We start from the raw sequence: 138,446 nt of genomic DNA, 5'->3' as shown, positions 1-138,446 counted from the left end.
AGCCCCCGAGAACACCTGCTCTTGGCACAAGCAGAACCCCGTCCCTGGGTTCTTGCTGGTGTGGCTGTGAGCCAGAGGCAACCATGGTTGGCTCCCGCTGCCCTGCTCTGCCCACGCCACCTTGGGACCACTGTTACAGCACATCAGTTGCAAATGTTGAATTGGGTGGAGACCATGGTGGGCCCTGGGCAGCACTCTCCTCACCCCAGCACGGAGCCCTTCCCCCACTCCCCTACACACTCCCCCTGGGGTGGAGCCTCGACTGCAGGCCCCCAAGTTTGTTCCTTTCCAGCTCAGTGGAGAGCCCCCCATGCTCCTTCCCACCCATGGCCCGACCTCGCCTCCCTGCGGCCCTGGCTCCAGTTCCCGCAGGGTCCCCCCTCCTGGGTCCTCACGCTTCCACAGAGGCCCAGCCCCCACCCTGAGCCCGGGACCCTTAGCCACTCCTGCTGGTGTCCTGTGGTTGGCATCTTGGGCCTAGGGGCTCCAGAGCAAGGGCCACTGTGTTGGTTGGATGCAGCTGTGCCCTCCTCCCGCGTGTTTGGGGGGTGGGGGCTGTAGCCCCCCACTCGCACCCCCCATGCTACCTAGCACCAGACCAGCCCTGTCCTCTCCAGAAGCCTAGGGGGATAGCCAGTCTTTGGCTCTTGTTTCCTTGGTCTGGGAGTGAGCCTGGGGGCTGTCCCCAGTGGTGAGGGACTGTGGGCTCTATCTAGTGCCCTGAGTCTTCCCAGGATATCCCTGCACAGCTGCTCTGCGGACACGCACAGCTGTCTTCCCTATCCCCGTGTTCCAGAACCCTCCACATACCCTGGGGTGGCCTGGGGCCATGTGCTCCTCCTCCCCTGCCCACTGAGCTAGGCCCAGCTCCCTCCTCCTCGCCTCTGTCAGCCCCCAGGATGCCCTCACTGTGCAGGAAGAACAGCTGTTCCAGGCTCGCACCGTGTCCACGTGCCCCACGGGCTGCCCTCCCCAGGCTCTCCCTCTCCCTGTGAAGGGTGGGCTAGGGCATGCCCCTTGTTCCCATCAGATGGTGCCAGGCTTGACCCCTACCACCTGTCCCAGGTGCTGGAAAGGGGATGAGTCTTCCGCGCCCCCGCCTCCCCGCACTGCCACCCCATGCCCGCACATACCCGTGTCAGCCGCTTCTGTGCCTCTTCAGCTCTGGCCGAAGAGCTTGGGGAACTTCCATAAATACTAATTTGTGGTTCTCCCCAGGAGACAGAATTAGCCGTTCAAGAATGGGTAGGACTGCAGGGGGGCCGAGACTTTGCTGAGTACAGCCCTTGCACAGACAGGAACAGGAAGTGAGAGTCTGGGGACCTGAGCTCGGAGGAAGCTGCCCCTTGAACCGCAGGGCTCAGGTCTGGATGTTGAGGGGGGGATGTCCTCAGGACCCCCGGAGAGTGGCGGAGCCGGCCCCTGCCCAGGCACAGGGGGCTCCACAGGCAACTCTTCTGAAAATGCTCCCTCTGGGTGCCTCACCAGAATCCAGGGACTCTGCTAAACGGGTCCCTTGCCTGTTCCCAGCAGGTCCAGCCTGCAGGCACTAGGGATCAGGTTGGGATGGGCCAAACAAGCAGATGAAGGAGTTTTATGGACGGGGATGGCAGAGGGTTTGCAGTTCCTAGAGACTGAACCACATGCGCAGGGTAAATCCTCTGCCACGTGGCTATGCGGATCTATGCCCCAGGAGACTGGGTTTGGGTTTGGGGTTTTGGTTGTGTGCTTTTTTTGTTAGGGGTTGTTTTTGGCCATACCTGGTGCTGCTCCAAGCTACTCCCATCTTGGTGCTTGGGGGTTGCTCCTAGCAGAGCTTGGGAACTAGAGCTGAGGATCCCGCTGGAGGGGGTGGGGGTGCGGGGGGAGGGGGGTGCGGGGAGGAACTCTAACATGCAAAGCCTGCGCCCCGGTCCTTTGAGTCATCTCCCCGGCCAGCCCTCCCACTCAGCTGATTTTCAAATCTTTGTTAACTATCTGATTTTTATGTCTGTCGGCTCCAGACCTGACTCAGCAGTAGAGCTCACCCCAGGTGTGTGAGAACTTGGGTACCCATATCCAGCAACAAAACCATATGTATAAGTAGACATTTTTAATCCAAACACAGCAGCTGAGCAGAGGTGCAGAAACGGGCCCAGAAATGAGCTCTGCTTCTGGGACAGGCACTCCCCACCCCCCTCACCCGGGACTGGGGGCTGGGGTTGCCCACGGGGAGCTCCGTGGCCCTCGCTCCAGGTCCCTTCTCTCCCGTCCGCAGTAAGAGCTGCACCATCGGCATGGTTCTGCGGCTGTGGAGCGACACCAAGATCCACCTCGACGGCGACGGGTGAGCCATGCCACGGGGATGCGGGGCCTTGGGGAGCGTGGCACCCTGGGTGAAGTGGCCGCAGGAGCAGGGGGTGGGGGCAGGACTGGGTCTCCGGGCCCATCTGTGGCATGCCTGTGCAGCCAGAAGCCGGCTTTCTGCCATGGCAGTGGGATATATTCTGCCTGCGCTCCTGGCACTGCTCCGGAGAGGGAGGCCACTGGGCAGGGGCCCACCGTGCGTGCAGGTGCAGGAGAGGCCTGCAACCAACTGCCCACAGAGTTTCTAAGGCCACTTTGGGGCAGAGGAAGAGGCCTGGGCCTGTGGACCAGGGCTGGGAGATGGACAGAGGGGTAATGGGACAGGGCACTGAGGGTTTAAGACTGAGGGATGGACAGGGACTTAAGGAGAGGGGCTGAGAGATGGACAGTGGCCAAGGGATGGACAGGGCGGAGGGACGGGGCTGACAGATAGGTCTAAGACCCATTGAGCTCCTGTGTTCCTTGGGGGGTGGAGGGGAGACAGTGGGTATTTGGTGAGTGGAAGGAGCAGAATAGGATATTGTTCCTCCACTAGAATCACACGGGAAAAAGTCGGCTGCCTCTTGGATGGGTGTAGGGGCTGGGCGGCAGGTGGACTGTCCCTTAGACACTGCCTGTCTCACACGCTTTGCTGAGCTTCCAGGTACAGCTCGCATGGCTGAGCTGGAAACAGTCTTCTGGGGCCTGGGAATGGGGTTTTCCGCAGAGTGTACCCTTCCACATATGAGTCCCTGATTTCAGCTGGTACTGCACCCCACTGCACCCCTCCACCCCCACCCCCCCAAAAAAAACTCTTCCAGATCAGGCATGTCTCTTTTTTGGAGGCAGGATGGGATAGCGCTACTCACACCTTATTCCTGGCTCTGTGCTCAGGGATCACTCCTGACAGGGCTTAGTAGAACCATATGGGGTGCCGGGGTTCCAATCACACCAGGTCAGCTGTGTGCAAGGCAGGCGCCCTGACTCCTGTCCTGTCTCTCCAGCCCTGTGGAGCCCGTCATGACTTTGCTTCTGCCCTTGTCTCAGACGATTGTCCCGGGGTCCCCCAGGGGCCTGCTCCTGGCATCTCCCGGGGACCTGGGGAGCAAGCTGGCCTCACCCAGAGGGTCGTCTGTCTCTGCTTTTCTCCCCAGTGGCTTCAGCGTCAGCACGGCAGGAAGGATGCATGTCTTCAAGCCCGTCTCAGTGCAGGCCATGTGGTAAGTGTGACTTAGGGACTGTCAGCTTGGGCATTTCCCCAGTGGACAGACCATGACTCGAAGCCCCCACTCCCGCCCCACCCCCGCACCAGCCTTGACACTCACTCAGATTCTTCCCATGTGTGGTGAATAACAGAGGGTAGAAAGTGGACCGTTTCTAGAGCTGTGCCAGGTATATTGGCACCTAATCCATTAGTGGAATCTTCTAGAGCCAAGCCCACGCTCTCCCCTTGCAGAAGATCTTCACACCCAGAATGGGTCACCCCACTTGCTGCTGCACCCATTTCCACTGGTGGACATGCCCCTTTGATGGGCACGCAGGTGGGCATCTCCTTTGGGGCTGGTACAGAATTGAGTTGCTGTGAGCTTTGGGGTCCAGCCTCTCTGTTTGAGTCCCGCCTGCCTTTCTTTGGGGTGTTTGCCTCAAAGTAGGATTCTGTGATCCTACGGGATTTCTAGATCTTTCTCCCTTGAGAACCACCTGGGGAACCACCCCACCGACTTCTGTCGGGAAGCTGAGTCCTCTTCTGGGTCCCAAGCTGTGGTGTTGTTTTTCCTCACAGCGGTCCTTTGACGAGTGCTAAGAAGTGGTGTCTGTCATAGTTCTGATTTGTGCCAGTGCAGCAGTGGCGTCCCAGGGCCCCCTTCCGGCCCTGTGGGTCTCGCGTGCCTTCTCTGGAGAGCAGTGCACTGTGCTGGGGCCCGAGCCCTAGGAGAGACGGGACACATCTGTGCCCTCACTGGGAGGAAGAAGGGGCTCGTGAGGTGCGGGGCTGCAGGAGAGGGCTGGATGTGAGCCATCCGGAGCTGCTCCAAGTCTGGCAGCCATGTGTTGTGTGTCAAAAGCCTATACAGACCTCCCTGACCCAGCGGGCAGCACCAGCAGTCGGGAGCAATCTGGGAGGGCTTCTGGGTGGCTCCTCCCACCCCGAGTTTCAAGACCTGACTCTTGGGATCCCTGACCCCAGCTCTTTGGGACAGGCAGTCCCGCCAACAGTGGGGCCCCAAGTTCACGCTGCGCTGGGTCTTCGCCTCCGTTGTGCCTTGCACTGCCCTCAGCTCAGGGTCATTTAGGAGGAAATGGCGGAATCATAACTCTCTGGATGCTTCGGATTTTTCTGAGTGTCCCTGGGTCATCTGTCCTCCCTCCATCCCTCCCGCGCTCTCTGTCCCCCACCCCCCTGCATGCAAGGACTGTTTTCCTTAGGAAATGCAAGCTTCTCCCTAGAAAGGTCCTGGAACACTGAAGGGGACTGGGGGAATGTGAGGGGCCGCAGTCTGCAGTCTGCCGTGCTGTGCTCTCGAGACTTGCCTTCCAGCAGGGCTTTATGTCCTGGCCGCGTCCAGGGGCGCCCCGACCTCAGAAGGAAATCTTTCCTCCTGGGGGGCTCACTCACAGGCCATGGAATGACTGGGGTCCAGGGGAGACTTCAGCGGTTGTTCTGTTTCCGTGGGCGGAACTGGGGATCATTCTGTCCTTCCGGAGACACCGACTGCGCTGGTGCCCGAGCCCCAGGAGAGACGGAATACATTAGTGCCTGGGGATTGTAACTGGGGATCATTCTGTCCTTTCGGAGTCACCTGCCGGTGCTTTGGAGCCGGGTTCCTGGAGCTTCCTGCTGACCCTGCCCACCCCCCTCGCCCAGGTCAGCGCTGCAGGTCCTGCACAAGGCCTGCGAAGTGGCTCGGAGACACAACTACTTCCCCGGAGGCGTGGCGCTCCTCTGGGCCACCTACTACGAGAGCTGCATCGGCTCCGACCAGAGCTGCATCAATGAGTGGAACGCCATGCAGGACCTGGAGTCCACGCGGCCCGACTCTCCAGCCCTGTTTGTGGACAAGTAAGCAAGGCCAGCAGCGCCCTGGCTGCCACAGCTCGAGGGGGGCCCTCCCCCTCTCCGGCACCCCGCCCTCATCTCCCTTGTAAAATCATGCACAGATTCAGCCAGGAGCGCCTTCCTGGGGGAGCAGGTCCCTGACTTCTACCCGAGTCTCAGAGTCGCGGGCGGTCCGCAGGCCACCTCTCTGGCTGTGCTCAGTGCTCAGGCGGGCCATCCCCTGCCAGTGCAGAGACGTCACCAGTGCGGCTGCTTCTCCGGACACAGACAGAGGCAGCAGGGAGGGTCACAGGCTGGAGGTCACACTTGGTTCCAGTCTCTCTCCTCGGAAGGAAGGAGCTCCCCCTCCTCTCGGTTAGGACCCTCATTAGGACCCTGGGTCACAGCATCTTAAGGGGGCCAAGGGCAGAGGGGGCAGCTAGAGTGAGGAGAGGGCCAGAAGCCATGGAGTGGTCATGAGGGCTGATGGGGAAGCGAGTGGCCTGGGGGGATCAGACAGGGAGAGTTGCCCTGGAGGGAAGCCATGGGAAGCCCACAGTTGCTGAGTCCAGGTCAGGAAGGTCCCGGCAGGAGGTCACAGGTCACAGTGCCATCCAGGGCGGAGACCCAGGCAGGCTGCAGGGGCCTATAGCTGCCACTGGGAAACTTACTCCAAAGGCGTGAGCCGGCGACATGCCCCAGCGCATCTGCCTACTGCACCTGTCACTCTCCCCTGCCCGTCACACCTGTCCTCTGAACTGGCTTCCCGCACCATAAGCGTCTGAGATCTGGCAGACTTTGACCCTCCGGCCTCCAGTCTTCCTTTCTTCCCTAAAACTCCTTCATTCCCAGGCCAACCGAAGGGGAAAGGACTGAGCACCTCATCAGAGCCAAACTACGAAGCATCATGATGAGCCAGGACCTCGAGAACGTCACTTCCAAAGAGGTGAGCAAGTGCTTCCCTGTCGGCGGCCTTCACGTGGCACGTGGCCTCAGACCTGGGAGTCCAACCGCAGGACCCTTCTTGACCAGCTCTGAGGCCCTTCCTGAGAACCCCGGGGATCCTGCAGATTGTTCTAAGCCCCCTCTGGCCTAAGGCACCTTCAGTTCATTCGCTTGGCGATGTCGCAAACCTGATTTCTTCCACATTCCAGTGGGGTGACCCTGAACCATCTTCCATCTGCCCTGGGGTGGTGATGATTGTTACTTGTGTATTTTTTGATGGGTTGGAAGGGGGGAGGGAGGAGATTCCAGCAGCACTCAGAGCTTATGCCTGATTCTGGGCTCAGGGATCATTCCTAACTGCTTGGGGGACCAATTACAGTGCTGGGGATTAAATCTGGATTGGTGACAGACAAGGCAAGTGCCTTATCCACTGTACTATTCTCTAAAAAATTAAGACTAGAGCCGGGTAGGAAGAGAGGTCAGACATCCAGGGCACCTATTTCATATGTTCAGGCTCCCAAGTTTTGATCCCCAGCGCTGAGGGGGCCCAAGCATCCTCGTATTACTGGCCATCCCAGCACTGGGTTCTCTCCAGGCGGGCAAGCATCACTAGGTGGCCCTCAGGATCCCTGAGCATTGCTTAGGATGCCCGGAATTTTGGAGGAGGGAATTCATAGGATGGTACCTTTCAAAAGCAAGATAAGAAACTAATTGTAGGTGCTGAGACACAGTACAGCAGGTAAGGCGTTTGCCTTGCACATAGCTCACCCAGGCTTGATTCCCCGCCATCCCATAGGGTCCCCTGAGTACCGCCAGGAGTGAGTTCTAAGTGCAGAGCCAGAAGTAACCCCTGAGCATTGCCAGGTGTAGCCCAAAAACCAAACAAATAAATAAATAAACAAAAACAGTTGTAGTGAAGGTTTTGGGCGGGATGTACTCAGTAGCATGTTGTGAAATTGTGTTTGTGCTCTCAACTCGGTGGGGATGGTCCCATGGGAATCAGTTGCTTTTCTGGAAACACTAAATTTCCCACAGTCACACCTAAGGCCACGGCCTCCGGCCACACCCGTGTTCTCCCCGAGAAAACTTCTGGGAAGTGGTTTGTCCTGTGGCTGCACTCCTTGGGAAGTAAGCCAGCTGCTCTGGTCTGACCCCTTCCCCTGACGTCCCCTGCCCTGCAGATCCGGAATGAGCTGGAGAAACAGATGAACTGCAACCTGAAGGAGTTCAAGGAATTCATCGACAACGAGATGCTCCTCATCCTGGGCCAGATGGACAAGCCTTCCCTCATCTTTGACCACCTTTATCTCGTAAGCGCAGCCACAGGCTCAGGTTGTGGGGTGGGTGGTGGGGAGGGGGGAGACAGGGGAGTGGCAGGCCCCAGGCCAGCCACAAGCAGGTCGCAGAAGGGAAGCACTCGGATGGCAGGGGACTTGACCCTGACTCCTTACAGACACCCCCATCCCCTCCCGCACCCTTCTCATCGTGGCCCTCTGGTGCTCGCAGGCAAGGCCGCATGCTCTGGCTGTTTGAAAGCTCTTGCCCTTGGTCGGCAGGTGCTCCTTTCCAGATGCTCCCCTGCCTCTCCCGCTGCCATCACTTCACACAGTTGCCACCAAGTGGCTTGGGAGGCGGGGGTGCTCAAATCCCACATACCCAAGGGAGCCTGTGCTCCCGGCCCCGGGACTGAGTCTGAGGCCCAGGAAGAGGAGTATTTGGTAATACATCTGATAATACCAAATGTATTATCTGGCTGAGACCCAGAGGAGAGCTGAAGGGCAGCTCTCCCTGGGTTGCCGTGGGGGCTCTGTAGAGCTCCTTTCCCTCCATCTCCCTCGGATTCTTTTCTTTTTCTTTCTTTTTTTTGGGGGGGGTGTTTTCTTGGGTGGGAGGTGAGAGCTCAGGACTTATTCCTGGCCTTGCATCCAGACAACGCAGATTCACGCCTCAGCACCCCATACAATTCCCTGAGTCCCTTCAGGAGTGATCCCTGAGCACAGAGCCAGGAGTCAGTCCTAAACACAGCAGGATATGGCAAAAAAAGAAATCATAAAATGCATATTGAGGACGAGAGGAATGGTACAAGCGTTAAGGCACTTGCCTTGCGTACACCAGACACTCGGCCCCACTTTGACCCCCAGCACTGCTTATGGTCCCCCGGGCCCCAGGAGTGATCCCTGACCACGTCTGGAGTCACCCATGCCCCACTCCTCTCCCCCCAAATCTCTGCTTGCTGTGTTTTCCTTTATCAGCCTCCCCCGTGTTGAGAGGAAGCCTGTCCTGAACCCTCGGGGAGCCCTGAGTGCCAGGTTTCACCCCGATTTTGTCCCTGGCAGGCCCTCCACTAGGGGGTGGTAACAGCCTTCTCAGAGCTCACATTGTTTTTGTCAGTGTGGTTTGGTGCTTGAGGTCACTTTTTCCATGAGAGATACTAAAGGAATTTTTATGATTGAGCCTCTCCTGAGTGTGAAGACCCACACATTGCTAGCCTCCCTCAATCCCTGCGGGGGGTCCCCCAGCCCCCCTGCACCTGAGGACCCTGGTGCCCTCCAAGGAGGAAGGAGCTTCCTGGGACACTGAGCAGCTCTTTGTGACAATACTGTGTCATTTGCGCTTCCCAGGGCAGAGCCACGGTTACGACTGTGGCTTTGCACGTCTGGTTCCTTCCCATCCTCTTTGCTTGCTCAGAAATGGTTTGTTTTTCTCTAATAGTGTGGTTTTTTTTTTTGTTTTTTGTTTTTAAATATCCAATTAAGAGTTGTCACAGGAAGTTTGGAGGTAACATTAGTCTAAAGAAGAAAATAGGAGATTCTACTTTCACAGATCCAGACATCATGGTTATGTCACCACTGTTACATTTTGGTATATTCCTTTGTCCTTTTTATTTATTTTCTTTTTCTTTTAGGGCTGGAGCGATAGCACAGCGGGTAGGGCGTTCGCCTTACACGCGGCCAACATGGCCGACCCGAGTTCGATTCCTCCGCCCCTCTCGGAGAGCCCGGCAAGCTACCGAGAGTATTCGATATGCCAGACACAGTAACAACAAAGTCTCCAATGGAGACGTTACTGGGCCCGCTCGAGCAAATCGACGATCAACGGAGGGCCTTTACCTTTACCTTTACCTCTTTTTCTTTTGAAGGGAAGGGGGCTTGTGGAGCATACTTGGCTGTGCTCAGGGCTTATTCCCGGCTCTGTGCTCAGACATGCCTCCTGGCAGTACCAGGGGGACCAAATGTATTATCGGGGACCGAACCCAGATCAGCTATGTCTGTACCCCCATGCCCTCTCTCCAACTCCTTCCCCTTCTTTCTTTCAACATACAGCTTCCCAACAAATAAGTGAAAAGAAATAAACATGCAGTATATCTCTGGGGACAGACTTCTGACAGTGTTCAGGAAAGCATGTGGGGTGCTGAGGATCAAACCTACATTGGCCACATGCAAGGCAAGCACCCTCCCCATGAGACTCCCATCCTGCGTGCAGTGTGTTTGTACAGTTCATATTTTCCTTCAAATGTTATGTATTTTCATTAAATGCCCTCAAAAAGTTTGATCTTAATGGTTTCATCATTTGGATCCATCTCTTGGTTTTGGAACCAACCACATCGGGCAGTGCTGGGTGGGTGGAGGGAAGGGGACCATTCGGTGCCAGAACCAAGCTTTCCATATGCAAAATATGGCCAGGGCAGAAACCAGAGTAGAGCGTGAGGATATTGCCAGAATATCTCCCAGAAACAAAAGGTCATTGATGTCCCCTGTGAGGAGTATGAGCCTGAAAGCATCTTCCTGTTGGGCAGCTCGGAGCTCGCTGCCGCTCGGGCCAGGAGCTCACTTGAGCGGAACCCGAGCAGGGAAGAGTTTGCAGGGGGAGCCTAGTCAGTCTCCCAAGGTCAGCCTGGGCCTGGCCCCTTCTTTGACGCTGGGTTGCAGTTTCTGTTCTCTGAGGTCGAGGGCCCTGGACTCAGGCGGCCCGCTCAGGGCAGGGTTCCTGGGGGATCCCACAGCAGCAGAGGCTGAGATGTGACACTCACAGAGGTCTGTGTGATCTGTCCCCTAGGGCTCTGAATGGAATGCGTCCAATCTGGAGGAACTGCAGGGCTCAGGGTGAGTCTGCTCCCCGTGTCTTCCCCTGTCTTCCAGGCAGCCTTAGGAACCCCATCCTACCCCCGAGCCACCCAGCTGAGGGACATAGCCAAACCCGGACAGCGTTGCACATCCGCTGAGTGACTCCCAGGTCTGAGCATCCTTCTGGGTTTCCTGTGACCCCAGGTGTCAGGGAGAATGATTCTGAGTCACACTCCAGCGGTACAGGTCATGGTCCCCTCCCGTTGCCCCCGCTGCCCGGCTGAGCTGCCAAGAGTGTCCACGTGGACACGTGCCAACTGGGTGGGCCCCAGCCGCACTCCCCAGAGCACTGCTGGTTCTGGCGGCGGGCCTGCAGGGAGTTTGCCGCTCAGTCCTCCAGGCTGGCCAGAAACACCTGACCACCTCGCTTAGCCTGAGAAAGGTTTAGTGGCGGGAACTGGGCTGGCAGATGTTTAGATCTAGACCTTCCAGAACAGATGTCTGGACATTTTTGCTTTTAAATAACACAGCCACAAAAATCGCTGTTCAGTGGGTCTGACCTAGAGACATTCTTGAATTACTGCGTTTGAAACTCAAGACTAAACAAGTCTTAAAATATATCTTTGGAACCACTGGTTAAGGTGCGTTCTCGCAATGAAAAAATACTCTTAAAGTATAAGGTGATAACTGTCTCATGCTTTCTCTCTTGTTGGGAATAATTTTTTCAAGTAGTTTTGAAAAGCACTTATAAAGTAATTCTCTTCTGAACTCTACTGGAGATGTTTTCTTACCCCTAATGTTTTGGTCCTCCAGGAATATATTAAGTTTAGAAAACTTCAGAGCTTGGGATAGTTGGCCCTCTCAGTATTTATTTATAGCCTGCATTGCTTCAACGAGGGTTTAAGGAAATTCCCAAGGATATAAATAGTGAACAGTTAGATTCTGTTTTGTTATTATATAGGCGTAGATTTTAAGCCTCTACATATTGCAGTTACGAATTTTGAAACTTTAAGAGATTTTGAAAATTCACTTAAGTGATGTGTATATCTACTCTCCAGGGTTGATATTATAGAACAGTGCTGAGTTTTCAAGTTTTTCCTATTTAAAGGTATACACATACGTATACACATATAACACTGTCATTGTGTAGAGGACTTTTAGGAAAATACCTCAAAAAATTCTGTTTGAGAAAAATGGAAAGTCCCACCGTAAACATCTGTCCTTTATTAATGTGTATTTTCAGGTTTTTTCTCTATGCAGTTTTTAGTTACTTTGTTTCAGATATTTTCTCCTTCAGATTCTTCAGATTTGTTCTTTTCTTTTTTCTTTTTTTAATCTCATTGCAGTGTTGATTACATTTTAAATGTCACTAGAGAGATTGATAATTTTTTCCCGGGCCTGTTCGCCTACCATAACATCCGCGTGTATGATGAAGAAACAACAGACCTTCTTGCCCACTGGAACGAGGCATACCACTTCATCAACAAAGCCAAGTAAGCGTGAGCAGGGGCGGGGTAGGGGGAGCAGTGTGGAGGGACAGAGGTCCCTGGGGACCGTGGTGGCCCGGCTTAGACCCAGAACCACAAGGGCAGAGCTGTTGCTCTCCTGGGTGGGGAGCCCGAGTGAGCTCTTTGAGTGCGACTGTCTGACCCCAGCTTCGTGCTCCGCACTCATTCCAGACCAAGGTCGGACCCCAAGAGGCTGTTGGGGCTCCCGGCCTGTAGAGAGGTGCTGAGCCAAGGGGCGGTCATCGGTGGCGGCCTCCCCATGGGCATCTGCCCTCTTCACCCACAAGAGCCGCTTTCCTGCCGGAGTGCGGTGGGGCTGGTCGCTGGCTCCCACACACTCATCCTCATCCTGCTTTCTCTTTCTAACGTTCGCACAAGGGGGCGGGGGTGCAGAGAAGGGGGCCAGTCTTCCGTTTCGTTTCAGTTTGGGAGGTGGGGGTGGTTCGCACGCAGCGATGCTAAGGGGTCACTCCTGGCAGTGCTCGGGGAACCCTGTGGGAGGCTGGGGATCGAACCCAGGTTGGTCACCTGCGAGGCAAACACCTTTCTATCTGTACTGTCACTCCGGCCCAGAAAGGGTCCAGCTTTCAGCGTGGGCGAGGGGTGGGAAGTGAGCCTGCTCCTGGCTGCTTCGGGCGTGACTGTGCGCTGCAAGCCGCTGCCTGGGCTGATACGGGCAGGAACGGCCTCCAGGTGCCGCCCCTTCGTGCCCTCCCTCCTCTTCCCCAGAGGGCCAATGTGCCCTTCCAGGGGCTCTGCCCAGCCTTGCTCTCCCTGCCCCACACCCGCTGGGCCTCTGGGCCAGGTGCAGCTCCTCCGCCCTGCTGTCGCTGGGGTCTCCTTTCCTGGGCGCCTCGGCACTAGAGGTTGGGTGACCCTGTTTCTTTCCCTCCGGGAGCCCCGTGGCCAGCTCTGCTGCGGGAGAGGCCCCGTGGCCTCCACAACCGCCCTTTGTGCTGTGTGGGTGCTTCCTGCATGGGGGTCTTATTCTCCTCGCCTGCCCTGGCATCGTTTGTGCCCATGGACAGCTCCAGGGTCACCAACCGATGTTGCCGAGGAGTTTTCCTGGAGCGAGGGCAGGGCTGTACAACGACCCGCCTCACTAGCCAAGAGCCCGAGGGTGAGGCTCTTCAGGCAGGTTGCACCGTTGTTGTTTACTCTTGTTGTTTGGGGGCGGGCTCTGGGGACCATGTGGGCTGCTGAGGGTCGAACCCGGGTCTGTGGCAGGCAAGACAGACACCTGCCCGCTGTGCTGTCTCCCCGCCCCACAGGAGGAACCATTCCAAGTGCCTGGTCCATTGCAAGATGGGGGTGAGCCGCTCGGCCTCCACGGTCATCGCCTACGCCATGAAGGAGTTCGGCTGGCCTCTGGAGAAGGCGTACAGCTACGTGAAGCAGAAGCGCAGCATCACGCGGCCCAACGCCGGCTTCATGAGGCAGCTGTCGGAGTATGAGGGCATCTTGGATGCCAGGTGGGCGCTGCCGGACAGGAGGGCGGGCTGGACGGGGGCCTGGGAGCGGCCTCCAAGGCGCGGTCTCTCTCCTCTCTTCTGTCTGTCTCTGTCTGTCTCTGTCTCTGTCTGTCTCTGTCTCTCTCTCTCTCTCATGTCTCCCCCCTCTCTCCTCACTCTCCTTTCTCCCTCTCTCCTCTCTCCTCTCTCTCTCTCTCTCTCTCTCTCTCTCTCTCTCTCTCTCTCTCTCTCCTCTCCTTTCTGTTTCTCCCACCCCGCCTCCCTCCCCACCTCAGGAGCTGTGTTGATTTTGTTGGCGCACACACATAAAGCTAGTGTGCCCCTGTGGGGCCAGAGACATAGCACAGTGGGTGGGTACTTGCCTCGGACGCAGCTGACCCAGGCTCCATCCCCGGTTTCCCATATGGTCCTCCCGAGCCCCGCTGGGAATGGCCCCTGAGCACTGCTGGGTGTGGCTCACAAACAAAAATGAAAAAGCCCTTACACTCCCAGAGGGCGAGGTGCCAGACTTCTAATCCCAGGTGGGGCCTGAACACACGAATGTCTGTCTCCTGGGCTTTGTGTGGTGCTGAGCCCCGTCCCAGGGCCCGCTGCGGATGCAGAGGGAGACCCAGAAGCTGGGCACCCTGCGAGCCTCCGCCTTCACGTGCACTCCCACCTGACAACATCACCGAGAGAGGGACAGGCACGTCCTGGCAGCTCAGCCCTGCGGGTGCTTGGCGGGAAGTGGCACATCGCGACTTTTTGTTCACTTACCGTGGTGTGGGTAGGGGGTGTGGTTTGGCCACCCCCCGAGGTCCCCAGGCACCCTTCCCAGCTGGAGCTCAGGGGCCACTCCTGGCAGTGCTTGGTGATAGGGATCGAATCACCATCAGCCCCAAGCAAGGCAAGTGCCTTACCCCCTGTATTCTCTCTCCAGCCCTGGCAGCTGCTTGGTGAATTTCAGTGGGGCCCCCAAGCAGGGCCTGGGTCATGCTTTGCTGGGGACTGAACTTGGGGCCTCACGCATTCCCCGCATGCGCTTCTGTCCTGTGAACGATCTCCCTGGCTTCTCTAGCTGCTGTTTAAATCGAAAGGCCGAGCTGTGCTCTCTCTGACCTAAGTGAGACTTAGGTTTGCTGAGACTGTTCCAGCATGGCGCAGGGCTCTGCCTGTCTCCTGGCCGCACGGGGGTACACTTTGTGCAGCCGTGGGGAGGGTCTGCGTGGAGGACATGCGGCTCCGGGGCCGGGTTCACGGCTGAGGCAGACTCCGACATCCCGCGGGCTCCCCCCGCTGCCCCCCGCCCCCGTCTGCACTTGCTTTCCCGTAGCTACCACATCATCACTTCACGTGGCAGGAAGTCCTTGAAGGCTTCTCCCGGGTGCCGGCGGCCCATGTCCTCACACCGTCTCAGGGCAGTGAATAGAGGGAGGCCCGATGGCCCCCACCCCAACCCTAGTCCTGGGACTGTGCCTTGCAGGCTCACTCTGCCCCAGTGCCCAGTGACCCTCCTCTGCCTTCCTCCCCCAGCAAGCAACGGCACAACAAGCTGTGGCGCCCACAGCCCGAGCACTGTCCCCAGCTGCCCGGGGACGGCCCCGCGGGGCCTGGACACGCAGGCCCCGGCACCCTGGACAGCGCCCTGGAACCACCGCGGCTGCTCTGCTTGGACACTGCCCCCCAGCCCGGGCTCCCCGGAGCGGCCAGTCACCCCTGCTGTTTCCGACGGCTCTCGGACCCCCTCCCGCGCTCCCCAGGCGAGGAGCAAGGCAGCGCCGTCCCGCTGGCCCGTCTGGAGAGGGACACGGCATGGGAGGACGCGGCCGAGGTGCCTCGGCCGGCCAGACATCCCCAGCAGGGGCCCAGCTCCTCTGACCGGGACGTGAAGAGGAGACTCGAGTTCGGGAGCCCCAAAGCCCAGAGAGGCTCCTTACCCCTGGCGGAGGAGATGGAGCGGGAGGAGGCCCCGGGAGCCGGGAAGTGGCGCTGGGCCCCCGCTCCACCCGACCCCAGCTTGCTCGACCGGGAGAACCTCAATAACAACAACAGCAAGAGGAGCTGCCCGGAGGACTTCGAGGTAGATGTCTGGGGATGGCGGGGTGGGGGGCAGCACACCCCACTCTGCTGCCGTGTCTCTCTGCCCCCTCGCGTAGCCCCACCTGCTGCGACCAGTGGGTTTATTTCCAAGTGCCGTCTTGTGGGGTACAGGGGACTGTCAGGACACTGGGACTGGGGTCACCCCAACACACGCGCACGCACACACCCACGTGCACACACGCGCACACACACACACACACACACACACCACGTGCACCATGTTCCTATTCCAGGAAGGCGTGCCAGCCTCCCTCCTCACCTAACACTCAGGACAGCCCCACTGGAGAAAGAACACAGCAGGGAGGGCACCGGCCTCCCATGTGACTGACTTGGGTTCCATCCCTGGTACCCCCTCTGGTCCCCTGAGTCTGCCAGGAGTGATCCCTGAGTGCAGAAACAGGAGGAAGTCCTGAGCATCCCTGGATATTGCCTAAGAACCCAAAAGAAATATTTTTTAAAACAACCCCCCCATGCCCCTCACCCTGCTTGTGCACCCCCGCAGCCAGCCAGCCCACCTCCCTGGCCCTGCGCTTTCCCTCACACCCGGGGTTGTCTTGGAACAAAGCCCAGATCCGTGGTCGTCTTCTCACATGCCTTGGGAGGTGACAGGGCTGTTTGTGGTTTGGCGGCCATTCCTCAGGGTTATCGGGTATCCCGATGTGACCCCAGAGTGAAGCCTGAACCCCAGGGGCCTGAGCACTACCCCGTTCACAACAGGCTGTTGCCGGCCCCGGACCTGCTCAGAAAATCGTCCCTCTCCAGCCCCGACCTTTTCCTTCTCCTGGAGGCTGGTTTCCGGGGGGCTCTGGTGATTGGCCCCAGCTCTGCTGCTGCCACACAGACCCCCAACAGGGAGCTTCCTGCCGCGCGCCCTATGCGCGTACCCCAACTCTCAGAGCTGTCACTCCATCTGAGGTGTGCAGCAGTGAGGAGGGGGGCGCAGGGGGGCATAGGAGCCGGGACGAGGAGCTGGCACAGAGATGCCCTGAGCCCCTGGGTCGGCGCCCCTCCTCCCTCAGTGCCCACAGCTGCCTGCACGTCCTAAGGAAGCCTTTCCTCGGGGGGGATGAGGGCACCCCCCCCCGACCCGGCACTTCTCACACCCATCCCTCCAGTGGGCGAGGGGCACTCCCCAAACAGGAGCATTGATGCAGCGGTCTTGGGCCTGCCACCAGCCGTGGCCTATGCACGCCTCCTGTCATGCCACATGCACCGTCAGGATGTGGGAGCCAGCAGCTCGGCGTGAGGAACGCTGAGTGCCTCAGAACGTTCTGGGCCCTGAGCTCGAGCCATACCACCAGGTGCCAGCCCCAGGGATCCAGATTTGTGGGAGATCGTGTGTGTGTATGTGTGTGTGTGTGTGTGTGTGTGTGTCGCTGTTCACACCATTCCCACACCCTGTGCACACATGTATACACACATGCATGACCACGGGCCCCTGACCCTTCAGGAAATCCTGCACTGGCCACTGGCTGCTTTCCTCGGGACTTCAGTCAGCCACACAGGAGGGGATTAATCTCTGACGGGGTGGGGGGCTGGGGACACACCCCTCGCTGGGCGGGAGGAGCTCAGAGCATCAGCCCTTTGCCCCAAACATTTTCTAAATCTAGGCAAGGATTCTCGCGGCCAGACACCTCTGAACCGGAAGGTGACGGCCCTGAATTCCCTCGCTGCTGCTCTGGGCTGGTCTCTGCCCTCCGTCATCCTGGTGCCTGCTGGAGGTGGTCCAGAGGGGCCTGGAGAGAGGCGCAGGGCGTTGGCTTAGACCTTGAGTGACCAGAAGCTATAGTCATTTTCCTCAGAGAAGACTGGAAACATGTTCGTTTTTCTGGGGGGGTTGAGGGAGGGGTTGGAGGTGGCAGGGAGGGAATTGCTTTTAGGGCCACCCCTGGCAATGTTCAGGGCTTACTCCCAGCTCTGTGCTCAGGGAACACTCCTGGTGGGGATTGGGAAACTATTTGGGGTGCTGGGGATCAAACCCAAGTTGACCACATGGAAGGCCAGCCCCCTCCCCGCTGTCCTGTCGTGCCGGCTTCTTGTTTTCTGTTAAACTCCCTCCAGCCCGGCCCCTTCGCGGTGTGCACCCCTCTGGGTCTGTGACTCTGTGCTATACCGTCACCCCGTTGCTACCTCGCTTGTCCTGGCCGCCACTGGATGGCTCTTTGGGGCCATGTCAGCTTGTGCCAGGTGGGAAGCAGCGGGTGGGGTCCGGTCTGCCTTCGAGCCACAAGCGCTGTCTTTGTGGAAAGGGGCAGTATCGTGGCCACTTCCCGAAAGGCAGAGTGGCCTCGCACGCTTGCAGCACTTCTCTCTTTTCTCCTGTCACATTTGGGGCAGAGCTCAGGGGAGGGCCATGCGGGGCGGCTGGCAGAGGGGCAGAGGTGGGGGAACGGCAGGGGCCCCCTCCTGCCCGCTCTGGCCCTGCGGCTGAGTCTCTCCAGCCTTCCATCTCCTGTGGTGGGGGCGGGCCGGGGCGGGGGCTCCTCTCTGGAGTCCTCCCCGGTGGCGGCCGCTGGGGCTCATTCCTGCGTGCTCTCTGTGTTCTTGTCCCTTTCAGCACGACGCTATTTTCGGGATCCTTCACAAAGTGAAGCCTTCCTACAAGTCCTGCGCAGAATGCATGTACCCAGCCGCCAGCAGAGCCCCTGAGGCCTCGGGGGAGCAGGGCCAGAACCCTGGGGCCCCCGCCATCTGCACGCAGCCCACCTTCCTGCCCCACCTCACATCGTCACCCATGGCTCCCGCGGCCAGCAGGTCCCCACCGCTGGGCTCCCCCGAAATGCCCCCGCTGCTCCCTGCGGACTCATGGAGACCGGGTGTGGGCGGGGCCGGGGGCACCCTGGAGCTCCCGGTCACTGCTGGCCTTTCGGAACCTTCCAGAGACTCCCAGAAAGTCTTGCCCAAGTGTACCCTTACCAAGAGCCCTCCCGGTCTGGAAGCGGCGAAGGAGGATGCGTCTCCCAGGAGGGACCCGAAGCCGGCCAAGGACCTGCGGCTGCTGTTCCGGAAGGAGGCGGAGAAGCCGAGCGCCAGCAGCTACCTGATGCAGCACCAGGAGTCCATCATCCAGCTGCAGAAGGCCGGCTTGGTCCGCAAGCACACCAAAGAGCTGGAGAGGCTGCAGGGCGTCCCCGCGGAGCCCGGCGCCCGCAGGGACAGCAGGCTGGGCGCCAGCATCCCCGAGGAGGACGCGGCGGCGGAGGACCTGGCTCCGCCCGACATTGACGAGGGCGAGGCGGTGGGGCCTGGCCCGGCCCTCACCGAGGGCACCTCCCTGAAGAGCCCCCCTCTGCAGCTCTGCCGCCTGGACCACAGCAGCCACTTCTCCCGAGACTTCCTGAAGACCGTCTGCTACACGCCCACCTCGTCCTCGCTGAGCTCCAACCTGACGCGGAGCTCCAGCAGCGACAGCCTGCACAGCGTGCGCGGCCGGCCCGGGCTGGTGAAGCAGCGCGCGCAGGAGATCGAGACGCGCCTGCGGCTGGCCGGCCTCACCGTCTCCTCCCCGCTCAAGCGCTCGCACTCCCTCGCCAAGCTCGGGAGCCTCAACTTCTCCACCGAGGACCTGTCCAGCGAGGCCGACGCGTCCACCCTGGCCGACTCCCAGGATGCCACGCTCGTCCGCTGCCCCTTCCCCCACGGGCCCCTGGCCACCCCCGCCACGACACCGGCGGGGAAAGTCGACAGGTCCAGAAACTTGCACAGTCCCCCCTCACAGGCGAGCGAAAGCTGACCCGCAGCCCCCCACGTCCATCCCACCCGGGGTCCCTGTGGACCCTCACATCAGGATGCCTCTCACCCCCGCACCTCGGGGCTGCTCTCCTGACAGCCTGCTTCTTGCCAGAGAGAAGAGGAGGAGGAGCAGGAGCGAGACTCCGCAGCTCGAGCCGGAGACCACATAGAGACCACGCGGCCGTGCCACTTCCACACCCGCCATGTGAGTTGTCGAGAAGAGTGCTCACCGGTGGGCACAGGGGCCAGAAGCGCCCCTCACTCTGGGCAAGAAAGCAGTGGCACCGTGTCCTCTGCTCGGGGGCGCAAGTACAGTGCAGCCCACGTGCGCGCACACGCACGCGCGCGCGCACACACACACACACACACACACACACAGACGTGCGCGCTCTCCCAGACAATAGAAGTCCTACCTCTGCTCTTGCCATGTGTTTTTTTTCTTCACGAACAGTAATGACCAAGGCGCATTCCAGGGAATAATGCTGTCAGAAAAGGCTTTTCCAAAAACAATTTGGGGGGGTCAGACCCCCAAAAAGTGTTAAGACTTTAAGCTGCCCGACCACTGGAGTCCTGTGTGGAAGTGTGACACTGGGCGCCACCGGCTCTGTGCTGCTCGAGGCCAGTGCTGTGAGAGTCTTTGCCCATCCATCTGTTCACTTGCCCACTCGTTCACCCGTCTGTCTGCCCGTTTGTCCATCTCACCATCTGTTCGCCTACCCATCCGTCCGTCCATCTGTCCATCCATCGGACCATCCAAGGTGTGCAGGCAAGCCCTGTGTCTGTGCCTCGCACCCGGTTGGTGGGAGAACATGAGGCCTGTGCTCCGTCGTAGCTAATGGGAGGTTTGCGTCACAGCCCATTTGGTTGGCCAAGGCAGGCGGGGAGAGAGCATAGGTTTAGGGCGTCAGTGGTTGTCTGTTCACGGGGGTGGGGTCCTGCCAGGAGTGTGTCCCCCAGCTCCTGGGCAGGGGGAGGAGGCCTCTTCCCAGGCCGGCTTTCGGGCCCCTTGCAGCAGCCGCAGCGGGAGAAATGCACGGTGGGAGCCTCTCGGTGTTCACTGTCATCCTTTCCTGTGCCGGGAGCCCCGCCTCCTGCTCCTCCCTGGTTCTTCCAGGCCCCTCAGGACAGGTCTGTGGGCCGCATCCGTGACGCGGGCAGGGCCTCCCCGTTTCTGTGGTCAGCAGGACCGGAGGGTAAATGCTCTGGGTGAAAGACGCCGCTCGTTTCACTCCCAGCTTGGCGCGGTTTCCGCGTTGAGAAGGGACATCGGACTGCCCCTGGGCCTCCTGTTGAGGGAACCCTCCTGTGGCGAGGACCCCCCACACACACACCCTCACTCTGCTCTCTAGGAAGAGGTGGTCCACGGCTCAGCCGGAGGGAAGTACTGCAGAGACACGCGGTCTTCTCCAGGACCTCGTGCTTTTTCAAATATTCGTTATTTTACTTTCCAGAAACCTGTTTTCCTGCCACCGCTGACTGAAGTCCCCTTAAAAGGTGTGGGTCCACTTATTCCTGAAGCCTCAGGCAGGTTACCCTGCTGCCTCAGCCAACACAAGCGGTGCCCCAGAAACGGATCCCAAGTAGTTTCTGCCCATCAGATGTCACGTGGTGGAGCCCTTCGTAGGTCCAGGAGGGCTGTTAAGGTTTGGTGGCCACAGGCTGGGAAAGTGACAGATACTTGAAAATGGGCATCCAGAGAGCGTTGGGTCTCCTCGGCCCAGTGCAGGGTGGAAGGAGGCCCTGCCGTGGACCGCCTTCCTCCGTGGCTCACACACAGTTGGCACGTCAGCCAGGAAGCTTCTGACTCTGAGGAGAGGAAACAGGCTCTCCCCCGAGACCGGGGCCCATGAAAAATGGCAGTTTGATGTTGCCGCTGCCACCCTAACCGGTGCCAGCTTGACAATGAGTCTTCTGTTCCGCAGCCTGCCAGGCTCCTGCACCTGAGGCCCTGGGGAGAGGCCATGATGGGGGGCTCGTGCGGGGGCGAGAGCCCCTCCTGAGCCCAGCACGGTCCCGGTGCGGGGGCTTCTGCTGGTGTCCTGTGCCGCCTGCCTTCCCCTTCCCCCACTGACAGTCTGTGGGGCAGAGGGGCTGCTGGGCGGGGGGTGCGGTGAACTGAGGGCTCCAGGTGTCTGGGGCTGCTGGGCAGAGTTGGGGGGGGGCAGTCAGGAGGGGGGAGAAGAGCACTGCTCCCCTGTCTGCTCTGTGGCTTGTCCCAATGCGGGTGACTCCCTAGGGCTCACCCTGGCCAGCGGGCCTGACCCCCCCACCCTGCTCCACTCCTGCCCACTCCAGCCAGGGAGCATTCCAGGCCCTTCTGAAGCCTGTCCCCACCCCCATGCACGCACACCCACTCCCCGTGGGCAAGCCAGGGTTGCCAGAGTCCAAGCCTCTGTAGGACCAGCCAGTTCTGTCCCCCACTCTGCCACACCCCAAAGGCCAGTGACCCCCCCCCCCCGTCCCCCTGCTCCCCGGATCACTTTGTGGGAAGCTGTGCCGCTTCGTTTAGTCATGACCACAGAGGTGGGGGGGGGGGGGGGCAGGATACGCCACAGCCAGCCCTCCCCCCGCCCCTGCCCCCTCGCAGACCTGATCTGCCCAGGAGACCCAGGAGACAGGTGCTGCCACCCCCACCCTGGGTCTGGCCAGTCACCTGCGCCGCGACAGAGTGTGTGCATCTGTGCACGCTGCTAATCAGACCACCCCGGCATCACTCCCGCGGCCACGTCTCCCCCACCCCACCTCCCTCCACGGTCCTGTTCTACAATTGAGTGCCTTAATACTAGTTTACAAATACTGTGTATTTATGGGAAACCAGGAAGCTCGCCCCTCCTGTGATTGGACCTGTCCCCTTGTCGGCAGAGGAGGCCTGGGCCGCCCCAGAGACGCGTGTGTGTGTGTGTGTGTGTGTGTGTGTGTGTGCGCGCGCGCGCGCGTGCTCCCCCACTGTGCAGTGGGCCTTGGCGGGTCTCCCCAGCCAGAGGGGCCGTTGCTGGACGCGGCACTGAGGTCCGTGCAGTGAGGCGGCACAGGCTGGCGGGGAGAGGAGAGGACCAAGGACCAAGGCCAGCAGAGGGTGGCACTGTCCTGGCGCTCCCTCCCCATCACATTATTGTACTCTCTCATTAACAGGGACTCTGTTTCCACCCAGGCCACCCTTTCCCCCTCTCCTGTCGGTGTCCTGAGCTCTTGGACACAAAATCCAGGTCCGGCCGCTCCCACCTCCCCACCCCGAGAGGAGCAGAAAACTGCCCATGGGTTCTAGTAAATGAGTTCTGTCGGGTGTTTTGTTTTTCAGTTATTATTATTGTTTCCCTTTTTTATATATTTAAAAGGCAGTATCTTTTATACTGTGAATTTGCAGTAGGAGATGCATAATGCACTTTTTTTTTTACTTCTGTTTGGTGTGTACTGTATATAGTCTGTGTGCTTCTTGTGAGGAAAATAAACTTTTTCTGTATAAAACAGTTGATGGCCTGTAAGCTTATGAAAAAGACAACGGCGTCTTCGGCCCTGGCTCAGGGCTGTGGGGCATCACTGTGGTCCCCGTGGCCAGTCTCTGCAGACCTTCAGGTGTGCTAAGCCAGAGGGACCCACAGTTACACCCTGGGTGACCTCCCACGCTGGCGGGCCAGCTGTTGACAACTGCTGTGTTAAGTGCCCCCGGAAACCTGGCCGGGTTAGACCAGCCTGCACCCCCACCCCCCAGGCCATTCCAGAGAGCACGGTGGCAGAAATCAGTCAAGGCAGCCACAACTCAAAGCTGGCTGCGGGGAGGGGGGCCAGGGGGCAGCAGGGAGGGCCCTTGCCTTGCATGTGGCTGTTCCGGTTCCATCCCCGGCGCCCCTTGATCCCCGTGCCCTGCCAGGAGCGATTCCTGAGTGCAGAGCCAGGAATAAGCTCTGAGCACCACCAGGTGTAGCCCAAAACCAAGACAAAAATCCTGGCAGGTGGGGCCCAGGGCTCCACAGGAAGGAAACTAGTGGGACGCCAAGGGGCCTCGGTCCGTTGAGTTGGACCCACGAAAGCGCCGACGCTAGAACCTTCCAGTTGGCTCCAGGCGCCCCAAGGTAGAGCGGGGACCTGAGAGGACAGGGCGTAAGTAAAATTCTCCCTTTGCCTGCGGGTGACCAGGGTTTTTCTCCCGACACGACAGAGTCCCCGGAGTCCCAGAAATGCTCACCCCTCCCAGGCACGGGCCTCCTCCCTCCTGGTTTCCTCAGGGAGACAGATCATGGGGCGCAGGGAGGGCACCCCCGTTCCACTGTCCCCCCGGGTGGGATTTGGGTGCGGGTGTTTTGTTCTCATACCCACGCGGAAACTGTCATAGAGGTGGGCTCCGAAGAACATCCCAGCACCCACCTCGGACGCGGGGGCCAGTGGAGGTGAGCTACTAGAACTGCCAGGGTGAGGACCCCCGGACGCGGCCCGTCCCGGCAGGCTGAAGGCCCCTCACGGCCGCTCCTGGACTCCAGGCAGAGCCCGGAAGCCGGGCCCGGCACTCGGTGTATTCCCGCTGGATTCCCAGGGAACGCCGAGGGCCAAGTTTAGAAGCTGTCGGGCTCACACTGTGATGCAATCACGTCTGGTTGCAGCCACATTCCACGCGCGCTTCCCAGGGGCGACGCCCACATCACCCCACCGGAACCTGAGCGTTCCCCAGCCGTGCCGGGGAGCCGTGACTCGGGCTGCAGGGATGCCTGTTAGCCCAGCTCGTCCTCAGAGCAACAGTACTGGTGCGCACGGCCTTGCCAGGGACGCCCAACGGGTACGGGTTTTCTTTGCTTCGGCCCCGGGGGCCGGCCCCTGCCCGAGGCCCAGCCAGCTGGGTTGGGCTTCAGGAGTCTGGACAGGAGGGAAGTCAGGACGACCTGCTCGTCCGCTAGAGGAGAGGGCGGGGACCGGAGAGCTGGGCGCCGGGTTCGATTCCCCACCCCCAGAGTCCCTCGAGTCCCTCCAGGTGTGGGTCCTGGGTCCGAGCACACCAGGATCATCAGGAACTGGGGGGTAAACCTGTTCCCAGTGTGCTCCTCGCTGGCTCATGCCAGGTCCCCTGGAGCGTGGATGTGCCTGCACCAGGGAGCACTTTCACGAGGGGGTGAGGCGAATGAGCACTGTGTGAAGAGCACTAGGCAATACCCCCCTCCCCTTTGGGGTCCTGGACTCACAGTGGTGCTCAAGGATCACTCCGGACACGTTTCCAGGGATCAAACGTGGATCAAGCTGAGGCCAGAGGCAGAGCACAGCAGGTCGAACACTTGCCTTGCACAGGGCTTTGATCCCTGGCGTCCCAGAGGGTCCCACAAACCCACCTCCTGAGTACAGAACCAGGAGTGATCCCTGAGCATTCCTGGGTGTGGTTCCCCAAAAACAAACCAAAAAATGGGTCAGCCCCCTGCAGGATAAGCGTCTTCACCCCCTACCACCTCTCTGCCCTTTGCCACTCCACACGTGTCTATCATCTGCCTTGCACCTGGCAGACCGGGGTTCGAGCCCTCACACCCCCTAGAGTCCCCCGAGCACCGCCAGGAGTAGTTCCTGAGTGCAAAGCCAGGAGTCTGCCCTGAGCATCTCCGGGTGTGACCCAGATAAGAGACACAGCTCAGGTGCCGGCTCAAAGGAGCCCTGGGTGAGTGGTTCCCGCTGACTGTGGGGCAGGGCAGAGGGAGCAGGCCAGCTGCTCGGGCACACACGCGCCCTCCTCCCCTCCCCGGACCCCACAGCGGACGTACCCCGGCTCGGCCTGTCCCGGGTACAAGCACTGCTTGTCCCGGACCTGGCCCCGAGCTGGTCTCCCAGCGAGCCTGCGGGGAGGGGGAGAGCGTGGGCCGCGGGGAGCGTGGGCTTGTCCCCGCCTCGAGCCAGAGGCACATCCTGTCCTGGCGTTGCCATGGCACAGCCAAACATCTGCCACAACAGAGCCGGGCGGGCGGCGGGCAGCGGGCAGTGGATGGATGAGGGCCGGGCCGGGCCAGCGGAGCCCGGGTGGAGGGGGCTCTCGTCCGAGCAAGACGAGAACTGGGGAGCCGGAGCAATAGCACGGGGGAGGGTGTTGGCCTTGTATAAGGCCCACCCGGGTTCGATCCCTGGCATCCCATAGGGTGGTCCCCCGAGCACCGCCAGGAGCGATTCCTGAGTGCAGAGCCAGGAGGAACCCCTGAGCATTCCCGGTTGCGACCCAAATAGGAAAAAAAAAAAGGCAAGACGAGAACTGGACAATGATGTAGGACACTGTGACTGACCCTCTCCTCTGCCCCCCCCCCCCGGCGCAGCCGCGTGGACGGCACCCGCGTGTGTGCACAGCCTGCTGCAGGCCTACGTGACTTAAAAAAATAAATAAATAGAAAATGCCAATATGAGTAACTTTGTAAATCTTGGTGCTTTCACAAAATAAATGAAGGGGGGGAAAAAAGTTCCCCGGGATGGGGCCAGCGATCGCACAGTGGGGAGGGCATTTGCCTTGCACGCAGGACAACCTGGGTTCGATCCCGGCACTTCCTACGGCCGCCCAGCATGGCCAGGAGTGGTGCAGGGCCAGGAGCAAGCCTTGGGTGTGGCCCCAAAATAATGCCGCCAAAAAGTTCCTAGGCCTGGGGCTACAAGGCATGCATTGCCCGACTGACCCCCCCAACCCCCAAGTCTCTCTGGAGCCCCTCGATGGTCCCTGGCCCTGCATCCTTGGTCCCTCTCACTGAACTGTCAGCCCTGGCCAGTTGAACAGAGCCCTGAACAGTGCTCCCTGGCCCCTCTGAGCAGCAACTGAGGCTCCTCACCTCTCCACCAAACGCATGAAGCTTCCTGGGTAATGAGTGAGCTTGCCGCCGGGCCGAAACCTCCGCCTTGCTATTGAGACGGGATGGAACAAACCACCTGGGCCCCAGAGACAGCCCGGGTTCGACCCTCGCCCCCTCCACAGCGGGCTCGCCCCTCTTAGCACCACCAGGGGTCACTCCTGAGCACAGAGCCAGGACTAGCCCCGAGCACCTGGGGCTGGGACTCCCCCAAACTGCTCCACTCCACCGCGCGCACACAGACACAGACACACACACACACACACAGACACACACACACACACACACACTGCCATGGTCACTGAGCATGTTATTGCTGAAAAATACCGAGAGGGACCCCAGGACCTCCTGAGCTCCCCCGGGATCCCCTCCCTAAACCCACCCTCCAAAAAGAGGAAGAAAAGGAAGAAAAGGAAACACCATCTGTTGTGATCCACATGGTGATGACCCTGGTGACGTGTCTATGTTTGTTGGTTTGGTTTTTGGTCACACCCCGGAGTACTCAGGGCTTCCTTCTGGCTCAGTGCTCAGGGGTCACTTCCTGGAGAGCTCAGAGGCCCATATATGGCGCCAGAGATGGAAAAGGCTTGTACTGTCTCCTCCTAGCTGCGCTATCTCCCCAGCCCACGGCGATGTTTCCTGGACCGCCTGGGACGGGCGGCCTCATGACCAGCACCTTCCCAGGGAAGAGACTCAGAACGAGTGATTCCTGCACCAGCCAGAGGCAGACAAAATTCCAGAGTCCACCCCGAGCCAGCATGCCCCCCAAGCAGAAGAGAAAGCTATTTAATCTGAGCACCCCAGGGGCAAACTCAAGACCACGAGTCCCCCGAGGGCTGGGTTGGGTTTATTGTGACTGCCCCATACCTGATACCGTAGTTGCTCAAGAGAGAGTCAGGCCACTCGCTGGCTGTGTGACCTTGGTCCCACTGCCTTACCTCTCTGAGAGCTTCTTGCCCTCTCTGCAGAATGGGGTGTGGTCGCAGGAGAGTTGGAGATGACCCATAATGACTGCACTTACTAGCTGCTCAGCAAACAGCAGAGTCAGGCCTGACAGCAGGCTGTGTGGGTCCAGCACCAGCTCTAAAGCAAACCAGCTGTGGGGGCCGGGAAGATAGTACAGTGGGTAGGGCTCTTACCTTGCTCACAGCAAACTTGGGTTTGATCCTTGGCAGCCTTTATGGCCTCTGAGTCCTCCAGGTATGATCCCTCGGCTCAGAGCTGGTGGCCCTGAACACTGCCTGCGGCCTCCCCCCCCCCCCCCCCCCCGACGTTTTGTTTAGGGGCTGGAGCCCTAGTACAGCGGGATTTGCCTGGCACGCAGCCGGCCCGAGTTCAATCCCTGACATCCCATATGGCCCCTCGAGCCCTGCTGGGAGTAATTCCCGAGTGCAAAGCCAGGAGTAACCCTCAGGGTTGCCAAGGACAGAACCCGGGTCGGCTGTGTGCAAGGCCAGTGGCCGCCTGCAGACAATCTGTTCAGCCCCAAAGACTTCCTGTCTGGGCCCCACAAAACCTCCCACCCTCCCCACCCCTGATGGCTTACCCCAAGTCTGCCCGGGAAGGGGGGATTCCAGCCACCCCCCAGTGCCCGGGGACGGGATCAGGGCTCACCCCAGAACCCCCGCCTTGCTTAGCTGAGGCCCTGGCTGCCCTCCCCAGTCCCGCGGAAAACCACACAAGCCAAGGCCCGCGTACATGGTTGGCGCCGTTTGGGCAGGAGACAGCGCCCCCCACGGGAGCAGAGTTCGTCCCCCCTGCCCCCACGCGGCTGGAGTCTGCGGCCCGGTCCTCACTCTCACTGCCGGAAGCTGTCTCACAGCTGGGCCCCTAGGCTATGGCCAGGCTCCCAGAGGGACGGCAGAGCCTACAAAGTGTGGGTCGGTGCCATCACTGGCTCCTTCTGCCGCTGCCGGTCCCCAGGCAGCCACGTACAGCCGTGGGAGGGGGCTGGAGCGATAGCACAGAGGGGAGGGTGTTTGCCTTGCATGTGGCTGACCCAGGTTCCAATTCCCAGCATCCCATAGGGTCCCCTGAGCACCGCCAGGAGTAATTCCTGAGTGCAGAGCCAGGAGGAACCCCTGTGCATCGCCAGTTGTGACCCCAAAAGAAAAAAATAGCCATGGGAGGGGCAGAAGTTCGAGGCCAAGATGGGGACCCTACTCCGATGGGGCTGGAGTCCTGATTTGGAGCAGAAGAGGCAGGGCTGAGTGTCCACACAGGCACCGAGTGTCCGACTGGGGCCTCTCGATCCCCTCCAGGCTCCATATTCTGCAGCAGGTTCACAAGCACCACAGATGAAGACCCTGGGTTGGCCAGAAGAGGCCAGTGAAGGCAGCCCCCTCCCGCTCGGGGCAGGGAGCACTCATGTAGTGAGCACCCACCTCTTCAAACTCTTGCTTCCAACCTCCTCCCACTCTGCTCCCCTTCCCTAACGCCCAGACCCTTCCCAGTTAGGGACCTCACCTGCTGGTGCCGATTGCCATAAAGCGGCACCTCGGGACACCTCTGGCCCCTCTTCCCAGAGGTTTCAGTCAGGTGCCACTCACTGATCTTAGGAAATTTCTCTCCTGGGTCACGGCAATAGCACAGAGGGGAGGGAGTTTGGCTGACCATCATATTCAATCGACGGTTTTGCCTACCGATGTCGCTGTTGTCCCAAAATTCCAAACGGGCCCGGACCACCGTCTCCTTCATGCAAAATTCTACTTCAGAGCGGGGAGAAAGGGCTGCAAAGTTTAAGAAGAGAACTCCCAGAATGACCACCAACTGGGAGCTCTTTGGCACTAATGCTGCAACATGGGAAGATGCCGTTGTTGACAGTATGGACGAGGAATACGATCGATTGGTTCAGCACCTCCATGATTGTGCGAGGAACGCCAAGAGAGAGATAGCCACAAAAAGACAACTGTCAGGGGCTGGAGCAATAGCACAGCGGGTAGGGTGTTTGCCTTGCACACGGCCAACCCAGGTTCGATTCCCAGCATCCCACATGGTCCCCTGAGCACCGCCAGGAGTAACTCCTGAGTGCAGAGCCAGGAGGAACCCCTGTGCATCGCCAGGTGTGACCCCAAAAGCAAAAAAAAAAAACAAAAAAGACGACTGTCTTGAAAACTCTTGAGCTTATTCGCCAACGTGGTTTGGCGCATGCCTCAGGCAACCGCAAGCTAACGTCCGAGCTCGCAAAGCAGTGCAGAGATGCGATCAAGGAAGACCTCAAAGAGAGAAGAGCAGAAGTACTGGTAGATGCGGCAGAAGCCGGGAAAAGTATTCGTAAGGCCCGCCTGTCCTTCGCCAACTACAAGACCAAGATGACTGCCGGGTTCCGCAAAGGATTCGGCACCATCAACCATATCCACACGATAACCAAGCTCATTGAGGTTTCTCGGGAGTTCAAGATGCCGCTCTGCTTAACGTTCATTGATTTAAAGAAGGCCTTTGGTTCTGTTGAGATGGAAGTGATCATAAAAGCCCTAGCCAAACAGGGCATTCAAGCCCAATACATCAGGATCCTCCGTGAGCTGTATTGCGGATTCACTACCAGGATCTCACCATTCTACAAAGAAGTGATCGTTGATGTCAAGAGAGGAGTTCGGCAGGGTGATACCATTTCACCAAAACTCTTCAGTGCCACCCTCGAGAACATCATGCGACGACTGGAATGGGAAGGAATGGGAGTGAATATAGATGGTCGGCAACTACACCACCTCCACTTTGCTGATGACATTGTTTTAATAACACCAAACATCAGCCAAGCGGCACAAATGCTGGCCGACTTTGACCGTGAGTGTGGAAAGGTAGGACTACAGCTGAATCTTACGAACACAATGTTTATGAGAAACAGCCTCGTTCCTGACACCCCATTCGCTCTCAACGGAACGACCATCTCCGAATGCAACAGCTATGTGTACCTAGGTCGAGAAGTCAACATGACAAATGACCTGGCACCCGAGCTGCGCAGGAGGAAGAGAGCGGCTTGGAACGCCTTCAAGAACGTCGAAGAAATAGCTAAGAGGACGAAGAACCTCCGGCTCCGGGCACATCTCTTTGATTCCACTGTTCTTCCTGCATTAACATATGCCTCAGAGACCTGGGCCCTACGCAAACAGGATGAGAACACTATTGGAGTATCACGGATGCTGTCTCGTTTGCCAAGGCATCAAAAATCAGATAGGCTGGACACGTAATGAGATTTGGAGATGACCGCTGGACTAGAGCTGTTACCGACTGGATTCCACGGGATGTCAAAAGACCGCGTGGCCGCCCACCTACCAGATGGTCAGACTTCTTCATCAAGATCCTGAATGATCGATTTGAGGCTCTTCGTGTTCCTAGAACGAACAGACGCCATTGGGCTACACTAGCACGCGACAGGGACAAATGGAAACGTTACTGGCGCCCGCTCGAGCAACTCGCCGGTTAACGGGAATTCAAGTGATCAAGTGATCAAGTGGCTGACCCAGGATCGATCCTGGTAGCTCATACGGTCCCCCGAGTCATTTCTTTTAAATCTTTTTTTTCTTTTTAAATTTTTTTTTCTTTTTGGGTCACACCCAGCAATGCTCAGGGGTTCCTCCTGGCTCATGCACTCAGGAATCACTCCTGGTGGTGCTCTGGGGACCATATGGGATGCCGGAGATCGAACCCGGTCAGCCGCGTGCAAGGCAAATGCCCTCCCTGTTGTGCTATCGCTCCAGCCCCAGGAGTTATTTCTAAGTACCACTGGGGGTGACCCCAAAACCGAACCGAACAAACAAAAACCTGCATCTCTGCAGGCAAATCCCTGCATCCGGCCCCGCCGGGCAGAGCCCCAAGACCTCCAGCCCTAAGGCCTGAGTATTGACCTGTCCAGCTGCGCCAAGTCTGGCCGGAAATGGGTCTTGGGCTGTGTGGGAGCTTGGAAAAGAAAGAACGAGGAGGACTCGGTCCCGCTTCTCTGCCCCCTCTGCCCTCCTCCTCGCCACTGAACCGGGCTGCCTGCTCCCCCCCCTTCCTTCCCAGCCTCTCTCACAGTGGGAAAGAGCCTTGGTTGCAGCCACCGTTTGGTAGTTTGTTATGACAACCTGTGCTGACGAACACACCCGGGCTTAAATTAAATTCAACTGCATCAAATTGAATTAAATCAAAAATGTTCCCCGAGTCCCAAGACTTGGGCGCCCTGCGGGGCTACTGGATTGGACCTACCGGACTGGCCCTGGCTCGCTCCAGCAGGGAGCCTTGCTTGTGGCGGAAGGGCCAGATCATCATCTGGGGACCCGCCTGGGCCTCACTGGTGGCCGAGGAGACGGGTGAAGAGGGGACACCCAGGACCTGGGGACTTCACCCAGCGCCAGGGCACAGTAGGTGCTCAATGAACACGCTGATGCTGGTGCGTTACCACTGGTCCCTCACACTTGGATGTCACATCGGACAGGCAGAAATGTTTATTGACTGCTAGAAGCAGGTAAAGTGATATACATGATAACCATTCAGTTTTTGTATTGCAAACCACAATGTCAAAAGGAGAGAGACGGAGACCGAGAGAGAGAGACAGAGAGAGTGAGAGACAGAGGGTGAGAGAAAATGAGACAGAGAGAGACAGACAGACAGAGAGAGAGAGTGAGCGAGCAAAAGAGAGACACAGAGAGAGAGAGAGAGAGATAGAGACAGAGGGAGACAGAGAGAGAGAAGGAAAGTGCCTGCCCTCGGGGCAGGGCAGCCTGGGGGGTTGGTGCAGGAGGGCAGCTGCGGACAGTGTGGGTGGGAAATGTCCACTGGCGCGGGGATGAGTATCGGAGGGACAGGTGTTGGAACATTGTATAACACAAACCCAATCACGAACAACTTTGTAACTCTGTATCTCATGGTGATTCGATTTTAAAAAATTTAAAATAAAGGTTTATTGCTGCCAGCGTTTCATAGTACACTTCGGGGATCAGAGAAATAGCCCCGTGGGTAGGATGTTGCCTGCGTGCAGCTGACCTGGGTTCGATCCCTGGCGTCACACAGGGTCCCCCAAGCCCCACCAGGCGTGATCACTGAGTGCAGAGCCAGGAGTTAGCCCTGAGCACAGCCAGGCGTGGCTCAAATTCCCTGCCCCCTAGAAATCATATCACACTGAGTTCGGTGCCGTCTAACCAAACAGAGGCGTATTCGTGAGACCTCCAGGTGGTGGGCGACATGAATCTCACTGCAGCCTCGACGTGTTGAGGATGACAGTTGAAGGACCGGGACGATAGTACAGCAGGGAGGGTGTTTGCCTTGCAAGCCTCCATCCCCAATTCAAACCTCAGCACCTCTTAGGCACCCCTGAGTACTGCCAGCAGTGATCCCTGAGCACAGAGGCAGGAGCAAGCCCTGAGCATCATCAGGTGTGGCCCAAACATGAAAAAGCATGGGTGAAGGCTGGAGCGACATCACAGCAGGGAGGGCGTTTGCCTTGTACATGGCTGACATGGGTTCAATCGCCAGCATCCCATAGGGTCCCCCAAGCACCACCAGGAGGAATTCCTGAATGGAGAGCCAGGAGGAACCCCTGAGCATCTCCAAATGTAACCCAAAAAGTAATAAATAAATAAATAAAAATAAAATTAAAAGCATGGGTGAGAGAGAGATTTGTGAAATAGTATAGGGTATGGACACAGTATGCATGTGACAATGGTGGAGTAATTCAATTTATTGTTGGTGGTAAAAGGTCCCGCGCCAAGCCCCAATCACAAGGTCAGAGTCTCCTCTGAACCCCAACTGGGTGCTACGGCCCAGATGCCTTTGCCTCTTTGACCTGTGGGATAGGAACTTCGCGGGCTCATTGCACAGATCAAACTCGGGCCTCGGAGGTGTGCGGTGCTCGGCAGGCAAGAGGACCGGGGAAGGGAGCGCCCTGTTTCCGCAGGTCACGGCAGGGCCATCCCCACTTTGTCATTGTCCTGGAAAAGACCTTCAGGGCCTGGAGCAAGAGCACAGCGGGGAGGGCGCCTGCCTTGCACATGGCCAACTGGTTGGTTCCCCAACCCACCTCCCACCCCGCAACCCCCACAAAAAAGAAAAGGTCTTCACATTTTTTTTTCATTTTGGGTCACACCCGGCGATGCTCAGGGGTTACTCCTGGCTCTGCACTCAGGAATCACTCCTGGCGGTGCTCGGGGGACCATACGGGATGATGGGGATCGAACCCTGGTCCGCCACAAGGCAAACGCCCTCCCCGCTGTGCTATCGCTCCAGCCCCTCCCTTTGTTCTCTTTTGGGTGGGGTGGGTGGGGAACAGAGCTCCCAGCAGCCCAGGGCCACTCCCCAGGGTACTCAGCCAACAGTGTCAGGACCGAGTCCAACTCAGTACTCGTCCCCAAGATCCCTGTGCTGGGGCCCACCAGCACCACCCCCGGCAGTACGTGGGGACCCAGATGGTGCCGAGGAGGAACTCTATGCCTTGGGAACGCCAAGCCTGTGCCTGTGACCTCTGACCCCTGCCCCACCTCCCAGTCCAGGTGCAGGCCCCAAGGCTGGAGGCTGGGGCAGGTGCGCTGGCGATGGGGCTGGGTCCTTGGCCCTGGGGACAGTCTCGAGAAGGGCGGTTGTCCGAGCCTGGCCCCCCTGGGGTCAAAACAAGATGATGTCACCGCCCAGGCGGCTGAGTGAAGTGAGTCAGCGCCGTTGCCACCTGGACCACCTGAACCCTCAGGACCTTCCCCTATAAATGGCACCACCCTGACGACCAGCGTGTTAACAGCGCCAGCAGCCTGACTGGCGCGGGCCAGGACTCCCAGCTGCACCCTGGTTTTATGTCCATCCTGTTCACAGGCCGGAGAGAGGAGGGAGGTGCCCAGCCGACCCCAGGTCAATCCCTGGCATTCCATGGGGTCTCCCTCACACCACTGAGTAGGCCCCAGCCTGGATGAAGCCCCCTCCCTGCCAAAGGGCTGACCTTCATGATGTCACTCCATGCCCCTGAAGGGTGTGATTGCGATCGTCCCATTTCACAGACGGGGACGTCAGGGAACAGGGATCGCTCACGACTGTATGGCCCGGCCAAGATGATTTTGTTGGTTTGTTTGTTTTGAGAGGGGAGGGGTTGTTCTTGTTGGGGGGGGCACATCCAGCGACGTTCAGGCCTTACTCCTGGCTCGACCACAGGGATCACTCCTGGCGGTGCTCAGGAGACCATATGGGGTCCTGGGGCTCAAACCATCAAACCAAGTTCACCTGCGCTGCCAGGCAAGCACCCTGTGTGCTGTCTTAGCTCTCTGGCACCGAAGTTTTTCTTCATTTTTCTTTTCTCACTTTGCCCTTTTATTGGTATTGTTTTTGGTTTTGGTTGGGGGTCACACCCAGCAGTGCTCAGGCTTGATGCTCGGTGATCAGGAAATGAATCACGCACAGGGGCTGGGACCACAGCCTGCAGGGGGCGCTGCTGAACCCTTCGCACTGACCCTTTTGGGTCTGGTTGGCCTCAACTGCACACCTGGTGGTGCCGGGGGACAGGAGCGGGCCTTTTTTTTTTTTTTTTTTTTTATAATTTATTTATTTATTGAATCACTGTGGGAAAAGTTACAGAGCTTTCGGGTTTAGGTCTCAGTCATGTAGATACCGAATACATTTCCCTTTACCAATACTCATTTTTAACCCCGAACCCCAATAGACCCCCACCTCCCACCCCTCCCAATTCTTGTGAGGCAGATGAGTTCTAGTTAATACTCTATCTACTTTGACTAGATAGATTATTTCGATAGAAGATGCACAATTATTGTTTAGAGTTTACGACCCACCCCCCACATTCAGACATGCTGAAACAGCGTTGTGAAATGATTAGCTTTCTACAACTTGGTTTAAGGCCACGCGGTTTTGAATTTCTGCTATTTTACTTATTGACCCTGGAAGAATTTCTATTAAAAGTTAGATAGTTAGGAGATTGGTTTCTGTGCCCTGGAGTCGTGGCCGTGCCGGAGAGCCGCTCGTGGGGGGCAGCTGGCGACCTCGGTGGGGCGTGGGGGACGGCCCACAAAGCCCCCCTTCCCATGAGGTCCCCGCCGCTTCCCCGAGCCCGGCTCAAACCCGCTTTCCACAAGGCTCCCGTGCGGCCGCCATCTTTCTTTCCAGAGAGGAGCGGGCGGGCCGGTCAACGCCCCTTCCCCTCCGGGCAGGCTTGGTGGCGCGGATCAACACAAGTCCATTTGCTTTTCTGCTCCAAGCGGCTGGTTCTCTGTGCTAAGTCCTTGTGCCTCCGGGGCCGTGGCCGTGCTGGAGAGCCGCTCGTGGGGGGCAGCTGGCGACCTCGGTGGGGCGTGGGGGACGGCCCACAAAGCCCCCCTTCCCATGAGGTCCCCGCAGGAGCGGGCCTTTTGCACAGCCAGCATGTGCTCTAGACGGACTCAGAAGCCCCAGTTCCCATGTCTGGAGGCTGCTGCTGGGTGATGGTGTCACTGAGTGACGAAGTCCTGCCCCTAAGGCAGGCTGGCCCAGGCGGCAGCTACTGCTTCTCCTCCTCCTCCTCCTCCTCCTCCTCCTCCTCCTCCTCCTCCTCCTCCACCTACTCCTCCTCCTCCTTCTTCTCCTCCTCCTCCTCCTCCTTCTCCTCCTTCTCCTCCTCCTTCTCCTTCTTCTCCTTCTCCTCCTCCTTCTTCTCCTTCTCCTCCTCCTCCTTCTTCTCCTTCTTCTCCTTCTTCTCCTTCTCCTCCTCCTCCTTCTCCTCCTTCTTCTCCTCCTCCTCCTCCTTCTTCTCCTTCTTCTCCTCCTCCTCCTTCTTCTCCTTCTTCTCTTTCTCCTCCTCCTCCTTCTCCTCCTCCTCCTCCTTCTTCTCCTTCTTCTCCTTCTTCTCCTCCTTCTCCTCCTCCTTCTCCTCCTTCTCCTCCTCCTCCTTCTTCTCCTTCTCCTTCTCCTCCTCCTCCTCCTCCTTCTCCTTCTTCTCCTTCTTCTCCTCCTTCTCCTCCTCCTTCTCCTCCTTCTCCTCCTCCTCCTTCTTCTCCTTCTCCTTCTCCTCCTTCTCCTCCTCCTCCTTCTTCTCCTTCTTCTCCTCCTCCTCCTCCTTCTTCTCCTTCTCCTCCTTCTCCTCCTTCTTCTCCTTCTCCTCCTCCTCCTTCTCCTTCTTCTCCTTCTCCTCCTCCTTCTTCTCCTTCTCCTCCTCCTCCTTCTTCTTCTTCTCCTTCTCTTCCTTCTTCTCCTCCTCCTCCTCCTTCTTCTCCTTCTCCTCCTTCTCCTCCTTCTTCTCCTTCTCCTCCTCCTCCTTCTCCTTCTTCTCCTTCTCCTCCTCCTTCTTCTCCTTCTCCTCCTCCTCCTTCTTCTTCTTCTCCTTCTCCTCCTCCTCCTTCTCTTCCTTCTTCTCCTCCTCCTCCTCCTTCTTCTCCTTCTTCTCCTCCTCCTCCTCCTTCTCCTCCTTCTTCTCCTCCTCCTCCTCCTTCTTCTCCTTCTTCTCCTTCTCCTCCTCCTCCTTCTTCTCCTTCTTCTCCTCCTTCTCCTCCTCCTTCTCCTCCTTCTCCTCCTCCTCCTTCTTCTCCTTCTTCTCCTTCTCCTTCTCCTCCTCCTCCTTCTTCTCCTTCTTCTCCTCCTCTCCTTCTCCTCCTTCTCTCCTTCTCCTCCTCCTCCTTCTCCTTCCCTCCTCCTCCTCCTTCTCCTTCTTCTCCTCCTCGTCCTTCTCCTTCTCCTCCTCCTCCTCCTTCTTCTCCTTCTCCTCCTTCTCCTCCTTCTTCTCCTTCTCCTCCTCCTCCTTCTCCTTCTTCTCCTTCTCCTCCTCCTTCTTCTCCTTCTCCTCCTCCTCCTTCTTCTTCTTCTCCTTCTCTTCCTTCTTCTCCTCCTCCTCCTCCTTCTTCTCCTTCTCCTCCTTCTCCTCCTTCTTCTCCTTCTCCTCCTCCTCCTTCTCCTTCTTCTCCTTCTCCTCCTCCTTCTTCTCCTTCTCCTCCTCCTCCTTCTTCTTCTTCTCCTTCTCTTCCTTCTTCTCCTCCTCCTCCTCCTTCTTCTCCTTCTTCTCCTCCTCCTCCTCCTTCTCCTCCTTCTTCTCCTCCTCCTCCTCCTTCTTCTCCTTCTTCTCCTTCTCCTCCTCCTCCTTCTTCTCCTTCTTCTCCTCCTTCTCCTCCTCCTCCTCCTTCTTCTCCTTCTCCTCCTTCTCCTCCTCCTCCTTCTTCTCCTTCTTCTCCTTCTCCTTCTCCTCCTCCTCCTTCTTCTCCTTCTTCTCCTCCTTCTCCTCCTCCTTCTCCTCCTTCTCCTCCTCCTCCTTCTTCTCCTTCTTCTCCTTCTCCTCCTTCTCCTCCTTCTCCTCCTCCTTCTCCTCCTTCTCCTCCTCCTCCTCCTCCTTCTCCTTCTTCTCCTTCTTCTCCTCCTCCTCCTCCCTCTTCTCCTCCTTCTCCTCCTCCTCCTTCTCCTTCTTCTCCTCCTCGTCCTTCTCCTTCTCCTCCTCCTCCTCCTTCTTCTCCTTCTTCTCCTTCTCCTCCTTCTTCTCCTTCTTCTTCTCCTCCTCCTCCTTCTCCTTCTTCTCCATCTCCTCCTTCTTCTCCTTCGTCTCCTACTTCTTCTCCTTCTCCTCCTCCTTCTTCTCCTTCTCCTTCTTCTCCTCCTTCCTCCCTCTCTCCCCTTCTCCTTCTTTTTATAGCGCAGCGCAGGTCGGGGGTTTTTGGACCATATCCAGTGATGCTCAGGGCTATTCCTGACTCTGAGCTCAGGGGTCCCTCCTGATGGTGCCCAGGGGACCATATGCGGCGCTGGAGATCCAACCGTGTGGGCCACAGGCAACGCAAGCCTGCTCCCCGCTGTCCCATCTCTCCAGCCCTGAGATGATTCCTGATTCCGCAAGCTGGGGCCATGAGATCCTGAAATCCATCCCTCTGAGCCTCGGTTTCTTCTTCTGCAAAATGGACGTGCTAGCAGGCCCTCAGAAGGGAATGGGATTTTTCCTGTAAAGTCCCTAAGGGTCCAGTAGCCAGAGTCGGGGGTTTCTTAGCCTCCTGCCCGTAAGGACCTCTGGGGATTAATTCTTCATTGCCAGCAGGGAGGGGGCTGCCTGGGCAGCGTGGGCGCCCCTGGCCCCTACCCCCGTGGAGAGCAGGACCACTCTCCTAGCTGCATACATCAGAGACATGCCTGCAGACGTCAGACTGTCCGACTGCCCGGCAGGGCGGCCCGGGGATGCTGACTCCCTGGCACTAGGCGCCTCTGCTCAGAGCTTTTGTTGCTGGTAATTAAACCCTTTCCCCGCGGGTGGGAGATGGAGGCGTTTGATTGGCCGAGGCCTCCGCGCTGGAAGCCCTAGCCCAGGCTGCCGCAGATGGCACAGGCAGTGACAAGGTTTATTTCCTCAATAATGACATTTATGGGGATGAATGAGCCCTTTTTGTGCCAAGCCTCGGCTTTACATTCTGATCAGTCTCCAGAGAAGCGCTGCCTGGAAATTCTTGCAGCTGCGTGGGGCTCTGAAGAGGGGGGTCGCCGGGGGGCTCGCTCTGATTGTAGGATTTATAGAATTCCTTCCCCGCCTGGGGGCCAGAGAGAGAGTTTTTGACAGGCTGAGCACCTGCTTCATGCAGGGGAGGCCCAGGGTCCTATGCCAGCCCCTCAGAGTTCCCTACATAACTGCTGGGAGCAACCTCCGAGCCCAGTTCCCATCCCCTGCACCCTACCTGGTCCCCCTGAGCCCCACCAGGAGTGATCCCTGAGCACAGAGCCAGGAGCACCACCAGGTATGGCCCAAGAAGCAAACAAAGAAGAAGGCCCTTCAGCACTCCTGGGTGTAGCCGCCAAAACTAAATAGAAAAAAGTAGAATTGTTTTGCTCCTGTCTTAAAGGTGACTTTCTAAAGTTTGAAATCACTGGTTGTACATTGCAACAAAATATTTAAAAAATATATACAGGGCCAGGGGCTGGAGCAATAGCACAGCAGGTAAGGCGTTTGCCTTGCACGCGGCCGACCCAGGTTCGATTCCTCCGTCCCTCTCGGAGAGCCCGGCAAGCTACTCAGAGTATCTCGCCCACACGGCAAAGCCTGGCAAGATAACCATGACGTATTCGATATGCCAAACACAGTAACAACAAGTCTCACAATTTGTTGTGAGACGTTACTGGTGCCCGCTCGAGCAACTCGATGAACAACGGGAGGACAGTGGACAGTGGATACAGGGCCAGAGAGATAGTCCAGCGAGCAGGATGTTTGCCTTGCATGCAACACACCCAGTTCCCGTCCCTGCATCCTATCTGGTCCCCCTGAGCCCCACCAGGAGTGATCCCTGAGCACAGAGCCGGGAGCAAGCCCTGAGCACCACCAGGAATGGCCCAAAAAGCAAACAAAGAAGAAGAGTTGTTGAGCTTGGAGAGAGTTAATCTGATCACAAAAACCCAAGACAAACAAAAACATTTTATTTATTTATTTATTTATTTTCTACAAAAACATTTCTATCAGAAAATGCTTCATTGTTTGGGACTGCAGTGCTCGCACAAGAGTCCAGAAACTCGTCCTGCATGTGGCAGTTCCTGGTTCAAACCTAGGACCAGATGGTCCCCTGAGCACAGAACCAGGAGTAGCTTCCTGAATACTACTGGGTGTGGTGCCAAAACAAACAAACAAAAAATTGTTGTTGTTTAACTGTTTTAAGTTTAACAGTTTTACCTTTTTTTTTTTTTTTTTTGCTTTTTGGGTCACACCTGGCGATGCACAGGGGTTCCTCCCGGCTCTGCACTCAGGAGTTACTCCTGGCGGTGCTCAGGGGACCCTATGGGATGCTGGGAATCGAACCCGGGTCCGCCGCATGCAAGGCAAACGCCCTACCCGCTGTGCTCTCTCTCCAGCCCCAACAGTTTTACCTTTGACACCCAAGTCTGTGGCCTACATTAAACTTCCTTGGTGGCGGAAGTAGGGACAGTGTTAGGGCCAGAAGCTACACTGCCCCTGCTCCTGGTGGTGCTGGGGGGACCCTCATGACTGGGGCCTTCTGCCTGCAGAGCAGGTGCTCAGCCCACTGAGCGCTCCCTCTTTCTCTCTCCCTCCCTCTCTCTCTCTGCCTCTCTCTCACTCTCTCCCTCCCTCTCTCTCTCTCTCTCTCTCTGGTTTCTGAGTTAATTTTTGTATGAAGTTTGAGACTCCGAGCTCGAGCGATAATACAGTGATGAGAGCACTTGCCTCGTACGCAGCTGACCCGGGTTCAACCCGCAGCACCCCATATGGTCCCCTGAGCTCCCCAGGAGTGATCCCTGAGCACAGAGCCAGGAGTAACCTTGGAGCACTGCTGGGTGTGGCTCCCCCCTCCCAATAAAAGGTTGGTTTTTCTTCTGCCTGAAGATGTGCAGATCAGGGGCTGGAGTGAGCACAGCGGGTAGGGCGTTTGCCTTGCGGCCAACGGGGGTTCGATTCCCAGCATCCCATATGGTCCCCTGAGCTACTGCCAGGGGTGATTCCTGAGTGCAGAGCCAGGAGCAACCCCGTGCATCGCCAGGTGTGACCCAAAAAAGCCAAAAAAAAAAAAAGGATGTGCAGGTCATTAGTTCCAGTGTCATGAGTGACAAGGCTTTCTTCTCCCCGCCCACAGAGCTCATTTTGCCTCTTTGACAAAAAGAGGTTGGACCAGGTCAAGAGGCCAGGCTTTGCAGGAGGTCCGGGTTCCTTCCTGAGCATCTGCAGGGAGGGAACTGGAAGGAATTCCCGAGTGCCACCAGGTCCCGCCCCGGACCCACAGAAAAATACTCAAATGAAATCGTCGATTTGTTGAAGCTCGCTTTAGGGTTCCGGGCTGAGTCAGGTCCAGGGCGGCACAAAATACGGTTCAGTCTATCTTGGCGTCTGTTTCGCAAGCAGTTGAAAAGAAGGAGGATTCAGTTGTCACTTAGTATCCTACGACTGTGGACTTCCTGCCAAGTATTTCAGTGGCTGAGAAAGGAGTGTGGAAACCGTGATTGTGGTGGGTGGGGCTGGGGACAGGGCGTAGGGCCCTTGCCTTGCACGCTAGATACAGGTTCGATTTCCCATGGGGTCTGCTGAGCACTTCCAGGAGTGATCCTTGAGCACAGAGCCAGGAGAAAGCCCCGAGCACCACTGGGTGTGCCCCCCCTTAAAAGTATATGAATAGGGGCCAGAATGATAGCTCAGTGGGTAGGGCCTTTGCCTTGCACACGGCCGACCCGGGTTCGATTCCCAGCATCCCATAGGGTCCCCCGAGCACCACCAGGAGTGATTCCTGAGTGCAAAGTCAGGAGTAACCCCTGGGCATCGCCCGGTGTGACCCCCCCAAAAAAGTATATGAATAAACAAAAGTATAGTCATAGATTTATGTCGGTTTCTTCTTTCAGTTCTTTTCATTTTGGGGGGGGGTGTTGTTTTCTTTTTTTGTACTGTACTATCGCTTCGGCCCTGGATTGCCCTTTTTCCTTATAGAATATTCTGCTTTGTCTGGTCATTTCTTGTGTTCTAAAATGCACTTGTTGGGACTGGAGTGATAGCACAGCGGTTAGGGCGTTGTTGGCCTTGCACGCGGCTGACACGGGTTCGATTCCCCAGCATCCCATAGGGTCCCCCAAGCACTGCCAGGAGTAATTCCTGAGTGCAGAGCCAGGAGGAACCCCTGAGCATCGACAGGTGTGACCCCAAAAAAAGCAAATAAAATAAAATACACTTGTTGAGGGGCCAGAGGAATAGCTCAGGGGAGGGAGTTTGCTTTTCATACAGCTGACTGGGTTTAATCCCCGACATTCCACAGGGTCCCCTAAGCACTGCCAGGAGTGATTCCTGAGTGCAGAGTCAGGCGTAACCCCTGAGCATCACTGTGTGTGACCCAAAAGCCAAAAAGAAAAGAAAAGAAAAGAAAAGAAAAGAAAAGAAAAGAAAAGAACATACACTCGTTGAGTGGGTAAAGGCTGGTGAAGTGGGAAGACACTTGCCTCGTAAGTTTCCAACCCGAGTTCAGTCCCCGGCACCCCAAATGGTCCACTAGCCCAGCCAGGAGTGTCCCCTAAGCGCAGAGCTGGAGGAAGCCCTGAGCATTACCAGCTGTGAGCCATCAAGCAAAACACTTTAAAAGAAACCAAGTACAATAGAAGAGACTCTGGACCGGAGAGATTGCACAGGGGTCAATGTGCTCGCTTTCCTCAAAGCCGGCTCTCACTCCACGCCCAGCACTGCGGATGATCCTCAAAAGACCATGCACGCTGCGTCATCCCGGAGCACAGGAGCCAGGAGTTAACAGCCGAAGCTGAGTCCTGGGACGGGGCAGAGACTCGCTGCCCCTCAGCAGGGTCTGTGCCATGGGAAACACACACAAAGTAGCTGCTTCATGCTCTGCAGACACCCTGCAAGGTGGCTGGGAGCCTGGGACAGCTAAGACGTGGTTAGGGGTAGGGGGAGAACGAAGACGGAGTCCGTGAGGAGGGACAGGACCACTCCTGTTTTTTTTTTTTTTTTTTGCTTTTGGGGTCACACCCAGTGATGCACAGGGGTTCCTCCTGGCTCTGCACTCAGGAGTTACTCCTGGCGGTGCTCAGGGGACCCTATGGGATGCTGGGAATCGAACCCGGGTCGGCCGCGTGCAAGGCAAACGCCCTCTCAGCTGTGCTATCTCTCCAGTCCCAGACCACTCCTGTTTTGCGTTAGCACATTGTTTTTTATTTTTTATACCGCTGTTGGCTGCGGAAAGGCCCGATGGGACCAAGAAGAGGAGGCGGTTGGTGTACCGCCGCGGAAGGATGCTTGGGAGCAGGGGCCGAGTGCCGCGGGCTGGGCATTCGCCTCGCGCGTGGCCAACCCCGGTTGAGCCCGGCATCCCATGGGTCCCTCAGTCTGGTCCTCCAGCGTCCGGCCTCTGCCTCTCTCTTTGCCCTCCTGAGCCATCACTGCCCTGTGTGCAGGGAACACCTGGTGACACCCTCTCTGCCAGGGCCGATCTGTGCTCCTGTGAAGTCAGACCTTTCCCAGGTCATCAGAAACCCCAGAGGTCTCCAAACAGGACAAAGGCAAGAATTTCGCAGGAAACAAGATCGTTTCCTAATGACGTGTAAGATGTTCCAGATGTGCTTCAGTTGGCCAAGGAAGGTCAGACATTAGTATGTCCTTTTTTTTTTTTTTAATCTTCTAGGTTCTCGGGCCACACCTGGGGGTGGTTAGGGGCCACTCCCAGCTCAGTGCTCAGTGCTGTGTGCCATAGGGGGTTGAACCCAGCAAAGAATGCATGACAGGCCTCTCAGTCATTTGTCTGGTCCCAATATGCACTTTCGGGGGTTTGTTTTATTGGACCACACACATCTGTGCTCAGGGCTTACTCCTGGCAGGGCTCAGGGAACCTTATGTGGTGCCAGGAATTTTTCCTAGCTTGGCTGGGAAGCCCCTTACCTGCTGTACTATCTCTCTGGCCCACATGTTCCCTTTTATATATATATATATATTTTTTTTTTTTCTTTTTGGGTCTCACCTGGCGATGCACAGGGGTTACTACTGGCTCTGCACTCGGGAGTCACTCCTGGCAGTGCTCAGGGGACCATATGGGATGCTGGGAATCGAACCCGGGTCGGCCACGTGCAAGGCAAACGCCCCACCCGCTGTACTATCTCTCCAGCCCCGTCTTTTTATATTTTTAATTAATTTTTTTCACTGAATCACAGTGAGATACACAGTTACAAGGCTGCTTGTGATTGGGTTTCAGTTACAATGTTCCAGCGCCCACCCTTTTCGTATTTCACCTGACACATTGTCACAGAAATGATTTCTGAGGTGCAGGATTTGGTTATGGCTGACTTGTTCTTTGTAGGGATATTTCTTGTTCCGTGTTTTCTTTTTTGGGGGGTGCTTTTGAGCCTCTAAACAAACAAAACAAACAACAAACGCTGTCCTCCCGTTGTTCATCAACTTGCTCGAGCGGGCCCAGTACCATCTCCATTTTGAGACTTGTTGTTACTGTGTTTGGCATATCGAATACGTCACGGGGAGCTTGCCAGGCTCTGCCGTGTGGGCAAGATACTCTCAGTAGCTGGCCGGGCTGTCCGAGAGGGGCGGAGAGACTTGCCTTGTACGTAGCCAGCCCAGTCGAGCCGGGTTCGATTCCTCCACCCTTCTCGGGGGGCCTCTAAACAATAAAATTTTATTTGTTTCTGTTATACTGAGCGGTTCTCAGGGCTTACCTCTAGCTCTGTGCTTTTAAGAATCACTTCTGCTGAACTCAGGGGCACTGGGGCTCGAACCCGGGTCAGCCACATGCAAGGCAAACACTCTACCTGCTGTACAATCACTCTGATCCTGCAATCTTTTAAGACTCAGCAGTAGGGTCTGGAGCAAGAGTACAGGAGTTAGGCACTTGCTGTACACACAGATGACCCCAGTTTGAATCCCTGGCACCACCAAGGGTCACTTCTGAACCCAGACAGACCTAGGATAAGTTCCTGAATACCCGCCCCCAAGTCCTCTGAAAAAAAGCGTCCTATTTGTAGCTTATCCATCATTCCTAATTCCTGTTTTGCAAGAAAAGAAAATACTAAAAATCAAAACATCCTCCAGCATCCTGCATCGAGATGGATTAGTGCAGGGTAAATATTAAATTTAACATTCTCTGAACTCTGCCTCCTCTGTCCCGCAATTAGGGGTCTCCCTTACTGAGATGACTCTAGGGGTTTCGAGACTTTCCTTTATTTAATATTATTACCACTTGTTAATGCTTCCAGCGAGCTGATTCTCTTGGCTTTCAGGTTGCCCTGGTAACCCAAGACTAACGTCCCCACTTGCTAAGAAGAGAAACAAGAAAAATGATCCGTCCTGGGGGCCCTAAGTGCAGGTCCCGCCATGCTTCGTACTCCCACCACCTGCCTGCCTATGACTTGGAATCACCCTCAGCTTTCCCCATCATTCAGTCCTCCCTCACTTGGCCTCTGTCAGTAGGTCCCTTGCGAAATCATCAGCTCTGGACGATTCTCAACTCCAGCGTCAGGCCCAGAACCCAAGGCCTGCATGCACCTAGCCCAGGGTTCTTTGGGTCTAGAGTTCTGGCGAGTTCAAGAATAGCCAGATCTGGGGGCTGGAGCAATAGCACAGGGGGTAGGGCGTTTGCCTTGCACGCAGCCAACATGGCCGACCCAGGTTCGATTCCCAGCACCCCATATGGTCCCCCGAGCACCGCCAGGAGCAATTCCTGAGTGCATGAGCCAGGAGTAACCCCTGAGCATCGCCGGGTGTGACCCAAAAAGCAAAAAAAAAAAAAAAAAAAAAAAAAAGAATAGCCAGATCAGGGCTGGAGAGATAGCACAATGGGTAGGGCGTTTGCCTTGCACACGGCCGACCTGAGTTTGATTCCCAGCATCCCATATGGTTCCCTGAGCACCGCCAGGAGTGCAGAGCCAGGAGTAACCCCTGTGCATCGCCAGGTGTGACCCAAAAAGCAAAAAAAAGAAAAAAAAACCCAGTCAGATCAAGGGCTGGAGTGATCATCCAGCTGGGAGGGCATTTGGCTTGCACACAGCTGATCCACATTTGGTCCCTACTTCCCATATGGTCCTCTGAGCACTGCCAGGAGTGATTCCTGAGGGCAGAGCCAGGAGTAATCTTTGTACATTGCCGGTGTAACCTAAAAAGCCGAAAAAAAGAAAAAGAAAAAGACCAGGTGTGTCTTTTTGTGTGTGTGTGGACAGAGACAGAACAGAGGGTAAGGAACTTAACCTTGCACGTGGTTGACCCTGGTGTTACATACAATCCCCTGAGCACCTCCAGGAGTGATCCCCCAGCACTGAGCCAGGAGTCAGCCCTGAGCACCACTGGGTGTGGCCCCCAAAAAACATTAAAATGAATTTTATCCCCTGAATCTTGCCAGGAGTACTCCCTGAGCACCGCTCGGTGGGGCCCCAAATCAGCTGAACCAGTTTCTCTTTGCTGTTGGAGCAGTATCTGAGTGTCACCAGGGCTGCAACGCCCAGGGACATTGTGCTGTGTGGTGGGTCCTGCCTGTCGTAGCTGGAGTCACGAGGACAGGGTCAGGCTTGACCTGCCAAGCCGGGCATTGGTATCGGAGCTCTCATGCCTACAGAGCTGGGATTCTGCCACAGAACATATCCCTGGCCTGAAACTCCTGAACCTCAAAATTACATCCTTGATGTCAGCATTTGAGAGGAAGAGGACTCAGCGTGGGGAAGCGATTTGCTAAGGTCACACAGCTGCAAGGGCCCGGAGCCCGAATGTAACACCAAGTCTGTCTGAATCCAAAGCCCGTGCTCTTTCCGGTCACTCAGCCACACAGGCATTTTCAGGGGATGGCCAACTGGCCAGGCATGCAGACAAGGAAGAGCAAGGCTGGGCACGTGCTGCGAACCTAGCCAGTGCTTGAACGTCTCTGGCTCTCTGATTTTCCATCCTGATGGGTGGAGTGAACTGTTTTTGTGACTAGAGCCATGCTTTGCACGCAGAATGCCACCTTATTTCCCCAGCACTGCGACAGGAACCTCTGAGCACTGGGCACTGAGCACTAGAAGGTATGGCTCCCCACCCCACCCCCCGCCAAAATCCTCCACCAAAACCCTGTTTGGGGACCAGAAGGGTAGCATAAGGGTTAAGGTGCTTGTCTTGCATGCAGCCAATCCCAGCTCGATGCCCAGCACCACGAGGTTTCTGAGAATCTCTAGGAATGGTCAGCTTCAAGCACTACTGGGTCTGGCTCGAATATGTGGGTGTGATTCCCAGTATCATATGGCCCCTTGAGTACTACTGGGAGAGATCCCTGAGCACTGAGCCAGGAGTAACCTCTGAGCACCTCCCAGGGTTGACCCAATCAAAAAATTGTCTTTACGGTATGATTAAGGAGGGTCTACAAAAAGATGGATAAGCATTAGCTATACTCTGTTTCCAAAAAGTACCGGCAACTTGGTTTCCAAGTTCATCTCAAATAGTTTCTTCACCTTTTTTCTTTGTGGGGGGGAAGCAGGCCAGGCCAGCAATGCTTGTAGGTGGTTCTGGGGAGTGGCAGCGCCGATATGAAACTTGGGGCCCTAGCCATGCTCGGCACCATAGACTCCTGTGCCCTCAGCTCTCTCCTGGGCTCCCTTTTCCTTCTTTTTCCCAAGCCCACTCATAACTCAGTGTCTCTGTTTCATTCAAGGCAAGAATTGAATGGGGAGCGGGGAGAGAAAACTTCCCCCAGCCCTTTGGCTTCTTCTCAGACTGGCTGAATAATCAAATCAGCATCAGACTGATTAGGAAGAGAAAAACCAAACTTCTCATTTTCTACATACTGGGATCACACAGAGGCAAGCGGGAGCTGAGGAAGCAAAAGTCAAGCGAGGGAGGTTTCTCGCTCCCTGGCAGCAACGGGCCAGGGACCGGGTTTTCCAGGAGAGAGGACGGAAACTCACATGATGCGGAGGGGCTGAGTCACAGGACAAAGAGCAGATGACAAGGGGCTCTTGTCATCTCGGGACGGGTTTCTTGTTTTCCCCTTCCCAGTCAGAATTCATCTTCCGCTTGATAGCCCGGATTCTGCATCAACCCCTTAATTTTCATTCTTCGAAGGGCCGAGGGAACAGTCCAGGTTTCTTGGGTGCCTGCGGGAACCTGATTAACCCGGGATCAAACTAATCCAAGAGCCACGGGGTCCTGTTTCTGAACACAGAGGAGGAGGTCTCAGAATCAGGATAACCATAGCTTCTGTGCCTGTCCCCCCTTGGCACGGTAGGGAGCGTGGTCATCCCCGTGTTATGTAAGCAGAGTGGCAGACCTTGCTGTGGCCAGGAGCCTGACCCTCAAGGAATTGAGGGTCCTTGCAGCTCATCGCTGCGTGTAATCCAGACAGATGACCTGACCTGTAGGAAAGGCGGTGGAACCCTTCCGGGGGTCGGCCCTGTCCCTGTTTGACTGAGGGCTTAGAAGCCCAATTTGCTGTGATAACTGCCTGGATGCAAGGGGACTTCTTTTTGTTCCTCTGAGGCTGACGTTTTCCAAACGAACACCCCTCCCCTACCGCACCCGCACTTGCAAAGATCCTGGCTCCGGGAAGTAAACCGCACCCTTGTCCGCGGCTCCCAGCTTAGTTTATTCGATTCCTTAGGGCTCGTTTTCTAAAATCTCCACACTGCAGAAGAGGCGAGCGGCTACTGAACGAGAGCACGTAATAGTAAAGACGGGGAAAGGCCGGAGCCTGCGGAGCCCAGGCAAGCGCCCCAGGACACAGCCGCGGCAGAGCGGCTGGGCGGGCTGGGGAGGGGTTGCGGGGTGGGGGCGGGGGCGGGAGAGGCGGCGCCTAGCCAGGAAGCAAACGCGAGGGGGGGGGACTTAGGAGAAGGGAGGGAGCGCACTGTGTCCTTCACTTCCTCACCGGCGAAACGGGGTCCAGACGGACCCTCCCAAGACCGAGCGGCGGGCCTAAGGGAACAGCCCCACCCCGGTACTGGGACTGCGACAGTGGCACCGAAGGAAAGGAGGGGCAAGGGGCGGGGCCTATGCCACCAGGGGCGGGGCCTCTACATAGTCAGGGCGGGGCCTGTGGGACCAGGGTGGAGGGGCCTCAGCGTCAGGGGCGGGGCCTCTAGAATAAGGGCGGGGTCTTTGGGGTCAGGGGCGGGGCCTGTGGGATCGGGACGGGGGCCTTTAGAGTCAGGGGCGGAGCCTCTGGGACCAGGGGCGGGGCCCCAGCATCAGGGGCGGGGCCCTTTGGATCAGGGGTGGGGCCTCTAGGACGGGGGCGGGGCTTCTACAATCATCAGAGCAGGGCCTCTAGGACCAGGGGCGGGGCCTCAGCGTCAGGGGTGGGACCCTTTGGATCGGGGGTGGGGCCTCTAGGACCAGGGGCGGGGCTTCTATAATCAGCAGGGCCTCTAGGACCAGGGGCGGGGCCTTTAGGCTCAGGGGCGGGACCTCTAGGACCAGGGGCGGGGCTTCTACATTCAGAGCAGGGCCTCTAGGACCAGGGGCGGGGTCTCAGCGTCAGGAGCGGGGGCGCCCTTTGGATCAGGGGTGGGGCCCTCTAGGACTGGGCCGGGGCTCCTACAATCATCAGAGCAGGGCCTCCAGGACCAGGGGCGGGGCCTTTAGGCTCAGGGCGGGACCTCTAGAACTTAGGGGCGGGGCTTCCGGGCCAGGGGCGGGGCCTCGAGGGCCAGGGGCGGGGCTTAGCCGGGCCGTGGGCGGCGGGTCTTCCGGGGGCGGCGAGGGAGGGCGGCGGGGCTCAGGGCCCCGGCGGACGCCGCCCGAGGGAGGGCGGGGCTGGGAGGCCCTGGCGTTCGGTCTTCCGGGGGCTCCGGGAGCGGCCTCGAGGAATCGGGGGTCCGCGGCTCCGCAGACCGAGCGACGGCGCCCGAAGCCTCCCGCCGGGGCCCCGAGGCGCCCGTGGGCGTGGCCTCGCGGGGCGCCGCCCCCCGCCCGCGGCGCCCGCACGCCTCGGCGCGGCCGGAGGGGGCGCCGGCGAGCGCGAGGCGGGGCCGAGGGCGGGAAGCGGGCTGCCCCCCGGAAGTGGGCGTGGCGCGGCGCGGCGGCCCCGGTTGGGCGCGGCGCGGCGCGGGGGCGGGGCCTGCGCGCGGCGGCGGCGGCGGCGGCGGCGGCCGGCGCCCCTCCCCCGCGCGGCGCTCAGTGCCAGGCGGGAGGCGGCGGCGGTTGGAGGCTTCGCCGGCTTTGCAGCGCGGACCGCGGCGGCGCCTCCGGCACCGGGCCCTGGTGGGTGCGCGGCGCGCGCGAGCGGGGCGGGCGGGTCCGGCGCGGGCGCGGGCGCGGGCGCGGGGCGGCGGGCGGGGGGCTGCGGGCCCGCCCGCCTGGGTGGGGTGTCGGCGGGCGGGGCGGGGCCGCGGGAGTCGGGGCGCGCAGCCCGGGGGCGCGGGGCCCGGGCGGGGCGGGGCTGGGCCGGGGGCGCGGGGCGGCGGGGGGGAGCCGGTGGTCGCGGGCGGGCCGCGGGGGGCCCGGGGCCCGGGGTGGCGGGCGCGCGGGCTGGCGCTCGCGTCGGGAGGAGCCGGCGGGGCCCGCCCGGTCGCCCCGCGGGCCTGGGAGCGAGCGGGCGCTCGGGGGGGGCCGGGCGGGGGGTCCCGGGCGGGGCGGGGGGCCGCCGCCTTTTGGGAGCGCTCGCGGGGCGCTCGCCGGCTGGAAAAGGCGACGTCGCCCTGCCGCCTCGTGGCCGCGGCGGCGCCTCCTATATATGGCCTGGGGCGGCCGAAGTCCTCGCGCTACTGTTGCAACCGCGGGAGCGCGACAGTTGCAAGTGGCTCGTGGCGGCGCGGGAGCGGAGCCGGAGTGCTGGCTTTCCCCGAGGCGATTCGGGTCGTGCGTTCCGCCCGGCCTGGGGTGGGGGTGGGGTGGGGGTCGGGCGGGGTGGGGGGCGGGGGGCTTCGCGCGCGACCCTCGCAGGACTCTTAGGCCCCGGCCCGGCGCCTTTCCCGCCCGGGGTGCCCGTGCGAAAGCCGCGTCCTCCTCGCGGGCTCGGTCGCTCTCCGCAAGAATGCGCGTCATTGTCCTTATCTGGCGGAACTCTGGCCGCACACCCGGGCCCGCCGGGCTGGACAGGAGCGTGATGAAGTGGAAGCCGTCGCTTTGTGCCCCGGGTTCCGTGGAGAAGGCGAGGGGAGGGTGCCCCGCGCGCCCCTCGAGACGCGAGCCGCCCCCCGGGCAAGCGCAGCCTTGCACCGAGCAGAGCCCCCTCTCCGGGCGTTGCGTGGACTGGACGCAGGCGGATTCGAGGACTGGGGGGACCAGGGACGCTGCGGGGTCTGCGGTGCTTGTTGGAGAGGATGAAGTCGCTGGAACTTTGGCTCCCGGAGGTCGCCCGAGTGGGAAAACAACAGCTGTGCCTGGAGTTCCATAGGAAGCCTCAAAGCACAAGGGGTTTTTTTGGTTGTTGTTGTTGTCTTTTGTTTTGGGGCCACGTCCAGTGGTGCTCAGGGCTGGGTCCTGGCTCTGTGTCAGACCCCCGGCGAGGCCCCCGGGTCCGTGATGTGGGGTGCTGGGATCCGTGCGCCCTCGCCCCGGCCCCTCAGCACAGCATTTTGTGGTGGATGTCACCGAGCGCACCGAAGACTGGGCTGAGCTTGGCGTCGAGGCTAGAGTCGCTCCTCTCGGCCAGATCCAGAATGTGCTTCGTCTGTATTTGTTTTTGATTGTTGGTGCTGTAGGATTCACTGAAGTCTGCTGGTTCATTTTTGTTGTTATTGTTCAGGGGGCAACCCCCAGCCATATGCAACAGACAAGGCTTATGTGTTCTCTGCCGCCTCCCTCGCCCCATAAAACCTGATGGGAATTTTTTTTTTGCCACACCCAGCTGTGATCAGGGATCATTCCTGGTGATGTGGGGCTCAGGGGACCGTCTACAGTGCTGAGGATCGAACTGGTGGCCGCACGACCAGCACTTGACCCCCTGGACTCTGTCCGGCCCAAGCCTGATGAATTGTAGTAGACACATCAGTGACGTCTTATTGCCCACCATATTAAAAGATTTTTGGTCATTTGTTACTTTGAGTGCACCATCAGCATCTAGGCCTGTTTGTACACAGTGTGGCGTTAGATTCAGAGTTGGAAAAACAGCCTTTTAAAAAGCATTGTTGGATTTTTTTAAAATTATTTTTTGACTTTTGGGTCATACCAGACAGTGCTGGCAGTTTGTTTTTGTTTAGTTTTTCGTTTTGTCTTTCGGGCCACACTGGTGGTGCTCAGGGCTTCCTCCTGGCTCTGCCCTCGGGGGTCATTCCCGGCAGTGCCTCGGGAACCCTATGGGGTGCGGAGGATGGGATTCTGTGCAGGGCGAGCACTCTACCCGCTGTACCCAGAGCTGGCAGATGTGGGACTGTTCTGGATTTGGTTCTCCAGGGCCACTCTTATACCCGGGGCTCCTACGGGCAAACCGTGCCCTTTGAACTGTCTCCCTGGCCCGTGATCTGATTTTTACGCTTATGACATCTTTCACTTTGGGGTCACTTTGGTGTACAGCCACCTTGAGGAGATGATTCCCTCTAGTACCTATTGTGGAATAAAAGATAAATTATTAGGTCTTGCTATAACCGGGAATGTGGCAGTTCAGTTCTTTGGTAAAATTTTGGATACTGTGATTTGCCACAAACTGATGTTTTAGAAATAAATTTTTAATTGGCCTGTTTTAGCCCTGGCTTTTTCAGAACAGTAGTTCAGGGGTATCATTTTTCTGTTAAGGGTCCTAGTCTGTGTGTGTGTGTGTGTGTGTGTGTCGTTGCATGACATCCTCTGCTGTTCTGTTCCAGAGTTCTGAAAACTCTTCCCTGCCGCTGTCTTTTTAAGCTCAAGATGCCTTTTCTCTATTAAAACGTGGAAATCCTCATGAATATTTCAGTATGACCTAGTACCCAGCATGTTAAGTAACAGAATCTCTCTGGGTTTTCGCTGCCCTAGTTCAGGTCCTTCGGCGTGAGTGAGTGGGCCGTGGAGGTGACTTACAGGTGGAGCACCCACCTGCCTGTACGAGCCCCTCGGTTTGCTCCCAGGCCCTGCCCCCGACCCCCCAAATAAAAACTATTAAAATGAGCGAGATGCGATGTTCAATTTTGAGACTATTTTGCATTTCAGGACGGTGTGTAATGGAATCTTCTGTTTTGTAACAGCCTTCCTGAAGTGTGATACACCAGGCCGTTCACCCATTAAACGTACAGTTCAAGGGGTCCATTCACGTGCGACCCTCGTTGAATTCTAGAACATTCACATCAGCCCCCAAAGGAACCTCGCACCCCTCTTGCACCCTCCCCCTGCCCCATGTTCCTTCCTCCCCGGAGAACCAGACTTCTTTTTGTCTCTTGACTTGTGTGTTTCCATCCTTTCGTCTAAATGGAATCATAAGACATGGCATTTTGGTTAATGCTTTGAAGGTTTATGTTATTGCACTTACCATTGTTAGTGTTTTGGGGCCGCACCCCAGCAGTGCTCAGAGCTTTCTCCTGGCCCTGCTCAGGGGTCACTCCTGGCAGTGGTCGGGGGACCCCGTGTGTTACTGGGGATCAAACCCGGATGGATCACCTGCAAGGCAGGCTCCTCACTCACTGTGTTACCTCTCCACAGTATTCCCATTTTAATGACAATACTATTCTGACAAACTATGATAGGGATTTTTTATTTTTAATCTTCAGCTAATGAATATTTGGGTTTCTCCCCTTTTTTGGATTCTTACGAATAATGCTGTTACACGCATTTGTGTGCAGTTTAATTGTGTTTTGTTTTGGGGCACACCTGGCAATGCTCAGGGCTCGCACCTGTCTCTGTGCTCGCCATCAGTCCTGGCGGTGCTCAGGGGACCGTGTGGGATGCTGAACGGCAAATCTGGCTTGCCCTTGTGCAATTCAAGTCCCCTACCTGCTGTCCTATCTCTCTGGCTCCTTTTCTTGGAGTGGGTGGAGGCCACGCCTCGCAGTAGCCAGGGCTTATTCCTGCCTGAACTCAGGGTCCACTCCCGGCCGGGCTCGGGGCTGTATGGGGGGCGGGCGCAAGGCCGGTGCCCACCCGCTGTGCTCTTGCTCCAGCACTACGTTGTCCTTGTTTTAAAGTTCAGCCTTGGGCTCACACCTGGCGGTGTTCAGGGATCCCTCCTGACGGGCTGGGGTGCCCGTGTGAGGTGCCAGGGATGGAGCCCGGGCCGGCCCTGCCTTACCTGCTCCACTACTCGGGTTTCTGTGGGAACCTGCACACTGACTTCATCTCGCCTGTCTCTGCAAGGAGAGACATCTGCCTTTGGGCCACGCCTGGTGGCGCGCAGGGGCTCAGACCCGTGTCTCGGCACGCAGGGCCCGTGCTCCGACGGACCCGCTGAGCTCTCTCCCGGGCCCGTCTGTCAAACTGCCAGGCCGCGCCGAGGTCGCACGGGCTTTAATTCCTCCACATCCTGGTCAGCGCCTGACTTGTGATTTCAGTCATCCGAGTGGGTGTGACATGCTGCCGTGCTTTGGGAAGGGTGGGGGGGGGTCACACAGTGCTGGGATCTGCCGACCCCTGGCTCTCACTGGCGGTCACTCCTGGTGCTGCTCAGGGTACCATGGGGTGTGGGGGATGGAACCCGAGTTGGACGTCCGCAAGGCGAGCACTTACCTTGCCGCCTGCGCTGTGTCTCCGGCACAGCCTGGCGGGATGGGGCCGGGGACGGAACCTGGGGTCCCTTGGTTTCCCCCAGCCTCAGTTTCAGACTTCCTCTGCGTGTGTGCCCAGCGTCGCACCTGGCTCGGAGAGCGGAGGGTGGGGCAGGGGTCTGCTTCTTCTGGCTTGGTGTTAGGAGCTCACACCTGGGAGTGCCCAGGTCCCCATGCAGCGCCAGGTCTCGGACCCAAGCCTCCAGCCCCTTCCTCTCTCTCTCTCTCTCTGAGTCAGACTTCGTAACGTGGCTGTGACCCGAGCCTCCTGTCCTGTCTCCCGTTACTCCCCTTCCTCTATCTGCATGTCTGTGGTTGCTCCCTGAAACTTCTGTTCTTTCCACGATGTTTCTCTCTCTCTCTTTTTTTTTTTTGCTTTTCTTTTTTGCGATAGCACAGCGTTAGGGCGTTTGCCTTGTGCGCAGCCAGTCCCGGCCGAGCCGGGTTCGATTCCTCCGCCCCTCTTGGAGAGCCCGGCAAACTACCAAGAGTGTCTCGCCTGCACGGCAAAGCCTGGCAAGCTACAATATGCCAAACACAGTAACAACAAGTCTCAAAGAAATGGAGACATTACTGGGCCCGCTTGAGCAAATCGATAAACAGCGGGACAAACCGTGGTTTTTTTGTTTGTTTTTTTTGTTTGCTTTTTGGGTCACCTCCTGGCTTTGCACTCAGGAATCACTCCTGGCGGTGCTTGGGATCATATGGGATGCTGGGAATTGAACCCAGGTCAGCCGCATGCCAAGCAAACGCCCTACCTGCTGTGCTGTCACTCCAGTCCCCTTTCTTTATTGCTTGCTTGTTTGCTTGCTTTTTGGGTCACACCCAGTGATGCTCAGGAATTACTCCTGTTGGTGCTCAGGGGACCATATGGGATGCCGGGGATAGAACCCAGGTCGGCCGCGTGCAAACACCCTGCCCCTCCGGCCCCTCCACAGTGTTTTCGTGTTGAGTTCGCTGGCTTGTCCTTTGGAGCACTCCAGGAAGCCTCCCCCAGCAGGCAGAACCTCGTCCCGTCCACGTAGACCTTCAGCACTGCCATGGGCTGCCCGGAACTGCATCAGAACTTACGGCGGCACTGTGAAAGGCACCCCCCCATCAGAATGTGAGAGGGACAAAGTCCCTTGGAAGGGACCTCGGCTCACGCCTCCCGGAGCTGCGGGGTTGACGGGGTTGACAGGAAGCGAGCGAGCGGGTTTCTCCCAGCCCTGCTGCCTGTGCAGAGATCCACTGAAGTTTGGGGGCAGTTCCCCTCCTCCCCACCCTGCCTTCCCGGCCCCCCGTTTCAGTTCTTCCCCGGAGATGGCTCAGACGGAGAGCCAGGTGTCTGGCTCACTTTCCCCAGGGCAGAAGATTGCTCCCTCGGGAACAGCGATGACGGGCACACGGCCTCCCTGGTGGGGCAGATGGCCCGGGAACGCGCCGGGTTCCGTAGGGTCTCACCACGCCAACTGCGGCCGCGCCTGCTGGTCCCAAGCCCGTGCCTTCAGCTAGCGGCCTGACCCTGCACGCCTGGGCGGGGAGGGGCGGGTCGGAGCGGGCCAGAGGGACCGCCCTGCTTTGCCCTCTCGGCTCAGTGATGGAACATTCGGCAATCCTTCATTTGGTTGTGTGGTCTTATAATCACTCTTAAAACAGTGCTCCGAGGGGCCAGAGGACTAGGCTAGTACAGCGGGGAGGGCTCACTGCCAACTGGGGTTCAGTTCCCCAGCTCCTCATGTGGTCCCCTGAGCCTTGCCAGGAGGGATCCCAGAGCACAGAGCCAGGAGCAAGACCTGAGCACTGCCGGCTGAGGCTCCCTCTAAACCACAAACCAGTAGTTCACAATCCTTCACCTAGTTACCTTCCTGAGAATCAGGAGAGCCCAGTTGGCCATTTGGGATACATTGTCCTGTTACCCCCCCACACACCCCCCTTTTCTCATTCAGGTGGTTTGAATTTGGCCAGGTAGGTGGAAAAGGAAAGAGAAAGGAGCTTCTGGTTTCCTCTTGGTCTCCTGGGGTGAGGTCAGGCCCCTCATCTCCTTCAGTTTCTTGTTCTAAAAACGTTTTTGTGTTCAGAGTGTGCTGGGCAGGAGGAGCCGGTGTGAGAGACAGTGGGGTTCCCTGCTGGAAGGGGCACAGCTGGTGTGCTCAGGGACCAGCCTCGCACCCGGGACTGAACCAGGCTTCATGTACCCCGGCCCTTAAGCTATTTTCTTTAAAGAAAACTGCTCCTTGGTCTCTTGGCACTGAATATTAGCATTTATGGGGGAGGGTGCGGGCGGGGGAGTCTCTGGGGCCACCCTGGTCGTGCCTGACTGCTCCTGGCACCGGGCTGGGGTTGCCACTGCTGATGTTCCGGAGAGCGTGTGGTCTGGAAGTTGGATTCCCCGTGCAGAACCCACCCGGCTGCCTCGGAAGCAGAGGCTCTGCAGGGACTTTTGCTCCTTCAACCTGTTTTATTCTCTGTGGTGGAGGTAGTGACACTACCTTGCTGGCTTAACTGTCAAATTGAAGAAGAGGGCCGGGGCGAGAGCACAGCGGGGAGGGCGTTTGCTTTGCATGCGGCCGACCCGGGTTCGATCCCCAGCGTCCCATATTGTCCCCCGAGCACCACCAGGAGTGATTCCTGAGTGCAGAGCCAGGAGTAATCCCTGAGCATTTCTGGGTGTGACCTGAAAATAAAAAAAAAAAAAAAGATTAAGAACAAAAAACGATGTGGTTTACCTATTAATGACCACCGAATTTATTTTTTCTGAGAATTTTTATTATTAGTGAAACACCATAAGGTACAGTTGTAGACTTAGAAATTTTTGTGCTTGGGTTTCAGTTATACAATGGTCGAGTACCCATCCCTCCACCAGTGCCCATTCTCCACCACCCCTAATCCCAGTATCCCTCCCACCCCCCTATCCCCCCCATCCTCCCCTGCCTCTGTGGCAGGGCATTCCCTTTTGTTCTCTCTCTCCTCTTGGGTGCTGTGTTTTGCAAGAGAGGCATTGAGTGGCAATCATGTTCGGTCTATAGCCTGCTTTCAGCATGCATCTCCCATCCTGGGCGGATCTTCCCAACACCCATTATTTGGTGCTCCCCTCTCTGAGCTGCCTTTACCCCTAGAGTGTGCGGCTGGCCTCCAAGCCACGGAGCAAACCTCCTGGTACTTTAGATACTGAATTTATGTTCTTTTGCACTTCTAAGGTTTTTTTTTTCCCCTTGGCCATACTGGTGGTGCTCAGGGGCCTTTCTGGCTCTGTGCTCAGGAGTGGTCCCTGGAGGTGTTCTCGGGACCGTTTGTGGCACTGGGGTCGAACCTGGGACAGCTGCGTGGAGGGGTCTGTCTCTGTCCTACCTCTCCGGCCTCTCAAGTATTTGCTAGTGAATGGAACTGCTGCGGTTCCAGCAGAGTAAGTCATTAGGTGTAAGTAGTTTCCGATAATAATCCACGAGTGTATGGATGTCTCGTACCCTACCTCAGCAGCTTGGTCCTTGAATCACTGAGGAGGGGGAATGTCTAATTCTGGACTGGGGCAGTGGTGAAAAATAAGGCGGCTCCCCGCCCTTTTCTTCTTTGCGTCTCTGAATGGGAAATAACTTCAGTCAGGCGTCTGTTCTTTAGCCCTTATGCGTCTATTCATTCTATTTTAGGGAAAATGGTTTCGTTTCTGGCAGAAGTTCCATCTTTTCAGGACTGGGGGAGGAGGCTGCGGTCACCGCAGGCCACTCGCCCGGCGGTGTCGCCCGCCAGCCTGTGTCCGATGTCAGGTTGGGTGTGGGAAAAGGCCCCCCCAGGCGTCCGGGGCTGGTGAAGCCGGCCTGTCGTTTTCTTTTCTTTTTTTTTGATTGGGGAAATACCGTGAGGTACAGTTGGAGACTTACGAGCTTGGGTTTCAGCTAGACAGTGCTCAAGTACCCATCCCTCCACCAGTGCCCATTCTCTGCCCGCAGTGCTCCCAGCAGCCCTCCCGCCCCCGCCCATCCTCTCCACCCCGCCCCGCCTCTGCGGCCGGGCGTTCCCTTTTGCTCTCTTTCCTTTGGGGTGTTGGAGTCTGCAGGAGAGGCATCGAATGGCCGGCGTGCCTGGTCCAGAGTGTGCTTTCAGCACCATCGCGCGTCCCCAGCGATCCTCCAAGCAGCCTTTCCTCGGTGGTCCCTTCTCTCAGAGCTGCCTCCCCCCCCCTCCCCCATGTGCTGCCGAAGCCGGGAGTGCCCAGGCAGGGTTCCCCTGCCCCCCCACGTGAAGAGAAACCAGACTGGACAGTAGGGTCCACCGAGAGACTGAGGGTGGGGGTGGGGGCGGGAGAGCCCCTCCCCTGGGACTGAACCTTCACCCTCTCCAGTGACTTCCTTCCCCCCAGGCCCTGCAGCTGCAGCCCCTCTTTTCAGGGAGATCCTGAAGAACGTTTCATCGCTGAATATCACCCAGGAAATCACTGGGAAGGGGATGTGGATACGGGTGGGGGTGGGGGCCCTGAGAGGCTGGCGAAGGGGGTGGGGCTGGAGCCTGGTCCACGGGCAACCCCATCATTAACTGTCCTGTGAATCACAGTGCCTCAAATCAAAGAAATCCAGACGGGAAACAGAAACATCCCAGCGAGGGCTCTGGGCCCTGATTTCTCAGGCTGCCCTGAGGCTGGGGGGTGGGGGAGGGGGGAGGGGCCTTTAGAACCCCCGCCGCCCTGGGTGAGTCGTCTTGCCAAGCCCGCACTGCGTTCTCTCTCCGTACCCGGCCTCCGACACCCGCCGTGTGGGGCACTGTGGGCCGAGCACTGAGTGGGGTGCGGGGCCGGGAAGCCGAGGGGACTTCCCGACTCAGACCTTGGCCTTGGGGCACAGTCCTCGTCCCTCTGGGCTTTTTCTTCCTTCTTTCTTTTTTGTCTTTGGGGTCACCACCGGCGATGCTCAGGGGTTCCTTCTGGTGCTGCACTCGGGAATCACTCCTGGCGGTGCTCGGGGATCCAGCGCCCTTCCTTCCTGCTGTGCTGTCCCTCCGCCCCTGAACTTCCCCCCAGGGTTCTTCCCAGGTTGGCGTCTGGCTCGGTGCTCTCTCCCCTGCCCGCCGCCACCGCCGCCACCGGCTCCCTTGGCCCCTCCTAGCCGTGCCTGCGTTCGCCTCCGCTCTCCTGACGGGCAGCGCACACTCCGGCCCTTCATCCGCTTCCGGAGGCCTTCGAGGTGCCTTTTGGGGAGGCACCTGGACCCGCCTTTGGTCGGTTCTGGTTTCCCGTTTTCATGGAAAGTTTCTTGTTGGTGCTCATTCCTCCCTCGATTTTCCTCAGTCTTCTGACCCGTCCTTTAGGAAGCAGTGCTTGTAAGGATTTCTCTTTAATGCGTATTCCTCTGGGGTCACGTGGGGTAACAACGGGCAGGGCTTACTCCTGGCTCTGCACCCAGGAATTAGCCCTGGCAGTGCTTGGGGGAACCAGAGGGGGATGCTGGGCTTGAACCTGGGTCAGCCCTGTGCCGGGCAAGCCTCCCCCCGCCCCCACCATCCTGTCCCTCTGGCCCCGTCATTAGGCCATTTGTCCACGTGAAGGCTGAGTTTGACAGGAGCAAGTCCAGGACTGAAACTCCAGAGGCCGCGGGAGGTGTTGATGAGGACCCTCCCCGTTAGCAGAAGTTGGTCCCTGCTTCGCAGTGTGACGCCCTGTCACTGGTGTCTGGACTCACGGGGTGTTCAGGCACGAAGGGCTGTTCCCGGATCGCTCGGGTGACTCCTGCGAGAACAGAACGGTCATTTTCCAGTGTTTTTTGTTTTGGGGCCACACCCCAAAGTGCTCAGGGCTTAACTCCTGGGTCTGTGCTCAGGGATCACTCCTGGCAGTGCCTGGGGGTGGACCCTTTGTTGGCCATAGCCTGCCGTGCTCTCTTTCGGGTCTCAGTTTCCCATTTTGGTGAAAGGACTGTCCCTGGAGGGAGAGTGAGACCTTTGAGGGTGTGTGTGTGTCTCTGTGTGTGTGTGTCTGTATCCGTGTGCGTCTGTGTGTGTCTGTGTGTTTGACATTGTCGGGATTCTTGACAAAATTCACAAGTGCCATCTCCTTAGGACAAATGTTTAATCACCGTTGTTTGCTTTACTTCATGAGAAAGATACTGAAATTCCTTTTTATGATGGTCAAGCATTCTTTTCTAGTTAAAGATTCCGATTCCTTTCATTCTTAGGAACTTGAGTCTATTTTTTCCCTCTTTTTTCGGTCGTAGGAAAACTCAGCTGCTGCCCAAGGGGGACTGGGAGACTCGTGTGAGCTTGAGCGATCGTCCCGTTAAGCAGAAGAATTTATTAGGCGACTAGTCACTTTACAAGCGAGATGGTGATTTAATTTTGTGGCTCGTGGTGTTTTCAGCTTAACATTGTCATTCTCGTTTTTCTTGGCAGGCGAGCGAGGGACCGGAGCCAAGGCGAGCTGGCCACGGCTCTTTTGGGGTGGTATTTAATGAGATGCGCGTTATCTGTTTGAGAAAGAGGAGCCGTCCCGGAGGCGTGCGCGCGTGGGCCTCTGTTGCTGCCGCAGGAGGGCTGTCTCCCTGCTCCCCGCCAAAACTTCAGTTTGCTCCTACGGTCTGGGACAGGGGTCGGCGCATGCCTTCGTCAGGTGGAAGGCATTCTCAGGTGGGAGAGCCCACACTCCTCGGCTCTGGACCCGGGGGTCTCGAGGCAGAAGTGCCGTCTGTTCCCGAGGCAGCGGGGAGCCTGTGCCGTCTCCAGCTCCGCTCTGGCTCGCGCTCCAGAGTCTAAGTCATTTGGCTGGAACTCGTGGCATCTTGTGTGTGCAGATTCAGAGGAAGTGGTGGGTACGTTCCTGGCCCAGACTGGCGAATGTGTGATTCACGGACGTGTGGTTTTGTGGATTCTTTGCTTGCTTTTCTTTCTTTCTTTCTTTCTTTCTTTCTTTCTTTCTTTCTTTCTTTCTTTCTTTTTCTCCTGCCTTGCTGCTGTTGAACCCAGAGCCGCCGACACCGACAGGTCCGTGCTCTTACTCAGCTCCGTGATGCTGCTCTTGGTGATGATGTGGTTCTGCATCCTGGGGCCTGGGGAGCATGAGGTGAAGCAGGGAACCATGTGCTCGAGAGAAGCCCAGGTGTGGCTTCCCCTGGTCTCCTGCCAGGCTGCCTGCCAGCTTCCTCCTCCTCCTCCTCCTCCTCCTCCTCCTCCTCCCCCTCCTCCTCCCCCTCCCCTCCCCCTCCTCCCCCCCCCCTTTACTCTGGTTAACCCGATTGCTTTTAAGAGTAGTAACAGGAAAAAAAAAAGAGTAGTAACAGGACGGCAAGGTAGTGCTGACAGCAGGAAAGGCACTTGCTTCGCGTGCAGCCTGCCTGGGTTCAATCCCTGGCGCCCCCCCCCCCCCCCCAAGGTTCCCTGAGCCCCGCCAGGAGTGATCCCCGAATGCAGAGCCCAGGAGTAGCCCCTGAGCCCTGAACAGGTGTTACCCAAAAACCGAGAGAAAAAGAACAGTGACAGAGCAGACGGCTCGTGTGTGTTCTTGGCGGTCAGGCCCGCTGGGCGAGACCACTGGCCACCCTCGCCGGGGACGGCCCTGCTCACCCGCCCCTCATCTTCTCAGCGATGTGATTTTAATATTTGAAAAGGCGATTCCTTACTCTTTATGTTTTCTCTCGGAAAGCCAGTGGAACAAGTGGGACGAGGGCATGTGGGCGGGGTGAGGGGTTGGGGGGGCCGGCTGAGAGGGGACCAGGCAGCCTTTTCTGCCTTTGAAAGGGCCTTCCTGTTCCACTCTGAAGCAGTGATTGTCATGACTTCTTTCCCCCCTCCTTAAATACTCGTGATCTTTTCTCTCTCTCTCTCTCTCTCTCTCTCTCTCTCTCTCTCTCTCTCTTTGAGAACCACAGCTTGAAAGGGAAAAGAGGGACTTGTTTTCTGTGACCTATGAGAAGGGAGTTCAGGGCAGGGTCATGGTTACAGACGGGGCCGGGCCGCAGCTTCTTCTGCTGCCAGGACAGGCTGCTGCTCTGCGGACCTGTTTGTTCCCCTGTGAATGGGCCAGAAAGTCCCCGCGTCCCTCCACTACCGGGAAACAGGTCGCCTTTCCTGTCTTAGTACTGCCTCTTCTGTGAGCCCAGACCCTGGAGGACTGCCTGCTTTCCAAGAACTGTTCTCATTCAAGTATTTTGTTTGTGTGTGTGTGTGTGTGTGTGTGTTTGTTTTGTTTTGTTTTTTGGGTCACACCCAGCCATGCACAGGGGTTCCTCCTGGCTCTGCACTCAGAAATTAATCCTGGCGGTGCCCAGGGGACCATATGGGATGCTGGGGATCGAACCCAGGTTGTCCTCGTGGAAGGCAAAAGCCCTCTCTGCTATCACTATAGTATCGCTCCAGCCCTCATTCAAATGTTTTGTGATGTTTAGTCATGATTAGGGACTTGATTCCCACCCCCCAATTTTATTGAACCTGATGATGTTTGGGCTCCCTCCTGGCGTATTTGGGGGAACATTGAGGTCAGGGGCGCAGCGTCCGGTCTCCTGCTTGTAGAGCGTGCGCTTGGCTCTCTGGGCTACCTCCTGGGTCCAGGGACGTGATTTTTGTGGTTTGGCACTTAAATCAGTTGCTGAGTGTTCACGGCAAGCTCCGTGTTTTGATTGACTTTTAAAATCTATGATTGTCAAAAGAGGCCCACGTCTGAATTCAGTGGTAGGGACCAGCTCTGTTGCTGAGGGGCCAGGTCGTTGGACAGTCTGTGTGGGAAGGTGACCTCTTGTTTTCATTAATAAAATTGTAGCAGGGCTGGAGAGATACCACAGAGAGTAAGGTGCTCACCCGGGCACACAGCTGACCCGGGTTCGATTCCCGGCATGGGTTAAGGTCCCCTGAACACCACCAGGAGTAATCCTTGGGCACAGAGCCAGGAGGAAACCCTGACCACACCTGGGCCCGCCCCCCCAAAAAATAAAATTATAAAATGATGTATGCATAGACACATTCATTTATTCAGACTTTTTTTGAATTTATAGAGCAAAATGTAAAGTTCTGACTATTTAAAGCCTAGCCGTTTCTTTTTGTGTTCTTTTTTTTGAGAGGGGTCTTGGGGGGGAGTAAACTCAGGGGCTACTTCCAGCTTGCTGCCGAGGGGAGTTTTGACGTAAGGGATTGAACCTGCCTTCTGCATACAGAGACGAGCTCTTTCTCTGGCCCCGAACCTGACGTCTCACTTGCGGAAGGGTGACCTAAGTAGATGCGGAGTTGTGTAGCAGTGTTGGGTCACAAAAAGTTTTAGTAAGAGGAAAAGCCTTCTGAACATGCAAGTGCCAAAAATGAAATCAAAATCCACCACGTAGTGAATTTGAGGTCTTGTTTTTGGCAGCCTGAGACACAAAAGGCGGTTGCAAATGGAGAAACTTTTCTGTTATTTTGGTCACATCCGGGAGTACTCAGGGCTTACTCCTGGCTTCGCACTTAGGAATATTCCTGGTGGTGCCTGGGAGACCGTATGGGATGCCGGGGATGAAGCCCAGGTCTGGACACTGGGTCTGCCACATGAAAGGCAACTGCCCGACCAGCTGTACTCTCACTCAGCCCCGCAAGTGGGAAAAACGTAAGAATCCCACGTAAAGCATGAATTCGAGAAACACTGAGACACTGCATCCTGCTCACTTATTGTAAGTTTGTGGAAGTGTCTTGATATGTTGAAACATGTCGGTAGCAGGGAGTTTGTGATGGCGTTGATTTTATAGTCGGGAGAGAAGCTTTGACGTTAGAACTAACGGCTGGGGCTGGAGAGACAGAACAAAAGTTAAGGTTTTTGCCTTACACGCGACCGACTCAGGTTCTCTCTCTGGCACCACAGGGGGTCCCCTGAGCACCACCAGGAATGATTCCTGAGCACAGAGCCAGGAGTCACCCTGAGCATTGCAGGCGTGGCCCAAAGACAAGAGCAAAAGAAACAACACGAGGAAGTGATTTCCTAGCATAAGCGTGCTTTCTTCTTGAATGCTCTTTGTTGATCGATGAGAAAGGAACCATCGTTGTCTCGTTGTCTCGTGGAAGGTTTTTGTTCAGGTAGCTATCCAGTGGACTTGCCTGTAATTGCACGCTCTTCTTAATCTGCAGTTGTCTGACTGGGCGGTAGCCCCCGGGCCCCCAGGGGATCAGGGGAACTCAGGTCAAGTTTAGGACATTTGGTGGTTCTGGGAGCCCGAGGATTTAATGCATTCAGCTTCTTTTTCTCAAGGAATTTGATGAGAACGGAGAGGAGAGTGTGAATTGTTCACCATTTCAGTAGTTGGATGGTTTTATTGTTTATTTCATTTGAATAATATTAACATTTGAAAATCCGTAGGCTCTGGTGAATGTGATTGATGTGGAAGTGGCCACAAAAAATTGTTTTGTGATTGTGTGTTCACTTCTGGTGAGAGTGATTGTTAAGATTACTATTACAAACTATAAACACAGTCATTTGGAAGAGTTGTTGGGAGAAGAATTTCCCTGATCTTTCTGCTAGTCTTTATTCCGAAGGATTTTTTGCTCTTTCATCTGAGACAGAGAGATTCTCTTTTAGTTCCCATTGTGCCGGCTGATTTCTGTTCATTCATACGTTCATTCGTTTTGGTTTTGGGGCTGTATCCGGCGGTTGGTGTGCAGGGCTTATCCTGGCTCCGTGCTTTAGGGGCTCATGCCTGGTGGTGCTTGGGGGATATGTGGTTGGGGCATTAACTAATTCGACATAAAAATTACGGGTTAGAGATTTTCTTCGTGAATTTTCATACAGTTTGGAAGGATTTGAGGTGGGTGAGGTTACACTTTCGCTAAAGTTGGGAAGGCTGGTGAAAACCTGTATGTAAGAGAGGATTCACTCCCAGGATAACTTTTTCTGGGGTTTGATCTTGTTTGGGTGGGGGGACTGGGGCCACTCCTGGTGGTGTGCAGGGCTTCCTCGTTGTTCTCGGGGAGCAGTCCTGGCGGGACTCGGGAACATACAGGGGTGAGTGGTGAGAGATCAAACCCAGGTGGGCCCAGTGAGAGGCCGGTGCCTTCCTCACCTGCTGTGTGGACCCCCTCACTCCCAGGAAACCTAACTTAAACGCTCCCCCCCCCCAGAGGTGGGCTTGCTTTGTTTCCATTTCCCCTGAGGTGTGTCCGATTTGTTGGTGAAATGAGATGTCAAAGGCGAGGAAGGGGTGGAGGGGAAGTACTTATTGGCTAGTAACCACTTTTGGCCAGTGGGTTACATTCTTACACTTTCTTGTTCTCTTTTAGAGCCTTATCCTGTGTGCCCTCCCCCCAGAAAAAAGGGTATTTCATTAAGGAAAAAGTGTTGTGATCTTATAAAAAGCATCAAATAAAAGGACAGAAAATGTATTCGTCCTAAGGTGCCGCAAAATTTTGACAGATATGCTTATGTGTTTCTTTATGATGCCTGAAAATTCTGGAAATGGAGATTCTGACTTTGTTTTTTATTTTTTAAATTTTTTATGTAGGAGTCCTGCTATTTATTCAGCCACTGATTAGGCTGATTGAATTGTGCATGAACTCCACCTTACTTTTTTTCCCCATTTTTTATAATTTTATTTATTGAAGGAGATTCTGACTTTGAAGGGTGTTCATTTTGTTTTCAAATAGCAGGCCTTAAGCACTTTTGTAGGCAAAGACATAGATTACAGTTCGTAACCCAAAAAAAAGCACAGTAAGTAATGATTTCTCCCAACGGATCTGTGCTGGTGACTTGAGGCTCACAGCCTGGCCCTGGGCCAACTACCCCCCCCTCCCCTGCCCAATTCATAGGTCCAGCATTGACCCTGCGCGGCTGTGGGCTGTGATCGTCTCGCCAGCGGGGGCTGGCCTGCCCTCTCGCTGTCCACCCGGTCTGTTCTCCAACGATGCCGGGTGCGTGGTCTGAGCTGAATGGGCTCACGGTAGTGGCAGCCTTCACTGCCGGAGGTGCTGTGTTCTCCGCAGGACCCCGCGGGGAGTCACCGTTTGGTTTTCATCGAGTGTGCTTTGTTGGGGGCTGGGGGACTCCCAAGCATTTTCAGTTCTCCCATTTTATACATGAAGGTCGGGCTGAACTCGGGCCTGACGCCCCCGCCAGGCTCGCCCATTCTACTCACTGCCCTCATGACACATTGTCCGGAAATACGTGCTCGGTAGTTGTTGGTACTCGAGAGGAAATGATCTTCGGTTCAAGGTGATTGTTTTCCCTGACTCCCTCCTGTACTATCCTCCCCCCTCCCCCCCGCCCCATTTCTTTTTGGCCACATGGGGCAAGGCCGCTGGGGACAGCTATCGGCCTGGTAAGCACCACTGAGCGTGGCCCCCAAACCAGAAATAAAGGAAAAAGTCAAGAAGAAAATACGCCTTAGAAGCAAGAGGGCATTCCGTTTCATTTTTTGTTGTACAAAGTTTTGTTGTTGTCGCTGATCGTTTCAGGGCCATACCTGGTGGTGCTCAGGGACCACCCCCGGCCTTGTGGTCAGGGGTCACTCCTGGTGGTGGTGGGTGGGACCACAGGGTGCCAGGTCAGCGTGGTAAGGTCCCCATCCTCTCTCTCCAGACCCTGTTAGAAGAATCTTGCCCAAGAAGTATTAAAATCGGGGGCCAGAGCGATAGCACAGCGGGGAGGGCGTTTGCCTTGCACGCGGGTGATCCGGGTTCAATCCCCAGCGTCCCATAGGGTCCCCCGAGCACCGCTAGGAGTAATTCCTGAGTGCAGAGCCAGGAGTAACCCCTGTGCATCGCCGGGTGTGACCCCAAAAGCAAAAAACAAAAAACCAAGAAATATTAAAATCTCACTCCAAGAGGAGCACCTTCTTGTAGGAGGCCTGGGCCCCCATACAACTGTGTCTTTCCCCCCAGTTGTTGATAAGAAAAGTAGGTCATCAGCGCAGAGCCTTTCAAAACCCAGGCTCCACCGGCCCCCCTCCCCCTCGTCATTCATTTTTAAGCGGCAGTGCTGGGTCGATGGTGTCTGTGAAGCTTCTGCAGGCAGTATGGGAGCTCTCGGGACTAATTTGGCGCTTCCAAGACCGAAGCTGAGTCCTTGCTCCTGCGTCTGGTCTCCTGTGGTGCCCTCGAGGGAGACGAGGGCCACACACCCCTTAGGGCCTGCTTCTGCGGGACCCGCCGGGGTCTCCAGGGAAGGGCAGGCGGCCGTGTTTATCCTGGTGCTGGGAGCAGCAGGCGACGAGGAGGCCTGAGGCCTGGAAGCCTCATCGTCTTTCTGACAGTGCAGTCAAGTGTCCGTCTTGAAGAGGGCTGGAGAGAGGCCTCGAGGGACCGAGCACGCACTGTGCCCGAAGGAGGCCTGGCTTGATCCCTGCCGCTGGGTCCTGGCACTGCAGGAAGCCACCCCCAAGCACCCCCTGTCCCCCGAGCCCCTCACCAGTTGTCTGTCACCGAAAGAGCAAGAGACCTGAAGCCTTTAAAACTCACGTCCTTGCAACTGAGCGAATTTCTGTACTGTCAGTTTTTTCCACTTAGTTTTAAAAGTGATTTAAGGCCACATTAGGGCATGTTTTGTTATAAAGGGTCTCTCTAATATAAATGTGAGAGACCCCACTTAAGAGTTTTATTTATTTTCTTGGTGCCGGGAACTGAAGCCAGGGGCTTCCGTATGTATAATATTCTGCCACTGCTACATCACTGGCTGGTCAAGGTTTTCAGGCTTTGGTACTTACTGTACAACCAGCCCAAATGGAACCGTATTTTTTAATTTTGCATATTGCTATTTTAGCTGTTCTTTTTTTTTTCTTTTTCTTTTTGGGTCACACCCAGAGATGTCCAGGGGTTACTCCTGGCTCTTCGCTAAGGAATCACTCCTGGTGGCGCTTGGCAGACCACATGGGGTGTTGGGGATTGTACCGAGGTTGGCTGCCTGCAAGGCAAACGCCCTCCCTGCTGTACTATCGCTCCGGCCCCAATTTTAGCTATTCTTACCATACTTGTTTCATTTTCAAAAGTTTCACTGAGATATAATTAAGTGTACATCACGATGAATTGCGTCTGTAGCTCATTTCATTCTTGTTCGACTCTGTTTTAAGCAGTTACGTTCATGTCTCCTGTTCTGACTGTTTTTTTCCTTTGGTTTTTGGGCCACACCTTGTGGTGCTCAGGGCTGACTCCAGGCTCTGTGTTCAGGGGTCATAGCTGTTGGGGCTGGAGGGGTACCAGCATCAGACCAAGCTGGCCACGTGCAAGGCTGGTTCCGTACCTGCTGTCCTCTCTCTCTGCTCCTGTGTCTCCCATTCTGGATCATCAGTGCATACCCCATTTGGTAAGTTAACAACTTCCTAACACATTCCTAAAATGAACCGAAACTGGGAGTTCAAAAACTAGTACTTTTAGGAAACTTTAAAAAGTGGAAAATTTGGGCTGGAGCGATAGCACAGCAGGTAGTGCGTTTGCCTTGCACCTGACTGACCGGGGTTCGATTCCCAGCATCCCATAGGGTCCCCTGAGCACCGCCAGGAGTAATTCCTGAGTGCAGAGCCAGTAGTAACTCCTGTGCATCGCCGGGTCTGACTCAACAAGAAAACAAAAACAACAACACAAAAAAGTAGCACTGTCCTCCCATTATGCATCGACTTGCTCGAGCGGACCAAGTCATGTCTGCATTGTGAGACTTGTTACTGTGTCTGGCATCTCGAATACGTCACGGGGAGCTTGCCAGGCTTTCGGTGCGGGTGGGATACTCTCGGTAGCTTGCCGGGCTCTCCAAGTGGGGCGGAGGAATCGAACCCGGGTCGGCCGGGTTGGCTGCGTGCAAGGCCAACACCCTACTGCTGTGCTGTACGTTGCCTTTTCAGACCTCGTGCAGGCCCTTTCACACTCCCAGACTTGCCCCAGTTCGGCACAGCGTCTCCTGGCTTATCCCCGTTTTCGGCCCCAAGCCAAGGTCGGCTCCCTTTGGCCTACCCACGTTCCTGCGGGTGGTGTCAGCACACGTGGAGGCACAGCCAGTTTCTGGTACTGGGAGTTTTCCGTTTTTATTCATACCCATGAAGTGTGGGCAGAGTGTAATGCCATATTTCAGAGTTGTACAAACAGGCTGAGCGGAACCGTAAGCTGTCGGGGCGGTGCCCTCGTGAACCGCGGAGGGGACCCCTGGCTGACGGGGGCCGGCCACGTTGTAGGGACGGCGAGGAGGTTTGTCACTGAGAAAGTATGAAAGCTCAGGAGCTGGAAAATCAGACCGCAAAGACCTGTACTTCGTGGTCTCCACTCGTTCCCTCTCCCTCTCCCTCTCCCTGTCCCTCAAGTTCTTTATTTTTGGGTGAGTCACACGTTTCCAGACTGAAACCTAAAAGTCTGGAGTTGTCAAGCTTTGAAACTCTATCTTGGTTGCTTCTCGGTAGATCTCTCCTGCCTTTTCATGGGAACGTTTATTCACATTTTTTGGCCACACCCAGTGGTGCTCAGGGCTCACCTCCTGGCTCTGTCCTCGGGGATTACTCCTGGTGGGCACAGGAGACCATTTGGGGTGCTGGGGATTGAACCCGGCTCGTGGACAAATGTCCTATGCCTTGTGCTGTCACTCAGCCCCTCTTTAAAGGTTCTGTTTTTTGGGTTGTACCCCACAGTTACTGCTGGCTCTTTGCTCGGGGATCACTCCTGGCACTGCTTGGGGGACCATGCATGGTACTAAGGCTTGAACTGGTGTTGGACAGATGCAAGGAAGATGCCTTACTCCCCATATGCTCCCGCCCAAGTATAAGCACTTTTTCTAGGGGATAAAACCGTGTTTTTGCAAACACCTCGTGTCATTAGTGACGTGCCAGTCATTTTAGAGCTGCTGTGTGAAGATGAGGTCTGAGGTGTGTCTGACTTAATGCTGTGTTCTATACTTCACGCGGCCTGTCCCCTCGCTGTTCTTAATTTTGGGGTTGGTTTTTGGGCCGCATACCCAGTAGTGCTCAGGGCTTATCTCTGGCTCTGCTCAGGGGTCATTCCTGGTGGGGCTCCAGGGACCATATGGGATGCTGGGGGTCAGACCTGGGGCAACTATGTGCCCCTTCCTGCTGTGCTCGCTCTCTGGTTCCTTCTTTTTTTTTACACGCAGCTGCTATTTCTGTAGATAAATGACATACTTAGGTTTTCTTAGAATGTCTCATGTACAGACCTGCTTGCTGATCAAGGAGTGAAAATGATTTGTTAGGTAAACTCTTTGGGTATTATAGGTGTTGTGTGTGTGTGTGTGTGTGTGTGTGTGTGTGTGCATCTTTTTAATTCATCTTTTCTTTTTTCTTTTCTTTGCATTTTGGGTCACACTCAGCGATGCTCAGGGGTTCCTCCTGGCTCTGCACTCAGGAATGACTCCTGGTGGTGCTCGGGGGACCCTATGGGATGCTGGGAATCGAACCTGGGTTAGCTGCGTGCAAGGCAAATGCCCTGCCCACTGTGCTGTCACTCCAGCCCCCTAATGATTTCATCTTTTTGAGTCGTTCCTGACCGTCCTTGGGGGCTGCTCCGGCTCTGTACTTGGTTGCTGCTGGGGCTGGGACCCGGGCCTCCAGCCTGCCAAGCGTGCACTCACCTCATTGATCTCCCTAACCCTTCATGAACTTGATATTTTTTCCTCTTGGTATTGTTTTTGGGGTCACACCCAGCGGTGCTCTGGCTCCTTCTGGCTGTGCTCAGGGGCCTGCGGTGACAGGAATCGGGGCTGTGACCTCCCACCGGCAAAGCCTGCCCTCCATCCAGCCCAGGGAGCTCGCTGGGGGGGGGGGGGTGGCATTTGATTCTCCAGAAAAAAGCTCAGCGTCTCCTCCCCAGAAATGAGGAGTTGGAGTTTTGTATTTATTTATTTATTTGCTTTTTGGGTCACACCTGGCGATGCACAGGGGTCACCCTTGGTTCTGCACTCAGGAATCGCCCTTGGGGGTGCTCAGGGGACCATGTGGGATGCTGGGAACGAATCCGGGTTGGCCACGTGCAAGGCAAACGCCCTGCCTGCTGTGCTATTGCTCCAGCCCTGTAGTTTTGTGCTTAATGAGGGCACCGCCCGTGTTTGTTTTGGGTCGCAGCTCCCTTGTGCATGTCTGTTCTCTTACACGGCTCCATTTCCAACCTCGTCAGTGGAGTCTGGACACCGCTGGCCCCGCTGTTCTCAGGAGCTGGTTTCAGGATGCTCGTTGCCGCCTCTGCTGCTCAGAACATTCTTCTGCATTAAAAACGGCTGCCGTCTGGGGCTGGAGCGATAGCACAGTGGGTAGGGCGTTTGCCTTGCACGCAGCCGACCCCGGTTCGATTCTCAGCATCCCATATGGTCCCCCTGAGCACTGCCAGGGGTAACTCCTGAGTGCAGAGCCAGGAGTAACCCCTGTGCATTGCCGGGTTTGACCCAAAAAGCAAAAAAAAACAAAAACAGAAAACAAACAAACAAAAAACGGCTGCCGTCCGAGCAGCCACCGAGCGGGCACAGGCAGGTCCCCCCGTGGGGCCGTCTGGAGGCCTGGCTGCGGTCACCCCGGCCGAGGGGGCTCGCTCAGCTCACGGGGCCACGGCCTGGCCGATGCCCCAGCACAGCCGCTGTGCCGGCAGGATCTCGCCTGGCAGGGCTTTTCCTGTCTGTGTTCCGGCAGGATGTGCTTCCTTTCCTGCAAGCCGCAGCAGTCCATCTGCTGGAGCCTTTGAACAGATAACTTCCCCATAAACAGGAAAGCGTCAGAACCGGCTCATTAAATAAAAAAAGCAAATACAAAGGAGGTCGATGGTAGGAGACCCTGCAGTAGCCTCGACCCGTGTGGTCGGGGAGCCAGTTGCTGGATGCCACTCCCGTGCAGTGCCCTGTCTTGTCTCCGTTTCCCCCTGGGCTTGCTTTCTCTCTCTCTCATGGACCCACTGTGAGATGGACCCTTTCAAAGCTGCTCGTGGCTGGCTTTCAGGCCTGCAGGGCTCCAACACCCATCCCTCCACCGGAGCGCGTGTCCCAGCACAGTGTTCCGTTTCCCCTCTTCTGTGTGACCTGTAAAATCCAGTGCTTCTCCTTCACTCGGCTTGGCAGTACCGTAAGAAACAACCCTCTACCCTCTCCTGCAGGGTGAAGGATTTTCAGCGGACTGGGAGACGGAAGCTTCGTGCAGAATGATTGTCGTAAACTGCGTTTGGACGCTTTTAAGTCCCTGGCACTTAGCCTCATCTTTACGGAGAGTTTCTGGCTAAGGTGTTTGCTTGTCCATCGTGCGAGGTTTTGCGTGTGCGTGTGTGGGTTTAGGGCAGACCTGTAGGGAGTTGGGGGTTTAGGGCAGACCTGTAGGGAGTTGGGGGCCTACTCAAGGCGGTGCTGAGGGACCCTGGCTTGCCGGGGTCAGATGCAGGACTCCTGTGTGTGAAGCGTACACTCTGCCCCACTGAGCTGTCTCTCTGGCCCATACAGTTTTGGTTATTTTGTTTTTGCAGATTTCTTGGATGAGCTGTTAAGTACTGGAAGTAGCACTTGTTAGTGTTTGGATTTTTCTTTAAAATTCGTACTTATTTTGGTTTTTGGACCATACTGGCAGTGCTCAGGGCTTAGTCCTGACTCTGTGCTTAGGATTCACTCCTGGTGGAGCTCAGAGGACCATATTGGGTGCCGGGGATGGAACGTGGGTCAGTCGTGTGAAGGACAAGGATCCTACTGGCTGTACTCTCACTGCGACCCCAGTTCCATTTTTTTTTTTAAAGAAAGTTTTTTTTTTTTTTTAAACGGTGCTGGGAATTGAACCCTGAGGCTCTTACATGTGCAGGGGAGCAGGTCCTGGACCACCGAGCCACATCCCTTGCCCCATAAATTTCTTTGTGGTGTCAGTGCTTCGGGCCATACCTGGGGTACGTGGTGCTGGGGATCAGACTGGGGTCAGGCCAGGCAAGGACCTTCCTCCCCGTTGTGTCTCTGTCCCCGACTCCCTCCATAGATTGCTTTGAGGTGGAACATGGGAGCATCGATGTTACCTGCTGCTCAGGAGTTCATTTGTGCATCTCCAGACGATCAAGACCTAAATGTGGGTCCTCTGTTGGCCTTAGCTTCTTCCTGGAAGCTCACAGGCCAGCGGCTGTCCTTGTTTCGGAGGTTCCAGAGGGAGCAGCCTTCTCGCTTTGCAAACACTTTGCTCCTCCGTTTTCACTCTACTGAGAGCCCTCTAGACTGTCTACAGTAGACTTAGCATGAATCATAGAAGGGTCTGCTATTAGTGAATATGGGTAGAATAATTGCATCTTTTTGGGGGGGGTTGGGGTGTTGGTACATACCCGATGGTGCTCAGGGGCCACTCTTGGCTGTACCCGGGGCAGTGCCAGGGATCACACCGTGGTCAGCTGCATGCAAGGCAGACCCCTCGTGCTCTCTCTGTTGCTACATCGCATCTCAGGAGGCCCTTATGTATCTGACAAGATATGGTTCCTAACTCAGTATCTTACGGAAATGAAAAGTGATACTGCTGGCCTGGCAAGAGATTAAGGCTGTCCCTGGTTTGATTGCTGTCACGGCACTGTCGGGGGTCGTGCCGGGGCAACCCTAGAGGACCCTAGGCATTGCCGCCGTGGCCCCTGCAGGACCGCAGCACCACAGGGAAGGCCTGGGTGGGCCCGGGCACTGCAGGCCCCGGCAGCACTGTGGCACCCTTGGGCCCCAGCCTGGTACCACCTGGCTCTATCCCAGAAGTGACTCGTAAACACTCTCTCCCATCCTGTGGGTCATCCTTCCACGGTCCAGTTTTGCTTGTGTTTTGGTTTGGGGCCACACCCTGTGATGCTCAGGGCTGACTTCTGGCCCAGCACTGAGGAACTCCTTCTTGTGGTGCCCCGGGAACCCTGTGGCCTGTCGGGTAATTGAACCTGGGTCTGCCACGTGCAGGGCAAGCACCCTCCCAGCGAGCTGTCGCTCAGGCCCTGTTTGTTCTTGTGCCTCATCTGGAGGTACTTGGAACTTACCACTAGTGGTGCTTGCTTGGTGCTGTGTTAGGGATTGAGCCCGTCTGCTCCAGCGGCTGGTGGATGCTTTGGCCGCATTTCATCTTCTGGATGGACGCACAAAAACGTGGTGAAATCCAGCTCGCCTACTTGTATTGCTTGTGTTTGCTGAGTGGAAGTGATAAGATTGGACCTCTTTTCTTTTCTTTTCTTTGGGGGGGGGCGGGGAGGGGGTCACCCCTGGCGATGCTCAGGGGTTTCTCCTGGCTGTACACTCAGGAATTAATCCTGGTGGTTCTTTGGGGCACCATATGGGATGCTGGGATCGAACCCAGGTCGGCTGTGTCCAAGGCATTCTCCCTCCCCGCTGTACTTTCGCTCCGACCCCCAGGACTGGACATCTCCCCTGGTTCCTTGTGGAACGGTAGCACTAAACGTAGAACTGTTTTTCGTGAGAAGGCGTCTTTCTCCATTGAATATTTCCAGCACTTTCAAAAAATGTCATATAAGAAGATAGATGTAAGGCCTCAACACTGGTAACTCAAACATTGCTGAAAAGAAATTAGAGGACAGTGGAGGGGAAAGGTATCCCGTTAAAATCCTGTTTCTTCATAAAATCTGACCAGGGATTTGAAAATTCATTTGGGGAAAAAAATAGGCAAAAAGAATTGGATTCTTTTTTACGTATTTTTCCAAGTTGTTTTGATCTATTTTGGGGGCTGGGGGGATCCTTTCCAAGTGAACTTTAAAATCACTTTTTATGAGAAAGATACCTGTAATCTAATTGGATGCTCTCATTGTAGAATCAGCGGGTCAGCTTTTATATATAAGTTAGCTGGGATCCTAATAGCAATTGTGCTTTAAAATTCGGGGGCGGGGTGCCCCTGAGCACACCTGGAGCTGCTTGAGAGCTCTTTTCGGCTGCTCTCGTGCACCAGCGTCCCTCCAGGCAGCGCTAAGGAGGCCGTCTGGTGCCAGGGTTCGAACCCACGTCTCCAGCAAGCAAAGTGCATGCTCAGTTCATTTAGCCGTCTCTAGCCCAGCCGTGCCTTTCATTCCGTAGACGAGAAAGCTGAGGCCCAGAAACGTTAGCAGGGGCTGGATTCGCAGCACAGCGGGGAGGGCGTTTGCCTTGTCTGCGGCTGACCAGGTTCCGTCCCCGCCGTCCCACGTGGTCCCCTGAGCACCGCCAGGAGTGATTCCTGAGTGCAGCGCCAGGAGCAAGCCCTGAGCATCGCTGGGTGCGACCCCACCAAAGCAAAAAGCAAAGAAAGTTGGTAATTTTCTCGTAAATGTTGGGCTTCTGCTTCTGGGCCTTGAACCTGTTTATTGGGTCCCACCCAGGATGCTCAGGGCTCACTCCTGGCTCGCACTCAGGAATTTCTCCTGGTGGTGCGGGGGGGCGAGGGGTGGGGTGGGCGTGTGGTGTACCCGGGGTTGCTGTCTCTCCGGCCCCTGGGGTTTGAGTCTTGATGGTTTGGTGTCGGGTCCTGGGGCTGAAAGAGTGTCTGGCGCGTATCGTGTGCTTGTCACCTCTCTCCCGTGCCAGTTCTAACGTGCCCATCGCCTGCCGCAGTGCTCTTTGGAGGGTCCCTCCGGCTTTCTGCGTTCTGCGCCGTTTCCAGAGAGAATCTGGTGCTGAGCGCGGAGTCGGCGCCTGCCCTACTTCCCGTGTGCTGCAGTGCCTCTCCTGACGAGGCGGCCTGACTCCCGCCCAGGTGCTCGTGCTGTCTGTCTCCTGGGCCTGGGGGCCTGACCTGGCGCGTGTAGCAGAGCTGGCCGTACTTCCTTCCTGAGGGCAGCGGGGCCCAGGGCGGGCGCCCAGTGGACACAGCACAGCGGGAGCACCAGCCTCGCCCTGGGGCCAGCTCGGTGGCTGTAGCAGGAGGACCGTGCGTGGGAGGGGCCCAGTAAGTCCCCGCTGCCTGCACTGTAGAAACGCGGTCAGAGGCGTCTGAGTGGGCCGAGGCGTCGGCAGCAGGGGAGGGATTTGCACCCCGTGTGGTCCCAGGAGCCCTGCCAGGAATGATGCTTGAGCACAGAGGCAGGAGGAAGCCCCCAGCGCCGCCGGATGTGGCCCCCAGACAGCAGCGAATAAGAAGGCATTGTAGTGTGTCAGTAAGCAGATATATATAGCATTTCCTTTTTTTCCCTAGAAACAAAAGTTTACGGCAGAGTAGAAGGAAGAGAAACTCCCCCGCGGGGGTGGGGCTTGGTGCAGGGCTGGGTTGTGTCGCGTCTTTCAGCGACTGCGGCCAAGGGCTTTGCTTGTGGAGGGCCGAGACCTTCCAGCACTCGGCATTTTAGTCAGTGTGTGTCGCTGTCGGAGACGAGCTGGTGTCTGGCCACTGCGGCCAAGAGGAAAATGGCCTCTTAATTCCCGAGGGAGTGACTTCGTTCACCTGCTCCTCACCTTGGAAAGTGAGGTGTCGGGGCCGCAGAGACGTCCCGGGGCAGGGCACATTCCTGCATTCCTCCCGTGGCTGGTCCCGGTTGAGTCCCTGTTGCCCGGAGTATTGCAGGGTGCAGCCTTGGGGGCCCGAGCACTGTCGGGTGAGCCCCTGGAGGCCCCTGGGTGATCCCCAGCATCCCTGGCCCTCCTGTCGGGCCACCAGGCTGGTTGGCCGAGCACTGCTCGGGGGACCCGAGGGCAGAAACGCAGACTTGCTCCGTGTACGCGTGCGGGGGCCGGGAGAGGAGGGGGGCTGGGGGGAGGCAGGTGATCCCTCCGTTTGGCACCAGGTGTCCTGGAGCCCCCGGTGGTCAGTGGGGCCCCGGGTCATCCCTGTGTCAGCTGTGCTGGCTGCCCCGAGGAGACCGTCGCCGGGAGGAAGGGGCCTGGCCTCCTGCTCCTCTGGCCGCTTCCGGCAGGCCCCAGCACGGCCCTCCCCTCCCCCCGCGTCCCTGTCCTTGGGAGAGACCCTCCTCTTGGGAGGGGTGAGAGAGAGAGAGAGACCGAGACCGAGACCCAGGCCTTGAGAGAGGAGAGAGGGAGAGAACGAGCACCCTCTTGTGAGCCTCCTCTCCCGAGACGGGCATATTTCAGTCACATCTGCCCCACTGAGTCTCTTCTTGCCTAATGGGTCCCATTTGCGCCTCTCTTCCTCCCTCCCTCTCTCCTCTCTCTCCCCCCTCTCTCCTCTCCTCTGCCTCCGTCTGGGTCTCTCCCTCCCCCTCCCCCTCCCCTTTTGAGCCACACCCATCATGCTCGGGGTCACTCCTGGCTCTGCGCTCAGGAGTCTCTCCTGTCGGTGCTTGGGGGACCACCAGGGATGCCTGGGACTGAACTCGGGTCTGCCGCGGGCAAGGCCAAGCCCTGCCCGCAGGACTGTTGCTCCGGGCGCCCCCCCATGTGCTCTCTTGGAGGGTCCCTCCGTCCCCCTGGCTCTGCTCTCTGGCTTTGGCGTTTGGGTCACGCCTGGTGTGGCCGGGCTGCTCCTGGCGCTGTGCTGGGGGCCTGGCATCTGGGGGCCTGTGCACTTCCCGGCCCTTTTTCCTTTGTTGGGACTTGGGGAAGGGCTGGAGGTACGTGTCACTTGTGTTTCGTGGCGAACGACCTCCGGGTAAGTTTCAGTTGAGGTGTCCGTGTTTCGGGGTTGCATAAGCTTTGCCTATAAAGGACGGCGGCTGGCAGGAGGGCATGCTCCTTCCGCCCCTGTTCACTTTGGGGGGACCTCACCGCAGTGTCCAGTGTCCGCTCCCCGTGGTACCCGACAGAGTGGGCTGGAGGGCCGAAGCTGGGGCTCGGCAGTGCCAGGGAGGCTTGGGACACACCACCTGTGCTCAGGGGATGGTGGGAGCGGAGGGTCCTGGGGTTGGAACCCGGGTCCTGTGCGTGCAGAGCACACAGCCCTGACCTCGGGACTCTGGTTGGAAGGTGCTCCCGGCGGTGGGGCGGGGGGCGCCTGATCCCGGCCGCCTTGTGCGGATGGCGATACGGGCCCTGATGCCAGCTGGCCGCTTGCCGAACGGGAGGCCTTCCGTTTGCTTGGCGGGGAAGCTCCCGGAGGTGCTCGAGAGGTGCTCACAGGTGCAGGGCGCGGGCAGCGTGGACGGCGGCGTTCGCACGTACGGTTCGGAGGGGGCGCCGGGAAGGCCCATCGCGTGGGGTTCGGGCAGTGAGTGACGCGTGGACTCGCCGCAGGCCTGTTGCCCGCCCAGCTGAGGGGCAGCTCTGCACACGCCACGCGCTGGCCCTGGGGACGGGGGTGAGAGGGCAGGCTGTGGGCGCCTCGCCGTGGGCAGGCTCGAGGGGGGAGGACTGAGTCATCGCACACTGTTGAGGGCTCTCTGGGCGCCACCCTCCCTTCCGGGGAAATGGCGCCAGGGACAGGGTCGGACGCCGCAGCCAGGTGGGGCCTGCTGGTCCTCCCGGTTGCAGATTGACTGTGTGGGTTGGAGGGAGACGTGGAGACTCGTGGGAGCACGGAGAGTCACTCGTCCTTCGCGTTCTCCACCACAGACGGTCGTGGAACCCGTGTTGCTGCCGAGGGGAAGTGCCTGGAAGTGGAACGTTCACCCCCACGGACTGAGGGCAAAGGCGCTTGTTTCGTTTGTTTTGTTTTTTCAAAAAGCAGGGGTTACTCCTGGCGCCCCTCGGCCTGGCAGCGAGGAAGAGCCTGCTGGTTTGGAGTTCGGCTGTGAGGCAGGGGCTTGGCAGGGCCACCCCTGGGGTGTTGCCCCCGACTTTTCTGCCTTTCTGTAGCCTGTAGCCTCGCACTCCCCAGATAACCTCACCTGGAATGGGTTTGTTAGTTTGTTTCCTTGTGGGTCTGTTTTTGTGTGCTAGGGAGGCACGGGGGCTTAGTCCTGCGCCATGTCTCATCCTTGGGGTCTGTGTTATCCAGGGAAGAGGTGGTGGTGGTGGGTGGGGATGGTGTGTGTGTGTGTGTGTGTGTGTGTGTGTTTACTATTCAGTTCCTAACCCTTCCGAAAGGTTTTCGTGATGCTTATTTTTTATTATTACTGTTACTGTTTTCGCCTTGGTCTTTCTCTTGGAATTAATTGAAACTGTTGACCTGTTGTGGAGCTTGAACTGGAGTCAAAAAGAATTTTTTTCCTCCGTGATTCCTTTCCTAGTGCCTTTCGCGGGGTTCTCTGGGTATGTGCAGCTGAGGGAGACCTGTGCTTGCCGTTTGGCTACTTTGGGGGGAAGAGGGACACGACGCCGTGGCCTCCCCTCCTCCCCCCGCCCCGACCTGGAGCTTCCGTCTGTCCAGCTAACCTCGCCGCCGGACGGAGCGGACCCGATCTGCTTTCCGCCAGGCCGCTAACCCCGATGTGCTCTCGCTCTCCTGCAGACACGATGCGGCGAGTGGTCCGGCAGAGCAAGTTCCGGCACGTGTTCGGGCAGGCGGTGAAGAACGACCAGTGCTACGACGACATCCGCGTTTCCCGCGTGACCTGGGACAGCTCCTTTTGCGCCGTCAACCCCAGATTCGTTGCCATAATCGTAGAAGCGAGCGGGGGAGGCGCCTTCCTTGTGCTTCCTCTGCACAAGGTAAGTGACCCGCTCCCCGACCTGCGCCCCTCTGGGCTCGGGGCCCCGGAGGACAGTGGTCTGGAGGCAGCCGCCCACGGCGGGCGCGCGGAGGGCTGGGTCCAGCACCCCCCACTGACTGAGTCGCTGACGGTCCATTCTGATGACGCTGTCGGCACAGGCAGGTGCCCCTGATTCAGAGAATTAAGCACTAGAAATTTTACCAAAACGGACGCTTTCAGAACAAGCACGTATCTTGGTGGGGGAGGAGGGTTTGGGGCCACGCTTGGTTATGCCCAGGGGCTGCTCGCGGCTCTGTGCTCTGAGGCTTCTGCTGGCTTGGTGTTTGGGGGAACCAGGTGGCGGCAAGGTGCTGAAACCTGGGTTGGCCACGTGCACGGCCTCTCCTGAACGCCAGCCCCGATGGTTTGGAGTTCTCGGGGGACAGATGGCACGGTAGCCCAGCACGGGCAGGAAGGACAACGCGGAGGAACCGGTAAGTCTGAGTATAGGCTCTGCACAGCGGGGATGGCGGGGAGAGGTCAGGGGCCTCCCCCTCCAGCGGGCTCCCCGGCTCCCCTTCCTCCGACTCCGTCCTTGGGGCGCCTTTTCCGGTGTGGGGGAGAAGATAGGAGGTTTGAGGCGTCTCAGCTGTTCTAGGGGACTGTGAACGGAAGTGGCATGGTGCTACTGAAACACCCCGGGACTGCTACCCTGTGGGAGTCGCGACTGCTTGAGACGAGGGGGAGCCACCGGGGGCTCCCGCCAGAGGTGTTTCCCTGTGCTGGGCATGGGGGGGTGGGGGGGCCTGCACCTGGACGCACCCTGCTCTGGCCCTTGTGATTCCGGCAGGGGCCACCACGCAGGGATTTCTGTCCACGTGGGGTTTCCCCAGCCTGTTTCGGCGTTTTCCCCTAAGGACAGTTCTCCCTGGGAAAAGCACTCCTCCTTCACTCGGACCCTCATGACTAACGAGGGTTCACATCGGATCTTTGTTGGCGTGGCCGGGTTGGTGGGCTGTTGTGGAGCAGAACGTCTCGTCACGGAAACAGGAGACGGCGGCTGTGGGAACACGCCTGCAACTCGCAGAATTGGTGATCCTGTAAATATATTGAGTCTGGGGGCCCTGGTGGTGGTCGGGCATCACTTCCGGATCAGTGCTGGAGGGGGTCAGCCCTGGGCCCCCTTCAGGGGACCCTGTGGTGCTGTTGGTGGTCGAGCCTGGGCACCCTGAGTGCAGAGTGTCTGCTCAGCCTCTTGAGAGCTCTCGCACCCCTGAGCGTATTTTTATTTCTTTATTTGTTAATAGATCCCTTCCCCCCGCCCTTAATGGAAATTTGGTTTCTCGTTGGGGATTTTTATTTCCATGAAGACAATCGCTCCTAATTGGCCCTGAGGACGCTGGGCTGTTACAACGGTGCTGACCCGTTTGGGGCGTGGGCATCAGAGTTGAATGTCAGTTGCATTTGGTCTCCACTGTCCTTTTTCCGGGGGGCGGCGGGCACCCCTTGGCAGTGCTTAGGGGGCCGCGTCGTGCTGGAGACGGAGTGCAGGGCTCCGTCGGGCAGCCCGTGTGCTCTGGGACGTTGAGTCGTCCCCCTGCCTCAGTCTCCAGGGCCAGTCTCTGTCACCAAGAGCAAGGTGCTTACGGGAAGCTGACGGTTTTGGAGGGCTGCAGGGAGGCCACACCTGGCAGTGCTCGGAGGCTGTTCCCAGCCCTTTGCTCAGGACTGGCAGTGCTTGGGGTGGGGGTGGGCACCGCCGCCTGCAGGCCAAGTGCTTTCCACCCTGCATCTGTCAGCCCCGGGAAAGTGGGCCTTACAGTCGCGGATTTTGTTTCGGTGTTTGGGCCGTACCCAGCAGTGCTGAGGAGTTACTCCTGGCGGGGCTTGGGGGCCCATGGGGTGCCGGGGATTGAACCTGTGCCAGCCGTATGGCGAGCAGGTGCCGTACCCAGTGCGCTCCTCTCTGGCTCAGTGGAGGTGGGAGTTTGGGCTAAGCAGATGCCTCCACTGCCCGCCGGGGCCAGACTCTGCAGCACTCGGCTGTTCGGGAGTCACCGGTTTCGTTCCCCATTTTACTGACCAAGGGATAAGTTAGACGTGTTTTCCCTTCAAGAAATGGCACAAGTGGGTCAAGAAGTTCTCGGTAGACTTGGTGTGTGTGTGTGTGTGTGTGTGTGGGTGTGTGTGGGTGTGTGTGTATGTGGTGGGGGAGGAGGCATTTCCGACAGGACTTGGGAGTCCGGGTAGTGCTGGGGATCGAATTTGGTCCTCCCACGCTCAGAACATTTTCTCCCTAGTCCCTTGAACATGCACTGTGTGAGTCTTTGTTTTCACAAACCTTGGTAAACTTTGTGTCATGATAGATATCTTTTTTTTTCCCCTTTGGTCTTTGGGTCACACCTGGTGATACACAGGGATTATGGGTCATGCACTCAGGAAGCACTCCTGGCGGTGCTCGGGGGACCATATGGAATGCTGGGAATCGAACCGGGGTCAGCGCATGCAAGGCAAAGGCCCACCTGCAGTGCTATTGCTCCAGGCCCAGTAGATATCCTTTAAGGGAGAGACCCTCATGCAGTCCCTCAGCTAACTGGAGCAGATGTGGTTTTCACTTGCATTAAATAGCCTCTAGATAAGAAACAGACCTTTAGTATTTTGCTTTTTTTTTGCGGGGGGGGGCACACCTGGCGATGTTCAGGGGTTAGTCTTGGCTCTGCACTCTGGAATCACTCCTGGCGGTACTCAGGGGACCATATGAGATGCTGGGAATGGAACCCGGGTCAGCCGCGTGCAAGGCAAACGCTCTACCCTCTGTGCTGTTGCTCCAGCCCCAGTGTTTTGCTTTTTGACCAGATTTGTAGGCGATCTGATTGGATCGATTGTTTTAAAGTGGTCGGGTTTGGATGAAGTGGCAGCCGCGAAGGCTCTTCCGGGTCTTTCTTTCCTAAGCAGTGCTGTGGTGTTGCTTTGCTGTGGGAATTCTGCCCCCAGGAGCAGTGGGCGTAGTCTTCACTGGAGCTGGTTTTCTAATGTCCCCCCGGGGGCGGGGGCGGCTGGTACTGAGGTGTTTGGCACCTCTTTGAGGAGCTCAGCCTTGGCAGAGATCAGGCCCCCGCTTCCGGACGGCTCGAAGATGGTTTGGGCGCTGCTTTTGCTTCTGCTTCGGGGCTGGGCTGCTCTCGTTGGTCCCCGGTGCCGGCTTCAGACCTCAGCCGCCCACTTGCAAGGCACATGCACAGCCCACCGGGCTCTCTCTCGGGCCCCTCTGACGTTGTTTTATAATGAGCCGCTGCTTTTGTTCAAGAGCAAAGGAAAACCAAGATCCTTCATCCGTTACGAAGTGACGCTGGAGTCAGGCGCTAGGGACTGACGCTCCGTGTTCTCTGGGCTTCTGGAGAGGTCGCCAGCAGCCAGGGTCACGCTAAACAGGATCCTGAGCAGGGAGTGGGTTTTATTTTTTAATTTGTATTATTGTTTTTTTATTACTTGGGCCACGTTTGGCAGTGCTCAGGGCTTACCCCTGGCTCTGCACTCAGGGGTCAATCCTGGGAAGGCTTGAGGGACTGTGTATATATGTGTATGTGTATATATATATATATATATATTTATTTATTTTGCAGGGGGGATTAGGAAGGAGGCATGCCCACAGTGCTCAGGGCTTACTCCTGAATTTCTCCTGGCCGTGCTCAGGGGATTGAGCCCGGTTGCTTCGAGTAAGGCAGATGCCCTCCAGCTGTCCTGTCGCCCTGGGCCCTTGAGGGACTGCATAGGGTGGGGATCAAACGGCCGTGTGTAAGGCGCGCGCCTACTGAGTGTACTCTTGCTCTGGCCCCGAGTTTTCTTTTGTTTTTCCCCCAAGTCACTGGCAACAGTGAACAGGCCCTGCTCTTGCAGCCTCGCCAGCCCGAGGTTAGAATCCGGGTCAGTCGCGGTGCCTGTCTTCAAGCAGGCAGGGACGGGCAGACGAGGCGCCCGGGAACGCGTGTGTTCCAGGCCCGTGGGGCTTGTGTGGGAGGCTCCTAGGTGTGGGTGTCGATCGCTGGCTCTGCTGGAGGGCGCCCGGGGTGGGGTGGCTGAGCCCTGTCAAGCCCCGGCACGCCCTGCGCTCAGGCCTCTGGTCTCCGGGAGGCCGCGCAGTGGGGCAGCACCGAGGGGTCTTCCTTCCCTCACGGCTCCACAGGTTTCGGCCCAGTGTGTCTGGCGCTGCAGGACGGACACGCCTTCCCGGCCAGGACCAACCCAGCAGTACCGAGTGCCCGAGTCTGCACCGTGAACCCGCGCTCCCTGGGGGTTGGGGCAGGGACCCGAGCCCCCTGGGGATTGGGTTCTCCTCGGGTCCTCTGGCCAGCAGTCGGGTTGGAGGATGCACGCGCAGGATTGCAGAGTCGCTCGCTTCCTGCCTTGGCTTTCCCTTCTCCTCCTCCTGACGTGGAGTGTTGGCGCCCTCCATCCTGCTAGTCATCGAGCCCGGGGCCTGGGTGTGGCCAGGTGCTGTTACTGACCTTTGTCTGTCTCTGTCCCTCCCTTGGAGAGTTCTGTGTGACTCTCTCCTGGGAACCCATCCTGGAGTCTGGCATTCTGTCTGCCGTCCTGCCGTCCTTTCAGCTGATTTTATAGTCCTTCTCTGTGAGGGTTTTGTGCAAGAATTCGGCACTATTTTTTTTTTAATTACGTGAATCAGTGGTTTCTTCACTCAAGGATTATTATAGAGCTGTATACTTTCGGAGAGAAATTAATCCATCATGTACATCTAGTAACTGCCTTCGGGCTGATGTCTCTCACACAAGTTGCTTTAGGGTTTTTTCCAGCCCTTTTTTTCATTTTGGGGGGGAAGGCTTGGCCACGTCCAGTGCTGCTCAGGTAATCACTCCTGGTGGTTCTTGGGGGATCATGTGCAATGTTGGGGATTTGACCTGGGGTCAGCAGCGTGCAGGGCAGAGGGCATGTTCCAGCTGCACTGTTTCTCTGCCTCCCCCTCCTCCCCCTCCTCCCCCTCCTCCCCTCCCCACTGCGGGGGAGGGGGGGAGCATGTGGTGCCAAGGATCAGACAGGGGTTGGCAGGATGCAAGGTGGGTGCCTTATCCCTTGGACTCCCTCTCCAGCCGCCTCCGTCACTTTCAGTTTGAAAGAAATCTTCCCCGCAGTGGTTTCCCCCGGGTGCGTGCGAGTCAAACACCCCACAACTGCTCTGCGTCCCTTCACCGCCCGTCCCTCTAGTCCCACCCTGCCACCTTGTGCCCTGAGTATTAGTCAGGCGACAGATGCCGGAGCAGTGCCTGGAGCAGCTCTTGCCTGGGGCCGTACGCTCCCCCCTGGGCTCTCAGGACATGGGCCTCGGGGGCCACGTGGGGGGACGCCGTACGTGGAGGCATGGCAAGAGAATAGGAGAAGGGGCCAGAGTGATGGCACCGCGGGGAGGGCCTTGCACGCGGTTCGATCCCGGCATCCCATAGGGTCCCCGAGCACGGCCAGGAGTAATTCCTGAGTGCAGAGCCAGGAGTCAGCCCTGAGCATCGCTGGGTGTGACCCAAAAAAGAAAGAAAAAGAAAAAAAAAAAGAAAAGCGAATAGGGGACCAGTGGGCAGAGTGGGGCCTGCGGGAAGGAATCCGAGTCAGAGGGAAGAAGCCGGGGTCAGAGAAGGTCGAGACGCGCTGGGCTGGAGCCATCCTCATCTTCATCTCTTGACTTTCGCCCCGGCCCGAGCACGCAGACTGCGTGGTCCTTTGTGCGGTGGCCCTTGGTCCAGGTCCCTCCGAACCTTCCTCTTTGTGGCAGCTCCAAGAAGAGCCTCCGTGAGGGCTGGAGCAATAGCACAGCGGGGAGGGCGTTGGCCTTGCATGCGGCCAACCCGGGTTCGATTCCCAGCATCCCACAGGGTCCCCCCACACACCACCAGGAGTGATTCCTGAGTGCAGAGCCAGGAGTGACCCCTGAGCGTTGCCGGGTGTGACCCAAAACCAAAAAACTGAAAAAGAGCCTCCGTGAGTCTCCCCTCGCGTCCTTCCACCCCGTCAGTTCGAGCTGCCGGCGCACAACTGGTGAGTGGCGGCCTGGCAGGGCGAGGAGGTGAGCCCAGAGAACGAGGGGCTCCCGCGCTGGCTCCCGCGGCCCCGTGTCGTGAGGAAGCTCGGGCAGCCCTGCGGAGACGGGACCTCGGCCCCCTTGCCCAGGCCCGGCAGCGACCTCGCAGCCTGGTGCTCAGGCAGACGCTTGATTCGGGAGCGCCCCGGACCCAGTTCGCTCAGTGGCTCTGGGAGTGGAGCCGCGCTGGAGAACGGCTGCCCGGTCGCTCAGGGGAGCGCTCGGAGCAGCCGTCGAGCGTGCTGTCACCTCCAAGCGCAGCGAGCGAGATCGCAGAGTCTCTCTCACGATGGTGTGAACCAGCGGGATTCTCCATGACTGAAACGACCAGCCGGTGAAGTCCCTGGTCCCCTGCCCTCCTCCCCTCAGAAGACGCGCTAGAGTCCGAGAGAGCGCACGAAGCTGAGTGCAGGGTGGGCGTGCAGGAGGCCTGAGTTCAGTTCCCGGCACCCTGTGACGTCCAGCATCCTCAGCAGAGACCCTTGAGCACTGCCGCCTGTGACCCCAAACACACAAAAACCGGGGGGGGGGGAGACATTAAGAGCGACATAGATTGAGGGGCTGGAGCAGTAGCACAGCGGGGAGGGCGTTTGCCTTGCACGCGGCCGACCCGGGTTCGATTCCCAGCATCCCATAGTGTCCCCTGAGCACCGCCAGGAGTGACTCCTGAGTGCAGAGCCAGGAGAAACCCCTGTGCATCACCGGGTGTGACCCCCCCCCAAAAAAAAACCAAAAAAACTCAAAACAAAAAGAACTACATAGACACTTAGGGTCCCCATGAGTAATAGCACAGCAGGTAGGGCACTTGCCTTGCACGCAGCCAACCCGGGTTCAATCCCCAACATCCCATAGGGTCCCTCAAGCACCGCCAGATGTAGTTCCTGAGTGCAGAGCCAGGAGTGACCCCTGAGCATTGCTGGGTGCGACCCAAAAAAAGAAAAAAAGTTACTCTGTATGGCAAGATTTATTTGGTTATTTCGTGTTTCGTGAAACACAACAGCCAGGGGTCCCAAAGCCCACTATACTCCTGTGTGTAACTTCAAATCATGCCACTGGCTTGGGGGGGGAAGGTTTGGCATATCAGCAATGATGGTGTTGCTGAAGGTGACTTTGGTGGCTTCTTTGTACTTACCTGTAATTCAGTGTTTTCCAAGGAACTAACTTGTTGGCGCTATATACATTTATCTCAAAGCATATACAGAGACCTGCTTGGTATTTAAGTTTCAGCAGAGTCTACGTGGTGCTTGAAGAATTTGTGCTTACGGGACTCCTTCCAGACACAGGGCGCCCCCGGCCCCAATCGAGCTGCCCCCATGTGCTTTGTCAGGGAGCAGCGAGGGCTCCTCACGAGCTCTGGGTGTTCCTTCCAGCCGAGGCGCAGACGTGGTTTTCTTGGAATTCAGGTTTCTCCTGGGTGGAACAGAGGAGCCCAGTCAGGTCACCAGGCTGGCCGTGGTGACGACAGGGTGAGGATCCCACGGTGCCCCTGAGCCCTGCACCCCGGGTTGTGGGCTAGGCTGCCCTCGCTAGGGGCTGGGGCGGTGGGACATTGGCTGGTGGGGTCCTAAGAGGCACCAAAGAGAAAACCGGCTTCTGCGAGCTCTCATCAGCCCTGCGGTTCCTTCCTGGGGCCTCGCTCGGAGGAAAAGTCGGCCCTGCTCTGCCTCTCAGGGTCGTTGCTGCAGTCGGGCCAGCGAGCATCCTTCCTGTTCTGGCTTGGGAAAAGACGGGGACTGCCTGTCGTAGTCGTAAGACTCAGACGCCGGAACGGCATCGGCCTGTTTCCTTCACAGGCCGGATGTGCCACCAGGCCTCTGCTCCACTCTGGCTTGAGGATGGCGCAGGGCGGGTCTTCTGTGCCTGCACGCTCAGTAATGACCAGTGTCTCACCTGTATGGTGGATTCTTTTCTTTTTGGGTCACACCCGGCAATGCTCAGAGGTTAATCCTGGCTCTGCACTCGGGAATTCCTCCTGCAGGTGCTCAGGGGCCACCTGGGATGCCGGGAATCGAACCCGGAGTCCTCCCCGCTGTAACTGCCGCTCCAGCCCCTCACCTGTCTGGCTTTGCTGTACAAAGTCATTGCACCTTCACCACCACCACCGCGCCCAGGACCCCCACCCGCGTCCCCACTCGCTTGGAGTCCCCCCGGTCCCTCCATCCACTCTGCCATGCCCCCCATTTATTTGGTGTCTGCATTTGGAGGTTGCGGTCCTTATGCAAGGCAAGTACCGTAATCCTGTACTATCTGTGTGTGTGTATACACATGTACATATTTTGTTTTTGAGCCACGCCCAGCTGTGCTCAGGAATCCCTTCTGACACGTCTGGCACTGCCTGGGGAGGGGTGGGGGTGCGGGAAACTTGGAGCATCTCTGCACAGCGCAAACCCCCCCCCCACACACACACACCTGTGTTGTACTGTTGCTGCAGCCCTCTCTGTATTTATTTCCCTCTCTTTATTTAAGGAAGAGATACCGTGTGTATCTTTGATAATATTTTCCGTTAATGTGAAAGTTAGTAGGTTTTGGGTTTTTTTTTTTGCTGGGGAGGGCGGTTTTCGAAAGGGGCACAATTGGCACTGAATCCTCTGCATTCCTTCTTTGGAGTTAGACGCTTTAATTACAAAAACACTGCCTGGTGGGGCTGATTTCCTCAGCCTGGAGAGTCCGAGGGCCTGGGAAGCGCGTTCCGGGCCCCGCCCGGGGAGTGCGAGCGTGACAGTTGGTGCCGATGGCAGCCCCTGGGCAGTTCCCAGAGTGCGGCTCCCTTTCGGGCCAGGGTGGCCCTGCCCGTGGCCCCCCGGACATCAGTTTGGCCTGTGGTAGCTTCAGGGTTTGGGGCAGGTTCTTTTTCGTGGTCCGACTCTGTGGCCAGCTTTCCCTTCCTGGGCGGGTGGTCCTAGGGGGGCCTGCAAGGGGAGGGCGCTGGTGCAGAACAGTGCCTTGGGGGTGATGTCACGCGATGTGGCACAGAGGCCATTCATGTTCTCCCAGTGACGGGGAGGGGGCACCTCCCCCCCCCCCCCGCCCCCCCAGGCTCAACAGTGGCCCAACAATGGCGCAGAGTCCTGGCCGGGAACCTCGCCCTGGACCCTGGGGCTGTTCTTGATGACCGTGGCAGTGAGTCACTGTGAGCTGGGCGGATGCCGGCCTCCACCCCGGCCCTGGAGATGAGCAGCCGCCTGTCCTTTGTGCGGCGCTGGGTTCCGGCTGCTGATCTGTCCGGGCGCAGCCTGCCCGGGCGCCGCCAGTGCTTTTTGCCATATATGGCCACGAGCGCGCCGGGCTGTCAGCCGGCCAGGAGGGCTTCCTTCCCGCGCTTTGATTGGCTGCGGGGCTGCCGCCTGGGGGGATCGGCGGTTAACTCTTTCCGGGGGTCCCGGCACGTGGCTGGGGAGCGCAGGGCTCAGGGACGGGAGGCAGCACTGGGAGCCCGGGCAGCTGGGAGCCGGGCGCAGGTTAACGCCCCGTTTGCCGGGAGTCGCGGAAGCAGGGAGAGGGCTCGAAGGGCTGAGTGCGGGTTTTGCCGGCAGGAGTCCCAGCGATGCCCCGCGTGGTCCCTCGCACCGAGCCAGGAGTCACCCGGAGCCCTGCTGGGGGCGGCTGTAACACGGGTGGGGCGTGCTGGGGCAGAGGAACAAGCCATCAAAATCCATCAGAATCCACCCCCCGCTGTCCTGCTTCCCAGCAGAGCCACGGCCTCGCTGGTTTCAGAGTGGGGCCCGAGTGGGGGCTCAGAGGAGGGGCTGAGCACTGAGCCCTGATTCCACAGTCTGGGCTGCTGGGCTGTCCCCTCCGGACCCCCTCCTCGACTCTGACACTGCCTGATGTGAGCTGCGCTGGCCAGGGCCCCCCTTCCCCACCTCCCTCGAAGGAAGGGGGCGCCTTGGTCTGCGTTCACTCCGTCCCCCGCCCCCAAGGAAGGTGGGTTTGGCTGAAGAAACGGGCCCAGAGCTGGTGCACCGCGGCCCCACCATGGCATGACGTCTCCGGCCGCCTCGCCGCGTGCAGGGAGCGGGGCGAGCACTTTCCCCCTGACACAGAATGCTTCGCTTCTGTTTCCTCTCTCCTCGCTGTCCAAGGGCTTCAGCGATAGCACAGCGGGTAGGGCATCTGCCTTGCACGTGGCCGACCCGGGTTCGATTCCTCCACCCCACTCGGATGGCTTGGCAAGCTCCCCGTGGCATATTGGATGTGCCAAACACAGTACCAACAAGTCTCACAGTGGGGACGTTGCTGGTGCCCGCTTAAGGAAATCGATGAACGACAGGAGGACAGAGCCACAGTGCTCTCCTCGATGTCCAGCTGAAATGGAATTTTGCCGGATTCTTCGCATCTGGTCGTGCTCAGATCCTAGGTTCACTGCAGGATCACCGTCGGCAGCAGCTCGGCCTCCGTTTGCATTTCTGCAGTGAGCCAGGGGGTTGGGCACTGTGTCCTCTCCCTGTGGCTGTCGCTGGGTTAGGCCGGCTCAGCGAGGCCACGCCCGTCCCTGGATTCCTTTTGCTTTCTGATAAAGCCCCATGGTGTTGCAGTCACCTCCCTAAGTTGGGTTTGAAACGGCCTCTCTACGGGGGACCCAGGGTCTGGCGGGGACCCGGGCCCCCTCGGGGTTTGCTGGGAGGGTTCCGTGTGCCCAGCATGCCCGCCTTCCGCTCCCAGGCAGGTGAGGCTCCTCAGCCTGGCATGCCGGCTGCTCCCCTCACGGGGCTGGTAGCCCAGTCTGTGCGCTTCACTCTAGCGCGTCTCTGCTCCCGGGCGGGCGGGGGTGCCTGTTGCCTTCAAGTCCGGCCTCTGCAGAGCTTTGGCGGGGTTGTGGGGACGGGGGAGTCTGGGGCCGCACCTGTGGGAGCTCAGGGGCTCCTGCTGGCTTGTGCCCGGTCTCTCCCAGCCTTGCTCAGGGGATCACAGGGTGCCGGCGCCAGAGCTCCAGCCCCGTCTCTCCTGGCCCTGCGGAAGGTTTGCTGTCCGGGCCAGGAGCTGCCGGGCCGTGTGACACACGCCCAGTGCTGTGTCGGCACAGAGGAGAAAGGCCCTGCTCGGGACGCAGCCTTTGGGTTCCTTTGAGCTCCGCGTGGGGAGGCCGGGCCCTTACACCGGGCCGGGAGCTCCTCCTGGGCTCTCGAGCACCTGTCGAACTTCACTCTCCTCGCTGGGAGTTCGCTGTTCTCGGTGCATGCCTCCAAGGCCAGTGATGAGTTGTTACCAGTGAAAAGGCCTTCTGCCTTATGGACAGTGTGATGAAGGTGATGAATTTTGGGTGCATAGATTGATTTTGATCGTCACTGTCATCGATTTGCTCGAGCGGGCACAGTAACGTCTCCATTGGAGACTTTGTTGTTACTGTGTTTGGCATACCGAATACGTCACGGGGGGCTTGCCAGGCTCTCCCGTGTGGGCGAGATACTCTTGGTAGCTTGCCGGGCTCTCCGAGAGGGGCATATTTTTCCTAAATCAAAACTATAAAGTGTGTGTGTGTGTGTGTGTGTGTGTGTGTGTTTGGGGGCCAGTCCCAGCCCAGTGTTCTGAGACTGTGGCTGCTTATGTGTTCAGGAGTTGCTCCCAGCACTATTTAGGGAACCAGGCGGGGCCAAGGATTGGACCTGGGGTCCCACACGCAAAGCACGCGCTCCAGCTCGTTAGACTTTTTTTAAATTTCCTTTTCCTCTGGTGCTGCCAGGGATGGAGCCCGGGGCCTCACGTGCCAGGCATGTGCTTGACCACCGAGAAATATCCACAACTGAGAGAGCCTCCCACTGTCACTCGCTCTGGAGTCGGGATGGAGCGAGGGCTGTGGAGGGCTCCTCTGTCTGCGGGGGGTATTCCTGGTTGGGTGCCAGACACACGCCGGGGTCATCGCAAAGTGTCTAGACTCCACGATAGTGCCACCTCGATGCTGGGGAGGACCTGGGAGGCTGCTGTGCCGTCTGGAAGGGGGCAGCAAAGCCGGCAGGTGGAACTCAGTCCCCTCCCAGGGTCGGGGATACTGAGAACTGGACAGCAGGAGGAGAGCGAGAGAAACAGCAAGTCCCGTGACTTGAGCTTCTTAATGTGGGAGTTTGATTTGACTGATGAAGTTGTGTGCCGTTTTTTTATTACACCGGATGTGTGGTTTTTGTTTTTGCCACACTCAGCTGTGGGCTGGGCGTCCTTCTGGCTCTGTGCGCAGGGATGGTTCCTGGCAGGCTCGGAGCCAGGCTCGGGGGACCAGACGGGATGCCGCGGGTGGAACCCGGGCCTGCTGCCTGCGCCGGACCCTGGAGTTTGTCACGTTTGTGGAAAGCACTTTAGTTGTAAGGAAGAGTCAGCCCACGGGGTGAAATGTGGGCCTTTGACAAAATGTTCCTTCTGGAAGAGCCCGAGCCAGGTATCATTTTCTCTCTTGGGTTTTTGGGGTTTTGAGTCTGGTTCTGTTGTTGTTCTTTTGGGGGTGGCACACCTGGCAGTGCTCAGGGGTGGCTCCGACTCTGAGCTCAGGAATGACTCCTGGCAGTGCTCGGGGGATCTAGCCCGTCAGCCTCGTGCAAGACAAATGCCCCCCTCCGTGCTGTTGCTCCAGCCCCTCAGCCATCCCCAGTGAGGCTCAGGGGCCACTCCTGGCTCTTTGCCTGCGGGATGATCTCAGTAGGCCTGGGTGGGGCAGGGGTGGGGGTGGGTGGGGACGAGGGTGCGGGATCAGGGATCGAACCTGGGCTTCCCGAATGCCAGGCGTTCACTCAACCCTTTGAGCTCCCTTGGCCCTTGAGGCCAGTCTTGAAGGAGCTCTGTGTCCATTGAAAACAGGATGCCCTCAGGAGGGGTGACTCCTAGCGGTACGAGTCGTGTTCTGCGGGTCTTTGATCGAGTGCATCTGACACACTGAGAGGACCCCAGTGATGCGTTTTTGGGTTTGGGATGGTGAAGATGTCTGGGGTCCATCTGTGACGCAGCCTGCAGTTAACGACGCTTCCCGGCTGCGGTGCCCAAGCCGCTCGGTGTCCTTGGGCCCAGCACTGAGCTGGATGTTCTGGTTGGCCCAGAACCTCTGGGAGTGACCCATGACCCCTGAACGTTGCTTGGGAGACCTGGGTGTGTGGTGGGGGGAAGGGGGACCCACACAAACTCGTTCGTACGAATGTCCCTGCGAGAAACTTTCCGTGTCATTTGGAACGTCTTGAGTGCAGCGCAGTGACCCTAGGTGTGGGACGAGTGCAACTCCAGTCTGGATTCCTGTTGGAAATGGGGCCTGAGAGAGAGAGAGAAGATTGAATGTTAGGTGTGAGTGGAAGCCGTTATGGTGGTGTTCCCATCACACCTGATAAGAAATAGCCTTTTCGTTAGAATGCAATTTCATGGGAGTTACGAGGAATTTAAGTGGTCCAAGGAGGAGTGTGTGTCGACAGTCGCTTAAAATTACCGGCATTCGTTTCGCTTCTTTCTAAAAGCTCCTTTTAGGCCCTCGTGCCCACGTTCATTGTAGAGCACTCAGATCAGACGTTCCGTGTTCAGGGCTGCTCGTCCTCATCTTCCCCAGAGCCCCTGGGAGAGAATCCCGGCCTCTGCCTCAGCCAAGCTCAGGGGCTTTCCAGGACTCCTCCCGAACCCAGGGCGGGGCTTGCTTGGGGCTTGGCGCTGGGGTCTCCCCAGCAGGGTTCCCGCCTTCCCGGCTGGAAGCTCCCTGGGGCCAGTTTAGGCACCCCCGGGGCCTTCTCGGCGCCACCTAGACGCTGGGCAGCACGGGGAGGCTGTAATGATGGCTGTAGGCAAGTGCCTGGTCTGTTTCCGGAATTTCCGTGTCTGGGCTGGAGCAGCAGCACACACAGCAGGGAGGGCGTGTGCCTTGCACGAGGCCGACCCGGGTTCGATTCCTCCGCCCCTCTCAGAGAGCCCGGCAAGCTACCGAGAGCATCCCGCCCGCAAGGCAGAGCCTGGCAAGCCACCCGTGATGTATTCAAGATGCCAAACACAGTAACAACAAGTCTCACGGTGGAGATGTTACTGGTGCCCGCTCGAGCGAATGGATGAACAACGGGAGGACGGTGCTCCCGTGCGACAGTGCACGATAATCTGTTGCATTCAAAATTCCACACCAATCCCACCACCATCATTTCCAGCTTTCCCAGCCACCACCCAAGCCCGGCCCAATAGCAGGCCATAAATAATTCATTTCGTATTGCTTGTTATGAATAATTCACTAAAAAAATGGTCGAATAAAGACTTCCTTAGAAGAGAGTGTGTGGAGATCGTTGCATCTCACCCTGGAGCCATTGAAACAATCGCCAGGTTTCTCGGCCAGACTCTGGAGCTAAGGCTTGAGGGTCCTCGGCGCTGGTCATTGAGGCCTCTGGTTGGCCACCACCCCCACTCATGTCCTTTGCTCAGGAAGGTCAGAAAAGCTCTCTCCGGGCTGGACAGCGGGGAGGGCGTTTGCCTTGAATGCGGCCGACCTGGGTTCGATTCCCGGCATCCCATATGGTCCCCTGAGCACTGCCGGGAGTAATTCCTGAGTGCAAAGCCAGGAGGAACCCCTCTGCATTGCTGGGTGTGACCCCAAAAACAGCAAAAAGAAGGAAAAGAGAAGGAAAGCTCTGTCCTCGCATGGGATCAGGGCTTGTCGGCGTAAGTGACCGGCTGACGCTGTGGAAGCTCCCCGGTGAGAAAGGGTTCCTCGGGGTGCCTCGGTGTTCAGAAGGCTGCAGTGTTCTAACGGTGCTCCCCTCGAAACGGCAGGCTGGCCAGTGAGGAAAGCCGTGCACACGGACCTCGGAAGATGGATGGGTAGCTGATTCTTCATATTTTCTTTCTGTTTGGGGGGATTCCTGGCAATGCTCCGGGGCCGCTTGGGGAGCCATGTCGTTGGGGATCGAGCCAGAGGCACCCACACGCAAGGCCTGTTCTCTGTGCTCTGTGTCTCCCCTGCAGTCCCAGGATCTTTTTTTGCAGGGGGACACAGTCTGGTGGCACACCAGGGCCCCTCCTAGCTCAGGGGACCTGGCAGTGCGCTGGGGACACTTGCGGCTCAGGATTCGAGCGAGGGTCCCAGCCGAAGCGTGCCTGTCCTTACCCTGCGACTGTCGCAGTCAGATAGTTCTTACAGCAAATCACACTTGGGCATTTCTGCCGCTCGGCTGCTCTGCTGCAGGGTTGAACTCCACAGCAGGGCACTGCAGGTTGCCTGACGCACAGCGGCCGCCCAGCTGCCCGTTCCTCAGCCTCCGCGGGGCGCTCAGGGCCCAGAGAATGACAGCTGTCGTGGAGAAACGCCTTCTCATGCGCTCCCGGGCTCTGAGCAGTGAGGCCTCCCGGCTTTAACCATCTAAGGCCCTCCTGGTCTGGCTTCTTGGCTTTCTGTGCGTGACCCCGCCCCACCCTGCTGATAACACAACTGGGAGGTCGCCCGGAGGTTGTGCTCTTCCGTGATTGGCTTGTGGGTGAGACGGTGCGGCCCCGCAGGCCCTGGAGAGCCGAACCCTGGCCTTGGTACCTGACCGTGTGCCGTGAACCTCTTAACCCTGGCCTGTCCGTGTGTGTGCAAGATGCCGGTTCTTCTCACACTTGTTTCCTCGTTTCACTCCTTTACCACAAGCATTTCCTCGGCTCTCCTCTCTCTCGCTGCAGTTGGATGCCGCGTGTGCTGCTGCGGCTGATGTGAGAATCTGTGATCGCGTCCTAGCCGAAGGAGCCTCCGTCTGTCTGCAGGTCAACGTGTCTGTAGCCTCGCGTTTCCGATGGCCAGCTGCCTCTGATTGGCCTTTTGGGGCTTTTTGCTGTCAGAAATCTGGTGTGGACGATGGGTGATACTTGAGCGCCTGCTCTTTGGCTCCCTGTGCTGCAGAGTCTCGCCGATTCCTTGTCGTCGCTGTCCTCCCCGTGTTGCTGCCAGTGTGGTGACAGCAGTCACACGCAAGCCTGCACGTGGCTCCCTGGGCCTCTGTTTTCGGGGCTGGCCGTGAGGGGTCACACGCGTGTCACCTGCACGCGGCCTCACGGGTTTCGGCTCTCTAGTTGTGGCGCTCGTGCACGTTCAGGCGTGGTTGCACTCCCGCCACGGTGCTCTCATACCCATTCGGTCGTGGTGCTCGCCGGGACCCACACCCTTCGGTTTTGTGCTTGCGTAGACCTGTCCGGTGGTGTTGGGTTGGGGGTGGCCCAGGACTGTACTTGGTTCACGCAGTTGCCCCAGGGATGGGCTTGGTCCACACAGTCACCCCGTGAGGCCCTCAGCCTCACTCGTGCAATCATTGACTCCAGGATGGCGCTCTCAGCACGTGCGGTGGCCCCTGTGTGGGTTTGCAGACTCACTCTTGGCACATGTGGTCACCCGGGCGGAGCCCTCAGCCTCACTCTCGGCGCACGCAGTGGTCCCAGGATGGGCCGTCAGCGTCACTCTCGGTGCATGCAGCAGTCCCAGGATGGTCTTGCAGCCTCGTCTTCAGGGCTTGCTGTGCTCTCGAGCCCCACAACCGTACTCTTAGGCATTCCCCTCCCGTGTGTGCGTGCTCGTGTGTGTGTGTGTGAGAGAGAGAGAGAGAGAGAGATGGGGGATAAGGAGGTGGCCTTGCCTTCTCAGCTGTGAGGTTTGCACACAGCTCTGCTGCCATGTGCGGGGGCCTGGGCTGGCGCTGTGGCTCGGAGACGCTGGTGCTGCCAGGATCTCACCCCGCTGCTGTGTGTAGAAATGCAGCAGTGCAGTTGCTCTACCACAGAGGTACTGAGAATAACAATGTCGATGTCAGGGTCCTCGAGGGCTTCTGCCTGTAATGGATGCACTCGGAAGGGGTTGCTTGTTTTTTCTTGTTTTGTTTTGTTTTTTGCCTTTTGGGTCACACCTGGCGTTGCTCAGGGCTTACTCCTGGCGGTGCTCAGGGGACCCTATGGGATGCTGGGAGTCGAACCCGGGTCGGCCGCGTGCCAGGCAGACGCCCTCCCCGCTGTGCTATCCTTCCAGCGCCTTGTTTTTGTTCTTGGTAGAAAGGAAGGGAACAGTTGGCAGTCGCCCTGTAAGTGCCGTTCCAACCACAGAACGTTCAGACCAAGGGAGCACTGCCCCCAGACGCTGGCCTGAGAACTTCTTTCTGTGTTCTGTCGGGGCTGACCAAGCTGAGAGCGCCAGAAATGTCTTTTTGCTACTTGAAGTGTCGTACTTGGCTGAAGAAAACTGGGGAATGGCTGTTTACTTCCAGCTAGACTTGCTGAACTTAAAAAAAAAAGTCACTTCTTCTCAGAATGTGACCCAGCAAGTGTTAGTGCTTCCATATTCCCCAAACGGTGCCTTATATCTGAGCCCTTGGCCCTTCGAGCCCAGCGGCTCTCCGTTCAGGTCAGGTATGCCTGACGGGGGATGCTGGGGCGGGGGTCAGCGTAGGAGCCCAAGGGGAAAAGCGGCTCCAGGTCAGGGGTGGGACTCAGGATCCGCCTGGGCACAGCCCACGCCCCTTCTGCGCCCCATTCGGGCCTTTGAGCCACTGGTAGTGGCCACCCGGCAACCCACGAGACAGAAAAATGGTTCCCTTAGGCCCATGTTTTTGTCGTCATTGTCGAGTTGGTTTTCGATTCAAGGTTAGTTACTGTGCGTTCATGTTTTCTCAAATTCATTTAGAATTCTTCTTTTAAAGAAGGAGGAAAGAACTCACACAAAACAGTAGGATATGCATTTACTCAGCCACAAGATTAACCAGATGTTCGAGAGTGTTACCATGTTTCATAATCTCGTTTTCAGAAAACAACAGAGCATAGCAGATGTAGCTGGAAGGCCTTCCCCTTCCCTTCCTCTCCATTTCCCAGAGGCAATTTCTTCAAAGTTGGTGTGGATCGTGTCTTTCTGGACTCCACACGTGTGTGTCACACGCCTGGGTGGTATTTGTTCCTGTACCAGAGGACAGTTGAATTGCTTTTGATTTTTTTTTCACTATTCAGACGGTGCTGTAATCCATGCCCAAATTGGGCAGAATGCCAGAGCCTCCTCCACGTGTCCCTCGAGCTCCTGAGCAGGCTGCCGTGCCCCCCCCCCACCCCCCCCATGCTGTGTGAAAAGGAATGAGTTCCCTTAGTCTCCTGGGGGCGGGTTTCTGTTTTGTTCTGAGGCCTGACCCTGCAGTGCTCGGGGCTTCTTCCATCCAGTTCAGCTCTTGGGTGGGCTTCACTCCGACTGTGTTGTGCTGAGGCCGGAGCCCAGGGCGCCCACGTGGACCGCTTGCACACCAGTCTCCCGAGGGCTGTCTGCGGAGGCGCCCCTCTCCCAACATCTGTGCCAGCTTTTATTTTTTATTTATTTATTTTTTGCTTTTTTTGGGTCACACCCGGCGTTGCACAGGAGTTCCTCCTGGCTCATGCACTCAGGAATCACCCCTGGCGGTGCTCGGGGGACCCTAGGGGATGCTGAGGATCAAACCCGGGTCGGCCGTGTGCAAGGCAAATGCCCTCCCGGCTGTGCTATTGCTCCAGCCCCAAAGTGCCAGCTTTTAGATGCCACCTCTGTTCTCAGGTGTGAGGTGGTTCCTGTTTGTCTCATTGACGATTCCCTGAGGGCGTGAAATTGGGTGTCTTTCCGTGTGCCCGTTCGCTGTACCCCTTCGCTTTCTCGCTTCCTTCCGAATTTCCTGCTCAGCCGATTGCCCGTTTTCCTCTTCGCTTATCTTGACTTGGTCAGGCAGATACGGTGCGATGCGTGCAGATCGGGGGACCCTGTGGGATGCCGGGATCAAACCCAGGCCAGCCGCGTGCAAGGCAAATGCCCCGTCTGCTGTGCCGTCCTCCGGCCCTGTATTCACGACTCTTGAGACTTACATTTCTCTGTTGAAGACATTGTTTCCTCTACGTGGTTTTGTGTCCCTGCCTGCAGCAGGGTCCTGGGGCAGGTTTGTCCTGGCAGATCTCTTACCGACCGGGAAAAGGCTCCTGGCCTTGTGAGTTGGGGCATTCGAACGATCGATTGATGTGATGCTGGCCCAGGTATATTGATTCCTTCGTGTATGTAGGTTCCTGATTTGGAACCTTTTTTACATGCTAACACTTTTTTCCTTGGAGATTGCATAGTTCACCTGGAGACTTCAGTTTCCCCGTTAAATGTGTATAGTATTTTGTAAGTTTCTACCATTTTTGTAAATTGATGTCCCTTTTATGTTATTTGGGGGTGTCAGGAATTACTCCTGGCTCTTCACTCAGACCGTATGGAATGCCCGGGATCGAACCCAGGTCGTTTGCATGCAAGGCGGGCGCCCGGCCTGTAGTGCTGTCTCTCTGGCCCCCGTTTGTGTCTCTTTTAAGGAACGTCTGGTGTTTGGGACTCTCCTTCCCCCGCCCCAACCAATCCCGTTTTGTTGCTTTGCTTCCTTAATTGTTTTCTTTCTTACTAATCTCTTTCGCAGTTTTATGTTCTTTGGACGTCCTGTTTAATTTTTAACTTCTCAAATTAGATGCTTGGCTCGGTCCCTTTGTTTGCTTCCTAGCTCTGGGTCGGATCCAGTGGTGCTCGGGGCTGCTGCTCCCGTCCGAGCACTGACCAGGCCCAGCCCTGCTGAGCTTCCGAGACCAGACGAGATCGGGCGCGTTCGGGGCTGCTTCTGACTCGACGAGGGTTGCCGCCTCGTGGCGTTGGTCGGAGCGGAAGCTCCAGCGGCAGTGCCTGGCCCAGCCCGTGGGCTCCTGCCACTCCCCGTGGCTTATTCCCAGTGTTTTATAATGGCACCCATAGGTCGCTTTTTACTGGAACATTTTATTGGGCATTATGATTTACCGTGTTGTTTCATAATTGAATTTTTATCAGATGAATGTTTTGGAAAAGTGTTTTTGTTTTTAGTTTCTATTAATTTTTAGTTATACTGTGCTCTCTGCTATGTTGTTTTTCCTGCTGTTTTTGCAGTTTGATTTGTGGTCTCCTAACTGATCATTCAAAAAAAGTGTGTGTGTGTGTGTGTGTGTGTGTGTGTGTTGGAGCCACATCTGGCTGTGCTTAGGGCTTCCTCCTGACTCGGCTCACGGACCATCCCTGGTCGTCCTCAGGGGCCTGTGGTGTGGGATGCGGGGAGTCAGATCCAGGTTGGCGGCTGTGCTACCTCTCTGGAGCACATCTCCGTGAGCTTTGACTCGACGACAGAGCTACAAAACAGAGCAGAAATGGACAGAACTACGGAAGGAGGAAGTAGCAACCATCTTAAGATACTTAGCAAGGGTTTAAGAGAGTAAGCAGATACACAAACAAACCAAAGAACAACCACCCCCACCCCACACTCCAGAGCACTGACCCTGGCTTCTGGGAACTCCCTCCTCTGCGTGCTGTGTGGTGACTTGGATCTGTGTGCGTGTGTGTGTGTGTGTGTGTGTGTGTGTGTGTGTGAGTGAGAGAGAGAGAGAGAGCGCGCCTGGGGTCCAGCAGCAGTACAGGGGCGCCTGGGGCTGTCCTCGGCCAGTCTGCTCCTGATACTCAGGTCCGCGATGCGGCACCACTCGGGCGTGCTGGGCGGGAGCCCCTAGGGTCACCCCGGCAGTGCTGGGGCCCCCGGAGTGGGTGGGCTTTGAGCCCATTGTTGGAGGTATATTCCAGCCCTGTGTGCTTTCCCCTTGGTCCTGGGATGCGAATCTTTTTTTTCTTTTTTTCTTTTTCTTTTTCTTTTTTTGCTTTTTGGGTCACACCTGGCGACGCACAGGGGTTGCCTCCTGGCTTTGCCCTCAGGAATTACACCATATGGGATGCTGGGAATTGAACCCGGGTTGGCCGCATGCAAGGCAAACGCCCTCCCGCTGTGCTATCGCTCCATTCCCCCGGGACGCGAATCTGGTTTTCTGGCAGAGCTACCTACCTGGTATAGCTAGATACTTTTCTTTCTCTTTCCTCTTCCTAATGCGCTGAGTCAGATTTTCTCTTTAAAACAATCCTGGCTGCCTCCCTTCCCGTTTCTCTTCCTTCCCTCTCAACATGCGTTTTGAAAGTCACACATTCTCTTTCCTTTCAGTGTTTACACTTTAACATTCTTACGTAACCTGCCGTCTAAAACCAGCCCAGTTCTCCAGAGCAAGACCCTGGAGCCTTTGAATTCTGCCAGCGCTCTGACATGCCCTTGTTCGATCCTTGGGTTCCGCCTTGTTTTATCGGCCCCCGTTAGTCACCGTTACTGCTGTTTTGTACTGTCGGGGCCAGTGAACTTTTACCACGTTCATAGATTTTTTTTTCCTTGCTCAATGTTGTTATGGAGTCCAGGCTTATTCGAGTTCGTGTTATTTTCCTGAAATAAGCCATTCAAGTTCATTCCTCATCTTTGGCATAAGTCTTAGGTTTAAACCCCAAAAGGCTACCCGTGGTCAACACGCCCTTTTTGTTTAAAATGTCTTTTGTTTTTTATTTTGAGCGTCACTTTTGAATGGCAGTTGTGTCTGGCTGTGGAATACCAGGGTGACGGTCTGTGTTAGCCTTCCAAGGTGGCACCCCTTTATTTCTGTGGCTGCTTTCGAGAAGTCTCTCCCACTTGTAAGGAGTCTGGTCTCTCGGTGTAGACCAGTGTTCTTCAATTGCTGGTCTGCTGCCTTAGTTCCCACTCCTGAGCCGAGACAGGTTTGGCCCATAGATTTAGAAAGGGTGATGAATGCTGGTGGAAATCATCTTTTTTTTCCCCTTCCCTGATTGCTTTTTGAAATTTCCCCCCTAATCCCCCTCTGATTTGCAGTGGTGGCGCACCACGGCCAGTCTGCACACCTGCTCTCATCTGAAACCCTGGCCTGGGTCCTGCCGTCGGAGGGCACAGTGACAGCTGTAGGTTGCTCTCTGACCTCATCACCGGCGGCTTCTTTTCGCATGTGCCGTTTGGGACTCGGGCATCTTGGTTTTGAGTCTTAACTCCTTGACTTGGAAAACTTGCAGCCCTCTCTGTGGCTTTGCCTCACGCCCGTTTCCTGCGAGTTAGGATGCGAGTTAGAAAATGTTGGTCTTGGGGCTGGAGCGATAGCACAGCGGGGAGGGCGTTTGCCTTGCACGCGGCCGACCCGGGTTCGATTCCCAGCATCCCATAGGGTCCCCCGAGCACCGCCAGGAGTAATTTCTGTGCATCGCCAGGTGTGACCGAAAAAGAAAAAAAGTGTCGGTCTGAAGGCTCTGTTGCCTCTGCTTCAGCAGTAGGTGTTAGCAGACAGCATGTCCCACGAGGGGCCGGAGCCATAGCACAGCGGGGAGGGCATTTGCCTTGCGCAAGGTCAACCAGGGTTTGATCCCCAGCATCCCATAGGGTCCCCCGAGCACTGCCAGGAGTAAGACCTGAGCAGTGCAGAGCGTGACCCCCAAACAAAAACAATAAACAAAAAGCCAGAATCTGCCTTTGGCATTATGCTAGATGGTGATACTTCGAACTTCTGTCAAAGATGGGCACTCTTGGGGCTGGAGCAGTAGCACAGCTGCTAGGGCATTTGCCTTGCACGCGCCAATCCAGATTCGATCCCTGGTATCCCACATGGTTCCCCTGAGCACCATCGGGAGTGATTCCTGAGTGCAGAGCCAGGAGTAATCCCTGAGCATAGCTGGGTGTGTGACCTGAAAAAGAAAAAAAAAAGTCACATGAAAACGCAATTCTTGCCAGCACTTGGGGGCTCCTTCCAGCTGGTGGTGCAGAGGGGCTGCCGCCGCCGGGCATTGGGGCCCTCGTGGTGCCGGGCATCCACCAGACCCACCAGCAGAGCCTGCCCCGTGCTCCCTGGGCAGGACGATGACCCAGTTTCACTGCTGGGGCACCTCAGTGACAGCCTGTCTCCTGGAGGCGGCTCCCGGGGTTTCGCCTGGCTGTGTTAGGGTGTAGCCCCCGTCTGCTTGGGCCCTTCTGCAGGAAAGGCAGGGCTGGGGCCGGGGGGCGAGGTGGGTCTGCTTGGAGAGGCCCTGTCTGGGCTCCGCACGCTGGCCTCCCCACAGGGGACAGGAGTGCTCCCCGCCCTGCCACAGACTCCGCTCTGCTCCCTGCCCAGGGCCCCCTCCAAACAATCAGGGTCTGTGTCCTGCTGTCCCACGCAGTGTCCTTTGTGAGTTCCCTGACGGGGCGACTCAGGAACACGTTACTTTAGACCGTTGGCCGGTCCCAACGGTTGTTCCAGCCCCAGTGGCGGGTTTTATTTTAACTGAGTGTTCGCTACGTGCCCCGTATCCAGGCCTTTTATGGAGCAGTGTAGTATTTCGCTTCACAGACAAGTTGGAGGCTGTGACTGAGGCCGGGTGCTGTCCAAAGAGCAGGTCCCAGATCTGACCCCAGATCTCGGAGGCTGGAGCTGTGACCTTTGCCCCTGAGCACACGCTGCTTCCTGAAGAGTCCCACAGCCCTGATCCGTCTCGAGATCAGCAAGTCCCATCACAGGGCTTAGTAGCAACAGCAAAATGGGTCCATCGCTGTGGTGCAGAAACACGATTTGCCCCTGCTTCTCGAGCCCTTTGACCCTCAGAGCAGCCACCACTGGCCTGTGGGCAGGACAGGGCAGGGCCTGAGGGTCTGGGCACCACAGCGCTTGTTTTGGCTGCCAGGGCAATTTTCCAGCAAGCTGAGCGACTTTAAGGGTCGGCATGCAGCCAGCCCCCATTTGCTTCCCGGCACCCCATGTGGTCCCCCGAGCCTGCCAGGACGGACCCCTGAGCACAGAGCTGGGAGTGACCCCTGAAACCAAGCAACGATCCTTTCGCTACTGCCGTTTTGTTTGGGGTTTGGGTTGGGTTTCTGGGCCACACCTGGGGGCCCAGGGCTGCTTCCTGCTGTGCACTCAGGAATGGCTCCTGGCTGTGCCCCAGGGGGGGTCGCTGGGTCCCCGTATGTCCGGCCCGTGCCCTGCCTGCTCTAGCAGCCCCCCCCCCCACTTCCTTCTAAGGGGATGGGGACCTGGGTAGTGGATGAGACACAGGCGGGTGTGAATCGGTCTGGCGTCTGGGTGAGAGAAAAGGCCGGGGACTGGACATCAAATTAGCTGTTGGCAGCCAAGTCAGAGGCAAACGTCTCTCAGGTCTTCGGGGTGGGGGTGGAGGTGGACCGAGCAGGCGGAGTGGACCGAGCAGGCAGTCGCGCTGTCGGTGGTGGCGCTGACGGCGGCTGACGGCGGCCTCCTTCTCTTGCAGACCGGTCGGATCGACAAATCCTACCCGACAGTATGTGGCCACACAGGACCCGTCCTCGACATCGACTGGTGCCCGCACAACGACCAGGTCATCGCCAGCGGCTCAGAAGACTGCACGGTCATGGTGAGCTCCCGGGGTGGGGGTGGCGCGCACACAGCCCAGGGACCCTCAGAGCAGATTCCGGCGTCCTCTGACGCAGACCAGGATTCGGCCGTCCTGGAATTGAACGACGCTGAGCCTCTACGATATTTTAACATCAAGACCCTGTGTTGGAACGTCTTCTCGGGTGTTGTCTCTGTTAGTGAATAGCTCTGTGGGGAAAGTTTCGGGAAAAGAAAATGACTTTCCATCGAACCTCGAGCCCACTCCCAAAAAATTGAAGGGAGAGGAAAATCAGGGCGAGTGGTGTGTGGTGAAGTCAGACGGACCGGCTGAACAGACGGTGGGGTGTGGAGGTCGGGAGAGGGCAGGGCGCCCGCCTCCTGTCCAAAGGTGTCTTCTCTTAGGCCCACCCAGGGCAGACACACAGACCCCCTGAAGGAACTGGGGCCGGGGCGGGGCGGGGAGCACACCTGGCAGTGCTGGGGGTGGGGGCAGGGCCGTGCCAGGCAGTCGTGCCGTTGCCCTGTGCGGTCTCTCAGACCCAACCCGAAGTGTTTCTTAGGTGAGTTCTTTCCTTTCCCTTCTTCAGATTCCCAAGGTAGGTTATGTGTGAAGCTGACCCTTGGGGTCCCGTTCTTCCCCGTTTTCTTCCTTTTGTGGTGCTTGCTGGTGATTAAACCCAGGGCCTGCCTCACCCCTGCTGAGTCACCTCCCAGCCCTCTGGTATGTGTAAATGGAAACTTGTTTGAGGTTTTTGTTTTTTTTTTTTTGCCACACCTGATTGTTCTCAGGGCTCCACACTCAGGGATAACTCTCAGCGGTGCTGGGGGACCATGTGGGGTGACGGGATCGAGCCCAGGGGGGCCCTGGCAAGGGAAGCTCCCTGCCCGCTGTCCTTTCTCTGGCCCCTGAGTGGGAAGTGTTTTCTTCTCCTGAGCCAAAAAGTGTTGCTGGCCTGGGTCAGTTTTCACCTCACCCAAATACGCTGTAGTGCTCGGGCAGCCGCTGAGGCGGGGAGGGCCGCGGGGGGCCAAGGTGGCCTGCGCCAAGTGAGGGTCCCCGGGCCGGCGGACGGCTGGTGGCTCCACCCCGCTCTGGGTTGCTCACTTCATTTGCTGTGAACAGAATCAAACTGGGAAGCAGCATGGGTCAGGATCATTCTTCGGTGACAGGCTCAGTCCTTAACTCTGTCATTGAAACTCTCACCCGGTCTTCCTCCTTGGCCCTGGGCGGAGGGTCCCTCCTCCTGTGATCTTCCGACTTGGCACCCAGAGCAGCTCACAGAAATATGCTGCTTTTTTTTTTTTTTTTTTTTTTTTTGCTTTTTGGGTCAGACCCGGCGATGCACTCAGGAGTTACTCCTGGCGGTGCTTGGGGGACCCTATGGGATGCTGGGAATCGAACCCGGGTCGCCCTGTGCAAGCAAACTCCCTCCGTGCTGTGCGATCGCTCCAGCCCTGGGAGACGCTGCTCTTCAAAGCAGGGGTGCCCCGTCATGCGGCCCGTCCAGCCTTCATCGTAAGTGGCCGCAGGCACGCTCTGTGAGGACAAGGACGGCGGTCCACTTAGAGCCCAGCCCGCTGGATCCCACGGCAGAGGCTTCCGAGCTGCGTCCCTTCATCCTCCCGCGCCTGGGCGTCAGCCTCAAGTTGCGTGTAGATACTGACCCTGGTTTTGCTGTCACCTGCCCGCTCAGTGCTTTTCGGAGGCGGCGGAGGAGAGCCCCGGGCTGCAGGGCCCAGAGGCCCGCGGTGTTGGCCTCTATGACGCTGCTGGTCTGGACACTTGGCTCAGGAATGCCTGAAGAGAAATCCTCCTCCTCCTTTTTCAGCCTTGTGGGCGATGTTTCAGTCCCTTAAGCGCCCACTTCCTCCACCGTTTGTTATTGTTGGGGCCGTTATTTAAATGGCTGGAGCCATAGCACAGCAGGTCGGGCGTTTGCCTTGCACGCAGCCGACCGGGGTTCGATTCCTCCATCCCTCTCGGAGAGCCCGGCAAGCTCCCGAGAGAATCCCGCCCGCATGGCAGAGCCTGGCAAGCTCCCCGTGGCGCATTCCATTTGCCAAACACAGTAACCACAAGTCTCACAGTGGAGACGTCACTGGTGCCGGCTCGAGCAAATCGAGGAACAACGGGCGGACCGCGCTGCAGTGCCACAGTGGGGTCCTTAGAAGACACCTTCATGGCACAGCAGTCGAAATGGACGCCTCAGTATTTGCTCTTCTCCTGCATTCCCGCTTAATGCCTTTTCTTGCCTCTTTATGCTCCTGGAGGGAAAAGAAACGTGGCGTGATTAATTCTAGACGTTGCCCCTGCCCGTTCCTCTCCACACCCCGCCCACCCCCTGCTTTGGCTGCCGCAGGGACGCTCCTGGCCGCAAAATTCCCTCTTCTGGCTTTGAAAGAGGAGTGGGGGGATTCCGTGGTTGGGGTCCCTGGCCATTCCCGGCCGCTCGCCAGTGTGCCTTAGACCCCTGGCAGGTCACGTCTTGGTTTTCCCCACCTGAATGTCGCCCCGGCCTCCTGGTTCCTCGAGGCGTGGCCCCTGGGCTGGGTCATCCTGGTGGCTTGTCCCCGAGGTTTCTGGAGGGAGTTGTGCCGTCCTGTCTCTGAAGGCACCCACCTCTCTGGAGTTGGTTCCCATAGCTGTAAAACTACAGCTCTGGGGTAAGGTGGGGCGGGGTGGGGTGGGGGGCAGCCCTTCATCTGGCCCTAGCGAGTTCGTGGTGGGCGGTCAGCGCAGAGACGCGCTGTCTCTGAAGCGCGCTCTGCTCTCCTGTGTTTGAGACGTCAACCCGCAGTCGGTGCTCTCGGAGCCCTGCTGGCTCGGACCCGAGTTCCTCCATCCCCTGCTTGCCTTCTCCCATGCCGGAGCTGCTCTCTCCACACCCAGAGTTGCCCGGGCGCGGAGGCTGCCAGCCACCGGGCTGTTCTTTTCCACGCAGAGCCCCGGCCCGCACTTCCCGCGGGTTCCCAGCGCCGCCTGCCCGTGGGTTTTCCCCGAGTGGTTCGCTGTCTCCTCTGGGAGCCTTCAGCATGGGGGGTGTGGGCCCACCGCCCCCTCCTTCTGAGCAAAACAGAACGTCGCCAGAGAAATGTGTCGTCCAGATAAAAAATCATTTCAGGAACAAGCATTTGCTTAAAAAAAAAAATCCGCTGGGGTGTCTGGCTCTCGTCCCCCTGCCACGCCCCCACACCCGCTGCGGGCCCAGCCGAGGGTCTCCGGTGCCCGCTCCTGTCCCCGCGGTGTCTGCCTTCGTGTGGTCACAGTCCCGGCCTGCGGACCTGCGCGGTGACCAGCGCTGCCCTCTTCACTGGCCGGGGCGTGAACTCGCCCTTTCCACGCTCGATGCGAAGCAGGTGGTGGGTTCACGGCAGGACAAGAGCCGTCCTCAGAGCCCCGCTGTGGTGCGTGGGGGCCGCGGGAGGAGCCAGGAAACTGATCCCAGACGCACGCTGGCCCCTTCTTCCTGCGCGGGGCGTCCCGTGACAGTCGCTCAGGGAGGAGGGGGGCACGGGTCCGGAGCAGAGGGGACGCGGCTGGGGCGGGGGTCAGCCTATCCTGTGGCAGCGTCTCCCCTGGGGCCGGAGCTCCGGGCGTGCAGAAAGCTTCGCACCTTGGGTCCCTTTCATGCCTCAGAGCAAGTGTTGCCCACAGGCTGTCCCTGGTGTCTCACCAGGACCCTGGCGGGGTGGACATGGGATGCCCGGTCACCCCCAGGACCCCACGCATGCCTGCCATGTGCTCTGTCATTTGAGCCACATCCTCGCCCGCCCCTGAGCGTCCCCTGTTCTTTGAGGGGGCTGGTGGGGGGCACACGGGGCTTGGTGCTCAGGGAGCCGTGCGGCGTGAGAGACCAGTTCCCCGGTGCCCGCTGGCAGAGCAGGGCCTGGCCCTTTGAGGCATCTCCCGGCCCCGTGAACCTCCTCCTCTGTGAGCAGGTGACCTGGGAGTGTCCTGCGTCCCCTGGCCAGTGTTCCTTTGGGCACCCGGGCCACGTCCCAGGTAGGCCCCCTAGACGGCACGGCCTGGGTGGCGCTCCTGCTCCTGTTGGTTCTGGGGCTGCCTGGGAGGCCCATGACCCAGAAGGAGCCACAGGCCCACGAGGGCAGAGCCACCTGACGCAGGAGAGGACAGCTCTTCTGGCCCGCCCTGGCCGCCTGCCACCAGTGTGGTCACTCCCTCCCCCCCGTCACTCTCTTCCTCGGCCCGCCCCCAGCCCCTCTGGGCTACCTGCTCTTTGGAGAACCTCCCACCGTGGCCCCGAGCAGGTGGGCCTCAGATCCACCCCAGCGGGGGCCAGGTGATTGTCGCCCCGTTGCAGCGAGGAACAAGTGGCAGGCGAAGGGCCTGCGGGTCACGGGGCTGTGGCAGCAGTGTTCGGACCCGCACTGCCTCGCTGCAGGACCTGTGCTCTGAGCACTGGACTTTGTGGTTATGGGGGAAGGGCCTCACCCCTCCCTCCCTCCTCAGCAGCCCCCGCAGACCCACTGGCCCGTGGGGCCACCGGGCGGGGGTGGTGGGCCGTGGCTGGTCCCCTTGACAGTGGACTTGGCGGGCGCAGGCCCAGCTGTCCGTCCGCCTTCTCTCCTCCTGCCGCCTGGCCGAGGGCCCGCCTTCGAGTGCCCGCTGCAGTAACACGAATCCATGAATGAGTCGCCGGAGGTGGCCAGGCGGGCTCAGCGCCCACAGCAGATGCAGAAGCCCGGCAGAGGATCACTAAATGGGCTGCGAGGAAGGTGAGGGAGGGGCAGAACCCTTCTTCGAGGAGCTTGAACGGGGCGGGGGAGAGAGTTCAGCGGGTGAGGTGTTCGCTCTGAACACGGCCCATCTGGTTCCAGCCGTGGCCCCCACCCGTCCCCCGAGCACCGGCAGGAGCGGTGCCTCGGGAGTAGGCCCTGAGCACCTCCGGGTGTGGGTGGGGCGCGCACACACACTTGGCAACAAGTAGTTTCTGTCCGTCGCCAAAATTTCCCGACAATTCAGTGAGTAGTTTCAGGCCATCACCGAAGTTTCCCGGCAGTTCAAGGAAGCGTGGGATAAGGGAGTGATAGGACAGGGGTCAGGCCCCCTTAAGAGCTCTGCTCTGTCGCGTGTAGGATTGGAAGCGCGTTGGTGACCGGCCCCACCCTGGGCTCCACCCTCCCTGGGGACGCAGGGTGCAGGAGGGCGGCTCTCGGCCCGAAGCCCCAGCCCATGGTTGCGGTGCCCTCTGGCGGTGGCAGGTGGCATGGCCCTTTCCGCTCTAGGCTGGGCCGCGGTGTGGCCTTGTCCTGCAAACTGCATTTCCTGTTGAGTCGCCGAAGTCCCTGCGCGTCGTTTCTCTGCTGATGCCTTTGCTCTGATCAGGTCGGCAGTCGCAGCCGTTCTTCCCGCTCAGAATCCCATCCCGCCTCGTGGCGCAGGGGGCCCTGTTCCGTTCGGAGCTGCGTGCTGGGCCGCGGACCCTGGCGGGCCGGGTGCCGATGGGGCGGAGAGCAGGTGTGCAGGGCTGGGCGGGGCCGGGGGGCGGGGAGGGAGAAGGCGGCCTGCCCTTTTGCCCTCAGCCTCAGTTGCCCTCGGCCTGCTGGGGAGGAATCAGGCGACTCCCTAAACTTGGGCCCTCAGAATGCTGCTCGTGTCACCGGGATTTGCATAAGGGGCTGTAATTAGCCTGGGAAGAACTCGCTATGAAAACCGGCACTTAAATCAGAGGTTCCCAGACTTGCTTAGTTTGCTGCCCCCTTTTCAGGAGGAACAGAACCCAACCCAGCCTGGCCAGCTGCCTTGATTGAGTGGACAAGGAGAGCCCCCAGCCGGTGGGGTGGCCCCTAGGGCTCCTGCCACCCACCCACACCCCCCCCCCACTCAGTGTCCCCGAGGGGGCGGGGTTGCCCATTTGGGAAGCACTTGCTTAAATCCTGACTTTTCCCCAGTTATCGGAAAAGCAACATTTTCCTAGTTATTTATTTATTTATTTCTCCCCCTTTTTGGGCCACACCCAGCGATGCTCAGGGGTTACTCCTGGCTTTGCACTCAGGAATTACTCCTGGCGGTGCTCAGGGGACCACATGGGATGCCGGGGACCGAACCCGGGTTGGCCGCGTGCAGGGCAAACACCCTACCTGCTGTGCTAGCACTCCAGTCCTTTCCTAATTTTTTTAAAAAAATAAGATTTTCATAAAGTTGTTTGCAGTAATGGGTTACATTCAGTATTTCGACACCAATCACGCCACCATTATTTCGAAGTTTCCCACCACCACTCAAACCTGCCCCATAGACAGATGCTAGGTAATTTGTTTTGTATTGCTTGTATAGCCTGAGCTCCTGGGATTCTAAAATTTTAAATCATTGGGTTCCTGGGGCCTGGAGCAATAGCACAGCAGGTAGGGTGTTGCCTTTCACACGGCCTACCTGGGTCCAATTCCCAGCATCCCATATGGTCCTCTGAGCACCGCCAGGGGTAATTCCTGAGTGCAGAGCCAGGAGGAACCCCTGTGCTTCGCCAGGTGAGACCCCAAAAGGCAAAAAAAAAAAAATAGGATCCAGAGAAATCTTGCAGCGAGCTGCTTGGTTCCGAGATTCATTTTTGAGTCTCTGGATCTTGGCTGATGATGCACTTAAATGGAACCTGGAGGCAGTTTGTGGGCACGACAGCCAGGACCCCGTAGGGGCAGCGTGGTGGGGAGCAGTGGACAGCCCTGATCCCTTGAGGCCTGGCGCTTGCAGTCACTGGTCCTGCAGACCTGGGGTTTTCATGGGTTTCTGGAGGCTTTTGGCTGCCAGGATTCCTAGGGGGCAGTTGGAGGGACAGTGGACCCCTGTTCCCGTCAGAGGTGCCCAATGAAATCGGCCTGGAGCAAGGTCCGGAGGTATCTCTGCTTTGAGCGGCGAGGTTCCGAGATTCATTTGTGAGTCTCGTTTTCCTAATTTTTTTTTCTTTTTGGGTCACACCCAGCGATGCTCAGGGGTCACTCCTGGCTGTGCTTGGGGGACCCTGTGGGATGCTGGGGATCGAACCCGGGTCGGCCACGTGCAAGGCAAACACCCTCCCCGCTGTGCTATCGCTCCAGCCCCTCATTTTCCTAATTTTTTGAAAGACAATTTTGAGTTGAATTCAGACACTCTTTTATTATGTTTCATGTGCCTTTTTGCCATTGGCATTTCTTCTTTTTTTTGTCATGAAAGTTCCTCTTCATGACAAAAGCGGACCGAGCCTCTTCCTCTTCGCCCCCAATGCTGCTCCGCCGGTCTCCTCCCCAGCCCAGCATGCATTAGTTTGCAAAAGTCAAATAATGAATAAAAATAATTATCAATCACAATCAATCACAACCATCCTGTTATTCGTCGATGGCCTCGAGCAGGCCCCAGTAACGTCTCCTTTGTCCTAGTCCTGAGATTTAAAAAAAAAAAAAGTGCCATATTCAAGGCTCTTTCAGGGTTAGGAGAATGAGACCCTTCATTGTACTGGTATTTGGCATATTGGGTACACCACGGGGAGTTTGCCAGACTCTCCCGTGTGGGCAGGTTACATTCGGTAGCCTGCCAGTTTGTCCAAAGTAGGAATGAGATGATAAGATGTCATCATCGGGAGCTGAGTGTGATAATCTCTGGATCCTGGCCGTTGTTGGGATTACACAGCAGTTGGTGGGTGTAACTGTCCAGCTACTGGCAGGTCCAGCCCCAAACCGTGCAGGCTTGGAGATCTCAGCCCCGGTCTCACACACCTGGGTTCCTCTGCCAGTTCTTTTATGCGTGAGGCATAAAATAATTATATTTCCCCAAAAAAGAGAAAGTTTCTGTCCATTTCTTTGCCCCATTTTTTGATGGGCTTGGATATTTTTTCCTTGTAGAGTTCAACCAGCGCCTTGTATATGAACCCCTTGTCAGAAGGGTTTGGGGTGAATAACCTTCCCTATTCTGTCGGCTGTCTTTGTATCTTGGTCACTGTTTCTTTTGAGGTGCAGAAGCTTCTTAGTTGAGTGTAGTCCCACTTGTTTATTTTTTCTCCCACTTGTTCAGTGGCATTTCATCTTTGCAGATGCCCTTAGCGTCATTATTGTGGAGGGTTTTGCCTACGTTTTCCTCCAATGTACCTTATGGATTCAGGTCTCATGTTGAGGTCTTGAATCCATTTTGATCTGACTTTTGTGGCATGATGTTAGATAGAGGTCTGAGTCCTTTTTTTTTTTTTGCATGGAGATGTACATTTTTGCTCCACTTCACATTTCTTGCTCCCTTATCAAAGATTAAATGATCATAGATTTGAGGGTTTCAATCATATTACATTGGTCTGCGGGTCTGTCCTCATTCCAATGCCATGCTGTTTTAATTACTGCTGCTTTGTAGGACAGTTTGAGATTGGGGAAGGTTATTCCTCCCCAAAAGATTGGAATCTTTTTCCAATAATTGCTTCAGCTATTCCTGGGGGTTTATTGTGCCATACGAATTTCAAGAGTGTTTGATCAATTTCTTTGAAAAATGTCCTGGGTATCCTTAGAGGGATTGCGTTTAATCTGTATGATGCCTTGGAGAGTATTGCCATTTTTGACAGTGTTACTCCTCCCAGTCCGTGAGCAGGTAATGTTTCTCCACTTCTCTGTCTTTTTTTATTTCTTGAAGTAGCATTTTATAGTTTTATTTGTACAGGTCCTTTACCTCCGTAGTTAAGCAGTTTCTGAGGTACTTGATTTTCTGAGGCATGATGTAAACAGGATTTTTTTTAAATACCACTTTCTTTAAAGAAAATATTTTTTGCTTCCAGAGATGCTCGGGGGTTACTCCTGCGTGTGCTTGGGGGACTATGTGGGATGCTGGGGATCGAACCTGGGTTAGTTGCGTGCAAGGCAAATGTCCTACCTACTGTACTGTTCCTCCAACCCTTAATATCACTTTCTTCTCTTTCATTATTTGCATACAGGAAAGTTCTGGGCTTTGGGGTATTGATTTATAACCTGCCACTTTACTGTAGACAAATCTGTTGTTTCTAGGAGCTTCTTGGTCGAGGCGTTCCGGTTCTCTAAGCATAGTCTCATGTCATCTACGAATAGTGAGAGCTTGACTTCTTCCTTTTCTACCTGGATGCCCTTCGTATCTTTTTCTTCCCTACCTGCTGTGGCAGATGCTTCCTGTACTCTACTGAATAAAAGTGGTGAGAGCGGGCGTCCTTGTCTTATCTCTGATCTTAGCGGGAAGGCTCTTCGTTTTTCCCCATTGAGGACAATGCTTGCCGTGGGCTTGTGGTAAGATGGCGTTGACTAGATCCAGGAAAGTTTTTTTAATGACCATTTTGCTGAGGGTTTTCATCATAGATGGGTGCTGGATCTTGTCAGATGCTTGCTCTGCATCTGTTGATATGATCATCTGGCTTTTATCTTCTTTTATTGATATGATGAATCATGTTGATTGACTTGCGATTGTTAAACCATCCTCGCATCCCCGGGATGAATCCCACTTGGTCGTGGTTACACACTTACTTACGCCAGATTGTGTCTCCTTTCAAATTCCCAGCAGAGGAGAGTTGGATTTCTCGCTTGTGCCACTGGTGAGCATAATTTTTCACTGACAGGCATGATTCTGTACAGTTCCTCTCAGAGTTCTTCTTTCACGTTTCTGTCTTAGTATGTAAAAGGACAGTCAGCTCTACAGGCCAGCCTTCTCCTACACTCCTCCTGGCCCAGTGTTGCTCTTCCGCGCTGCTGCCGGTGTTCCTCGGCTTCTGAGACTCGCCCCGTCCTCGAAGAGGCCCTCCCCTCTCCTGTAGACCCACCCCTTTATGTGGGCCACCACTGAGCTCCACTGAGTCTCCACTGAATCTCCACTTGGCCTCCACTGAGTTTCCAGTGAGCCTCCAGTAAGCCTCCAGTGAACCTCTAGTGAGTCTCTAGTAAGTTTCCAGTAAGTTCCGGTAAGTTCCAATCAGCCTCCAGTGAGCCCCCTGTAAGTCTCTACTAAGTTTCCAGTAAGTCTCCAGTCAGTCTCCAGTGAGCCCCAGTAAGTCTCTCGAGAGTCTCCAGGGAGTTCCAGGGATCTTCGTCGCCTCTCCACTGTCTTCGCCTTCTCCTCCTCTGAGGCTCCTTCTAGAACGCCTCTGTTTGCGTGGTACGGCTCAGTGCTCAGGACGTTCAGCAGACGTCACGCTGTTAGCCACCACTTCCTCAGTTTGAACAGGGCCGCTTCAAAGTTGGCGTCTTATGTTCGGCCATCCTGTGTTCAGCATGATTCACGTTACGACAGCCGTCAGCTTTTGTTTTGGAGACGGTCCGCAAAGCACATGAAGAGATGATTAGTCGTCAGGGAAATACCGGTCACATGGCCTCTCGCAGTGTTCCCGCGCTTTTAGAATTTGTCTACCAGGTTTTCCGGTTGCCACTGGAAAGTCCCCTCCCCGACCCCAGAAGCAAAAAGAAAATCTGTCCTTCCACACCGCAGGCGGCTGGACGAGCGGGAGAGGGAGCCCTCGGGTGGCCCCAGATGGCCCAGCTATTTTTTCCATCTGAACGGGGATTTTTATAGTACAGTTTACAAAACTGTTACTTCTGTCCTTATTTTCCAAATGTAAAATTAAACAAGCAGAAGGATTTTTGTTTTGTTTTGGGGCCACACCCAGCCACGCTCAGAGCTTCCTCCTGGCAGTGCTCAGGAGTGAGCAACCGTACGGGGTGCCGGCATTGAACCAGGTCAGCTGTGTGCAAGGCGCCCGCCCTCCCCGCTGTCCTGTCATTTTGGACCCCGAAACTCAGGATACGTCAGCGGTAGAGAGAGAAAATTCCACATCCTGCACACATAGCTCAGTGGCAGAGCACCTGCGTGTGTGTGTGTGTGAGGCTCCGAGTTCCAGCCCTCGCACTGCCCCAAAGAGAAGGCGAGGGGGGCCGGGGCGGGGGAAACGGAAGAGAAACTCCGTATTCTCTATCCCCCCAACACAAGGCACCCTCCCTCTCCCCCCCCCCCCCCCCCCCCGCTGTTGTCAGAGCGTCCCTGCTTTCCTGTTTGGGACCCCGCGTGTCACACACGCTTCCTGGCTGGTGCTTTCCCCGCTGGGCGGTGGAGCGGGGGCTCGTCGGGACAGCCTGTTGTGTGCACGCTCCGCGTCGTGCTTATTCCCTTGTTGCTGGACACCTGCGCTTTTTCCGGTCCTCCTGAGAACACGAGTGACTTTGGGGGTGAACACCTCCCTTCCCTTGCTGTGGGTCCGTGTCACAGCTGGCTCCACCATGTCCTGTGGTGGCCCCGATCAGGCTTCGATTCTCTCGTCCGAGAGCCCACGGCCCTCTTCCTCCCCTGGGGCGTGTGTGCAGGCCCCTCTTTCTCCACGGTGCTCTGGTGCTCACTCTTGCTCATCCAGCCTCATCCAGCCTCGGGTGGGGGGGGGGGGGGGAGAAAGGATGTTTTGCTTGATATTTCTAATGACTAATCATCTCTTCACAAGCTCTTAGCACCTTCTCATGTGCTCTTAGATCATTGGTGCATCCTGCTGAAAGCAGTGTCTGTTTCTTGCCCATTAAAAAAAAAAAGTGGGGGGAGGACAGGATTATTTCTCTATTTAAAATTTTTTTTCTTGGGCTTTTTGGGTCACACCCAGCAATGCTCAGGAGTTACTCCTGGCTCTGCACTCAGGAATCAGTCGTGGTGGTGCTCGGGGACCATATGGGATGCCGGGGATCGAACCCAGGTCAGCCGGGTGCAAGGGAAGCGCCCTGCCTGCTGTACTGTCGCTCCAGCCCCCAAATTTCTCCTTCTGTCCTGGATTTGTAGGAGTCTGGCTATCAGACCCTTGCCTGAAACGTGGTTCGCAACCCGTTTCTTCTCTCTGCCTCCCGGCATTGGTTTGTGCCATACCACCGAGCTCACCGCGTGGCAAACCGTTTCTTCCCCTGGGTCCCTGCGTTGGTTTGTGCCGTGCCTCGAAGTCCCCGAACTTTTCTCGGGTCTTTTCTCTTTCTCTGGCCTGGCTCTGCTCTTCTTTGACCCTGTGCTTTGAAAAAAACACGAGTTTCTCACTTTGGTGAGGGCCCATCGAGTTTTTGCTGTTGCAGGAAGCTTTTCATAGTGCATGTTACAAGTCTCTGACTTCTATCCTCGTTTTCCAAATGTAAAATCACAAAAACGCATAATGTCTCAGGAGCTGTCCGATTAGCCTGGAGCCCTGGGTGGCTGGAGTCCGCCCCCTTCAAGCGGGGAGGGGGGCTTGACTGTGAGTTTTCGCCCCACTGCCTTAGCGGATGCTTCTGCTACTTTTTGTAGCCGTTCACAAAAGGAAAATTTTTGCATGCTTCAAACAGGCTTGTCTTTGGGGGTCTTGGGGGGTCTTTTTGAGTCACACCGGCGATGCTCAGAGGTTACTCTTGACTCTGCATTCAGGGATAACTCCTGGCAACTCTCAGGGACTGTATGGGGTGCTGGGCATCGAACCCAGGTCAGCCATGTGCAAGGCCAAATGCCTTACCCGCGGTACTATCATTCTGGCCCCCAACCTGGACAGTTTTAGACTTAACAGCTAATCTAAAATAAAATTGCAGCTAGTAGCAAACAGAAGTGGAAAGTTAACATTCTGCAAAGCCTCACGCTCACTCCGGTCTTTAATTTCCAAGTGCATCTGGGTGACATTCACACGCTGATGGTTCACTGTCATTCCCTTCACCGGCACCTGCAGAGTGACTTCACCCCAGTTGGCTGTTGTGGGGCCGCCAGGAAAGGCCAAGGTGTGCCCAGCCTCACGGATCTCTCTCCTCTGACAGGTGTGGCAGATCCCAGAGAATGGGCTCACCCTCTCCCTGACGGAACCGGTGGTGGTCTTAGAAGGCCACTCGAAGAGGGTTGGCATCGTGGCCTGGCACCCGACTGCCCGCAACGTGCTTCTCAGCGCAGGTAAGAGCCCCGCCGGCCTCTCCTCTGGTCGGCAGCCCCTGGGCTGAGCCTGGGCGCAGCTCAGCCTGGGGGTGGGGGGGGGGGGGGGCGTCTGGGGCAGACCGTCGGGGCTCTAGGAAGTGTCGCACCTCGGCGGGTGCACGCACGTGCCCGGCACACGGGATGCTCTCTGCTTGGAGCAAGACAGGTCACACCCGTTTCGGCATCTGCTTTCTGGCGGCAGCTTCCGTGAACCCCAGTTGAGTGACTCCTGATGCAGGAGAGGGGACGGGTTACCCAGCAGCCCTGGGCTCGGCTCTGGGGATGCTGCCAGTCGGAGGTGATCCTGAGCGGCGGAAGACGTTCCTTGGAGAAAGAAGACGAACTTTCGGGCCAGAGTGAGGGAGGGCGTTTGCCACGCGTACAGCCGACCCGGGCTTGAGCCCTGGCGCCACACCTGGTCCCCGAATCCCCCCAGGAGGGACCACGCACCACCACTGGGTGTGGCCCCCAGACAAACCAAAAACCCCACTTTGACGTTTCTCCTTCGGCAAGCGGTATGTGTTTACGGCAGAGAATGTAGATGAAAGGGAGAAATTTAAAAAAAAAAAGCATTCTAAACTCTTGTCCCAGGGGAAGCTACATTATCCCCATTTGAGGGGTTTGTTTTTGTGTTCTTGTGTTTTGGGCCACACTCAGTGGTGCTCAGGACTTCCTCCTGGCTCGGTGCTCAGGGGTCCCGCCTGACAGTGCTCATGGCCCATGCGTGGTACTGGGGATCAGACTTGGGCAAGCCAGGTACAAAGCAAGTTCTTGCTGTCAGCCGTCTCTCCAGCTTCTGCCCTTTCTGCTTTGGTGCGTTTTTATGTCTTCAAAGACATTTCTTTTTCTCAAAGTTTCGTGATTTTAATGGTCAGTAGCTTCTGACCGGCCCTGAGTAGTGCAGTTTGGAAGCATGCTGAGGGCCCCTCCCTGGCCTGCGCAAATGCTTGGTAGAGCTGTTTCCGTCAGGCCTGCCACCAGGTCAGGCCCACACAGCCTCAGACCCGCATCTCGGCGTGACGAGTCAGTAAAAGCCCTGGGTGCGTGCGTGGTCTGTGTAGCACTCGCTGTCCTGCCGTTGTTCATCGATTTGCTCGAGCGGGCACCAGGAACGTCTCCATGGTGAGACTTGTTGTTACTGTGTCTGGCATATCGAATACGTCACGGTGAGCTTGCCAGGCTCTGCCAGGCGGGCGAGATCCTCTCGGTAGCTTGCCGGGCTCTCCGAGAGGGGCGGAGGAATCGAACCTGGCTCGGCCGCATGCAAGGCAAACGCCCTACCTGCTGCGCTATCGCTCCAGCCCATGGTCTGCGTTGCTTTCAAATTCCAAGGGACAGAGCAGTAATGCAGCAGGGAGAGTGTCTGTCTTGCGTGCTGCCGACAGAGGTTCGACCTCTGAGTGCAAAGCCAGGAAGAACTTCTTAGCCAAAACTGCCGGGTGTGGCCCAAAAGCAAAACAAAAAAAATAAATCAGGCCTGGAGCAATGCAGTTCAGCAGGTAGCGCGTTTGCCGTGCACGTGGCTGACCCGGGTTCCATCCCCAGCATCCCAGATGGTCTCCCAGCCCCGCCAGGAGCAGCTTCTGGAGTGCAGAGCCAGGAGTAATTCCTGCGTGCAGAGCCAGGAGTAAGCTCTGAGCATCGCCAGGTGTGACCCAAAAACAGAACAGAAAAGCTGGCCGAACGCCTTCCCGCTGGCTCTGGGGCGCGACTGTGACTGTGGCAGTCTGGCTGCTCCCGTCCCCTGTGGGCTGGTTGTTTGCTTCTCTCCCTGCCGGCCCGACTGCAGCCACCCGCAGTGCGATCTGCTGACCTTTTTCCGTAGTCCGACAGGGCCAGCGGGGCTGCCTTGCTGTGCCAGCGCTTCTGAGCAAGCTGTCCCTGGCCCAGCGTGGGTGGGGGAAGTGAGTCTGTGCAGGGCCGGGGCCAGTGGAAAGAAACTCCTTTTCTCGTGTGTGTGTGTGTGTGTGCGCGCGCGCGCGCGCGCGCCATCTGTGCTCAGGGCTGACTCCTGGCTCTGCACTCAGGAATTACTCCTGCCGGTACTCGGGGGACCATGATGCAGGTTGCCAGGGATCGAACCCGGGTCGGCTGCGTGCAAGGCAAACACCCTCCCCGCGGTGCTGTCACTCCAGCCCTGACAGAAGTCTTCTGACTTAACTTAAGACTCAGGGTTTCTGTCTTCTTTCCGACACGCCACGCACAGGGCACCAGGGGGCGGTGTTCTGGTCCCCGATGCTGGCCATGGCTTCGTGCTTCAGTGAGCGCATCCCCGCCAGCGGAGGTGCGGGCTGTCCTGACTCTTCACAGGGTACTGGGGAGTCAGGATATTTAATGGCAGGGACTTACTGAACCACAGCTGTTTCAAAAAGCCGTGGGGTTCTCCTTGTTAAAAATCACAGTGCACTTTCCCTGGGCACCTTGGGATGTTCTCCGAACCCCAGACCCAGCCCGGAGCGAGGGGGAAAAACAATCCAGAGGTGCAATTCCGTCCTGGAAAATTCCTTGCTCCCCTTCCCGACTCAGTCGGACACGAGCCAGCCGCCGCCGCTGGGCGCCTCGTGCCTGCCAGCCAGGCGGAGTGGAGGGGCGGTCCCCTGCGTGTCGGGGACCAGACGGTCCCTCCTGGAAGCCGGAGGGAGCTGAGCTGACCCTGGCGCTTCCCTCTCGCGCTGCTTGGCCTCGGACACCCTCTCTGGCCAGTGTTTCACCCGGTAGTAGCGGCTGGTACTGTCTGAAGCGCCCACAGGGTTGGTTTCTGGGTTCTGTGTTGCCCTTCCCTTATTTTACTGCCGTCTTGACCTAGTTGCCTGGAAGCAGCGGAAGGAGCCTGTTCTCGGGGGCCCCGGGAGCCGGGCAGGAGGGCGGGCAGGATGGTGTTGGGCAGTGCGGCGTTGTGGCTGCGTCACCAGGGTGGTCTCTTGGGGGGGTTTTCACCTGGTGCCTGCATGACCACAGTCCGGGCTGCTTCTCAAATCGGGACCGTCCTGGCCTGTTTCTGTGCGGATAACGATCTGCTGTGGGCAGCGCTGGGGCTCCCTCCCGCGGGCTCTGCCCACTGAGCGCGTCCAGGGCTTGTTCACCCCCGCGGAGGGAGTGACCTGCCACCAGCGGAGCTGAGCACCTGACCCCCTTGTTCCCGGTTTCTCTGGGAAGCTGCGAACTGTGTTCTTCCTGAGGCTTCATAGCAGAGGGACCGTCCCTTGGGGCCCATCTGCCCAGGACCTTTTCAGAACCGCAGGACTAGTTTCCTCGTGTTTGTTTGCGTGTCACGGACCCAGACTTGACGAGCTGCGCTCTCCCTGCGAGGCCTGTTCCCAGGCACCTCCCTGCCCACGCCGGCCCCTTCCCTCCCAGCAGACGGGCACGCTCGCGGCTCCGGGTGTTTTCGGGTCCCTGTCAGGGACGGTGCTCCCCGCCTCCCACGCGGTGACTCTGCCTTTGCTCCCAGGCTGTGACAACGCCATCATCATCTGGAACGTGGGCACGGGGGAGGCCCTGATCAACCTGGACGACATGCACTCCGACATGATCTACAACGTCAGCTGGAACCGGAATGGCAGCCTCATCTGCACGGCCTCCAAGGACAAGAAAGTGAGGGTGATCGACCCCAGGAAGCAGGAGATCGTGGCGGTGAGTCTGCCCGGGCGGGCGTGGTGCTCCAGGCCGCCCACGGAGGCTCCCACAGGGACCCAGGCCGGGAGGGCGCCTCGGGCTTCTGGCCCCGCCCGGCGGTGATTAGGGGCTGCCCCCGGCACGCCCAGGAGACCGGGTGGCACCAGAGCACTCGGCCATCCCTGTGACCCCCACCCCCAGGCCCCTTGGGCTTGTTTCTTTTAGTGACCGTTTCCACAGAAGCAAAGTCCTTGCTGAAGTAGAACCCCGGCGTCTTCTCCGTTATTGTTCTGTTTTGGGTCTCACCTGCCTGTCCCCGGGGCTTATTCCTGGCTCTGTGCGGAGGCATCCCTCCTGGCGGGACTCGGGGGTCCATTTGAGGGGGGTTCAAAGCCAGGTTGGCCACGGGCGAGGCACGCGCCTTCCCTGCTGTCCTGTGCTGCGGACTCAGCGGGCAGCCTGTGCTCCCAGCCCACCCCGCGGTGACTCACCCCCTCCCTGTTGCAGAAACGGTTGAAAGTAAAGACGCGGTGGGTTCTGCGAACAGCTCAGGGCTCGTTCATTCTCTGCGCTTGTTCCCTGGTTCTTGCTGCCTGTCCGTAAGGGATCATGGCCAGACCCCCCGGCCCCTCCTGGTTTCCTCCTGTGAACGTTGTAGGGGTGCGTGGGTCAGCAGACGAACCCCCCCACTCTGCAGTGTCAGGGTCGGTGACGCGCCCCTGTGTTCCCCCCGCAGGAGAAGGAGAAGGCGCACGAAGGAGCGAGACCCATGCGGGCCATCTTCCTGGCCGACGGCAACGTCTTCACCACCGGGTTCAGCCGCATGAGTGAGCGGCAGCTGGCTCTCTGGAACCCGGTACGCCCCCGGGCCCTGCTGCTCTGTGCCCAACGCGTCATTTCCTCAGTGGGCCTGGGTTGGGGCCGGAGCGTGGATCATTGGGTTCTTGGTGTTCTGGACGTGGGGATGGAGAACCGGATGTGAGCGTCTTTCTTTCCCCAGAGACTCATCGCACATACATGTGCACATTGTGTATTTATAGTACATATGTGCAGTGTGTGTTTGGGGTCACCCCTGCAGTGTTCGGCCCTACTCCTGGCTCTGCACATAAGGACCATTCCTGGCAGTGCTCGGGGGACCATCTGTGACCCCATGATCGAATCGAGTCTGCCGCGTGCGAGGGAACGTCTTGATCTCTGCAGCCCTGGCCCTTGAATGACATTTCTAAAAGCGTAGAAGTCGGAGAGATACCACAGAGGTCAGGGCGCAGGCCTTGCATGCTGCCCACCCCCGGCACTGCTAGGACGGCTCTGGAGACCCCACCCCTGGCGCCTGAGTTGCGCAGAGCCCCCATCCCCCTCAGAATCAAATCAAATTCAGAATGATTCTGATGCTCGCAAGGAGTTCTGTGTTCGCTGTATTTCTCTTAGAGAATACAGGGGAGAGGCCATTGTTGTAGAATTCTGAACCTGTAGAATTCTAAACCTGATCCTGTTTTATTTTTAAGAATAATCGTGTGTCTTGCCCACAATAATCATGCTTGGGACAAAGTAGTCATGTTTGTTGTTTTATTCATAATAACGTGAAGGGGTGGCAGTACCAAAGCTGTGTGTGTGTGTATTTTTAGCTTTTTAGAAAATGCATTTATTTTGTAACCAAAAGAAGTATCTTTAAAAAGGAAATTATTCGCTCAGGAAACTCATTTCTGACCAGCAGCCACACTGACACACGAGTTCATGACGCGAGCGGACCAGCACGGTTTTCCTCCTCTTTGGTCCTTGGGCCCTACTTGACCGTGCACAAGCTTCCTCCTGGCTCTGCGCTCAGGGGTCACCCCTGGCAGGGCTCCGGGGCCACCTGGGGTGCCGGGGATCAACTTGCCGGCTTTGTGCAAGGCGAGAACCCCACGTGCCGTCACGCCTCTCTGGACCCTCAGCACAGTTCGAAGTGGGTTGGCGCCAGTTTTCGTTTCTCTGTCGTTATTTCATACTTACGGACACCCTTTAGACCTTGTTCCAACTTGAATTATTTGAGGGAAACAGCCAAGTCAATAAGGGACAAAGGGATGAACCATAAGGTCTCAAAAGTGTGTGTGTGTGTGTGTGTGTGTGTGTGTGTGTGTGTACACACACTCACACACATTGGTCTTCCCAGAAAAACATGCAGGAGCCAATTGCCCTCCACGAGATGGACACGAGCAACGGGGTGCTGCTGCCCTTCTACGACCCCGACACCAGCATCATCTACTTATGTGGAAAGGTAACGGGTGTCTCGGTGGTCTCGATTCTTGTGGGGCCCGGAGAAGTCTCTCTTGAGCAGATGAGCGGGATTTCCTTCTCGGGGGTGTATTCGAGCGTGTGTGTGTGGCGCTAGGAGCAGGGCGGGCCTGTGTCCTGCTGCGTTCTGGCTCCTGGGAGCTCCCAGGGGGACGTGCTGGGAGAGAGATGTCGGGCCGGGCGCTCGCGGGGATCCGTAGTCGGTGGGTTTAAGGTTTCTCCGTCTCTGGGGTGGAGCTCAGAGTGGAGCCACACGGGAGTGAGGGGCGAGGCCCTGGGTTTGGTCCCTCCCCCTCCCCCCCCCCCCCCCGCCTCCTCCCTGCACACCCACCTAAACAGAAGACTCCCAAGGGGGAGGGGGATCCCTGCCTCCCTGGCGGAAGGCTGTGCCGCGTTGCGAGCTGAGGTGGGCAGCTGGCTAGGTGACCCCTGCATGAACTCTTGGCCAGTCGAGGGAGGAGCCTTGGCCGCCTCCAGGCCTCTCGAGCGGGCTGTTCTTCCTGGGGCTCGTGGGCTTAGAGATCCCTGGTGTGGGCCTGGCCCTGGCCCTGGCCCAGCGCAGGAGGGAGGCGCCTGCCTTGCCAGCTCGAGGCTGCCAGTCTGCTCCCCGGCACCACCCACCAGCAGCACCTCGGTCTGTCGGGGACCACGTGATGTGCAGGCCAGGTGTGTGAGCACCGCAGTTGGGGCACCCGCCCGGCACTGCTGCCTGCCACGGGAAGGAGGGGGCCAGGGGGCCGGTCCCGGAAGACCCCGTACTGGACCTGCCGCTCTTCTCTCGGGCTTGGTGGGTCACTCCCCCCCCCCCCCCCGCCCCTCTCTCTCGTTCAATTCAGGAGATGATGTTTCAACATTCCTTTTTTTTTTTTTTCTTTTTTTCTTTTTGGGTCACACCCGGCGATGCCCAGGGTTTACTCCTGGCTCATGCACTCAGGAATTGCTCCTGGCGGTGCTCGGGGGACCATATGGGATTCTGGGGATTCAACCTGGGTCAGCCACGTGCAAGGCACATGCCCTCCCTGCTGTGCTGTCGCTCCAGTCCCATGTTCCTTACTTTCTTACAGGCTTAATTGTCCTGGCAGCAGGGGCCAGGGAGAGGGAGATTTTTTTTAATTATTACTACTGGTTTGTTGTTGTTTTGGTCCACACCTCTCGGTCTCAAGATTCACTCCCGGCTCTGAACTCGGGTCACTTAGTTTGGGCTTGGCAGACCCCGTGGGGTGCCGGGGATCGAACCCTGGTCAGCCTCCCGCGAGGCAAGCGCCCTCCCCGCTGTCCTGTGGCTCTGGCCCCTCCTGAGTGCACGGTGTCATGGAGATGATCTGTTTCTAGACACAGCTGCCGCCCTTGCCGGGTAAGCGGGGGCCGCGCTTCCTTCTTGAGCCGGTTGCCGGCCTGCAGGCCTGGTGACATATTTTTAGGTCAGTTCCTTAGAAACTGAGGTCTCGTCTGTTTTTCTTGAAAGTCATCTTGCCACACGAACGGTTGTTAAGTGTATCTTACCTGGCCACTGCTGCCATAGATTGTATCAAAACAAACAAGCCGCGATGCCCCAGCTGCAGTTACCACTCGGTGAGAAATCGTTCTGAGCACACGGGGAGCGGATGACGCTTCTCCCTCTGCCACAGACACCTCAGCCTTGGGGCAGGCGGGGATCCTGAGCCCCGAGTGGACGGGTGGGAGTGATGACTCAGGCCGGTCGTGACTTTCATCTGTGTCTGTGGCCCTGTCGCCGGGGGTGGGGGCCTTTATCGCCCGAGTTGATACAGGCACGTGATAATTAAGAGACTGAAGTAAGCAGAGCTAGAAATAACGGATGCAGAGTCAGGAAGTAGGCCTGCCTTCTCAAGTTGAAGGAGAGCCGCTCAAGTGGGCTTTTCTTTCTTTCTCTCTCTCTCTCTTTCTCTCTCTCTCTTTCTTTCTTTCTTTCTTCTTTCCTTCCTTCCTTCCATCCTTCCTTCCTTTCTTACTTTGCTCTTCGGGTCACCCTGGTGGTGCTCAGGGGTTATTCCTAGCTCTGCACTCAGGAATTACTCCTGCCAGTGCTCGGGGGACCCTATGGGATGCCGGGAATCGAACCCGGGTCGGCCACACACAAGGCAAACTCCCTCCCCGCTGTGCCGTCACTCCAGCCCATAAGGCGGGCTTTTCTCAAAGTGAAAACTTTCCCTTTCCCGCCCGCTCGTGCTCCAGGCCCCTGGGCGGCACTGCCCGGCACCCGTGAACCGTGTCACGTCCGCACTTGCCCCCGGGTAGTCTTTTGTCGGCTCGGTTTGGGGCGTTGAGACGGGGAAGGAATCAGTTTCTTCCTCTCTGCCTTCACTCGGAGGCCAGGTCAGTGACGTCACGTCTGACCTTCGGGAGGAAACCGCAGCGATTGCGTGAGACCGAGGGGTCAGCTGCGTCGCCAGGGCGAGAGCGCGGCAGCCGCCGTGCCGTCCCGCGCGACCCAGACCGTCTCCGTCTCTCCTAGGGCGACAGCAGCATCCGCTACTTCGAGATCACGGACGAGTCCCCCTACGTCCACTACCTCAACACGTTCAGCAGCAAGGAGCCGCAGCGAGGCATGGGCTGCATGTCCAAGAGGGGGCTGGACGTGAACAAATGCGAGATCGCCAGGTGAGGGGCCGGCCTCGGGGCCCGGAAGCCGCCTCTCGGGAGGCTGTGTGCGAGGGCGGGCAGGGCCTGTCCTTGCGAGTCCTTCGTCCCTCTCCATTCTCCGGATGTCCTTGGGAGCCCGGTGTCAAGAAATGGCTCTCCCCCTCCCGCCCCGTTAGAACAGCAGCACGTGCACTGTCCATGTGGCACCAGGTGACACTGACGCGCGGCTCTGGGCACACCGTCCGTGATCGGCATGTGGGCCAGAGCCATGGCACTGCGGGGAGGGCGTTGGCCTTGCACGCGGCCGACCCGAGTTCAATCCCCAGCACCCCATAGTGTCCCCCGAGCACCGTCAGGAGTGACTCCTGAGTGCAGAGCCAGGAGGAACCCCTGAGCATCACTGGGTGTGACCCAAAAAGAAAAAAAAATCAAGAATTGGCATCTTCTACATAAAAAGCAAGCTGATTCTTTGATCTTCATCTTCTCTTTTTGAAATCTTTTTTTTTTCCAGTTAAGGCACTGTGATCTCCAAAGTTGCTCATGGTTGCGTTTCAGACATGCAGGGGTCCAGCACTGGCCCTGCCACCAGTGTGCCCAGGCTCCCTCCCACCCCAAATTCTGTATTTCATTATGAGCAATGAAAGAAAGCTCTCACTGGTGATTCAAGTTTTGGTTTAAGGGGCCAGAGCGATAGCACAGCAGGGAGGGCTGCCTTGCACATGGCCGACCCAGATTCAACCCCTGGGCATCCCACATGGTCCCCCAAGCACCCCGGGAGTAATTCCTGAGTGCAGAGTCAGTAGTCAGCCCTGAGCATTGCCGGATGGGACCCAAAAAGCAAAACGAAACGAAGTTTTGGGTTAAGCCTGCATTTCTCACCTGAGGGCCACACGATGACGGTCCTGTCAATGCCTGATGTTGAGACCCAGGCCAACTGGTCAGGCAGGCAGGAAGAAGGCTGCAAGGGTGCGTGGGAGATAGGCTGAGAATCTGTTCTTAAGGTTGTGAGCAGCATTGGGGGACATTGATTAACAATACTAGCACCCCAAAAGCACCTTCCGGAAGTTCAGAGTTTCTCCTGTTCGAGTCAGACCCTGCTTAGCACGTTGGGCGGGGGCTTCTTCGTTGTTGGGTTTTTGATTCTGCCTGTTGGGCCACGTTTGGGGGTGCTTGAAGCCGCTCCCGCTGGTGTTGGAGATGGAGCCCAGGCCTCTGGCCTGCAGACCGCTGCCCGGGCCCTTTCGGCCGTCCCCCAGCGTGGGCAAGCGTGGCGTGTTGGAACAGCGCCTCTTCACAGCTTGCTGACTGCTCACCTCTCACCCAGGGCCTCCTCGTCCTGCTCTCGACACAATTTGGATCGCTTTGAATTTTTCTCTCTTTTGTGGAGCGATGGCACAGCGGGTACGGCGTTTGCCTTGCACACAGCCCACGCAGCCGACCCGAGTTCGATTCCTCCGCCCCTCTCGGAGAGCCCGGCAAGCTACCGAGAGTCTCTCGCCCGCACGGCAGAGCCTGGCAAGCTCCCCGTGACGTATTCGATGTGCCAAACACAGTAACAACAAGTCTCATGAAAGAGACGTCACTGGGCCCGCTCGAGCAAATCGATGAACAGCGGGAGGACAGTGCAACGCGGTGCAGTCATGAACCAGGTGTTTTGCTCGGACGCCAGATTTTTCGTTTCTCGCCTTTTCAGAAACCCAATTTGCATTTGCAAAGGCTCAGCCCCCTCAGGACAACAGACCAGCCTCCCAGTGGTCCAGACCACCTGCTGTGTCGGTGGTATAAGTGCTCCCCTGGGAACTGGGTGGTTTGTTTTATTTGGGGGCCACACCTGCTGTGTTCTACAAAATTACTCTTCGTTGGTGGTGGTTTGGGGGCCACACCCCGCGAGGTTTAGGGGTTCCTCCTGGCTGTGCGTTCAGGGATCACCCCTGGCGGACCATGTGGGATACCAGGAATCCAACCCGGGTCAGCTGTGTGCAAGACAGCGCCCTCCCCACACTCTGGCCCTTGGTGATTGAGTGTGTGTGCCATGTCCCCCCACCCACACACACCCCGCGAGTCATTGTCATGGTGGTGTTTCCTGAAGCGCTCCACTGCCCAGGGGCCGTTGGGGTTGGACACTTCCCGAATGCACGGTCCTCTCTCCACCCTCACCCCTGCCTCCCATCCCCCTTGTCCCAGCATAGCTTCCCGTGGCTCCCGTTGGCGTTTCCACCTACAGCAGAAACACGGGGCTGGTGGGGTGAGGCGGAGTGCGAGGCATTTCCACCCACGCGACACACGGCCGGCGAGTCGCTGTTGTGCGGTTTGATTTCCCCTTCACTCACGGCCACTTTCCTTGTTTTCTCTTGGAAGATTCTTCAAACTGCACGAGAGGAAGTGCGAGCCCATCATCATGACCGTCCCCAGGAAGGTAGGTGCCCCCGTCCTCGAGACGGCAGCCGCGGGTCCCCCAGGCCGCCTTCCCTGGGCTGACGGGTCTCTCCCCGAATGTCTCTCGCAGTCCGACCTCTTCCAAGACGACCTGTACCCGGACACCGCGGGGCCGGAAGCCGCGCTGGAGGCGGAGGAGTGGTTCGAGGGCCAGAACGCAGACCCCATCCTCATCTCCTTGAAGCATGGCTACATCCCTGGCAAAAACAGGGACCTCAAGGTGGTGAAGAAGAACATCCTGGATAGCAAGCCCTCGGCAAACAAGAAGTGTGACCTGATCAGCGCCCCCAAGAAAACCGCAGACACGAGCAGTGTGGTGAGTCCCATCGCCGGGCGAGGAGGCGTGTGGCTGGGTCTCCGGCTTCCCTTCCAGGCCTGGGTCCCACGGGTCCCACGGGTCCCGTCCCTCCTGTGGACCAGCCAGACTTGATTCTGGTGACCCCCCCAGGATGGGGGTCATGCCGCCCCTCTGAGTTTGGGGGTCACGTGCCTTCTTGTGTGTACGATTCCTGGGGGAGAAGACCGCCACCTGCGTGTGAACAGGAGCCTCTGATGAGCCCGTGGGCACGAGGAGAGACTGTGAGAAGGGGCCGGGGCGATAGCACAGTGGGGAGAGCGTTTGCCTTGCACGCGGCTGACCCAGGTTCGATCCCCGGCATCCCATATGGTTCCTGAGTGCAGAGCCAGGAGTAACCCCTGAGCCTCGCTGGGTGAGACCCATAAAAGCAAAAGTAAATAAGGAGAGAAAGGGGTAACTTGCGGGGGAGGGGGGAGGCAGCACCCCCTGAGGTCAAGGGGAGGAACTGCATGGCCCAGGCTGGGGAAACAGTCTCTCCCGGACCGTGCCCACCTACCTCCGGGTCAGGCAGAGTGAAACATGGCACCTTCCCGGGCGCCGGGAGGAACTGACTCGGGAGTGAGGTGCAGCGCCACGGGACGGCAGGCTGGTGCTGAGGGGAGGGGCCCCGGCAAGAACCATTTCGCGGTGTGGTGGGCACCAAGGCCTGGCACTGCCGGCACAGGGTTCAGACCCAGAAGGGGCCCCGGGGCGGGTGGGCGTGGCCGGGCAGGAGCGGGAGGGGGCACAGCGCTGCTGGAAGGGGCCCCCCTTCCAGGCTGCAGCCCTGCTGGCCACGTGACCGGGGCGGGGGCAGAAACCGCTGGTGGGGGCGAAGGTCTGGGGAGCGGGGGCAGCACGTGAGACGCTCGGTCCTGCAGCGCAGCGATCGGCCCCACTGACGCCATCTCGGTGTTGGGCCCCTTGACGCCCGGCCAGGCGGCTGGGGAATGGCCTCCTGGGACCGGAGGCCTTTCCACCGTCCAGACTCTGTTTCCCGCCTCTCAGTCCGCCTTCCCGTTCACCGCCCGCCCCTCTGCCCCCCGCCCCTTCTGCTTTTGTCTCCGCAGCAAAGCGAAGCCAAGCTGGACGAGATTTTAAAGGAGATCAAGTCGATCAAAGACACGATCTGCAGTCAGGACGAGCGGATCTCCAAGCTAGAGCAGCAGATGGCCAAGATCGCAGCCTGAGGCGCCGGCCTCGCCCCACCCCACATGGGAGCAAGAACTCGTGCCGGTCGCTCGGAGGGGACGTCCACCTCGGCCGTCAGCCAGCCACAGGCCACGTTCCAGCGGAACTCGATTCGTCTCTCAAATTTGCGGAAACAAAATGTGATTTCAAAGCTGAGCTTTTTATCGGAAAGCTTTTTTTTTCTTTTCCTCCTGATGTTTTAAGTGTTAATGTGACTCCTGAACTCTTGACAAAAGTGCGTTGAAAATCCCATTCCATTCTGAATTTTAGGAAACCAACCCATTCTGATTCGGTGTCATGCCCAAGTTTTTTATTTTAACAAATAGGGACCAAGGCCACGTTGCTTTTTATATTTTCTTTTTCTTTTCCCCCTCTTCACGTTGCCAAAACCAAAAGTAGCTTTTATTTTTTTTCTTTGCTTTTGCTACTTCGCAGTATTCGTGTGTGGGTTTTTTTCCTTCTCTCGATTTTTGAAAGGGACAACACTGTGTATGTTTATAAACTCAATGCAGATAAGAGATTCTTTTGTACGAACACTCGTCCGAGGACTGTCTGAGCGGTGGCTGCCCTGGGCAGCCGGGGACGGGGGCCCCTGCGGGTTCCTCGCGCCTCCCCTCCCGTGTCAGGGGGTCGGCTCCCTCCCCCGAGCTCGGAGCTGCGTTCCTTTCCTTGCTCGCTCTCTCCGCCGGAAGCCGGGTGGTCCTGCCAGAGCGGAACGTGGCCTCTTGCCTAGCCTGTGCCCCGGCCGGTCCCGGTCTGCCTTGAGCTCACCGGAATCTCCACCGTTTGTCCCCCCACCCCCACCCCCGCCACGCAGACCCCCGCACACTCATCACTTGAAACAGCACATTTCCGGGTTGGGTCGACACTTGACTAGGGTGCCCGGGACGAGGGCTCGTCTCGCCCGTTTGTCAGCAGCTTGTCTCGCTCTTGGGTGCAAAGCCGGGGGGCTTGGAGGGGAGCAGCCCCGCCCCTCTCCCTCCCCTCCCGCCCCCCAGCCCCACCCCGAGGCCCTCCACCAGCAGTGCCCCCGCCCGCCCTTCCTCCTGCCTCCAGCCGAGACGGGAAGGAGCATTCCCAGGGGCGCAGAGCTCGGCCTGGGCCCCGCCCACCCCACCCTGCGGCTTGCCCCAGGGGCCGTAGCAAAGCACAGACACCCCCCAGACCGGGGGTCCAGAGACGGCTCTGCTCCCCCCTCCCAGCCTCCACTAGCTCTGATTTCTCCGTTCCCACGTTCTCATCTTGCATGCTTGACGGACACGATGTAAAGGTGTTTGTGTTTTGGAAGGGACGCCAGTCAGTGGCCGAACACTGAACAAAACAGTGCCATGGGGACCAGGCGGGAACCCGTCACACAGTCCGGTCAGGGTCAGGGTCGGGCCGTGTCCCGGGGACCAGGATGCAGTGGCACGTGGCAAACTCAGGTCGGAGCGCGGCCGGGCTGGGGGAGGGGGCGGGGTGGGACGGCCACCTAGGAAAGGTACCGTGTTCTTGACCGATAACGGGATCACTGCCTCCCGTGTCAGGGCATCTGAATGTGTGATGTGGTTTAGTGTGTGTGTACGTGTGTGTTTTTTATATTGAAGTGGATAATGAGATGTAAAGAAAACAATGATTACCGTGGCGACCGCGCCTATACGAGTCTATCAGTGTGATCTAATCAAGGACCTGCTTCGTTTTTAAGGTTCTGAGGTTCTGATGACAAATTTTTTTTCCTTCTTTTTAAGTGTTGGTGGTGAAACACCGGAGGGACTTGGTTCAAAGAGAAGAGGGCGGGGTGGGGGCGAGGGAGACGGTGCCGCGGTCTTAGCGTGTAGCCTCGGATAATTTAATGACGGATGCCCGGCCAGGCTGTCTGGTGCCTGAAGCATTGTGGATTACTTCTCCTGTTTTGTCTCTTCTTCCCCCCAAAAGCCGTGCTGTCCCAGAGGAGAGCCTGTGAATCACTCTAGATCGGCTCTTATAGAGCGGCCTCGTATTCTGGCGAAAACAAAAAACTCTTGCTTCCATTTTCAGAGATTAAAGAGAAATCATTGATTACAAAACGGTGTGCGCGTCTCTCTCCCTCTTCCCCGTCTGCATGCTGACGTGTCCTCTGAGGACGAGTGCCAGGGATGCGTGGGCCCCCTCCCCTCGGCACACGGGGGACATCCGAGGGGCTCCTGGGGAGGGACGCACTCCCCTCCCAGGCCCCGGCTGGCCACTGCCTCTGACGCCTGCCCCCAGCCTTGTCCAGGCTGGGCCCCCAGCACGCTTTCTACTCTCTCAGCCCCGGTTCTTTTTTTTTTTGCTTTTTGGGTCACACCCGGCGATGGTCAGGGGTTCCTCCTGGCTCGTGCGCTCAGGAATTACCCCTGGTGGTGCTTGGGGGACCCTATGGGATGCTGGGAATCGAACCCGGGTCGGCCGCATGCAAGGCAAACGCTCTCCCCGCGGTACTATCGCTCCAGCCCCTCTCAGCCCCTTTTCTTATCCCGAAAGTGGGACACGCAAGGCCAAGGTGGTCACTCAACCCTCACTCCCAGGGGCTTCCCACAGACACTTGTTTCCTCCAAAGAAAAGTCTCATGGCCTGACTGTGGCTTTTCCACCATAATTTCAGCGGGAGAATTTCTTCTTTTCTATTTTTCCTATTTTTTTGGAGGGTGGGCATTTTTGGGTCACACCCGGCAATACTCAAGAGGTTACTCCTGGCTCTGCACTCAGGAATCACTCCTGGCAGTGCTCAGGGGACCATATGGGATGCTGGGAATCGAACCCGGGTCGACCGCATGCAAGGCAAACCCTCTACCCATTGTACCATTGCTCCAGCTTCTCTCGGGAGAATTTCAGGGTGAAGTGGTCTCTCAGCTCCCGAAGTGATGAAGCAGGCGCCTCCTATCCCCACACCCAGCCTCTGGACGTGAGCGTGAGCAGGACAGGCACTGGCGGAGCGCCCGCCCTCAGACACCCCGAGTGGCCGCGGTCTGACCGCCAGACCCCAGGTTCGTGGGCCGCCGAGCGGCAGGATGTGGCCGTTGGCAGCTGCCCTGTGCAGCCTCCCAGCTCCCGGTCAGGGAGGAGGCGCGTGGCCCCCAGGGTGCGCGGCTGGTGTCTGCCTGCCAGAAACGGACCTCGCGTCCGCCCCAGACGCCAGCGGGGGAGAAGTTCTGCTTCAACTTTCAACGGCCACTTCCCTTGCCGGGCTTGGTGAGGGGCCGGTGCCCGGGAGGGCGTCTCGTGGGCGTGCGTCCACGTCAGGTCCCTCTCAGCGGCCCTTTCTGCAGCAGGTCCGGAGTCCTCCTGCCGGCTGCCGGTCAGCGGCCAGCCTCCTCCAGGACACAGTTTGCTGCTGTGAGCAGAGGGAGCGTTTCCAGAGGCAGCTGGGCCCAAGCCAGGCGGCATCTGTGCACTCACCGTTGGTCCTCAGCCCAGGAAACCAAACGGAGCCCGGTTCATCTGTTCCATTGATGTGTAACAATGTGCAGCTTAATCATTTTAAACGTATCGAGGAAGGGGAGAGAGGACAGAGGGTGGGCACTTGCTTTGCACACGGCCCCAGTTTCATCCCTGGGACCACCCTGAGCACAGCTAAGAGTGATCCCTGAGTGCTGAGCCAGGAGTAAGCCCTGAGCTCAGCCAGGTGCCACCCCCCTCCCCCCCCCCAAATAGTATCAGATAGGAAACTTTTGACTGAGAACAAGAAGGAAAAAAAAATTTTTTGTCTTTGGAGGGAGGGCCACACCTGGCAGTGCTCAGGGGTTACTCCTGGCTCTGAGTCAGGAATCGCCCCTGGAGAGGCGAGCACCCAGGCCAGAGGGGACACCCTTGTCCCTCGAAGTGTGCCAGTAGTGGGGCTCGAATTGTAACCCAGAACCTGCACCCGTGTGCGGCCACCGCCTCCCCCGGGTACTGACGGGGGTGGGGGCTGGCAGCTGCCAGTTAATCTCCCTTTTCTTAGTGTGTCGGACCCGTATCTCAGCCTCCGATTCTAAACGCCCAGGAGGGCCGTCTGGCTGCCCAGACACATCAGGCCAACTGTCCACTAGTTTTTCTCAATCAGAAGACCCCCTAAACTCCCCAAAATAAAGGGGAACAGGAATCACGCCTGGAGGTGCATGGGCATGGGATGCCAGGGATCGAACCCTGGTTGGCCGTGTGCAAGGCAAGCGCCCTACTCACTGGCCCCCAAGTAGGAAACATTTAAAACACAGATCCACGGGGCCAGAGAGAACAGAACAGGCCACACACAGACTTGGCATGTGGAAGCCATGGGCTTGGCCCCCGACACCTGTCATCCCCTGAGCATCAAAAAATTGCGAAACATGGTTGACTGTGACTTTTTCAAAGTATGTCTATTTGACCACAGCTTGAAAGGGTTTTATTTCTGGGTATCAGGTGCCCCCATGGTACCACAGAGTCTCAGATGTCCTCAGAAAAGCAAGACTCGGCCTTGTGAAATGAGCCACAGGATGGGCGGGCTTTCTCCTGTCCATCATCTATCAAGACCCTTGGAAATCAGTGCCAAGGGATGGATATTTTCAGGAGACCGGGGTTGGGGTCGAGGGCTCTTAAGCCTCTCAGAACGCCAACGACCAGCATTTCAAGACAGTCTAGGGATTTGATCCATGACCTTGACTGTGGGTCAGCAGAATAATATCACTGCCCCAGAACAGACTGGCTTGGGTTCCCCTGGTTTCAGCATATTTGGATACTAAGAACAGATTCCTAAGTCAAAGTCAACTCCAACTGCTTGGTGAGTGTCGTTTTTACTTAACTGGATTTTTTCTAAAATAATCCTACAACTATTTTTATTCTCACAAAACTGTCAGAGTTAATAAATGACTCCACTGGGGCCAGAGCGAGAGTAGGCAGGGTAGGGTGCTTGCCTTGGACAGAGCCGGCCCAGGTTTGATTCCCGGCACTGCCAGGAGTGATCTCAGAGCACGGCCAGGAGTAAGCCCTGAGTACCAAAACCAAAAGTGAATCAATTTCTGACGCAAGCATCATAGATCAGTAGGGAATTGTCAGGAGTGGCTCTGGAGACAGGAAGTTTGTAGAACCTTAGGTGACATCAAGGTACATTCTCTTTTTTTTTTTTCTTTTCTTTTTGGGCCACACCTGGTGAGGCACAGGGGTTACTCCCAGCTCTGCATTCAGGAATTACTCCTGGCGGTGCTCAGGGGACCAGACGGGATACCGGGGATTGAACCCCGGTCGGCCGTGTGCAAGGCCAACGCCCTCCCCGCGGTGCTATTGCTCCAGCCCCTCAAGGCACATTCTTAAGTGGTCAGTAGCTAAATGGAAAGTAGGAGAGGGAGAGTATGGGGGACGGGTAAGAGGCAGGACTGACGTGTCGCTGACTCCAGTCAGATCCCAAGCACTGCCTGCAGTGACCCCCGAGCTGTTACTGCCAGGAGCGGCCCTCGAGCACCACCAGGTGTGACCCCAAAACCAAGATTTTAAAAAGTGAAAAAAGACTTTGTTTTTCAAACTTAGAAGAAAAGATAATCCTCTAACAGAGTGAGGAAAACATTTCAAGTCCCCAAGCAATTAGGCTAAATCACAAAGGAAAAGACGGCTTACCTAGTTACGTAAGCATGGAATCCGTGGAAAACAACGGAGCCCTTGGAGGCCCAAGGCAACGTGGCAGCCAGATTTCTCCTGGGGGCTGTCTGAGAGCATCACACACACACACACACACACACACACACACTGGGACACACACACGCCCTGGGACAGACACACATACACACATCCTAGGACACACACATCCTAGGACACACACCCCCTGGGACACACACCCTGGGACATACACAGCCTGGGACACATGCTGGGACACACCTTGGGGCACACACATACATACACATCCTGGGACACACACAAACGCACCCTGGAACACACACATCCTGGGACATACACACACCCTGGTCTGTCACACGTAGAAGCGGAAGGTGTTGGCACGGGGACGATCATAGCGTGTTTTCTAGGACATCCCCAGGTGCAAATCTTTTGAAAAGGCGAAGGGCGGGAGTAGGAGCCTCTGGGGACCCACAGGCAGACGGGGGAGGCAGCGGCTGGAGGTGTTGGGCCGGGATGCGCGGAAGCCGTGCGGGGAGCTGGCGCCGTGCTCCCCTTCCCTTTGGTGCTGGGACCGGCCCAGGGAGTGCCCGGGGGGTCACTCTGGGGGGGCTCCGGAGACGGAGAGGTACTGAGCTGGAACCCAGGGGTCCCATGGTAGGAGGGGGAGGTGCCCGCCCGGCCACCTGCGGAATTGATAACAGTAGTTCTGCTTCGTTGTGTAGAAATGAGACTGCGAGGGAGAACTGATACAGAGAGCGCAGGTTGGTCGTGGGGCTTGGGTGGGGGTGACGTTAGTTAGGCAAGGAGCTCTGCTTTGGGGGCAGAACTCTCGTGACGGACCTTGGAAGGCAGTGCCAGTCCCTCTGTCCAGGGAGCCAGGGGTCAGGGGACGGAACGCCCGCCAGCCCTCCACCTGGAAGGCAGTGAAGGGGGAAGTGAGCCTCTCCTGTTGACCACGGGTGCCGGGAACTGTTGGCGGTGGCTTGCGGTGGCGTCTCCCCCACAGCCGTCCCGGAGTCTCTACACTGTCACAAAGGCGGACAGACTATAGGCTTGGCGTAGCCCTGCGGAGAGACGACCCTTCGGCATTCAGTGTCCCTCCACCTGCGGGCTGCCCCTGTCCCTGTGGGTAGGCCCGCGGGCTGGCAATTAGATCCACGGCCCCTGGGATATTCCGAGTGACTATCACGTTCAAGAGGGGACCACGGTGGGAGACTAGGGGGACAACCAGTAGGACGGGGGGCCCAGGAAGGAAATAGGGCAGAAGGGGTCCGTGGTAGGGGGAAGATGGAGAAATCCCGGGGACAGAGGTGCGGCTGGAGGGAGCCATGGGGGCGCTGGAGAGGTGGCAGGCACAGGGCTCAGGGTGCTCGGCTCAACGCCCCAACCCGGGTCAGATCCTGGGCGTCCCAGACAGTCCTCCGAGCCCACCAGGAATGATCCCTGAGCACAGAGCCAGGAGTCAGCCCTGAGCACTGCCGGGTGTGTCGAACAACCAAAAGAGCCACAGAGTGTTTCCAAGTGGAGCAACGAGGAGCTCAGGTGGGGGTCGCCCACACCTGTGGGGGGTGGTGGGGGAGGGGGAGCCTGTGTCTGAGGCCCCGGGTCGCCTCCCTTCCCTCAGCCCTGCCACCCCCATCACCCCTCGATCCCCACCGGGCTCGGCGCTGGGCAGAGGGGATCCCCAGGGAGCAGGGAGAGGCCGGGCAGACGGCGGTGCCCCGGGGCAGAGCCACCAGCCCTCCGCTGAGCTGCCAGGCTGTGCCCATGAGGCCTGAGAAGCGGGAAGTTGCCCCTCGACAACAGGAAGTTGCTGCAGGTCCATTTCCGGCCCGAGAGGCTGTTCGGATCGCAGGAGGCGATAAAGCCCCTTCTGGGTGACAGCCGGACTGTTGACTGCAGCCCGCAACGCCCGTTCCCACAGCGACCGACAGTTCTCATCTGCGGTTTCTCGGCAGGGAGGGGGCAGCAGGTGCCACCGGGGCGAGGCCGAGATTCCCGGGCGGGGCCTGATCGTGGGCGCTGCAGCACCTCCTGTTCCCGCTTCCGCTGCCAGGGGACCGTTTTCCAGAAGCGTCTCTCAGGGCTCTGGAGGAGCGAGGCAGATGCCCCTCTCGGCTGGCCGCCACCTCCGCGACCCTCGACTTAACCTGCCGGGGGCCCGTCGAACGTGGACAGGCAGGCGGCTCCTGTCTCTCCCAAGCTGGAGCCCTCCAGCTGGTGTGGGCGCCCCTCACCCCTGACGCGGAGAGAGGCAGAGAGGACGGGAGAGACCGAGGACCAGGGTCCGGCTCCTGGGCGCAGGGAGGCCCGCACGTCCCCTGGGCTCCGGGGCGCAACTTCCAGTTGGTTTCAGTTTGACTCCAGGAGAGAGAGCTCGGCAGGCCGGGCCCCTCGGCTGGGGGTTTTGGTGCTGGTTGGACAGAGTCCACTGACACGACAGTGGGGGCTCTGGGCTTTCTCTCCTCCACTGACTGGACTCGCCCAGAAGCACGCCCAGGCTCTGCGGGCCAGCCACGCTGGTCATCACAGCGCCGAGTCCAGCTCGCTGCCACCTGCTCTAGGCTGTCCCCAACCCAGCAGCCCCCAAAGAGTCGTCAGGGTAGGTGGGCAAACCCAGCCTGCTCGGAGCTTCTCTGCAGCCCCCCAAGTAAGAAGACTTCGTATCTGTGTGGATAATCTGGGAAAAAGCAAAAGTGAAAAAAATTCCAGGGTTGGGGCTGGAGCCATAGCACAGCAGATAGGGCGTTGACCTGGCACGTGGCCAACCCGGGTTCGATTCCCAGCATCCCATATGGTCCCCCGAGCACCGCCAGGAATAATTCCTGAATGCAGCGCCAGAAGTGACCCCTGTGCATCGCCGGGTGTGACCCGAAAAGAAAAACAAAAGAGAGAGAGAGAGAGAGAGAGAGAGAGAGAGAGAAGTGCTTGTCATAGGAGAGGTGGGGTGGGAGGGAACAGGGACACTGGTGGTGGGAAAGGGGCAGGTATTGACACATTGTGTCTCTGAAATCCAGTCATAGGCCACTTGGTAACTGTATCTCTCACTGTGATTCAATTAAAAAATAATTTCTTGGGACTGGAGTGATAGCACAGCGGGGAGGGCGTCTACCTTGCACATGGCCGACCTGGGTTCGATTCCCAGCATCCCATAGGGACCCCTGAGCACTGCCAGGAGGGATTCCTGAGTGCAGAGCCAGGAGGAACCCCTGTGCATCGCCGGGTGTGACCCCCCACCAAAAATAATTCCAGGGTGCCAGAGCCGTAGTAGAGCAGATTGGGCGCTTGCTCTGCACACAGCCGACCCTGGTTCGATCCCCGGCACCCCACATGATCCTCCAAGCCCCACCAGGAATGATCGCCTGGCGCGGAGGCAGGGGTAAGCCCTGAGCACTGCCAGGTGTGGCCCCCAAACAACAAAACAATTATTTTTCAATTTATGTTCACTCCATTCGTCCCTGTCGCGTGCGAGTGTAGCCCAATGACATCTGTTTGCTCGTTCCAGGAGCACGAAGAGCCTCAAACCGGTCGTGCAGGGTCTTTTTTTGTTCACAAAAAAAAAAAAACGCTGGATTCCATAAAATAATTTATTTTTTTTTAAATGTAGTGGATGGGACTGGAGCAATAGCACAGCGGGGAGGGCGTTTGCCTTGCACGCAGCCAACCCGGGTCCGATTCCCAGCATCCCATATGTTTCCCCAAGCACCGCCAGGGGTAATTCCTCAGTGCAGAGCCAGGAGTCACCCCTGAGCATCGCTGGGTGTGACCCAAAAAGCAAAAAATAAAAATAAAAATGTAGTGGAAATCACAGGGTTACAGTAGTGTTAACATTTATGCTTTGGCTGCTTTTTTTGGGGGTTTTGGTTTTGTGTTTGGACCATGGCCAGCAGTGCTCAGGAGTCACCACAGAGATGCCGAGATAGAGCTGAGGTTGGCTGGTGCAGGGGGAGCACCGTAGGCCCTGCACAAGCTTTCCAACATTTATGCTTTTGAAGGACGAGCTTACCACACCTCCACCCTTTCGGCTGGTTTGCTTTGCTTTGGGGACCACACCCATCTGTGCTCAGGGCTGCCGCCTGGCCCGTGCGTGGCAGTGGCGGGGACCCTTTGGACTGAGCGCCA

At 57.5% G+C, this 138,446-nt stretch overlaps 2 protein-coding genes and 1 non-coding gene across 3 annotated transcripts in view; all 3 read left to right on the top strand.

The window, feature by feature from the left end:
* The window catches only part of SSH1 (slingshot protein phosphatase 1), a 56,896-nt gene extending 35,734 nt beyond the window's left edge, over window positions 1-21,162 (top strand). The window contains exons 6-17 of the mRNA XM_056114466.1: window positions 2,258-2,326; window positions 3,480-3,545; window positions 5,192-5,386; window positions 6,215-6,308; window positions 7,489-7,617; window positions 10,364-10,410; window positions 11,718-11,864; window positions 13,151-13,351; window positions 14,864-15,410; window positions 17,988-19,148; window positions 19,260-19,367; window positions 21,085-21,162. Coding sequence (XP_055970441.1) covers window positions 2,258-2,326; window positions 3,480-3,545; window positions 5,192-5,386; window positions 6,215-6,308; window positions 7,489-7,617; window positions 10,364-10,410; window positions 11,718-11,864; window positions 13,151-13,351; window positions 14,864-15,410; window positions 17,988-19,148; window positions 19,260-19,367; window positions 21,085-21,162 — 2,842 coding nt within the window. The remainder of the gene's footprint in view (window positions 1-2,257; window positions 2,327-3,479; window positions 3,546-5,191; window positions 5,387-6,214; window positions 6,309-7,488; window positions 7,618-10,363; window positions 10,411-11,717; window positions 11,865-13,150; window positions 13,352-14,863; window positions 15,411-17,987; window positions 19,149-19,259; window positions 19,368-21,084) is intronic.
* A 28,268-nt stretch (window positions 21,163-49,430) lies between these two features.
* On the top strand, window positions 49,431-130,800 carry CORO1C (coronin 1C). The gene is made up of 11 exons (XM_056114456.1): window positions 49,431-49,504; window positions 79,023-79,222; window positions 103,338-103,460; window positions 116,159-116,288; window positions 119,761-119,942; window positions 120,661-120,780; window positions 122,077-122,181; window positions 124,672-124,817; window positions 127,158-127,215; window positions 127,306-127,551; window positions 128,643-130,800. Exons 2-11 carry the CDS (start codon window positions 79,028-79,030, stop codon window positions 128,760-128,762), a joined length of 1,425 nt encoding a protein of 474 aa, XP_055970431.1. The 5' UTR covers window positions 49,431-49,504; window positions 79,023-79,027; the 3' UTR covers window positions 128,763-130,800.
* LOC130023932 (U7 small nuclear RNA) lies at window positions 113,741-113,802 on the top strand. The gene has a single exon (XR_008792543.1). It is a non-coding gene; the product is annotated as a U7 small nuclear RNA (small nuclear RNA).
* Window positions 130,801-138,446: the final 7,646 nt, after the last annotated feature.

This window comes from Sorex fumeus, unplaced genomic scaffold, assembly GCF_029834395.1.
Source record: "Sorex fumeus unplaced genomic scaffold, SorFum_2.1 ptg000025l, whole genome shotgun sequence".
Taxonomy (NCBI): domain Eukaryota; kingdom Metazoa; phylum Chordata; class Mammalia; order Eulipotyphla; family Soricidae; genus Sorex; species Sorex fumeus.
Note: the sequence above shows the minus strand (reverse complement) of the source record. Positions and strands in the feature narration are given on the sequence as shown.

Coding starts and splice junctions, on each gene's coding strand:
- CORO1C (XM_056114456.1), top strand. CDS start 79,028: ATGCGGCGAGTGGTCCGGCAGAGCAAGTTCCGGCACGTGTTCGGGCAG. Junction 119,943..120,660: donor GGAAGCAGGAGATCGTGGCG/GTGAGTCTGCCC, acceptor TTCCCCCCGCAG/GAGAAGGAGAAGGCGCACGA. Junction 127,552..128,642: donor CCGCAGACACGAGCAGTGTG/GTGAGTCCCATC, acceptor TTGTCTCCGCAG/CAAAGCGAAGCCAAGCTGGA.